At 35.6% G+C, this 127,137-nt stretch overlaps 3 protein-coding genes across 8 annotated transcripts; all 3 read right to left on the bottom strand.

Annotated features, from left to right (window-relative positions):
* Window positions 1-21,504: 21,504 nt before the first annotated feature.
* On the bottom strand, window positions 21,505-101,175 carry LOC128558199 (uncharacterized). Of its 6 annotated transcripts, none has more exons than XM_053547035.1 (32): window positions 101,037-101,175; window positions 85,069-85,360; window positions 83,911-84,028; window positions 83,560-83,663; window positions 81,176-81,428; window positions 79,942-80,054; window positions 79,263-79,346; window positions 78,543-78,647; window positions 77,875-78,166; window positions 77,437-77,515; window positions 77,178-77,236; window positions 76,300-76,356; window positions 75,465-75,520; window positions 62,079-62,291; window positions 60,060-60,111; window positions 59,580-59,686; window positions 58,049-58,183; window positions 55,953-56,253; window positions 54,372-54,725; window positions 53,597-53,675; window positions 52,570-52,622; window positions 51,934-52,053; window positions 51,411-51,518; window positions 51,086-51,151; window positions 49,577-49,615; window positions 48,937-48,978; window positions 39,123-39,343; window positions 37,435-37,525; window positions 36,528-36,658; window positions 36,000-36,015; window positions 28,307-28,489; window positions 21,505-24,719 (listed from the first exon to the last, which is right to left on the bottom strand). In XM_053547035.1, exons 2-32 carry the CDS (start codon window positions 85,309-85,311, stop codon window positions 24,019-24,021), a joined length of 4,575 nt encoding a protein of 1,524 aa, XP_053403010.1. In that variant the 5' UTR covers window positions 85,312-85,360; window positions 101,037-101,175; the 3' UTR covers window positions 21,505-24,018. The 6 variants fall into 6 exon arrangements, with proteins under 6 accessions (XP_053403010.1, XP_053403015.1, XP_053403019.1 ...); XM_053547040.1 differs by having other exon boundaries at window positions 37,462-37,525; XM_053547044.1 differs by having other exon boundaries at window positions 39,123-39,307.
* Window positions 101,176-106,066: 4,891 nt separating this feature from the next.
* LOC128558193 (uncharacterized) lies at window positions 106,067-113,729 on the bottom strand. Its single transcript, XM_053547029.1, has 7 exons — window positions 113,394-113,729; window positions 112,977-113,055; window positions 109,999-110,045; window positions 108,982-109,040; window positions 108,613-108,682; window positions 107,837-107,913; window positions 106,067-107,475 (listed from the first exon to the last, which is right to left on the bottom strand). Exons 1-6 carry the CDS (start codon window positions 113,605-113,607, stop codon window positions 107,840-107,842), a joined length of 543 nt encoding a protein of 180 aa, XP_053403004.1. The 5' UTR covers window positions 113,608-113,729; the 3' UTR covers window positions 106,067-107,475; window positions 107,837-107,839.
* A 735-nt stretch (window positions 113,730-114,464) lies between these two features.
* LOC128557840 (uncharacterized) lies at window positions 114,465-116,339 on the bottom strand. Its single transcript, XM_053546346.1, has one exon. It carries the CDS (start codon window positions 116,337-116,339, stop codon window positions 114,465-114,467), a length of 1,875 nt encoding a protein of 624 aa, XP_053402321.1.
* Window positions 116,340-127,137: the final 10,798 nt, after the last annotated feature.

The following is a 127,137-nucleotide window of genomic DNA, read 5'->3' as shown; positions in this document are numbered from 1 at the left end:
AATACAATTTTGAAATCAATCGTCAAAAGAGAAACACACTCAGTGATAAGATAGAGAACGCTAAAGGTGATTCCTAGTTTCCGTATGGATTAATATCGGAAAAATAATTCATTGTCCGAAACATTTGCTGACTTTTTCATGGCAAAAATCTCAAAAATACGTCAATCCCTAAGTGAACAACAAAACTTTGAACCTCATGTAAAGGATGTACAAACTGTAAACAAATTTACTGATTGACCCAAGATACCGCCGTAGGAACACATCTGCGGATGTCTCTAAATTGTTTTTTGTACTTTTAGAATGTGTAAATGTTGAGTTCTGCTCAACGCGGGGCTAGAGGGCGTGGACGGTAGCATGCATTTTAACTACCGTTTTAACTACCGTCCATGAACAGGCTCAATCAAACCGAGCCTGCAACATTTTTGTTTTTGTTGTGTTGAGCGACCTGTGGAGTCCATCTTTTCTATTTTAAAACACTCATTAGTCTTCAGAGCCAGATATTTTGCCAACACGTATTCTGAAATAACATGTAGTTGAACTTCTTCCAAGTATCACAAAACTGGTAAATCTCTTATTACCACAAGGTGTTATCCTGTGAAATACAGTCAAACAGTTGTTAGACCTTTGCTAAAAAAGCAGGACTTGCACTAGAGCTTTTCAATAATCGTCCTGTGCGTAATTTATCATTTCTATCAAAACTGATTGAGAAAGCTGTTATTTACTTATTAAACAAACATGTAAATCACTAAGAACCAGTCTGCATATAGGAAATACCACTCCGGTGAATCTGCGCTGCTTCAGTTGGTTAATGATCTTCTAAGTGGTATAGAGAAAAGGGAAGCCATGGCCCTTATTGCAATTGACCTAAGTGCGGCATTTGACACTGTTGACCACGACATTCTTATTGATGTCCTAAAAGCACAGTATGGTGTCTGTGAAACAGCTCTTCAAGGGTAGACTCCTACTTAGGCCTCGTACTTGTAAGATTAATATCAACAATGTATATTCATCAGACCGCCATCTTGCATGCAGTTTTCCCAAAGCAGTTTCTTTGGTCCGTGGTTGTATCTCACCTATGCTTGAACTCTTTTTGATGTCATTCCAAAATCAATATCAGTCTACGGTTTTGCTGATGGTCATATAGCAAATTAAAGCTTTCGTCCCACATCTGTTTCCGTAGAATCACAAGCGATTGGAGACCTTGAACAGTGCTCAGTTAAAATCAATGACTGGATGAATAGAAACAAACTGAAAATGAACACTTCGAAAACTGAATTTATCATGTCAGGTAGCAGACCTCAGTTGGACAAATGTTTTACCAATTCGATTAACAATGCTTGTGATGATATCAAACGTGAAAGCACAATTAGATATCTCGGTGCATGTCTTGACAAAACCTTGAACCTTAAAGATCATGTAAATTTGCAAATGTCGTACATCCATGTTGAATTACCTACGAATTAAGTACATCCGTAAATATTTAACAAAAGCAGCCACTGAAATCTTAGTTTTGTCTCTAGTTATTTCACGTCTGGATTACTGCAATGTCATACTGTATGATGTACGAGGGGCGTTCAATATGTAATGTTAATCCGTATGTAGTTCCGTAACCGCTGGTTATTTTTAGATACGGTTTTCGGCACATTATGGAGCAATTTATTGGAAACACAATGCTATATAAATTATAAAAATCTGCGTGTTCAAAGTAAAAATATAATCATTTGAGTGAGGTGTACACAGGTATACTGGACCATAATTATAATTTAGGTTTGTCCTGGGCATCCAGAGTCTCAGAAAAATAGAATAACTTGTTAATTAACACAAAATTCTATCATTTTTCTACGAGGTACAGCAGTTTGTAATGAGTTTGCGTTTGTTTTAAACTATTTATTGCATTTTTAATTTTACAACACAACTAAAAAAAATCTAAACTCGAAGTTGATTCCATCTGGAATGGGTATTGAGAGCGATTCATCAAAGTAGAAAGAACTAGTTTCGCAATTGAGAATTAAGATACTAGTATCAATTTAAGATACAAGAATTTTTTTAATGATGATTATCGCGTCTGACAAAATTGCAGAGGTTTATTGTACTCAACTTATCATTTTTCGAGTAAAAATATATACAGTCAATTTAATACTGTTATAAACTTTTTTATTTTAGTTTTTAAATGTTTTTTGTAAAGATCATGATTTGTTTTATCTGTTTAAACTGAAAATTGAACTATAGTCTTAGTTGTTAAATAGTAGAATCAAGAAATTGCATATTACAATCTTAATATTTTGGACATGAAATTGTCCAGTATACCCGAGTACACCTCATTCAAATGATTATATTTTTACTTTGAATCTACCGATTTTTATAATTTATATAACATTGTGTTTCCAATAAATTGCTCTATAACGTATCAAAAACCGCATCTAAAAATAACAAGCGGTTACGGAACTACATACGGAGTAACATGACATATTGAAAGCCCCTCGTAGCTAACGGTGAGGTGCATAAGATGCAACGTATTCAAAACATGTGCGCAAAACTTGTCCTTAATAGAAGGAAATTTGACAGTTCTAAACAAGCATTGTATGACCTACATTGGTTGCCGGTGAAAGCAAGGATTGAGTTCAAGATACATTCTTTCATGTATAGCTGTCACATTGACAGAGTCCCACTGTATTAAAGAGAATTGCGTACACAGTATACTCTTAGTAGACAAGATTTGAGATCTTCAGATAATTCTGAAAGTCGTTATGTTGTTCCATACAACAAGTTCAAAACATTCAATGACAGAAGTTTCTGTACTATTGGTCAAAAACTGTGGAATAAGCTGCCGATAGAACTACACAAAAGTAAATCACTTGACACATTCAAAAAAATCTTAAGATACTGTATTTCAGAGACTTCGTGTCATTGTTTTCAATTGTTTGATAACTATGCGATAGCGGCAGATGATAGGTTTTAAATCGTTGTAAAAGGTTTTACATTTCAACATTTATATATTCAAGGTTTAATGTTTAATTAAATGTACAGGCTCTACGGGTAGGATAGTGTTTTCAAATAGTCTGTGATAGTATCATTAACCAGGGGGTTTGAACCTCTACATACGTCAGAGCGTACCTTTTAAGGCTTTAAGCACTGGTATTCGCATTAGAGGTAAATAACCTCAGGGTGAGGGATGCGGTCAGGACATTTTGTTTAACTAAGGCTTTTATGGTTGTTATTATTTTTATTGTCGTTAATAATAATAATAATAATAATATTATTATTATTATTATTATTATCATTTTTATTATTATTATTATGTACAACACCATATAATATTCCATTGTATAGAAATAGGCGTTTAATCAAATTATTTCAGTTTCAATTTCAGTAACATAGGACAAGTTGTTATGAAATCAGATCATAGAGATATTCTGAAATATTGCAATTCTGAACATTAGGAAATATGGCAAATTGTTGATTCCTAAAAAATCTCAGACGCCAACGAAGGTCTTAAATTGAACTTCAAAACAGTTTGTAAGGCAAGTTGTCTCCAAGGTTCTATAAATTTGATTAGCTCAGTAGGTAGAGCGTCGGTCTACGGATCGCGGGGTCGTGAGTTCGATCCTCGGGCGGGGCGTATGTTCTCCCTGACTATTTGATAAACGACATTGTGTCTGAAATCATTAGTCCTCCACCTCTGATTCATGTGGGGAAGTTGGCAGTTACTTGCGGAGAACAGGTCTGTACTGGTACAGAATCCAGGAACACTGGTTAGGTTAACTGCCCGCCGTTATATGACTGAAATACTGTTGAAAAACGGCGTTAAACCCAAAACAAACAAACAAACAAATCTATAAATTTGATTTTAAATTTAACAAAATCACTTCACTTTTACCACTTAGAAAATGTCCTTAAATGCTACTATCTTTAATGAAAGCTATAAATCGTAATGCAAGGTGAAATTGTAATGCAATAATACATATCTCAAATCAAGTTCCATTTGATCTCTGCGTTTTATTGTAATTTGACATTTTGAAATTGCACTGAAACTAAACATGTCCTTAAAGTGCTATAAGCTTGAATAAAACCTATGCATTTTCTAGCAGTGGGGGGTCATAATACAATAATACCTACACACATCGGGTCAAGTTCAGATGAAGTCTATGTTTTATTTTTCAAAATTGTTCCCTTTTTAGACTTTTAGACGGGCAACATTATTGTTTTCCTTAGCTTTGAAACCAAAGGAGGTACTTCATGGAAATTGTGTATAAACCTATTGGCTCATGAGATTTCTAATTTATAGAAATGTCTCCTTTGGTTATTGTATGAACGTTTTAATATCTTTGGTATTTAAAAGAATAACACTGAATTTACTGAGAAGAAAATGTTTAGTGATATTGTAAATAGAAACTATAAGGCAAAACAAAACAACAACATAACTCTGCCCTGAACAATAAAGTTATTTTCATTTTTCTGCAACATTTAAAAAAATGGATTTTTTTACATCAGCGAAGAGAATTTACTTTGAATTAACATTGACAGACAATTGAACATAACAAGTCACATACATGATCTTTTAGAAAATAGTCTCACTTTTGGTATTGAAGAGAATGATTTTAATTCCGCTCATTTAACAGGGCTCTCTCCCTAGCTAACTGGTTAAAGTCAGTGTATTCAAATTATTCGCCCTCGCCGATGTAGGTACAATGTAAAAGCCACACTTAGGGTAAAGGTTTTTTCATGTGAGGAAGCCATCAATCTAGCATACGCAAGATTGATGGTTATACCAAGGCATCTTGGGTCTTCTTCCACCACGAAAAGCTACAAAGTAGTCACCACATGAACAGGTTTGTACGATACAAAATCCAAACCACAGGTTAGGTTAACTGTCCGCCGTTATATAACTGAAATAGTGTTAAAACCGGGGTTAAAACCATAACAAACAAACAAATAAAATAATTACATGTATCTCACAGATGCAAGTAATAATTATTATTATTTATAACCAATATAACCTTTTCTAACAATATTTCTGCAGGAGTATTAATAGCATTTAATGATAGCTCTAGTTACTCTTTATTTTCATAACCTGATACCTGTGACAGAATGTCACAAAATACACTTAAATGTTTTGTTTTATCTAACGAGAAAATATCATACAGGATAGTAAAGGACTAAAATTAGTAGAGTTCTGTGACTACACAACCATCCGGTATTCAACAATGTGGTGCTGAATCTCTGAGGTCCCTCCAGGAGGATTCAGTGCCGGGCTCTGAGCCTCGACAGAGTCCATCCACAGCTACTGGGGCTCCCTCCTTCAATCCACAACATGCAAAGAGGAGGAACATAACAAGGAGAACAACCAATCTGCATCAACCTTTCAGGCTGATGCATTTGAATGTGGAGGGTGTCTTCAACAAGAAAGCTGAACTTGAGCATATCCTCCATGAGAAAGACATCAATGTCTGTTTGCATTAAAGGCCTAGATTCACTACTATATAAGTGCCCCCCCCCCCCCCCCCCCAAATCCAATATACAACTCCCATCTTATCTGCTGCTTATCGGCGATTATGTAATAGCAACTGATTAGAGGGCAATTAGCACAGCAGGGACCCCAACTAGACCATGAAGATGTGTGCAGTGGAGTTGAAAGAAATTAATTTTTCTTCAGTAAATGTGGAATGATAATAATAATAATTATTATTTTGATATTATGTAGATGATAATAACTATTATTTTAATGTTATAATAATGATAATAATAGAAATAATCATAATCATAATTATTATTATTATTATTGTCATTATTATTATCATATGTATATATAATATTATTATTATTATTTTATTACATATAGGATGATAAAAGATACAGTAATAATATTGAAAATAATGATAATAAAACACAAGTATAGTGAAAACTTCTTGAGTTCTTAGTGCTGACAAACAATATTTTTTTATTTGGAAATTGATTTTCATGTATTCATGTAATCAACATTATTTGAATATAAAATTATTGTGTTCCATCTATACTCAATTTTCATTTTCAGTATGTTGTCAAAAGAGACTTTTTTCATTCTTTGCTTTGTGACTTTGAAAATCACATTCTGTTTTCAATTTAGACAAATGTTATTTACAGTATTCTGCAAGCTTTAGATGAGTGAGCCACATTTTTCAGAAATATCACAATTCTCAAGACAGAATTTGAAAAAATAAAAATTTGCATGTTTCTTTATAAGTAAGTTTCTCATTATTTCATTATTGTGAAAATAAGTTCTGATTATTTTATTATTGTGTTTAATCAACAAATTTTGTTTTTACATAGAAATGCAAAAAGAAACTAGTATATAACTTTAAAAGTTATAAATTATTCATTAATTTAAAATAAATTACATTGTTTCCCCTTCTCACTAATAGATAGTACACTTGTAAGGTAGACTGACTCTCCAATAAACAATGACCCTTGTTTATTGGAGCCATACTGTGATGGTCATTAGCCCCCAACTGTGCTGGTGAAGACAGAAATCCCTTGGCCCACTGCCAAAATCTAGGCCTTTAAGGAAACTCATCTACAGCCGGAGAAATCCTTCAAAGTCAGAGGATATCAGTGTTTTCGCTGTGACAGAATTGGCAGACGAAAAGGAGGCATCATGACATTGGTCAGGAACAACATCAGTGCTGTCCAGACCAACACGCATATGGATGACTCTGAGTTCCAAGTTTTGAGCCTCAGAAAAAACGAGTTCAATTTGAAACTTGTGAACATATACTCTACAAGTGACAAAGCTCTGTCCCTTGACAAAGTTACAACTGATGAAACTAGGCTCATCATTGTAGGAGACTTTAACAGTCACTCAAAAAGCTGGAGATATGACCACCTGGATAAACGTGGAGAGTAAGTGGAGACCTGGCAAAATGATAACAAGCTAAACCTCATCAGCAAGCCAGATGATCCCCCAACCTTTTACTCCAGAAGCTGGGGAACAACATCAACCCCTGATCTTGCTTTATGTACTGATGACACACATGGACATGTCAAGTGGGAAGTAAATGAACAACTAGCAGGTAGCGACCATCGCCCAATCCAACTTACTATGGACCGTATCGCCTCTAATTCATCAAACATCCCCAGATGGAACTACAAGAAGGCCAGGTGGACCCTTTACCAAAGTCTGAGTGATGAGCTCTGTAAAGACATTAGAGTGGAAGGTAGAGACATCAACCGGGTTGTCAAAGACTTCAACGCCAGTATACTTAAGGCTGCTTACAGCGCCATTCCAAGGGGAGCAAGAAAGGACTATAAGCCCTAGTGGAGTGATGAGTTGGAGAATCTACAGGCAAAGTTATCAGAAGCCAGGGAGGAATCAGAAAACAATCCCTCACAAGAAAGTAACCTCTCTCTACGGCAAGCCAAGGCACAAACGGGAAGCACAGAGGAAGAGCTCGAGAAACAAAATAGCCTCGCTCAACCTAGAGCGAGATGGCCAAAAGCTGTGGAGATTGACGAGACAGCTGAACGATGAAGAGACATGAAGAGGCTCAGTAACTTTGGAAGAGAATGGTGAACTGTTGACGGGTAAACATGCGGCAAACACTTTTGCCTCTCACTTCAAAGATGTTTCCAACATCCCCATCATCAGGGAACGGCAAAGGGAAGCCCGAAGAGAAAAAAGGGAAGACAGACAAGCCAAGTGACACCAGAATGCATGAAGCAGAGTCTTAAACTACATGAGCTACAGACAGCAGTTGAAGACAAAGAAGTCTCCTGGACCAGATGGAGTCACAAATGAAATGCTGACCCATCTAGGCACTGAAGCAATTTGCAAACTCCTGGAAATTTACAACTACAGCTGGACACAAGGACTGCTTCCACAGATATGGAAAGAGGCAGTCATGATCCCCATCCACAAGAAAGGGGAGGATCCAAAGAAGGCTGCAAGCTATCGCCCAACCAGCCTTACCAGCTGTGTTGGAAAGACCATGGAGAGGATTGTGAATGCACGTCTGAAGTGCTACATGGAGACTAAAAGCCTATTCGCAACGCAACAAGCTGGCTTCAGACAATTCCACTCCACTGGGGGCCAGACCACTTATCTATCGCAAGCGATAGAGGACGCCTTCAAAGAGCAGAAAGTCTTGCTTACAGCATGGATTGATCTGCAGAGGGCGTTTGACAAAGTCTGTATTGATGGACTTCTCGTCAAGCTGATAAGGACTGGAGTAGGAGGTCACATGCTGAGGTGGATTAATTCATACCTCCACAACAGGAGAACAAGAGTCAGTTTAGAACATGCCTACAGTAGGAAGTTCCTGCTGCGTCATGGTGTCCCACAATGCGGAGACTTATCCCCTACACTCTTCTTGCTTTTCATCAATGATCTGGTGTCTGAACTACCGAAAGGAGTTAAGGCTGCTCTCTACGCTGACGATCTGGTGTTATGGTGTAAGGAAGAACATGCCACTACAGCCACATACATGATGCAAGAAGCCATAAACAAGCTTTCAGCTTGGGCTGAAGATTGGTGTGTGTCGATCAATACAGAGAAATCGTCCACCACACTATTCTCCCTGTCGTCACAGCAGAGGGCGGGTAAAGTCAAGATGGAAAATACTTCGCTGATTGAAGCAGACGAGGCAAAATACCTCGGAGTGACCTTTGACAAACGGCTAACCTGGAAGCCCCACATTAGTCAAGCAGAAGGGAAGGCCCGTAACGTTTGCTGAAACAACGTGGGAGCAAATGAGCAAATACTCAAGACAGTGTATCAGGGAACAGTAAGACCCCATTTAAAGTATAGCTCAACTGCCTGGTCCACTACTGCCAAAACTAACCAACAGGCTTTAGACAAGGTTCAGAACCAAGCACTGCGGATCATGACAGGTGCTACAAAGTCTACACCAATCTCCTTCATGGAGAAGCTAACAGGCACACAGCTGTGCAAAGGTTCTGCTTCAAGCAGAGAATTTCAGGTCTTTTCAAGACCATTCCATGAAAGCCAAGCTAGATGGCTACACAAAGAATCGGCTCAAACGTAGCAGCTTCATACATGAGGCAAAGAAACTCAACCGAGAGTTCAAAATTGAGCTGAGCATACCAACGACTCCCCTAGGTAGTGAAGACATTATAAACCTACTAGCGAATGATCTGTCCTCAGTGACTGTGAGACTTGCTGTTCCTCGTCTTGATCGCGGGAAGCAAGAGGATGAAGGCATTCGGAAGAGCCTCACACTTGCTTTGATCAATGAAGACTATCCTCCGGAATCATGGACTCATGTCTATACAGACGGATCAGCCACATGCGCCGTCAAAGATGAAGGAGCAGGAGTTTTTATTCAATACCCGTCTGGCAAGAGAGAAACACTACATGCAGCAACGGGAAAACACTGCAGCAAATACAAGGCAGAGACTGAAGCACTCATGAAGGCCTTCTCAATTGTTGAAGACTCAGCAGAAGAAAGCTTCTCAGTCGTCTTTCTCACAGATGCACTGTCTGTCATGGAAGCTCTGATCAACAATAAAGCTCCGCAGCTAGCCAGGAGAATGCAGAGCCTGAGTATAACCTGCAAAGTAGCACTTCAGTGAATTCCGTCCCATTGTGGACTTGCAGGCAATGAAGAGGCAGACAAACTGGCTAAGCTAGGAGCTCAGTCAGAGCAACCAACAGAACCTGTGAGTTACATGGAGAAAGTCACCATCATCAAGGCACTAACGAGACCAAGGATGGAGGAAGATGCTTTTCATTTCCTTGGTCGGTCTGAACAAGTGATGATGATCAGGCTCCGCTCAGGGCACAACCAGCTCAATGCTCATATGTACAAGAAATACAGACTGGCATTATCGCCAACTTGTCCATGTGGTGAAGAAGATCAGACTGCGGAGCATATACTTCAGAGATGTAAAAGGCATGACCAGGAGCGAGCTGCGACTTGACCGATAGATACCTCAATCCACCAGAAACTATATGGAGGCATTGAAGATCTGCGGCAACTACTGGTCTGACAGCGTAGTCGCGAACGACAAGAAGAAGAAGAAATAGAGTTCTGTCAGTCCTCGGAATAAAACCCCAACGAACAAACAAACCTCCCTTAAATTTCGTATTTTCAAAATTTGGAATCTATAAATTCAAATCCCCGGGCGTGATCAATGTTAGAGGAGAAAAAAAAGTGGAGAATCACTTGATATGAATGACGGTGTAAAAAAAATCCGATATTTCTCTCGCTTCGTTAGGAATATCGAGGTATTTTTATGTTGAAAAACGTTGCTTACCATCCTATTTCCTTATGTGATCGTTAATGTGTTTTCGTGATTTAGACAATAAAGTCGGCTGTATTTTACACGAAATTTCAGCCGGGTATCTTATTTACATAGCATTCAACAATTAGTTTAATGTAACTGATTGGGATTTTTAAAGCTCTGAGAACGTTTAAAAGCACGCATTTAGTGTATAAATCGTGGTAATCTACGGAATACTGTTTTGTTAATGTCCTACCGTTGCCCATCGCCTAACTGTCAAAACGCGATGGTAGGATAAGGGTTGTCAAGACGGTAGGATAGCCGGATAGTAGGATAGGGACAGTAGGAAAGTAGGACAGTAGGATGGCGATAGTAGGATAATAGAATAGCGATGGTAGATGGTAGGACGTCAAAGGTTGATTCGTTCGGAATAGTTTTTATTTCAGATCCTAGAATCGCCCATCACCTAACTATCAAAGCGCGATGGTAGAATGGCAAGATAGTAGGTATTTTTGGATGGTCGAATGGCGATGTTAGGATAGTAGAATTGCTATAATACTCTAGTGTTAGGATAGCGATGATATCCTACTATCTTACGACCGCTACCCTATCATCCTACTATTCTACTATCCTACCTTCCTATTATCTTAACATCGCTATCCTGTCATCCTACCATCAAACATCCTATCGAGGCAGCTTGATAATTAGGAGTAGCATATATTCATAAGGCTTTAGTGCGACCTTCAACATAAATAAACATATGAATAACTATAAGGTCAGATTTAAAAAAGTCAAAAAGACAGATATGCAGCAATAAAAATAGAGTTATATTTATTTAAATTTATAGTTTCATTCTGCTAATTTTTACGGAATACTGTTTATTGCATATCCTGCCATCGCCCATCGCTTAATTATCAAAGCGCGATGGTAGGATGGCAAGATAGCAGGTATAGTAGAATGGTAAGATGGCGATGGTAGAATAGTAGAATGCGATGATAAAATAATAAGATGGTAGGATATCGATGGTATGATGTCAGGATAACGCTAGATAGCCCGACCATCATCCCATAGCTATCCTACCATCATAATACCGCTGTCCTACAATCGTAACAGCACTCATGATATTATTCTATTATCCTAATATCTTGCCATCATAGTATTCTACCATCGCACTGATTAGGCGACGGGTGATGGTAGGATATGAATAAAACTGTATTCCCTAGTCATCCGTCAAATCATGTTTCCTAAATGATGTCTTACAAAATTTTGTAAAGGCATTTAAAAAAAAGAATTTTATTGCTTATATTCAGTTTCGTAGAGCGGTCCTGAAGGGATATGAAGATATGTAAGTTCCTCTCCCAAATTTGTTCAAATGGTGGGACTTGGCTCCTTTCGGGAGCAACTAGTTGACACTAAACACAGTTATTAGCATTCTTGATTCAGCGTGTCATACTTGCATACAAGCTAAGGTGTGTGACCAAGGAACACTTCTTAGAATCCAACTTGTTATACTACACATAATTGTTACCATTTATGATAATTCAGAGTGTCATATCTAATATTCAAGGTCAAATAGTCAGTTTCAGTCTAGAGACTTAGGACACTTTGGTCCTCTTGTATTCATTATTATGTTCAGAATTAGATACATATTACATTTTATACACAATGAAATAAAATGTAAAATGAATAAAAAATCATTATCCTAGTAACAAAAATTTGCGAACACGGTTCTATTAAAAAATTAACCGTTTATAACAACCTGACAACGATCAGGCATAGGGCTGCTAGTTACAGATAATAATTATGATGTAGTCGTTATCACCGATTAATTTTAATCACTAGGGGCAATAATAGTGATGAACTATAAATTTCCGAGTACGTTAACGTACGTTATTGATAAAAAAAGATTTTATTTCTCATATACATGTATATGTAAATTAGCGTTTAACTTAGTCCTCCCACTTTACGGGTATATTCTACCCAGTTTGGCAGTCTTTTACTGAATGAATCTAAAGATCAAACGTTTATCTTCCCATTTCTACGGTATAGTAAAATATATATCACCTCATTTCAAGATTTCGTGTGCACAAGATAAGATGTTGAGCTCTCGAAATAAGATGTGGTGCGCTCGAGGTAAGATGTAATGTGCTCCAAATAACATGTCAAGTGCTCGAGATAAGATGTCGTGCGCACAAGATAAGATGTAACCTGTTACTGAATATTATACGTAATCTACGCTAAGCTTGCATTTCTAACATCCTGTAATAATTGTATCAGAAATCCATCCAGACATGCATAACGACATGTCTTCAGGTATGAGTGTCTTGCCTACGTCGTGTTTCGTCTAAGCTGGGAACTGTTAGACATTTCCTTGCAGAATAAGATTGTCCCGTTGACTTTAACCCGTAGTGATTACTATTTTACTTTTCTTTGATGTACGTTTTCTGTATATGCATTATATTTTTGAACTAATAATCTTACTTGGCATTTTGTAACTATTTATACCTTAGTTAAACAAACACAACACACAGTTTTCCCACATACCATATTAAGATTTATACTGCAAACAAATTTGTAACTTGTACTAATATTTTTCATCGCATTAAGTATTTAGTACTTCAGAAGTACCTACTTCTTTCATTCATGTGCGGTTTCCATAGGGTGGCCATCACATGATAGCATCAAGCCTGTTGTATCTTTTTTATTACAGAAATATTAATATTTCGAAATGCTTGTGTGAATCTTTTCGTGCAAAGGGGTTGTTTAAAAGGTGTATTGTCCAGTAGATGATCTGCATCTGTAACTACATTTTAAATGCACACGGTTGATATCGAACTGGTTCAATGTTCTATATATCATGACATGAGTCACGGAAACCTAATGAATTATTATAAAATCATATAAGGATAGAAACATACAGATAGTAATACCCTGGACAAAATAAACATTTGATGCGTTAAAACTTCAATGTTCTTAAAGCTGACACTTACGATGGTGTATTCTGATATAATATATGACAAAAGTTCATACACGCGCGTATGAATACTCAGCCATTCTAATGGCACTTTTCCAGTGTTCTGAATTAAGTGCACATGAGAATATTTTACATATATACGTTCATGTAAAAGAATAATCTTTCAGCATCACAATAACAAGTATATTTAGATATTAGTGTCGTATTTTTCCGTTTTGATGAGAAATCGTATAAAGGAGGTTTAGAAAAAATGCTCATTATGTATGTTCGTGTCCAAAGGGGTCCGACACGTGTGGGTCACCTTAATATTAGTCATAGCTTCTATGCCGTCTAAACAGCTGATCGCATGTATTGACATGCTGCCGTTTGACGTCATAGGCCACTCCTGTCAAAAATTGTCAATATAAGAATGAGAATTTAGAATATGCTATGGAACTCCGTGCAAAGATTTTGGAAACTTTTGTATAGAAAGAAATAAACATAAATTATCCTTTTTTATAATGAATAATGTAAATGCTTCTAATTTGCAAGAATAACGTTTTCCTCAACGCAGTGATCCTGTAATGTTTTCAAACAGCGGCCGCCATTTTACGAATTTCTCCACATTGTAATGACGTCATAAATATGCAAATCACATGGGTCAAACGTGCGGTTTCCCACGGGTTCCTTTGAAATTGTGGGGGGAAATGCCTATAAGTTGCATTAAACCTTGATTTTATTTCTAAAGATAAGCAGAAAATAGTGATGAATGTTTTTAGTCTGTTGTGTTACCCTCCGTATGTGGTAAAAGTGATTGCTCTTGATTCATGATTGACCATAAATCAAAATGCCAAGCTCATATGCGCGTAAAGACAATGAGGCACTGAACAGGTTTATTGTTTAAGATAAGCATCTTATTAACAGTATCGTATTTATAAACAAATGAGGGAAGCATGTAATGGGTTTTTTTCATAATATACTAAGGTGCTAGTTAAAACAAATTTATCTGAGCCCGATTGTGATAAAAGCTTCAAATTTTTTTTATCCACTCTCGAGTCCGCTTCCTGAAAAAAAAGCAAGTCTACCTGTGTCATATGAGAAGATGTGGTCGTGACCTCAGTGGGGCTTGAACCTACGAACTCCATGTTGAGCGACCGACACTTTAACCACTAGATCAGCGCTCCCCTTACGAAGGTGTTGACATCAAGTTGTTTTCCATCAGGATTTTGAGTAACATGATAAGGGCAGGAGCAAGCGCTGTCCGCTCAAACTTTCTAGCCATCGACCCTTCCAGATAAGTAAATATAGAAACTGACATAACTAACACCTTCCCATTTATATCAAAAACATAAAATTTATTTCACCATTTACTTGTCGTTAATGACAGTCAGAAACTATTTACAGACTCTTGTTATTTTAAAAGATGTATTTCCATGTTTGGTTATTCCTATTCATATGTTGGATTTACTTTAATATTATGAAATTGAAAAAAAAAACCTGAATGAAGTGAAAGACAAGATCGAACGATTGTCCTCGTTTACTGGCTATCACAAGTGCCACGTTGACTCTCTCTGGTGCTTGGACCATTCCCCTATTTTGTTTGTAAGATAAAGTTAAATTCTGGCATCTAGCTTACACGGCATGCTTTAAAAGGAAAGTTCATGTTATTAGGCCGACTCCTTATTCGCGCTTTCTATATAATGCGAAAATGCAGCAGAAACTTGTATAGATTTTGGTAGAGGAAACACATTCAGTGCAACATCCATGGTAACGAGAAGTCACGCTATATTACCTTAAGAGGTGCACATTCACTATCAGTTAAACTGCATTCAAGTGAAAAAACTGTGTATATATTTCTTTCAAGAATAACAAATACGGAGATCAATGCAGGTTTCCCGTCTAGTTTAAAATACAATGTTGGTCATGTTTACTGTCCTTAAAGGGAATTCCTATAGTTTTTTATGCGCATCTTTCTGCGCAGCCGACACTTTCTATGGAAAACTGAACTGAAGACAACATTTGTTGAAACATGTTACAGACAATCTTAAATATGAGGAATTTTGAATGAAATAACATTTTTGATACGTTATATCAGTAATCAAATGTTGATACTGGTTTATGTTGTATCGACAAGTATCATGCCTGACAGGTAGCTTGCTATTTTTGTGGTTGTGTATTCACATCGCATTTTAGTACAAAGACAGTGTTGTTCATTAAATGTAAGATAATTGACTTAGTACTGATAAGACAATATAACCTTTCAGATTATTTAGTATTCAATTATAGAAAGAATTAAGAATTTTTAAAACCTTTTTTTAACTTTTAGCAGACATACATGTAATCAATTTGGCCAGGTTCGCGCCATTTCCGTCCGAATAGGTGTTGTATTCTAGCGGTCTTAACATAAAATTTAGGCTGGTGACCCATACATTTTTACCCATTTTTATGCTCACAATACAAATATCTATACACAAGAAGAAAAAGAAAAAATTCTATGAAAGAGTTTTTTCAAAATTAAAAAAAAATATTCTTCACTATGGGTACTTTTCATTGAAAAAAGTTCACAAAAGTAAATATGAACCAATATTTTTTTTCATTTGTAACCATTATTGTACGGTTAGAGTATTACAAATATGACTATGATATCAAATAAGTATATAATAAAATCTGTAAAAAGAAAAAACCGTATTGTGCTGCCTGGATGTATATTTTGGTTGGTGACCTATTGTTTTTATTTGTTCATTGTTTTCAGCACAAATTTTCCTATCATATATGTGAATTAAAAAAAAATCTATGAAAGGAAAAAAACTATAGGAATTCTCATTAAGATATATCAACTTTCGATTATTTCAATACATAAAAGGTGATACTATTTTAAGCATGATATTAAGACGATCCAAAGATAACAAAAATAATTGTGTAACGTGGTGATTAAGTGAATTTGAAGGCTTGGTAAGTACATAATTTAAATGAAAAGTGATATACATTGTAAAACGTATTCAGCATTTTTTTGTGTTAAATATATGATATTTTAGAAGTATATTTTTGTACCTTTGATTAATGAGGTTATTTATTTTGAAAACAGACAAAAATGGGGTTTAAAAGTTTAATCACTTCACTTTACATGAAATGACTACGTGCAGTTTACATGGTATATTCAATGCGTTACAACATGTGTCATCATATGTACTCATTTCTGCAAAATGAGTCATGTTTTAAAGTTTTATTTTTTCTTCCTTAAATTTAAAACTTCCGCGTGGATCTGCAGAATTAATTGCTGAATGTGGTTTATTAAGTCAGTTTTCCTCTTGATTCAAGCACTATTTTGCAAAATTATAAATCATAAATGGATTCTAAGAAAGTAAGCATTTTAACATGTGTTCCCTTTAACTTTTATGATGACGTTTTATTACTTAAAGTGATGAATAGGTAAACAAAAATCTGTCTCAGTTAAAGGGAAACGACTTGTCGTTTAGCATATTTCACTGAGAGAAGACAAAATACAATATTCTCGCTAATGACTCAGCCACGAAAACACAATGCGAAATTTGTTTTTATTCATACGATTAAATAAAAAAGATTTAAATGCTATTTGTGCACGAGTAAACGGGTATTAACCACACTAACACTTATTGTAAGTCCATAAACCGCGCAGACGATTCTTGGTCGATTTGCAAAGGCCCCATTTGATTTGTAGTATTACCCGTTTACACATCGGAATATAGCATTCAATCCTTATATTTACTTACTAAAAATAGTTTGCTAAATAAGTAGTTTACTTTCCATAACTATCAGAAAATCTAAATAAATGTCAGAATACTAATATTTTCACATTCTAAGCAGAGCAGCTAAAAAGACACAGCAATGTTAAATTGCTTTCCGATAGAAAAATACAGCTCCTGTTCTTTTTAATTAAAATATCCTTAAACCCACGAAAAGAAGTCATATTGTCGTGTCCATTCAGCTTTGATCTGTACCGTAAAATAGTTTAAACTATACTTCAACGTTTATACTTTAGATTAATATGCGATAAAATGTGTCATCATCATCATTTGTATCATCCTTAAGAGAGACAATACTATCCCCCCTGATGGCACGCAAATTAACCAGAAATATTTTGGTAATTCTTATTCCACCAACATCATTCCTGTTTACCAAGACTTTCGTTTTTCATCATAATTGTGAATGTGTGCAAGCTTTTAACTGATATTAATTTTTTGTAGCAACATCAGTGTCATCATCAGCTCCATCTATTATACGGAAAATGCTTAGGATTGATCAACACTAAAAGCAACACGAACTTGTTTAGTATCAATATCACTATCGCTGTTATAGGAACCTCTGATTAACAACAACAACATTGATAAGACCTTCAAACACAAAGACATTAACTTACTAAGTTTTATTACTATATATATTCTGCTCCACATCTACAAAACTTTAACTCCAGGACCCCACTCAAAGTTTTTCACACTACGTTGTTTTCCAAAATACATTCAAGGACTCTATATATACTACGAGATGTGTTAAACATTTTGTGCTACAATATGTAGCAAATATATTCCACTTATTTTGTCAAAACTTCACACAATGTAGGATGACGTTGGGAGAAAAACTGTGTAATGGAACCATGACTATACATTGCTTTTTATTTCATTTATTATCTCCATATTTGATTTACACTTCTTCACGGAGCATAACTCAAAATCAGTTAAGAAAGGGAAATTGTTAAAACTTAACGAAAGAAAGAGCATAATAAGAGAAAGCGAAGTGTACACAAACAGTAACTCTATCTTTGTAACGTTTCGAATTATCAATCTTTATTTTATTTGCTCATATCTTTTGCCAGGAGCATAACTCAAAAATTATTAAAGAGATGTTTTTTTACGAAATCGCACTATAACAGGGGAAATCGAGTGGAAGTGGATTCTATAAGAACCATGAATCTTCCTTGTTAATTGCTATTTAAAACAATCTACTTGTGGAAAACTAACTTTTTAATTGCTGAAGGAAATTATTCAAACTGCAAAGATCGGGAAAAGTGAAAGAAAGAGCAATGAACAATACTTATGATTACAATTTTACCTTGAATTACAATTACTGATACTAAATATGAGTCTGCAACATTTTCGTTTATGCCGTGTTATGCGACCTGTAGTTCCACCATTTATATTTTGGTACATGGTAGCGGGTAAAATTTCGGTGATTTTGACGTTTTGGCCTTGGATATTTCTTGATATCTATATCTTGGCTGAATTCCATAATGCATAATTTTTATTTGAAAAACCCTTAGTACTTACATGTGTTTCATTTATACCTACAAATTTAGCAAGCCTTTTAAACCTGGACTTCAGAAAAAGCCTGCTGTAGCGAAAATACAGTTGTCATATTGGACGTCGATTTTCATTTTGGTGTTGATGATGTTGTTGGAGGTCCGATAAATTTCAGACTACCCTATACATTTTGTTACATGACATATTTGGTTAGTTTTTAAGGTCCTGTTTTTTCTTCACGAAGCCACTTTTGCGGATTTTGCAGCTCTATTGTATTCGCTAAAAAATATCAATGCAATATGTATAATATTATAATACAACATGAATAAGATTGTTTTGCTTGAACTCCATGCAAATTTAAAATTACCTTCAGTTTCCAGATGTTGTTGAGCGGAATGTTGGTGGGAAATTGTTGGCAAAATTACTCAGTACCTTAACGAAAGACCCCCGACAGCATGTTGGCAGCCATGTTTAGTGGGCGTCATGTGATTAATAAAGAAAAAGATGACCGATACTTTATTGACTTCGAAGGACATCTGTTAGAGTATATTTTAAATTTCCTACGATTTGTTGTCTTGCCGCCCACAGAAAAAGCTCTAGAGTTGTGTTACATGGCTGTTTACTTTGGTATTCAGTCACTTGTTATGTTAGTTGAAAGCTATTAAGCTGTACAACATCGGAAACGAATTGAGGAAATTATGAAAATCGAAATTGACATTCGAACGTTTGAAACAAGAAGCAATAAACCAACTTTATAACTGCTATGCAAGACCTCAGGACAAAAAGCTTTTGCATATCCGTTTAAAACATGTGAAAACTACTTCTTCCTGCTTCAGCTATGTCTATCTAAACAAACTTGAGATAGGTGAAATACACATTGTCTTGCTCAAAGAATACAATGTGATAGAAGATATTACAACAAAAGAGGGCATTGTAATGTGTTTGGCACATGATATGCACCGGCTCGGGTTTGGAAAGTACACCTACTTTGACGGCCCTTTTTTATATGACTGTCATAATGAGTCACGTGGGTAAAACGGTTGAATACAAAATATCAATTCTTGAACACGAAATAACTCGGAAGTAGTATTATACAGCGAATATACGTTGAGCCATTTATCAATAACTAAGTAACTAAGTTTGATTTAGATTCTTTTAAGCTGTTCATTAAAACAAAAGTTATTGAAATATTTTTCTGCAGTTTGCTGTCACGCACCAGAAACGCAGAACAAGAGAACAATTAAAAGCATCTCTATTTTAAGTCTAGTGGCCCTTAAAGGGCCGAAGTGCCCACATTTAAACACCTTTGACAAAAGTCATTATTACAGACCATGTTTGAGATCTTACAGGTGATTCATGAGAAGAAGTACTTTAAAGGTATTTCTATTTTAAGGTCTAGTGGCCCCTAAAGTGCCCCAATCGTACAAACATGGCAAAGGACCTAAACTCATGCTACAAATTAAGTTTGATGAAGATCCACGGTGAGGTGCATGAGAAGAAGTCATTTAAAGGCATTTATAGTTTTAATTCTAGTGGGGCCTAAAAGGGGCAAAGCGCCCCTCAACAACCCCCTTCCCACATACCCCACAACTGAACAATTTTTGGAGAGGACCTCATAACGATGCAACAGATGAGAAACCACTGATCGGTTTATGGAAAGTAAATGCTAAAAGAAACTTTGATTTATACCCCTAGCGGCCCCGAAAAGAGGCCAATTGCCCCATTAAAATCAATTTGGGGGATGACCTCTTGATAATGCTACAAGCCAGGACAAGTTTGATGAAGATCCACCAGTGGTTCATGAGATGAAGTATTTTAAAGGTATCTCTATATTTTTTTAGCTCTAGTGGTCCCAAAAAAGGGGTCAGGTGAACCCAGTCAAACAAATATGAGGAAGGACCTTATAACGATCCTCTAGACCAAGTCTGATGAAGATCCTTTAAGTGTTCATAAGGAGCAGTAGTATAAAATTATTTCTATTTTAAACTCTAGCAGCCCCTAAAAGGGACAAGGTGACCCTAACTAAACAATGTTGTTGAAGGACCTTATTATAATGCTACAAATAATGTTTGACTAGGATCCATCAGGTGGTACGTGAGAAGAATCTTAAAATTCTTCGCAAGGGCGATTGACAAAACACCATTAGGAAGTTTGCTGACATCATTTAAATAAAATGACTTCTTTACGCACATAACGGTAGCCATTGAAACGCATTGCAAAAACAACAAAAAAGCTCTTGTATAGATAAATGAATCAAATTCGTAGACCTGGAAACGTATGTACTCGTTGACTTCGAGAAGCCAGATCACTAATATAAGCATCACTCAAGGAAAGACGGGCAGGACAGAGGACACATTTTAAGCCAGTCATAAACGGAGGATTTAAGAGCTGGTTGCAACGATCCACCGCCTGTTCCATCATCGCACACTTAAATAGGAAAGCAAGGTAACCAGATGTAAAAGGGTAGAGCACTGAACATGCAGTGTGTTTCAGAATAATACGGTCAAAACCTTCTGAAATAAAGCAAATGAATACTTTTAATAAATAATGGTCGGCTATGTGACACAGTTTGTAAGACTCATCCCCTTAAAACTCGGGTATCGAAATACATTGTCGCATAAGAGTCTTCGGGAATCTTCTGAATTTAATCATTATTCTTGAATTACGGTTATAAAATGTAGCAGCCATACTGTAAAGCTTTTAAGTAATAGGTATAATACGTAAACTATATATAGTTATTAGAATTCAAGTGCATATATTTATTATCTGATAGCGTAAGTATATTTATTATCCTATGGGGTAAGGCACTAAACAGCTTATATTACTAGTAAGTATATAACGATATTCTAGATCAAACGTTTTCTTACTTCGGTGTTGCAAGACAGTACGATCAAAGGATTAATTACACATTCATCTTATAAATAAATATGACGTTCATTTTGTATGTTTTGATGACGCCTGCATGAAATCAGGGATAACTTTCATAAATTGACGTCGCAGTTGACCTAGCTGGTGAACAAAAATGACGGGAAAAAGCATAGTCTAAAAATAAGTACAACAAAATTATGTGTTACTTATGTATTTAATCTTGTTTACAAATGGAAATGAAACAAACCATTGTTTTTAAAGAATTTTGAAATTAAAGATCATTTTACTTTTTTACACACTCAAACTTTACCTTTACATATTTAACAAAAGTAATTATTGTAATAATATCATTGGTACCATATGAAACAATCGTTAAGAAATTGATTAGGAATAGTTCTAAAACTAAGAGTACACACTATGAATGTGCCAGCTTGAAACTATGAATGATTAGAGAGTATACTTTAGAAAAATGATATTTTAGAATAATTTGTATAAAAATGAATATAAAATAAGGTCAATATCATATCCGCATTTTCCCTTAAACATAATTTCATCAAAATATATTCATTGTTTTCAAATATCTGATTACACTCTGCATAATGGATCACATATCTCAATATATAATAGTTGTACTATTACTTTGGATGCCCTATTGGTACTTTTAACGAATCTTTTAAATTTTACAAATCTTTTAAAGTTTCAAAATATAAATTTAATACTTGGTCTAAAGGTGTACTATTCATATCATTCTCTTATTTCAATTACTCAATGTGAAAGGGAAATAAAGTAAACATTATATACACAGACTTCAAATTATATTGGTAAACAAACACAAATTTTAAAAGAAATCAAACGTAACTATAAACAAGAGGGTCATGATGACCCTGGATCGCTCACCTGAGTAAAATCAGCTACATGTTTCAAATGTCAAACTAATGATTTTCCGATGTACAATCAAGTAACCCCTGGGGCTGAGTCAGTTTGACAATGGGGGGTCAAGATTTGAACAAATTTTGTAGAGGTCCACTAGGCAAATATCTAAGCTCTAGGGCTTCTGGGTTTTTTTTTACAAAATTTTGAAGATTTTTCTATGTACAATCAAGTAACCCCATGGTGCGGGGTCAATTTGACCCCGGGCGTCATGATTTGAACAAATTTTGTAGAAGTGTACTAAGCAATGCTATATGTCAAATATCTAAGATTTAGGCCTTCTGGTTTATTTTAGAATTTTTTTTGAAGATTTTCCTATGTAAAAGCAAGTGACCCCTGGGGCGGGGTCAATTTTGACCCCGGGGTCATAATTTGAACAAATTTTGTAGAGGTCTACTAGGCTATGCTACATGTTAAATATCTAAGCTCTAGGCCTTCTGGTTTATTTTTTAGAATTTTTTTTTGAAGATTTTCCTATGTAAAATCAAGTGACCCCTGGGGCGGGGTCATGATTTGAACACATTTTGTAGAGGTCTACTAGGCAATGCTACATGTTAAATATCTAAGCTCTAGGCCTTCTGGTTTATTTTTAGAAACTTTGAAGATTTTCCTATGTAAAATCAAGTGACCCCTGAGGCGGGGTCAATTTTGAACCCGGGGGTCATGATTTGAACAGATTTTGTAGAGGTTCACTAGGCAATGCTACATGTCAAATATCTAAGCTCTAGGCCTTCTGGTTTATATTATTTTTTTAAAATGAAGATTTTCCTATAGAAATCTATGTAAAATCAAGTGACCCCTGGGGTCATGTCAAATATCTAAGCTCTAGAGCTTCTGGTTTTTGAGAAGAAGATTTTTTAAGATTTTTCTATGTAAAATCATATGACCCATCGGGCGGGATCAATTTTGACCCCGGGGTCAATTTAAACAAACTTGGCAGAGGTCTACTAGGCAATGCTTCACAACAAATATCTAAGCTCTAGGGCTTCTGGTTTTTGAGAAGAAGATTTTTAAAGTTTTTCCTTTCGGTTGCCATGGCAACCAGAGTTCTGCATGGAATTCAATTGTTTGAATAATTTTTGTAGAGCTTTACCCAAGGAACATTCTTGTGAAGTTTGGATGAAATTGGCCCAGCGGTTTATGAGGAGATGTCGTTTAAAGTGAAAGTTTACGGACGGACAACGGACGACGGACGATGGACGCCGGACGGTGAGTGATCACTATAGCTCACCCTGAGCCTTTGGCTCATGTGAGCTAAAAAAATGATACAAAAGATGAGGCATGATAGTATGTACACAAGAGTATAGGAAAGTATTATAATCTATGTAATATGTGCATATACATTTATATAAAAACTTCCATACGCTTAATTAAGACTGCTTCTGTCATAATTGCTATTTCGCACGAGTTTTTGGCTCGATATTTTGCACATACTAACTTGACAGTTCTAATTATTTTCACGCTTGCACTAAAATCTTGATTTTTCTTATTTTTAGTTCGCAGTTTTGATTGAGTTTTTGAGCGAAAAAGCAAAGCAGATATACATTTGACCTAAACAATTTTAATTAACTGTATGCCTTCCTAACAATAAGTAGAATGTATGTAAATAACAACTGATCTTATTCTGATTGAAACGTCAGCAGACGTATATCTATCTCTAGAGTAGATGCCTGTTTTTCAAAACAAGTAATACGAGCTTCAAACCTTTAGATATTAAATGTAAACAACAGTGAAAGAGACGGGTATCGGAGAACATCCAAAATGTGTTATTTGTTGCTCTTATTCTCCGTAAAAGATTTGTTCGGCAAGGGCTCTATCTTTCGAAACGATTTTCTCATATATCATTTGCATTTTCATTCCAACTTCAAATAAGTATCTCTTTTCAAACGAATGTTGTTTTTTGGTAGACAACTGATAATAAAAATCTGGTTTTCCGCCTAAAACTATGCCAATAACTTTAGTCGAATTGCCATCAATTTTTAGGATAGGTCCTCCTGAAAGTCCGTTTGTCATGAAGCAATCAAATTTAATAAAGTCTTGGCTGTCAAGATTTGCGTATCCGAAGTCTACAAATGATGGATCCTTTCTGCTTCTCTGTAAGTCATCTATATATTCTTGCCTGTTGTTACTTAAACTGGCAAGTGCTTCCCTGTACCGTTTCTGAAAATCCTGTATAATTTCACATGTTTCCGAATATTTTTCATAAGGATTACCTGCATGCCCAAAGCCTATCATGGAAATCTTTTTCACCTCTAAGTGAACAATGTCGTATTTCCATAATAGAAGTCCTTTTGGAATATCTTCGAGATCTGTAATGTCCATTATCTCAAGGATTGCCACATCTAATTGTTCATCGTGAAAACGGTGTTTTAAACGGAACCTTCGCCTGGAAGGGTGGAGAATAGATCCATTGAAGTTTACAGTTACATCATTGGAATTTTCAAGGCGCGAATAAACATAGCGTCTCTTTCCTGTTGGATCTGTTTAAAAAAAGACATTTAATATATTAAACATATTTGCAATCAATATGTATGTCACATATGCTATAATTTTCAAACAAAAGTAATCGACAAGATTTAAAGGTACATGAGTTTGCGAAAATTTCGGATTTGCAAACTAAATCCGCAGACTGTTAATAGCCATAATCATATCGTAAAATCCGAGCATCTGAATGCTATTAGAAAAAAAATCTATGAGTATAATGTTAATAAACTTTTATATTTATAATGTAGTGCATGCATATGGAGAAAAAATCCTGCTATTAGTGGGAAAAGCATAAAACGTGGTAGAAAGGGAGGATATGGTGTCTTTAATTCAAATTAAAGTGAAAGGAAGTTTGAAATAAATGAAATTAGCCGAAACTATTCAAAATGGCCGCCATTTATAAAAATATGAAGAAAAGTAATGATCAAACACACTCAATACATTTTCAGCCAGTAACCTAATGTTTTTAATCATTTTTATGCAAATACTGATTTTAGACAACTTGGTCGAATACGAGTATTTTAAGCGGGCAAATGAATGCTATCTATCAATGAACATTAGCCGTACTCACTAGCTTATTAACATGAGGTTGTACATGGCACATGCATACGATTAGAGGGTAGTTTTCAAAACAGTCATAAGACATGTTGATAATTTGATAACAGAGACTATGATAATTAACTGTTTACACAAAAATGATGTTGTACTGTCTGGATTTTCTTTTAAAAGTATCGGCTTTGCTTAAATATGCCAAAATTTAAAGTTTCATCATCTCCACAGGGATGTACGCCATTTTTCGCATTAAAAGTAAATTTCTTGCAACTGATCTTAGTTCTGCACTGAACGAACGATGCCTATAATGATATAACAGGCGACAATATAGATGGTAGCAGATGCATAATTTAAAAAAATCCCTGTACTCACATCATCGTTCTGACTTTTCAACCTTGTTCATTAGGTCATGTTGTAAAGATTTTTAACAAAATACGTGTTTAAAGTTTGCTTTATGTGTTTTGAAACTGTCAATTTCAAAATTAATAAATAAATGGACAAGCAACCTTTGACGTTTAATGCATGAACTGGAATTTATTCTGTTATTTTTGGAACAGAGCTTCCTTTGCCTGCGTATTTTTTTCATATGCATTATTTCATAAACAATCTAAATACTGTGTTTGGCTTGAAGTGTGCAAACTCTTTTCATTTTCATTCTTCAAATTAGCATTTTCAGGATATTATGCCAAGTTATAGGGCAAATTATTTACAAGAAAAAACAAAAACAAATATTGTTGACTTTTGATAATCACAATGAGTCCTATTTATTGACTATTTATAAAATAAGTGTTTGAACGTTGTGGGCATGTTGGCAAAAGTTAGGCAATACCCAAAAGTGCACTGTATCTTTGAATAACGTATATTTGGTTGTTACCCGAAAGAGCACTGTATCGTTGAAGAACGTGTATTTGGTTGTTACCCGAAAGAGCACTGTATTGTTGATGACCGTATATTTGGTTATTTTATACGCTTTCAAACAGTAAATGAAGTCATTGTAATAAAAGTCTGCTCTTGAGGTGAAAAAAAACACAACAGATACAACCGATAAAAACCTATTCGGGTTCATTTTAACGTTGTTAAACGAATTTTTTTAAATTACGTCAATTTAGCTGTCCGATTTTTAAACCTAAAAAAGGCACCCGTCTCATTACGTAACAGGCAATCGCTGTGAAGACTGGTCCGTTTTTGAGGCAACGGAATTTATACCCGTTTCAATACGCTACAGGCAATCGCTGTAAAGATTTGCCAGGCGCGCAAAGGATATATTTTTTGAGCTATGAGCATCACAAACAAACAAAAATCCACTATTTCGATTTTGGCTATTATCACATCATGATGAAGATCAAAGCAAGGTTTTATGAATTAACATCAAATACCCTTTGAGCTAGGCTCGTCACAAGTTGATAATGTGCATTTTTAATATTTCAGGGACCACAAATCTGGCAAGTTTATATCATGATTAAGACTAATACAATTTTTCATTCATCACATGAAAATACTTTTTCAGCTATTATTGTCATTAGGTAAAAATGTGCATTTTTTACTATTCAGGTGCCGCAATTCTGGAAATACGAGAGGGACAAGGAGAAAAATAGGAGATGCTGAAGGCCATACATCGGCAAAGACTCATGCAAGATTTCATCAATTTTCGACGGATGAACGCACGATCAGACGCATGAACAATACCAAATCTCAGTGGAGGGGGCAAATAAATAGCAGCCGCTTAATATAGCTGAACATTGAATAATAATTATATATTTACAGTGATGAAAATAAATATGTCAGTTTTTTATAGAAAAATGTGTCTGTTTGTCGAAAATTACGACATTTTGCTAAAGTGAAACTTAGCAGTGTCAATTTGCTATGGTAATAGTTAAATAGTTGCTAATTAAGGAATCGTACACATCTGAGGTGCAGTTAACATATGTGTGCTACAAACTACAGTCCTTTATCAGGATGATGATAAATGAATCGGTTTTGGGGTGAAAATGAGATTTTTTAAATTGTATAAATCAAAAGTGAAGTGTACACTTGCAAAGCAGCAAGTAAAAACGTTTCAAAAGAAGTTAATTCCAGTTTTCGCCTTCTTTTTATTACTTTTTAACACGAGATATACATTTTATATGACAATGTGTTTAAATGACACATTTGTCTTCCCTTCAGATCAAGCATATATATATTTTGCAGTAGTAAGATTAGTTTTACTATTTTAATCTACACGGACATCTTGTGAAGAAGCCATCGAACTGGGTTACAGTCGGTGTTTAACACAGGTGCCCGTCGAAACCTAATACCTGAAAAGTACCTAGGATCTTCCTCTGCCATAAAAACCTGGAAGCGTATGCCCTTTGTATCGGCGTGACTCTAAACTCAACTAAATCAAAAATATTTCTACTTCTGAATCATTTCAGTCTATTGTAATTAACAAGTTACATTTACAAATCGAACTGCTTATCTGAAAGCGCTCTTGTTTTTCTTATCGAACACTCAAAATCAATTGGTTTGGTAATTTGCACACATTTTATTAATAGATTCAATTACTATAATCCAGGGGGGGGGGTGAACATGTTAAGACTCTTTTGGCGGCAAGAAAAAAGTTTTTATATGTGTAAAATAACAGGGAAATAATAATGAAAAAAAAGACACGTTTATACAAGTAAGAAACCTTTCTGTTTTTAAAGTACCTGCCTTTAGTGCATACGCCCATTATTTATCTGACCCCGACAATACATAACAAAGTTTTTAGATAGCACAATATTGAACATTCGAGACAATAAATCTAGCCGAAGCATGGGCGTTTGCACAGCAGGGGTAAACAAGGATAGTTTTAATTTCACAAAATAAGTTATTGAGTTTCCTTTCATTATCACTAAACCTCCATTTCGCACCAAAAAAGGTGTATTCCCTTTAAAATTAACGAAATGGCCTAAATTTGTCACTTCCCCGCCTCTTGCTTCTACTTCTGCGAATTGAATCATAATAGTTTCCTAAATCACTTGAGACAGTAGAAGAAAATTTACTAAATTCAAACCTTTGATGATGTCTCTAATCACATGAAAGGCCGTCATTACAAAAAAAGCCCCAACACGAAACACAGTTCCAGCTACTTTGTTCTTGTAGATAAGTGCTCCGCATGACATCATAGAGTCCTTCTTGCTGATCACTTCAGCTTGTGTATCAGTGTCATCAATATCTTTTTTAAACTCATGTAGATCTGAATTGAAAAAAAAAACTTTTATTACGTTTTTTAAGTCATCTAGTTTTCCATATTCCACAACTTCTTGCTCTAGTGTGAGATTTTCCGGGTATTTATTTCTACGTGAAGGCTACTTTCGGTGCCAGTTTGTCCTTAGTAAAGGGTGTCCTAATACCAACTAATACCAAAATCATTATCCATACAACTCAAATCTCCGCCGTTTTCAGTGTTTGAATTCTTTTCTGGTTTCAATGACAAAACACGCCAGAATGAACTAGATTCTATTACAAAACACATACTTGCTCACTTTCACTGCCATAATATTTGACATTTTAATTTTAGAGCAAATAGTCTCTTTCTGACATTTGAATACATACACTGTGTCATTAAGCTCATTAAAAGCAATTTTAATATTTTTTTCAGTTGCAGCTGGCAAAAAAGGAAGAATAACATATACATCCTGCAGAATAGAAAAGAAGTGTAATAGATTAATTAATTAGTTCGCCTTTTAAATTAAGTCAGTGTCCTCAAAGCTTTTCTATCCGTTCGCAAATCACACTTTTCAGTTCTGAATTTTAACAAGATAGATAGGTTCTGGTTTCCAGTGAAGCATTCTCATAGTAGTTGATGCAGAATAAAATTATAGACAAATAAACAGCCTTAATCTTTGAACCTAATATCCTCCATAAAACTTGTAATTATTAATCTTTTAGAAGAAAAGTTCTCAATAGAATAAGATGCATGATTTTCATTCATTGTTTCGATATTTGTGTTGGCGATATAGGCATACCACACTTTACCATCATTTGATCAGAGGTCGTTTTCATACAGCTATTAAGTATAAGAAATTGCTTGTTTGTTAAGATTTTACTTACTATATAAAAGGTAAGAAATATGTTTCACTGAAGCAAATCTGTTATTCATTAAAAAATCTCATCTCGAGAAATTCTTAGTTGACAGAAAAACTTAATATATTGATCTACGTAAATAATTCTTATGTAAAAATATTTCGTTCATATATACAGCTTGAAAATAAGGCTTTGATTTTACCTTGTTTAAATTCAGTAAGGAAAGTACTTGTCTATTTTTATTCAGAAATAGAGAGAGACGGGGGATATCTTCTGTGAACAAACAGAAAAGCTACATGACAAATGTTACTCTACATGAAATATTCCTATTTTATTATTATTGTAAATTTTGACAAACAGTTCACAAGTCATATCATCCGTGTGTTTTACAATTAGAAAGCCAGCAATCATAACTGTTATCACGATGTAAATACTCTTCGTCTCAGAAACTGGAAATTTGGGCTTTCTTTTACATACTTATTTCGAAAAAAAAATGCTTATGTCTAAACTTGATGTCTCCGTGGTGCTCGCAATAACTGTGGAAGAACTGTAGATAGTATGCAAATTGTCTCTAAGGATCACTGTATATCCCTTTACACATCCACGTCTTAAATGTGCTGTCAAACCAGGAATCGAACCTAGGCCTTAGAATAATGTTCTCATGCTCCACCAGAACAAGTATCGCCCGGTAGTAACTTATTTTCTACCTAAATTGCGAGCTAAGTCTGAAACGCTGACGGACATAATTAATTATATGTGTCTCAAGACTAACTAAATATAATGTGGCCACTGTCCAACGCTAGCGCTAAATGTCGCAGGTTGATAATTTACATGACTCAATTCTGAGACATCTTACCAACAATCTAATGTTCTACCGACTTAACAACAAAACCACTGCAGTGTTTTTCCTGGCTTATTTGAGCTAGAAGTTCTGCCTCAATAACAATAGAAAATAATGTTTTTCCGAACTCCCAACATTAATATCTTTTGCACATACATCTACTTCAGTCAAAAACTTAATTTTGAAAACGTTTTCTAACTTTAGTCATAACTAAACCAGTTTGTTCTTAATTGTACAGTTTAAACAATATTACCACATTTCTAACAACTTCTAATTTAATGTTTTACAACATACTTTAAAATTATATTCAGCTGGAAAGGATCAACAATGTTTTTTCCGAAGTTGTGACTCATGTCTGAAACTATGACATAATGTACATATTGTTTCTTCTCATCCTTCATCATATTCCTCCTCCATCCTTAAAATAAGCTTCATCTTCCTCTTACTACTTTCTTGTGTAACTCATGTATTTTTTATCATATTCACTTTTTCCACTTTCAATTTCTTGTCTTTCCCTGTATTTTGTTTCTTAGTACCTTTCATTCCAAATAAACAAACAGCTCCCCTTTATTTCTTTCATCAACAAAAAATAAAAAAAAATATTTGTTTAAACTTTTCTACTGCATCAACTACAATCTGACTACTTCGCCGGAAATGCTGTGCAGGAAAACAGCTGAATATTTTAGAAATGGAAGAAGTAGTAAACAGTACGCTCTTTTAACTGGTACATGTATAAAGTGTTGTAAAACACAGATTTTTAACTTTTCCAAACCATAGGTTTATGAATAAATTTGTCCTTAATCATTTGTTTTCAAAAAGGACAAAAGTTGCTGAAGCATAATTATGTGAATTCATTTATAATATCATCAAAGTAAAATGTAGAAAATATCATCATCGAAGGAAATTTCCTAACAAATTCAATAAGACATCGTTCCAGTACTTATTCAACCAAGCGTTATAAACGGCTCAGTGTAAAAGTAATGGAACTGTTATACCCAAAAATCCCTCTTAGTTCGGTCACTTCAGTGAAAATAAAACTAAATTCTAAACATGTTTTGACTAGGTATTTGCTTTGCTCATGTCGGTCAATAAACACGTTTGCATCAGATCAATAATCAGAGAATACAAACAGTAGTCAATCATTGTTTTAATTTAGTCATTAGAACAAAAGTCAAAGTCACTGTGACCTCAAAATTGAAAACAGTTTCTTATCAATATAAACTTGAGAACTCTTGGACCCACACTAGTCAAACTTTATATCAAGATGATTGTGTATAGCCATAGACGACCAAACAAAGATAAAAGCCACAGTGACATTAGAAATAAAAAAAAAGTTTTTAATTAATAACAGGAGAATGAATTTGCTAAGGACTGTCATTTTTCTGTGGTGTGTTTTTGGTTCAGTACGTCAAAGATGAAAGTGATAGCAACCTTGATTTGACTTTCGATCATTTTGTCATTTAGCAGTTGGCATTAAATATATAAATCGGCATGCAATAGGATATTTAAAAGATATAATCTCATAATAACCACACTATTTTCACTATGTAAAGGCCTTTTTAAACACCTATGTCCACAATAACAAATTCCATAACTAATTGTGCAATTTAGATAAAGGACATGGAATTCTCTCGCCGCAATTTTAACGGCGAAAGATGTTTGACTGACGATTGAGTTCCATGAATCTATTGACTTTAAAATGATCATTTAATGATTACTTTATCTTGCCATTCAATCAATAAAATGTTGTGTTTTTTCAGGCTAACTTTATGGTCATGCAGTGATGAACAAGCGAATGAAGTATTGCCGTGCAGTACAAAGTCCCCTACTAGAAGGCATCTAATTTTCTTTACTGCAGTATAACATAATGAACTGATATCTGTCAATGATGTATAAACAATATTGTACTATATATACAACAGTTGCTTTCACATTGAATTTTTTTGGCCGATTATAAAAAAACTTATCATATAAGTTATTTATAGTAACAACAAAGGGGAATTAATCCTAAAAAAATGAAATGAAATATAAAAAAAATAAAAAAATCAAAAAAAATCTATATAAGTCCACAGGAAACACTTTACCAGGTAGAGATACAAATACACAAATACACCTAAAAATTGGATGTAACATGCATGTTGTACCACAAAAAAAGTGGTCTCGATTTTTCTCTACGGCCAGTAATAAAAAAGTTACAATATAATCTATTTATAGTAAAACAAAGGGACGCAATTCTAAAAACATGGGTGCCTGATGGTGTTGGTGCTAAGTTACATCAAAATCCATCCATGTATGAAGAAGAAATGCTCCGGACAAAGTCATTCTTGAATTTGACCTTTAACCTCTAAATATGACCTTGACCTTGACCTTAGACCTAGGGACCTGGTTCTTGCACATGACAATCTGTCTTATGTTGGTGAACATTTGTGCCAAGCTACATCAAAATCCCTCCATGCATGAAGAAGAAATGCTCCAGACAGTCATTCTTGTATCTGACCTTTGGTCTCTTAAGTGTGACCTTGACCTTCGACCTTTCGCCATGGTTTTGCGCATGACATATTTTCTCATCCAGGGGAATATTTATGCCAACTGATATCTAAATCCTGTTCTGCATGACAAAGTTATAGACCGGACAGGAAAAAAAATCCTATTGACATTTGATCTCAATGTATGACCTTGACCTATAAGCTAGGGTTATGGGGGTTGCGCACGACACGTCGTCTCATCATGGGAAACATTTATGCCAAGTAATACTGTAATCCCTTGATGGATGACAGAGTTCTGGATCGGAATGGAAAACACCTTATTGACTTTTGATCTCAAATTGTGACCTTGACCTTTGAGCTAAGGGTTCGGGTTTTGCGCATGGCACGTTGCCTCATCATGGGGAACATTTGTGCCAAGTAATATTAAAATCCCTTCATGGATGGCAGAGGTATGGACCGGACAGGAAAAAAGCCCTACTGAAATTTGACCTCCAATTGTGACCTTGAACTTTGAGCTAGGGGTCCGGGTTTTGCGCATGATACATTGTCTCATCATGGGAAACATTTGTGCAAAGTGATATTAAAATCTCTCAATGAATATCAGAGTTATGGACCGGACACGAAACAGACCCTGTTCATGCTATGTAAACAATTGACTGCTAAGTGTGACCTGGACCTTTAAGCTAGGGGTCTGAAAGTTGCGCATGACACATTAGAGAGTTTGAGATTTCAACCTTCGCCTTCCCCTTCAACGTCACTTGCGAAGTTAACGTATGAAGTTGAAGTTCGATTAAAATTCCTTGAGATTTCAAATATTTGAATGAACCTTACTTCTTTTAATCCTCCTATTCAATTTATCCGTAATTATGATCGTTTTTTTCGTGCATTTTGATACCAGTTGTCCGAAAGGGCAGGAATTTTACAAGAGATTTTAAAATTAAAATATGAAAATTAAATAAAAAAAGCATTTCAATTAATATAATCACAACATGGATATTAGAGCGATTACCAAAAAAAAAAAAAAAAAAAAGAAAAAAAAAAGAAAAGAAAAAAATGAAATTAAAACGATAAAACAATGTGAACAATGTAAAAATGTAAAAACTCGTTAGTCTTGCAGCTGAGCTCCAAATACTTATATAAAATTATGTCATTATAGTCAGTATATAATGCACGATTGTAAATCATATATGAGAGGAAATAAAAATGATTATTACATACCTAAAATTATTTTCCATTGGGTTTCAATGGACCGCGATCGTGCAATATTTTTTTCATATCATGACGTTGAACGCTTTCATATCGGACTTGTCCCAATCCGTTACTCTAGTTACCTCCCCTGACGACCCGTCCATTGCGGATCTCGTTTCTTTGGATTTTTGTTGTTATTGTGTGTTTGTTTAATTTGTAATTTATGCAAATTTTGTTTACTTTTACACTTTGATTAATCTGACCTATTAGATACTGGCACGTAGTAATTTATCAGACTGAATTGAAATGAAAGTTATAATTATGTCATGAGTTGGACTTATATAGGACTTGGAATGTTTTCTTAACGTTGTAATGGAAAGAATCGCGTAACGTCCATGGCGTACACGCGCACGTTGCGACAACAAGTTGACGTCATTTTCGCGGAAAATATTAATGCGCATCAATTTGATTTGTTTATTGCGTTTTCGGAGAATTTTTTTCCGTATTTTTTCATGTCTTTCGTGACAGAACGATAATTTAGATATAAATTAATCATTTGATAGTGGATATGTAATAAAAAGGTTATCAATTTTGTATGTGGATATGTGCACTCGTTCTTCCGCGGACAATATTGCGCTCCTAATGTCGCGCAATATTACCGCTGCAGAACTCGTGCATATTTCCACATACAAAGTTTATAACCTATAATGATCATATCAACGTGATAATGACACTTTGTATGACTCTGTATAATGCCAAACTCTCAGACAGCACAATATGATTTTAATATACTATTTTATAAGTAAAGCATCTGCGGATCCAGAAATTTTGGTTAGAGGGACATCAACATTAAAGAGGGGGTCACCCATTTCAGGGGGGTGGGGGTGGGGGTTGGGAAGAGGAGTAGGGGTAGGGTAGGGTTACACCTTGTTTCAAGACCGACTTTCTTTGTAAAATGTAAGAATCAAAGGGGGAATTAACCCACAATGTCCCTCTGCCGGGCTCTGGTTCCGTGCATTTAAAGAATGGAGTTATCCCATACGGCTGACAGGAAGCGTCTCTCCTTATGATATCATAGATCTGAAATTGTCTGATACTTCAGAAGAATTTTCCGTTTTCCTAGTACCAATTTATGTTTATAATTAAAACGCAATTGTCGTATTAAGTGTCCGACAGCAAAAGATTGATTTTATTTGGATGTGAAAATAAAATGTTACACCAAATGATAATCGCGCGTAATTATTTATTTTTCAAGTAAAATGACTGTCATGCCATGTGCCTCCATCCAGATTTCAGTCTTTGATGCCGAGTATGTGGACAGAGTAGATGTAAAAAGAATGAAATTTCGACTTTCGTGATATCACATCTTCGGACGTTCAAAACTTCACTTCCTACGACAAAAAGGCCCATCTGGTAAAATCGATATCTCCTGGGGACACAAACATGCCGTAGAAGTTAAAGTTTGAACAAAATCTCAAAGTTTCTCAAAATCAGTTGATAACTTCATACTTCCAGGTTCAATTCAATGTATTTAGTTAAAATCATTAGCTAAACAAAACTTCATTATTCTTATACCTATTGATAGTGTTTCGCATCAAATTTAGTCTAATTATATATATGGATAATCAAATAACTTAATAAGCAGAAATCCTAAAACTAAGCTTTTTATTTCGCATAGTATTAAAGAGAAGTCTTAGGCTTACGTGATATTACATGGAAAACTTTAGTAGCAACGTTTGATATAAATAAAATACACGCATATCGGTGACGTTTTACCCAAAATGTATATGAGAGACGTTGAAGGGGAAGGCGAAGTTTGAAATCTCAAACTCTCTATTATCTTATTATGAAGTACATTTGTGCCAAGTAATATTAAAGTCCCTTCATGGAAAGGAGAGTTATGGATCGGACAGGAAAAAAGCCTTGTTGACATTTGACCTCAATTTGTGACCTTGACCTTTGAGCTAGGGGTCCGGGTTTTGCGCATGACACGTCGTCTCATCATGGGAAACAGTTTTGCCAAGTAATATTAAAATCCCTTCATGGATGACAGAGTTATGGACCGGACACGAAATTGCGGACGGACGGAATGACGGTAAAACGCATTCTATAGTCCCCGAAACTGGTTTTTGACCAGTAGGGGACTAATAAAAGTCAAATATTACCTTTTGCGTCATCATTCTGTAAGAAAAAAGAGCGACAAATTCCAAATTAATTATTGCAAACTCAACAAAGTAAAAGATAAACAGTTTATAAACTTGAAAGGATGATCTAGTAATAACGAAGCTGTGTTTTTTTAACAAATACTATGTTATAATATGTACGTATTTATTTATAAAATACTGTAAAAGCAGAAAGTTTCGCGAGGTTTTCATTTTTGCTATATTAGGGATATCTCACGAAAACTGATCATCGCGTATATAATTAGTAATTATATAATATTAAAATTGAAATAGGATACCATTTTTAAAAAATGTCGCGAATATCAAACCTCCTCTCAAAATTTCGAATTGACGAATTTTACTAAGCAAACATTATGTGCTTTTACAGAATCATACATATTCAAATACAACTGTATTTACATTACAGTTTTAATGCAAATAATATTTACAATTATGTGATAAATCATATCAAGTATACACTAATGTTTAACTGAACTTTTGATGAATAGTATATGACATGTTCGCCTTAACCTGACGATGCTTTGATGATTCCTCCTCCTCACAGCCTAAATCAGGTTCCATAGGCAGTAGTGGAATTGTTACATCATCGTGAAATGCAGGTTCACAGTCTTTGACCTCTTGTAATCTTGTTACGTCGGTTTCTGAATATAAAACACTGTTGCTTCGTATTTAGCAATAAAAAAAATTGTTATGAAATCTGAATGATTAACATTGAACATACAGAGTTATGTTTAAGAGCATTAGTGCCAGGTGCTTTTCTTGTTATCAACTAACTCAAAAGTTCGACTTAAGCAACTCAAGATTTTGAGTTGATAATACAAAATTTCGAGTTACTATCTTGCCATTTCATCCGCAAGATTTAAACGTAGGTCCGTTTGGCAAAGCACAAAAATGTAATGGACGACTTTTGACTTTTCGGAGTAGAATCATCTATCTATACATGCATATATAAATTGTACCTAACACATAGGGACTTGAACATATACTACCATACATTAATGTATGACCTATCATAGCCTCTAGAGCTACTCCAGATTTCAAACTGGAACCGGAAGGACAAAGCCAAAACAAAATCCCTACTCTTTCAGCGGGGGAAAAAGATCGGAATTTCTAATTCAAACAAAACTGCATTTTCTAATAAAGGTAAAGCCTTACATAACCATTGCAGGAACACAGATGTATGCATTTTCTGAAATCTACAAGTTTTATGAAGACACTTAACTTTTTCCTTTATGAAAACTGTAACCTCGGGTTGTTGCAATGAGGTCAAAAAGTAACGTGCGACATGTGATATGTGGATGAAACATATGTATCAACCATTGAAAAGACACGAAATAAACTGAAATGTGTATATCTTAGACATTAAATCAAATTATCTTAGTCGTGAATGCCACATATTACTCTACAAAATGTTCACCATTTTTATTTTCTCTAACTATCTTACTGTTTGTAGTCTGTCTATCCTCTGTCGCCAAATCGAAACGTTCATCACATCTATTCACGTCCACCTAAATACAAATAATTTAAAATAACCATGGTTGAATGTTAAAAAACACATGATCTCTTGCCTAAGGCGTAATTAAGTGAGGCTGATAAGACAAAGAAAGCCCCAAAATCTATTAGACACTAACTTTAGTTTAAACACGAGGGTTATGATAACCCTGGGTCGCTCACCTAGACCATGTTTATAATAAAGTCCTAGATTTCAGAAAGACAAGTATTCTGATAAAAGAACAACAACACGGCAATTAGAGCAATTACAGTAGTAATAAATGTTCTGACCACGAATGACTCATTTTGGGATCGTACCTACTAGGCTATATAAAAAAAACACATTCTGATCATGTTTCATACAGACAATGTAGAAATACGACCTCAGTGACTTTTCACATGTATTGACAACATATCACCACTATCGAAATTAGTCCTGATTTCATAGAAAAGCGTATATAATGACTAAGTCTGATCAGGCAGAAATTATATCCCCGAAAGTATTAAACTTGTACTTCCTTTGAACTACGATTTCACCTAGTGTACTAGTTGATGGCTGTATATGACAATGCAAAAAGACAAAAAATAACCAGGTTTTTTAATGTATGTAGATAATACAGGCTCTTAAATAGTTGAAACATTTCTGTAATCTGACTTATACCTTGGTCACAAGACGATGTCTGTACGGTTTTCAAAAATCGTACGAGTCCACCAGTTTTAGAATCCCTTTCGATCTCTGTACAATAGAAGCGTGTGGTCACAGTACGTACGGGTCCCGTATGATCTTTAGAGAATGCAATCGTAGGCTATCCGTGCGGACATAGCAGACAAGTAGAGCGGAGCTCGCAAGGAACCCGGCCGTACCTCGTGCGATATCCTTTGGCTCGTACGGCGCCCGTACGGTGCCCTAACGATATTCATCGACAGGAATAAACCAGTTTGGCGGTGTCTTAGAATTGTCCATTTGTAGCTACTCAGCTGAAGCGTTAACATCCAAAGTCAATATTAATTAGTCAATATTAATTACACCGTGACCAGGGTATAAGTGACCTAGCCATTTTATTTCAGATGACCTAGTTTTGAATTTGACCTAAATCTCTTGTAGGCTGACCTGGTTTCATGAAGATCAGATAGAAAATACTGCCTTTTTTAAACAGGTTTTAATGTACTTTAACTTGGTGACCTAGATTTTGTAGTTTCAAGCTTGACATAGAATTAAAACCTAAATATTGTGACCAAGTACTATAAAGATCAAGCAGATTGTTTGACCTATAGAGTTTGTACAACTTTATATGTGATATGACAAAGGGATCTTTTCTGACTCCCACATAACTCGTCAAAGATTTTGATAAGACGAATATTTCGATCACGTCTGTTTACAATCATTGTGACGATAGACCCTAGCCCATCCACCTATACTAAACATTCATCATGAGCCTCTGGTTCAGGTCGGCTTAAAGCTTATATAATGAATAATACCGCGTCCATTAGACATATTGATTAAGCATACATTTGACTTTATATAGCTGTTGACTAAGATGGTTCAGTTTTTAATATACTTATGAGGGACCAGTCGTATGAGGTGATCTGCATAAATACAGGACAATAACTAACCATGCAATTTTGTTTCCGTGAATGTTGATTGACACTTTCTGTACCATTTTTGTTCTGGTAAATATGAACAGATTGTACTTCCTTTTCAAACACCACATGGCTAGAAGTTTTAATTTCCATCTCCTTGACTTTGTTAATCGGAAGTACTTTTCCATTCATAGGTTTAGTTTCAGTAACCTCAGAAGCTACATAATGAGGAAAATAAATTAAAAGACGACGAACTGAAAATAAAACCACACCACGTGATGACATTTTACATATTAGTGGACAAACATTTACTTGAATAAATTATAACTCGGATCTAAATTATATCAAGTTTTCTTCTTATTAACAAATGCATCTCACACACTAAATACCACAATTTCAAAAAAAAATGTACTGTGTCAGAAATAAGTGCTCTTATGTCATCAAGGCAGGAGTCGAGTACAATCCAGTCCATACAATAAAAATAAATTATAGATATAAATATACATAAGTATGTAGCAGTTTTTATCTGTAACACAGAACAGATAGTTTTCATTTTGGCATAGTACTCCAACAAGAGAATAAGAAGAAGAATTTACGTTATTCAATTCAAGAAACGTTAACTGAGAGTCATGATAGCCCTATACTGCTCACCAGAGTTTCACTGCTCATATAAAAAGAAATATTTCTGTCCAATAACTGTGAATTTTTCCGAACAGTATTACAGGGACAACTAAAATCGCACTGGCAGCCCTTTTTGAAAAATCAGGATGACTTGAAACAGTTTTAGTAGGCAGACAATACTAAATTCTCGTGAAAATAATCTCTAAATTTGATCAAATATTCAAGAAAAAATGGCGTTTGAATATTTTCATTTTTAGCTCTGATGTTTTTGTATTTGGACAAATCAGAGCAATAACAATCTTAGTTTGTAGCAGGTATGTTTGTTTGTTTGTTTATTTTGGAATTAACGCCGTTTTTCAAAAGCATTTCAGCCATGTAACAGCGGGCAGTTAACCTAACCATTATTCCTGGATTCTGTACCAGTACAAACCTGTTCTCTTCAAGTAACTGCCAACTTCCTCACATGAATCAGAGGTGGAGGACGAACGATTTCAGATACAATGTCTTTTATCAAATCGTCACGGAGAACATAAGCCCCGCCCTAGGACCGAACTCACCATCTCGCGATCCGTAGACCAACACTCTTCCTCCTGAGCTATGCAGGCCGTCAGATTGTAGAAGGTTACACAAGGAACATTTTTATGAAGCTGTTTAAATGGGACAAATGGTGGTAGAGAAAATGTTATCTGCAACCAAGCGGTAAACGTTCAAACGTTTATCAGCTTCCAACTCACGGTTTCTGACGAAATGGCGTCTAAAGTAAACGGAAGGACGACGGACGGTGAGTTATCACAATACATTATACTGACTACGTTGTACTCTGGTGAAATAAACACGTATGACGTTGGCAGCTAAATGAAACAGTATTTTATGGCAAAGGTAATGTAAACTACATCTACATAAAGAACTGTCATTCCCCAATATATAGTAGGGCCAGTTGAACAATCTACAATTCAATGATCCAAAGTAATAGTGTATCTACATTTTCATTCATATATTCTGTACAATGACGACAAAATCAGAGACGAATGACATTCATCCTGGTATTACACCTGCGCTGTGACAAGTAATATACACAATTTTATGTTTTTGAAAAATGGATGATTTAGTATATGGCAAGTACATGCTTGACAAATAAGTCTTCGCACATGTAGCAAGTACCATTCCAATGGTATTGAAAATATATAAAAAGATAAAACTAATTCAGTCTCCAAGCCAATGAAAGAAACTATTTTGTAAGCATAAAACCACATTAAAAAGCCAGTAAGCACATACAGCAGACTATTCTTTTTATAGCTAAGTCTTTTCACTAGAGGATACGAAAATACAACACCTAAGGTATAATTTGGTTATCTGAAAGTGTGTTGTCTACCAAAAAAGAAAAAGAAAATTACATTACAAAGTAAGTAATAGGGGTATTATTTATTCAATGATTCTTCAATAGAAATCCAATTATTACAGTGTATGATTTATCATTTCACGACTGTAATGATTCGTGTATATTATTATGGCCATCTTACCGGTATTTGCTAATTCTTGTTCAGGAGACACAACTCTTTCAGATGATACCAAAAACAATATGGGGTCACCTGGCATCGAAATGTTATCTATTTGTGGATTGGATGCCTTAAAACTGGCTCAAATGGAACTTTATCAAAACAATAACATAAGGTGGATTTAGAAATTATAACAATAATGCAAAGAGGAAGTCTGCACACCGTTAGGTAAATATGAAAGGTCACAGGTAAATCAGAGTCATTGCATTTACATGTATAGCTAGAACCAGAAATGTAATCTGCATCGTTGCAGTACGCTGGTTTATTATCACTAGAAAATATTGGATATCGAGAAGTAAAATGAGAATTCAATTTCAGAAGCATGCTCATACCCCGGATGATATATACTAATATTTCAACGTCAGAGCGGGCAGATATATATAGGAAATGTCTCAATTAATATCGGGAATGCTTAGAAAAATTGTGTTCCCTATGTTATATATCGATATAAAAGTCCTGACAATAAATGCACCAAGTCCCTTTGTTATATGTTTATATAAAAGACTTGACAACAAATGCATCAAGCTCTGAATACCAGACAGATTTACTGTATATCTCAAATAAGATACGTTTATATTTCCTTCGTTATACTGTTAGTTCATGACCTACATTGTAAAAAAGGTATTTTAAGGTAGTTATGCACGTTTGATAAAGCAGAGGTCATAGTGTTACGTCATTTATCTCAATGAAATTGAGCAAAGCCCGGACGCAGCATACGGAAAAGAAAGTTATCCTACATGTGCATGTTATCTCGTGTGTACATTTTTACAACAGAAAACTTACCTTCTTTCTTAAGATAAAAAAATGTCAAGAAAAATGTTAACACCTGAAATAATTCCAAATACTGACAATAAATTCGCTTCATTTATTATGCCATAGCTTTACAGAATTTAATTGTTTGATTGCTAACCCGTCTTACATAGCATCCAAGTTAGAAGTTCAGCTTCTGAGCATACCTCGCGTATATATCAAGTTCCGGGGTATAAATCATTAGTCATAAAAGTTTTGAAAACAAATCTGTTCCAGGGCATAAACATGATTGACCAAGTTCGACTTCGCACATCGAATACTAATGTGAGTAATGCACATGCGTATAACAAAATTAACTGATTCGCAAACAACTCAAAAAGGTAGAAATGTAAGCGAACAAAAGAAATGCTTTTTTTAATACGCGGGTGAGATAGAATCATGTTTACCTATCTGATTTCCGCTATCGTTACTAAAAGGCATAAACATAGTTTACGGTTAAAGTATAACCGACAAGCGAAAATAGCTCTACTGTTAAATCCTTCATGTATGGTTGCTGATTTGTGCCATTTCTTTCTATAGACGCGACCACGACAAACGTCTTTATGACTTTCGCACCGAACGTCAGAAGCCCGCCCGCTTAGCTCAGTAGGTAAGAGCGTTGGTCTACGGATCGCGGGGTCGCGAGTTCGATCCTCGGGCGGGGCGCATGTTCTCCGTGACTATTTGATAAACGACATTGTGTATGAAATCATTAGTCCTCCACCTCTGATTCATGTGGTGAAGTTGGCAGTTACTTGCGGAGAACAGGTTTGTACTGGTACAGAATCCAGGAACACTGGTTAAGTTAACTGTCCGCCGTTACATGACTGAAATACTGTTGAAAAACGGCGTTAAACCCCCCCCCCCCCCCCCAAAAAAAAAACGAACGTCAGTCCACCAATCGTCTCCCCGCCGAATGTCGCCCCACCAAACGTCGTAATGGCGCCTTGACAAACGTCGCCAATTTTCAGAGGGGCGACGTTTATCGGGATGCCATAATGTTGTTCGACGGGGCGACGTTTAGCGGGGCGACATTTGACGGGCGACGTTCGGCGGAGCGCAATAACGACGTTTGCCTTTGTGACGTTGTTTCAGAATGAAATATAGAAATGGCACAAATCAGTACCAATATCCATGTTCACCTAGAAGTTCTTTTCAATAAACGCACAACGCAGCTCTAACGAGTTTAAATATCATTTACTTATTTCATGAAATATCACAAACTGAATCTGAGATACAACACCATTGTAAATAAATGGTATAGCTGCACCTCAAAGAAAACACATATTAAACAAACAGTAGATAAATGCATTGATTATGTATGTTAACAAAGGTTACTTTGTTCGATTTATTGTGACCACAACCTTTTTAAACACACAGAAGTGTAATAAAACTGGACACGTTTCATCAAAATTCAAATGTAAACGTGTGTGTGGTTACCCGAGATGAAATGATGAAAGTTTAAAAAAAAATTACCCGATACGACTAGTATTCCATATAGGAATTGGAACAATCAGTCGGCCAGTAGGGGTTTTGACAGTATTTATTACTTAACCTTAACTGAGAACTGATTAACAATGGAGCTGCTAAACTCTAACTGAGAACTGATAAACAATGGAGCTACTGAACTTAACAAGCCCGCCCGCTTAGCTCAGTAGGGAGAGCATTGGTCTACGGATCGCGGGGTCGCGAGTTCGATACCCGGGCGGAGCGTATGTTCTCCGTGATGATTTGATAAATCATTCGTTCTCTGATAATTCATGTGGGGGAGTTGGCAGTTGCTTGCGGAGAACAGGTTTGTACAGGTACAGAATCCAGGAACACTTGTTAGGTTAATTGCCCGCCGTTACATGGCTGATATACTGTTGAGAAACGGCCAAACACAAAACCTAAACTTTAAAATATCAAACGAAAGGCGTTTAACAGCTTGAAAATATGCAGTCTGACACCGCACACTTGACGATTACTATTCCTATTGATTTTATATAGATATATGAAATAGTATAACAAAGATAACAAGAAGAAAAAACAAGAAGGCCATGATGGCCCTTTATCGTTCACCAAAGTTGATCTGGCCTACTGGCCTAGTTTTTGACCCTACATAAACCAGTTTCAAACTTAACCTAGAGATCATCAAGAAAAACATTCTGACCAAGTTTCATAAAGACTGAGTCACAATTGTAGCCTTTAGAGTGTTCAAAAACCTTCCTTTAATTTGACCATGTGACCTAGTGTTTGACCCCAAATGACACAGATTAGAACTTGACCTAGAAAACATATTGACCAAATTTCATAAAGATTGGGTCACAACTGTGGCCTTTAGAGTGTTCACAAGCTTTTCCTTTGAACTGACTGGGTGACCTAGTTTTTGACCCTACATGACCCAGATTAGAACGAAACGTAGAGAAGAGATTAGGACAAACATTCTGATCAAATTTCATAAAGACTGAGTCAAAACTTTGGCCTCTAGAGTGTTCACAAGCTAATCCTTTGATCTAGCCTAGTAACCATGTTTTGGACTCTACATGACCCAGTTTCAAACTTGACCAGGAAAATCATCAAAAGACTAACATTCTGACCCAGTGTCATAAAGATTGGGTCACGAATGTGGCCTCTAAAGCTCTAAAGTGTTCACAAGCTTTTCCTTTGATTTGGCCGGGTGACCTAGTTTTTGATACCAAATGACCCAGATTCAACCTTGACCTAGACATTATCAAGAAAAACTTTCTGATCAAATTTCATGAAGACTGAGTCAAAACTTTGGCCTCTACAGTGTTCAAAAGCTTATCTATGATCTAGCCTAGTAACCTAGTTTTTGACTCTACATGACCCAGTTTCAAATTTGACCTAGAAATCATCACGACTAACATTCTGACCCAATGTCATAAAGATTAGTTCATAACTGTGGCCTCTAGAGTGTTCCTAAGCTTTTCCTTTGATCTGTCCTTATGACCTAGTTTTTAAACCAACATGACCCAGATTCTAATTTTACTTAGAAATCATGAAGACAAACATTCTGACCGAGTTTCATAAAGATTGGGTCACAAATGTGGCCTCTAGAGTGTTCACAAGCTTTTCCTTTGATTTGCTGGGTCACCTTGTTTTTGACCCCATATGACCCAGTTTCAAACTTGACCTAGAGCTTATAAAGACAAATATTCTGATCAAACTTCATGAAGATTGAGTCACAAATGTGGCCTCTAACTGTTCACAATCTTTTCCTTTGATCTGGCCTACTGACCTACTTTTTGACCTAATATGACCCAGTTTCGAATTGGACTTAGAGATCATCAAGACAAATATTCTGACTAAGTTTCATTAAGATAGGGGTAAAACCGTGGCCTCTAGAGTGTTCACAAGCTAATCCTTTGATCTAACCTGCTGACCTAGTTTTTGATCCCACATAACCCAGTTTCGAACTTATCCTAGAAATCATCAATAATAACATTCTGACCAAGATTCATAAAGGTAGGGTCACAAATGTGGCCTCTAGAGTGTTCACAAGCTTTTCATTTGATCTGGCCTACTGACCTAGCTTTTTAACACACATGACCTAGTTTCAAACTTGACCTAGAGATCATCAAGACAAAGATTCTGACTAAGTTTCATAAAGATAGGATCTCAACTGTGGCCTCTAGAGTGTTCACAAGCTTTTCGTTTGATCTTACCTACTGACCTACCTTTTAACCTGCTGACCTAGTTTTTGATCCCACATAACCCAGTTTCGAACTTATCCTAGAAATCATCAATAATAACATTCTGACCAAGATTCATAAAGGTAGGGTCACAAATGTGGCCTCTAGAGTGTTCACAAGCTTTTCATTTGATCTGGCCTACTGACCTAGCTTTTTAACACACATGACCCAGTTTCAAACTTGGTTTAGAAATCATCAAGACAAACATTCTGACCAAGTTTCATAAAGATTGGATTACAAATATGGCCTCTAGAGTGTTCACAAGCTTTTCCTTTGGTATTGCCTACTGACCTAGTTTTTGACCATACATGACCCAGTTTCATACTTGATCTAGAGATTATCAAGACTTACATTTTGACCAAGTTTCATAAGGATTGGGTCACAAATGTGGCCTCTAGAGTGTTCACAAGGCAAATGTTGACGGACGACGGACGACGCACGACGAACGACGGACGACGGACGCCGACGGACGCCGGATAATGACCGGTCAGAGTAGCTCACCTTGAGCACTTCGTGCTCTTGTGAGCTAAAAATGTTGTATATTTTCTCATTTTTCGAATCTACAACACAGTTACTTGCCATATATTTTTTTCTATTTTTATTTTGCCATACTTGCTGTTTACATGCACAGATATTTTGCTTTATTTAGTAACACCCCAACGAACATTTTAAAGCTACTTCTCACCCTAAACTTTCTGTGTGACACAGCCTGCTGAAAATACTTTATGTTCAAAATCAAAATCTTCGAAATTCCCACGTATGTTTTCATCACGTGATTGACACAATATACAGAGAATAGGTTTAAAAGTCAATGAAGTCGCCAGCTGCAAAAATAACATAATTCGACTTGAACCTCCCGACAAAATTTGCATGTCAACTTTATGTTGATAGTGTATGTCATGTTTCGTTTGGACGTAAACTGTAGGATTTGTTTGTCAGTCGAACCTGTTTTAAGGACCACCTCTGAACAGAGACCATCTGGCTCTAAAGACCACATGTTTTGTTTCCCATTGTAATATTTACAGTTTTATTTTAACCTGTGAATAAAGACCATTGCCCTACACCAGTGCGCGCTTGTCTGCTAGAATCAACGCTAATCAAGATAGATATCAATTATGAAAGCGCGATGGTAGGACAGTAGGATATTAGGATATCAATAAGACTGCAGGATAATAGAATGGTAAGATAACGATGATAGGTTTGTAGGATAGAATAGTTGGGTACCATCGCTGTCCTACAAATTTAATATCGCTATCCTACTACCATACCATAACCCATCCTACCATTCTACTATCCTACAATTGCACTTTGATAATTAGGCAATGGACGATGGTAGGATATGAACCAAAATGTATTCCACAGTAGAAGATTTTATTATACGCAAAAATGTGACAGACAGAATTACAGAATGACGGACGGACAGTTCAAACCACAGACACTTGAGGTCTTGCCCCTTCTACCCCATCTCTCCCCCGTGCCTGCCAACTGTTGACCAATACTTTTTATCATTCTGAAATTGACATGAGGATAGGCGGAGAAGAAAAACATTGTTTTATCTCTTACAATTTTTGCATGTTTTAACAAAATTAACAATCAAATTGAATGCTCTTTATTGTTCCTTCTCTTGAGTGGGAACACTCCTGGCAAACATTTCACACTTGAATGAGCAGGGAATGGATACGAGGGTACTGCCAAAGGCATCCGTATAACAGTAGGATGCCGCCATTTTGGACCCACGCATAATAACTACAAATAACCTCTATGCCAATGTGTATTCATAGTCTTTTTGTAAATATATTGTGAAATGCATGTTATTAACAGCAGGCAGACTAGAAACAATACTAACCCGTGCATTGACTATAAGATAATGTGGAATAGAGATTAATATAATGAATATGCACAATGTAAAAATAGACTCCTGTTAAATAATCATGTTCAGAAATAATCGCTGGTTACGTGATCGTGTTATAGTTTCAGATATATCTGTGCAATTCAGGTTTGAAAATGCTTCTTTTCATGTTTTTTATCCTGTCTAGTTCCTATTCTTGCGTTTCGTGAATGAATATGTGAAGCTGTTTTGTGTAGGCCTACATGTATGTAATATGCAGATGCTCGCTTTCGTTAATTACGTGATGAAAACATACTGGAGATTGCTACTTCTGCACTGAAGTTCGAAGATTTTAATAATGAACATAAAGTAAACTAACAGACTATCGTCAACTGTCATATTAAACATTTGTAATATGATGCTGAAATAAGATTTTCTTAAAGGAAAAATCATTGACATTGCATATGGCTAGAAGGAACCTTTTGGTCAATTAAATCTCGTAGTACCAGTTTTTAAATTAGCATCTACCTATCAATCATTGTGATCAATCGACATGTCTGTAACCATTAAAACGACCGACTACGTTTCGGACAACTGACATTCGGCTTTCGACAAGGAATCGATAACTTTCAAATATCAATCAGTTTTTTCTGCTGCGGAACACTTCTGTGCGATGGATACTTGCGTTATATATCATATAGGCCGACAGAGTCGCGCACCAAACTTGATTCACTGATTATTACTAAATGAATACTGTTACTATAGAACTCTATATGTATCATACTCTGCGATACAGAGTGGGTACCCAGCGCAAACAGGTTTTTCAAGTGTAGATTGCACTCTTTCCTGTCTTGTAATATGAAAATAATTGATGATAAAAGTACATTTTTAAACATGCTGAAGCTGTAACAAAAACGGTCTAAGATCTCTAGCCATGCTCAGATTGTTTGAAGGATACTGGCTATATGACAGTTGACAGGAACGGAATGGGGCGAGTCCTAATCCCAAGTGTTAATTAAACGTCATTTGTCAATAGGCGATGTTATAGATATCGATATTACGTCAATAACAGAAATATTGCTACTGAAAGGTTAATATTGTTAAACAGTTCCAAGATTAATAATAATCAGGAACGTTGTGCATTTGCAAGTCCTTGTCTATCTCGGATATTCAAATTGCCTATTCATGTTGCTTTTATGTAATTCAAGAATATCATAACACTACCTGTCAAAGCATTTCAGAAGCATCCATAAGCCTGTGTCGACCTTTTTGTCAGAAAAGACATGTCGTTGAAACTACTGTTTACTTTATAGAACTTGTACCTAAAACGACCTATAGAGTTTAATCAATTTGCTTACCAGTCGACATAGACGAAGTAGACGGCGTACACTCTTCACTTCCTGTGAAAAAAGTAAAACAAATAAACGAAAATATGAACGACTACTAAATAAATTCAAATTCATTGATCCTTGTTTTGTAAAAAAAAAACATCGAAACACAGTTTGTTTGTTGTTCTTTTTTCGTGTTTTTGCTTTTTGTTGTCGTTTTTTTGTTGTTCTTGTTTTTTGTTGTTTTCATCTTATCCAGTTTTACAAACATGCTTTAGCATGACACGAGTCATTTGTACAAATGATCAGCTACGAAACAGCTTTTCTCAATCTTTGTCAATGGAAGGAAAAGTTGCTAAAGAATTCTTAAAAAAGTGTTACTGAAATGCAGTATTTAAACAGTCAAGAAAGACTTTGAATTTTTCTTCTTACAATAAAATTAAGAAAAAGTTTCTTTTGTTCACTGTTCTATAGAAGTATCTTTTCGATGAAAATATATTGCATATTTCACGTTTCTGATATTTCGACAGAAGTTCTCCCAAATTTCATTCGTCTCATCATTTGAGAAATCTTTACCATATTCCAAGAGACACCGGCCTCCGTAGACGATATTTAATTGCATGTTAAAACTTTCTGTTTTATCGTATGTGAATGCATCTAATTTACGTACCATCAGATGAAGTAGATGGGGCGTCGCTGGCTGTTTTACCTAAAATGTCAAAAAATCATGTTCATAAAAACATAGTTACCATCAAAACAAACAAGAAAGTGTTTTTGTCACAAAAACATATGTCTACCCCTATGTATACCTTGAGTTCTGGCGGCCATTTGTGAAGCGAAGCGGAGCGTATCGGCGATATGCAAAACTAGGCTTGGTAATGATAACTCCTGTGAAGTTCCGTCGAAGTCTGTCCAGCAGTTTGACCTGTGAAAGCCAGACAAGACTTTTCTAATTTTTTTTAGCTCTGGTGGTTATTTTGTGCAGTGAATCAGAACATACCAGTGATGCACAACTAGGCTTGGTACTGATCATTCCTGTGAAGTTTCATCGAAATAAGCTAGCAGTTTGACCTTTGAAAGTCGGACAAGAATTTTCCATTTTTGACTCTCGCGGTTATATTGTACAGCGAAGTTGAACATATCGGTGATATGCATAACTAGGGCTGGTACTGATCACTCTTATAAAGTTTCGATTAAATCCAGCCAGCAATTTGACCTGTGGAAGCTGAACAAGTTTTTTCTATATTTGGCTTTGGTGGCCATATTATGCAGCGAAGCGGAACATGACGGCGTAATGCACAATAAAGGTTGGTTGTAACTACTACTTTGAAATTTCCTTGAAATCCAGCCGGCAGTTTGACCTGTGAAAGCCGGACAAGATTTTTTCTAATTTTAGCTCTGGTGGCCAATTTGTGTAGAAAGTGTAGCGTGTCGGCGATATGCATAACTAGGGCTGGTTCTAATTATTCCTCTGAAGTTTCGCTGAAATCCAGCAAGCTGTTTGACCTGTGATACCCGGACAAGAGTTTTCTATTTTTAGCTCTGGTTGCCATTTTGTGCAGCGAACATGCACAATAAGGGTGGGTACTGATCACTTCTGTGAAGATCCGTTGAAATCCAGTTACTAGTTTGACCTGTGCAAACCGAACAATATTTCTCTATTTTTAGCTATGGTGGTCATTTTGTGCAGCGAAGAACGTATCAGCGATATGCACAACTAGGGTTGGTACTGATCACTTCTGTGAAGTTTCCTTGAAATCCAGCAGCCAGCAGTTTAACCAGTGAAAGCCCGACAATTTTTTTCTATTTTCAGCTCTGGCGGCCATTTTGTGCAGCGAAGTAGAACGTGTCGGTGATATGCACAACTAGGCTTGGTACAATTCATTCATGAGAAGATTCGTTAAAATCCGCCAGCAGTTGACATGTGTAAGCCGGAAAAGCTTAATAGGCGGACAGACGGACAACAAAGGCAAAACCAATTTGTAACCCCCCATTGTATGGGGGAGACAAAATGACAAAAAAATGACAAAATTTAAAATTTCAAGGGGATAAACACATTCTTAGTTGAAAATGAATTCCTTTCCTTCAATTCCCATATGTAATTAATCTGTTTGCAATAACACTAAATTTGAAAACTGGTAAAAACGTGATACAAAAATAAAAATGTTTATTTACTTACGCCGATATCTTAAACACAGAACGGTAAGTACGAGAACAATCAGCAGTAATAGAAGAACACCTGAAACTAAAAACAAACTGCTTCTTAAATTATTTTTCTAAAGTGGTATTACATCACAAAGGAAGTAAATTCGATTTGGCACATTTCAGTAAATGAATTCTACTGTAGTGTGAAATAATTACATAACAAATACACTAATACTAATACACGATAAGCATTAAGCTTATAAAATTGTAAAATTCTTATACACACGAAAAGAAATAATCATTACAGTCCTTCACTTGAAAATGTTTTACATTTTTCATAAGAATGAATATTAACTCACTTGATGATAGCACAATTAACAAGTTGTTCGTATATGTTGGCTTGTCTTGTGTTATGTCTGGCTCTTGTATTTTGTATACCTCGATAACATTCTGATTCAGTTGGGTTTCTTGCAAAATGTATATAAAAATAACATTTTTGTTATTTCGGTACACTCATCTTTACTATATGTATGGTGGAAAAAAAATTCACATGATCATTTTCAGTTGTGACTTTTTATATAATTATTATTTTATACACAGTCCATATCCAATCATGTATTTTGTATTTCATGTATACATTATATACATTATGTAAAAGTTTCTTAAAGGCTTAGATCACTGCGTTCCCTGCATCAAAACGTTTAAAATCTGTTTCAAGCTCAAATTAAAAGCTACGACTTGCTATCATCATTTTTATATAATTTTGTGTCACCTCTGGAGCAAACAATACTTAGATATATTCAGTATCTTATTTCTAACTGTAATCATTTTATACTGTAACAGTGCTTTTGAAAGAAATCAAAGGTAACGACCGATTTATACCAAGACATTCCTGCGTTTTTCGGTCAAGCGTAAACCCTTCAGAACATTCGCACATGTAGCCGTCAGGCGTATTGTGACATACACCATTTTTGCAAAGATCATAGTCTTTATGGCATTCATCTATAAATGTAAGAAAACTGGCATTTAGCAGTAAATGCTTCTTTCCTTGGTGTCTAATGGCGACATTTAAGCTTTAGATCATGGAGGAATGTCCTATGTGAGCTATCGGGCAATATTTCAGGCACGAGTCCGAGTTGATACCTGTTAGAACCACCGACCTTTTGTAAGAAAACTTGCAAAGTTTCAAACAAACTGCAGTGAGAGGTAAGTGATTTGAAATCAGTGGTATTTACCAACTGGCCCCGGAGACGCCGGAGATAAAAATATAACCTTTCAGAGAAACATTTTGTCTTAAGCAAAATTTATGTATAACTCCCATATCATAAGTAAGTTTAAATACGAGTATGTCCATGTATTAAACAGAAAACACTACTGAATAATTTTGTATCAGCTGTACAACTGACAACCAACCAAAATTAAATAAAGTGAAACATGCAACATGGTCATCTTTTTCAAGCATGCGGTAATAAGAATATTCTTGCGTTGTTTTCTTATCTATATTAGTTAGTTTCAAACCTTCATTTAGCTGTACAACTTTATCATCATCATCACTGTCCACTGCACTGTGACTAAAAGTGAAATCAATAATATAGAGGTATGGTGTCGAAGAAACGCTCGTGTTGAATAACAAATGTGCAAATAATTTAATGTTGAAATGGCACATGACAAGAGAGAATGCAAACATTTTCACTGTTACAATAACAAATAATAGTGTAGTATTTTTAAGAGAACATAACAAAGGAAAACACAGAAACCAAACTGTGACCACGAGCATGTTATTAAAATGTTTCGCGATGACGGACGACCGATACCAGACTATTTAATCATATTAACAGCTCACACTGAACCAAAAATGTCTTTTTCACCTAAGATGTTTATGTAAGACAAATAAGACAATTGTCTTCAACTAACATGGCTAAATGAAGCTGTAACATTTAAAATGTTCAAAAGATCTTTCAAGAGAGTAGAATTTATACAGCAGCCATAGCATTGTATATTTCATTTCATCGTTTGGCATTCAAACATAAACCGACATGTAAATAGTAAGCAAATTGTCTAATGGACATTTGAATTCTGAAACAAAGACTCATGATTCCCAAAGTTTCAAAAAAATGAGAATGTATAAAAAAGTACTTTACAAAATACAAAATAGCAAAGAAATCAGGCCAGCATTTGTTGACACCAATATGTTCAAAGTTTCAACTATAGCTATATAAAGAATATCTGCTCTGCCCAAAAATGTTTTGTATGAATGACGGACGGATATCAACGATCCTATAAGCTCACAACAAGCACTTATTTCTCGGGGGGCTAATTGGAGAGACTAATTCTAATATTAGGGTGGTTGTTGTTTGCTTTAATGAGGGGTCTAAGAAACACCGGACCAAATTCAGAAGCCCACAGGACTAATATAATTATATCTATTTGAATATGACGAAACAACTCTGCAATTATTAAAACGAGATTGACTTAAGTTTAAGAATTTACCTACAACTGTACATGTAGCTATTTAACTATTATTTAATAATATTTAAGCACTTACCTGCAATTCAATTTGCAGATAAAGTCGTCATGGTCATCTCTACATTCTCCTGGCAAACATTCAGAGGCGCATGTACCGTCTTTAATAAAACAGAAGAAAAATTTTGATTACAACTCAGTAGTAGTAAAACAAACCTGTAACAAAAGTATTCAGTAGGTGAACATAAAATACTTGTTTGTGTTGCATTATGTTATTTGTTCTCATTTCTAATGCCATCATTCATACTTGGCTGCCATAGATTTATTTGTTAATAAGTCTGTTCGCTAATATAACACTAATGCAAGCACAAATGAAACCCATGTCTAATTTTACACGGTCTTAAATAAATTTTCTTTTCGAGAAATCAAATGTTCTAATATATAAAATGCCGCAGTATGCTTGTATATATTTTTGGTACCAACGTAGGGAATCGTAGGGTTGGATTCAAACTTACGTACCCAATATTTTGTTTATGTACTGGTTAGACTAGCTGGATAGTACGGAAACACAATGTGTTTTAAGTTCTGGGTAACAACAGTTAACAATTACAAAATGTTAATACATGTAAGTATCAACATCGGCATACTGTAATTTGTGTATTTTTTGATATTTGTTCACTTCTCTTTTCCTTCTGGTTTTTGTTGGAAAGACTGATTTATATTTATCTACGATTCTTTTAAACAGGACGTTTTGCTTTATATGTGATTTTTAAAAAGTCAATTTTTATCAACTATAACATCAAAATTGTTTTATTTTTGTAATAAATATCAAACATGAATTACAATGTTTTACTTACTTGGAAGCGGCGATTTCTGTCCAGAACAATTAATCAAATGTGGAGGAATGTCATTTATATGCAAACAGAAGTAATGATCGTAAGCACTTTCTTGATCATAGTTAAGTAATGTTTTGTTTTTTAGATTGAAATATCTCTTCTTGTAATTACAGTAGACATATGTCGCTGAGCTGGCGTTGCCTTTACGGTATAACACATACTTCTCCGGAATATTTGTGGTATCCAAATGTTTCTCCGTACATGCGTCAAAACAATTTGACTTGGCGGGTTGAAATGTGCCCTTAGGGCACTTTTCTTCCTGAACTCTTACAACACTTTGATTGTCCTTATCTATCCAAGCTTTTCTCCGTATGCCTGATAAGTGAAAAATTCAACATAATGTCCTTAGGCGCTAATTCTCTAACATAATTAGAAGTCGTTTACAAGATTTTTATATCATTTACAGTATTTAGGCTCACAATAAAATGAATCAAGCATTACTATGAACACGAACCTGAGAGAGGTGTAAACTAGGTTTTTGCTAACGCGTGGGCAACATGGCGTGGCATTTCCACTACCGTCAATGAAAAGCGTAAGTCAAACCAAACCTGCACCAAATTTATGTCGTGTTTGGAGACATTTGGTTTTCCATTTTTTCAATTATTGTATAGAGCAGTTTAAAAGGATTGTTTTCTACTTTAAGCTCTGTCTGCCTATCTTAGTAAAATACTAGTAAATAGCATCCAGCAGAACCTGTAAATAAACTTCGAAGGTTCATACAAAGTAGTGTAAAAATCAGACGGTTCAAGTCACGAAGTCGTAAAATGTTTTTTCTTCTTATAGCTCAGGCAATCCCTTTCAGGAATCAAGTGAAACAATGTTTACATCCTTGAACAAAGACTTGATACAAACGGTTTGTGCAAAAGATAGGTTGAAATGTCATTTCATAATTTTAACTGGTGGCCTCTATTGGTCAGCAAAACCATTTGAACTAAATGAACTGAATTGACATCTGTACAAGTATGCTTCAGACCGTCTTCTGTTTGAAGGTTTTTCTATTGTTCGCTCAGGTGACCTATAAAAAGAGGCCAAACAAAACCATCTGAACACACTTGATCTTTTCTAAGGTATTACAGATCAATTGTTTGTAATACCTACAGCTAGGGTGAAGATGTTTAAGTTAAAGCGTTAACGCCGGACGACGGACCGTACACCTATATCAATAGCTTTCCATGAACAAAGTTCAAGTGAGCTAGAAAGCACAGTGCATTTAGCATGTACTAAAGTTATCATTAAACTCGCATGCCCCTCGCTTCTGCATCTGGGGTTTTCTCCCACTGTTAAAGCTAAAACGTCACATATGAAACAAAAAATACAAAAGTAATATAAAAGTAAGTTTTTTCTAGATTGTGGGTAAAATTTTAATCAATACACAAACTGTCCAGCTGAGATCTTACTTTTTGATGAAATATTTTTCAGTTGATACAATGTATATTGTACAAAAGAGAATATAGATATCAGACTTTGTGTCTACCTTGCCTTATAAATGTTTATTTTTGTGTCTGTAGTAAAAGCAAATAATAAATCTATACGATTACATACCCTCTTGGCATGATAGATTTGCCGGGGAGCAGATATGCGCCATACCACCTTGCAGCGTGTTCACACATCTCGCTTTGTATCCTTCTTTACACATTTCTTGGAATCCGCAATGTTGGATCGTATCTGCTAATTGATATCCACTAAGTTGACATGGTTGTGATCTATTAAAAGTTGTTAGACTGCAGGGACTTGTAATAAGCAGGTCGTACGAATAAATATTTTGATCGGTTGCACCTCTACTTCTGCTAGCTAAAGACTTAGAATCCACTAGTGTGAGCATTCCCAGTACGACTAGAGGTCTCTGAAAAAGTGCACTTTATAATATCATAATGCAGACTAGGACATAAGGTTCAAAATGAAGTTTTACAAATAAAATACCAGATATTTCTTATCTTGCGCACATCCGTTTCACATCTGAGAAGTAGCGTCTAAAGGGAATTAATCTTCCAGGGGACAACATAAGATAGCATGTACTATGAGAGTGTACCTTTATGTTTACGACACATTATTCGAATGTTATAGAAAAGCAAAACATCGGTTAAATACAATTAGTAAATTAAAATTAATGGACTACTTGTTATTTAAGGGTGAAAATTTACATTTAAAAAGTGTCCGGCGGGTGTATTATTTATAATTTACTCGATATTGTATTCAAAAACGTTTTTATACGGAATTTAAGTCATATGGACAAGTAACATCTACAACAGTGTCAGAGCCCCTGGCACCTTTCAAGCTTTGTCAAGCAGCTGCGTAATACTTCAACTAAAGTCAAGACGAGAGTTTCTCTCAAAAACAGAATTTCGTGACTTGAACACACAAACGCCCACGCCCGCCCGCACAAGCTCAGTAGGTAGAGCTTCGGTCTACGGGTCGCGGGGTCGTGAGTTCGATCCTCGGGCGGGGCGTATTTTCTCCTTGACTCATTGATAAACGACATTGTGTCTGAAATCATCAGTCCTCCACCTCTGACTCATGTGGGGAAGTTGGCAGTTACTTGAGAACAGGTTTGTAGTGGTACAGAATCCAGGAACACTGGTTAGGTTAACTGCACGCCGTTACATAACTGAAATACTATTGAAAAACGGCGTTAAACCCAAAACAAACGCTCGCAGCCATAATAAGAGTGATTTCTTTCAGAAGAACAGTTTGAGGTCATTTCACCTAGGATAATATAATTTGTTTCACTCAACGTCTTCACCTCGCCCGTAAGCTCTCTTAAACTTTGTTAATTAGCCTCCCGAAACAAAAATTGAATTTATAATTTTAAATTAGTAAATACTACGGTTAATGATTCACTTAAACGAGTATTACATCATATTTTAATTTGGAAAATCTGGTATGTTTTCATTATTAACATGACAATAATGATGTCAAAAGTGAATTTGGTGCTATTCATGCGGCGAGAAAAAGTGATGCAGTATTTGATCTAATATTTTATAAAACAAAAGGCATTTCAGTAATGATATGTTACAAAATGCTATTGCATTTATATCACATACTCTGAATTATTTTGCGCGCGAAAAAATCAGTGGACATCTATCTATTATTCCGTGGGACGCGTAACCCCTCATCATGCTTTAATAATTAATACACGGACATATTGCTGTTACGTCATGCTACCATTTGTCGCCATATATGTGCCCAAAAGTAGTGCTTCCTTATTTCATCCTCTTCTTTAAGTTAAATGCATATACAAATTGAAATCATACGCTGATAGCTGAATACCGTTTTAAGGATTTTTAAAATTACCGATTTTATTAATATATTCAAACACTCTAACAGAGTCGGTTACGCAGAGTAAATTTATTTACTCGAACTACGCCCTCATGATCTAATAAGGCAGCTGTATACAGCCTCTTCGTTGTGTTTATGTATAACAAACCGTGGTCCTGCTTTATATTTTGTCTTAATGTGATAAATTGAACCATCTTGCTATTCATCATCAACTACTAGTATGCTGATCATAGATTTACTTTGCTCGGAAACGATGCAAATGACAATATTTCTCAACATCATAATATTATAAAAATAGCAATATCTGCGTTTATTACCATATCTATTAGTATTGTATAGTATGAAGGTGTTTATTTATTTACCAAAGTGTTTATAAACTTTGCCATCGCTTGTATTGAATGATAAAAGCTAGAAGTTTCGGCTACTTTCTGTTTTATTTCCATTGGTACCTTCTCATTCTGTTTCTTACTTTCGACATCTGAAACCGGTCTGCTAAACTGAAATAATAACATTAAAATACTAGAAATGGTAACAAATATAAAGTACAATGTATTGTGAACAAGTAAGCTAATGATTTCAGCATTGTGTGTTTAACTTTATACGTCCGTTTTGTAGAAACAGGACGTATTATGGAATAGGGATGTCGAACCGTCCGTCTGTCGTCATTTTCCTTCCCAGACTCTAAGTAAATAAGTGTAAAAGTTTTACCTTTCAATACTTACAGGATGATTAAGAACAACTAGAGGTAGATCCTTCTTGATTATTTGGTTCATTGGTTAAAAAGCAAGGTCACAAGGGCCTGACTTACTTCTGGTATTTTTTTTTACTTCCGGGATCAGAGTCAAGAAGTATACAAGCAACTGCTTCAAACATTTATGGGTTTTATAAGCACCATTTGAAGAGGATTCATATTGTTTATTTTGGCTAAAAGGTCAAACGTCAAGGCCACTGACTTTTAGACTGAAAATGGTTTCCGGACTGTATGCCATAAAGCACAAAGCTACTGATTTTAAAATTTTACACGATGACCAAATTTCCCTACAGAAATATCTCTAACGATTTTGGGGTCAATGTTTCAAAGTGAAGGATCCGACTTAGTTTCTAGTACCATTTTTGTTTTCGTTTAAGAGGCCCAAAGTCAGGGAATATAAAAGCTATGGCTTTCAAAATTTACACAACGACTTTTAAGTTTCACTGGAGTCTGGATCCCTGTTGTATTTTGGGTCAGTGGCAAGTTCACATGGATACCAAACCCATACACTTCCCCATACACATTTTTTTACTTTCATTTCAGGTTCTTTATAATGCATCTTAGTATCCCACATCCACATCCTGACGCCCCTAATACCCCTCCCCGCCCCCCCCCCACCCCCCTAGCTACCAACCCCACCTACCAACCACACACACGTGTATCTTTTTCACTTTTGGTCCAATTTATGATACTGTAACCCGCAACCACACATATACTCTATCCACCACAGCTTATGTATTTTCTGCCCTGTCCCAGTCTGCTTGTGAACGGGTGTATTATGCCCCGTTAGGTGGAGCTCTTGTTAAAGGATGTTTCAAAAACATACTTTTAAAGAGAGTTTAATGAAAAAATATTTGATTATACAATACGTAATGTATAGACCTACCTGCGGTTCTGTTTGTACATATTTTATCAGGTATCAAATATTTTTGTCACAATATACCATTGAAGTTCTTTAAATGCCTTGCGTAAATTTCTTTTAATGTCTTTTATAGATAAAAATCGCGTTTGAAACCTATATGTCAGTATCAATTTTCAGGGGTATTAACACAGTAGATGCTCTAAATGACCACAATTCTCGCACAATTACCCTAATGGACACACAAAGAATACAACGTTTGGACTGTACTGAAGGAAAGTACCTTCGCATGTGCGTTTCTGCCTTTTTCAAATTCATCGTTGTCTGCTGAGGATACGATAGTGTTTACATCTTGGTGTTTCTTCCTCAATGACTCTTTTCTTTTGTTCTCTAAATTTGTCAAGTGAATTTTGTTAGATACATACTGAATAGGCGTTACAAAATAAAATGTCTAAGAATCTAAACCTTAAATGCAGTAGAATAATTTATATTTGCCGTCGAACCAAAAACATACTGTCATATCACTGCACGGTAATTATATCTGCTTCTTTAGTTATAATAAACAGTTACTCAAGTTTTACCCTAGGGGTACGATTATGATAACACACAGATGAAATAAATGAAGTGTTAAAAATATCAACGAAATCATTATAAAAAGTAACCTTTATTCTATTTCAAAGTGACCTTTCAGAAACAGTTATATAACAGACTAAGTATACTTTACATCATTGCAAAATTCAAAAATAATTTATGATGTGTTTACCTGTGTTTTCAAGATGTGGTTCTGCTTTGTTGTTAGAAGCATCAAAAGAATGCTGAAAGCAAAAACAAATCATGATTAATCAAGCGATTATAGCCATTTTGGTAAGGCTCAAATCAAGTCTGATCTCGGGGTTGCATGAAGATTTCCATAATGCCAGTCCTGAAGCCTGGAAGACATATTTTATTATAAATAAGAAGAATTCAGGTAATTTTGATTTTTTCAACATATTAAGAAATGTATTTATATTAAATTTTCATAAAAAAGAATGATTGGCATTTTTCTGCATATTTAATGTATATCAATAATAAGGTGTTACAACTACACCTTCTTGTTAATGATTCATTTATCAATCAAATAATTAACTCTTAGTTTAATATTAAACAGTACAGTGCTGTATGGTATGGAGGATGGCTAACAAACTTTTCCTGCATTCCGATTCAAAGAAAATAAATTTAGTTCTTTTCCGTGTATATATCGGAACGAAAATGTCTATTATTTTCAAACCATTTAGCTTTAAACAAAAATTTATTAGTTTTTTCTCTGCTTGCCATTGTTTACATTCGCACTGATTTAGTGTTTACAGGATAGTTTTGGTCATTTTTCAGTTATAACTTATAAAAACTACATTTAAACAACTTCCCAGGACTTTATTTCAATAAAAGAGTGTTTGTTGTTTCAAAAACATGCAGCTTTTCTAAATTTCTGTCAAATACTTTTCATTCACTGATGATTTTTACATACGCAAAAATTTAGTCAGAACAGGATAGCTTCGATTTTCATATGATGACAAACAAGCAAATTCGATGAATTGATGGGTTTGTGGTGAGGAATGGCAAGGAAACATTTTCGGCAAAATATTAAGGATGTTACCAAGTAGCAAATAGTTTCATTACATTTGAATTTAAAAGAACAGAGCACAATCAAGTAAGAAATCTGGAATGTTGGTGAATACAGATGTGTGTGTGTGTGTGTGTGTGTGTGTGTGTGTGTGTGTGTGTGTAGGGTGGAGGGAGGTGGGGGTGGAGTTTGGTAACTTCACATGTTGATAAATAGTCATGGAAAGTTGATAAAATTTAATATTCATGGGGATTGGTGGAGGGGGTTTGAGTGACCGGTTAGGGTATGAAATTTCATATGTTGATAATAAATATCGATGGAAAATAAAGAATGGAAAAAAAATGTTCGAGGGTGGTGGGGAATTGAAAGAGCATGACTGGGATGATGGGGGTGACTGGGTGGAGAAGCGAGGTGGAGGAAGGGTACAACTGTGCATGTTGATAAATGTTCATGAAAGGTTTAAGGTTAAAAAACAATAAACAAGAGGGTCATGATGACCCTGGATCGCTCACCTGGGGGGTCAAGATTTGAACAAATTTTGTAGAGGTCCACTAGGCAATGCTACATGTTAAACATCTAAACTCTAGGCCTTCTGGTTTATTTTTAGAAAATTTTCAAGATTTTTCTATGTACAATCAAGTAACCCCATGGGGCGGGGTCAATTTGACCCCGGAGGTCATGATTTGAACAAATTTTGTAGAGGTCTACTAAGCAATGCTACATGTCAAAAATCTAAGCTCTAAGCCTTCTGGGTTTGTTTTTTTTACATGAAGATTTTCCTATGTAAAATAAAGTGACCCCTGGGGCGGGCCAATTTTACCCCGGGGTCATGATTTGAACAAAGTTTGTAGAAGTCTACTAGGGAATGTTATTTTTAGAAATTTTTCAAGATTTAACTATGTACAATCAAATAACCCCTGGGGTTGGGTCAATCCGACCCTGGGGGGTCAAGATTTGAACAAATTTTGTAGAGGTCCACTAGGCAATGCTACATGTCAAATATCTAAGCTCTAGGCCTTCTGGTTTATTTTTAGAAAAGTTTCAAGATTTTTCTATGTACAATCAAGTAACCCCATGGGTCGGGGTCAATTTGACCCCGGGGGTCATGATTTGAACAAATTTTGTAGAGGTCCACTCGGCAATGCTACATATCAAATATCTAAGCTCTAGAGTTGAGATTACCTTTGTCAAAAGAATCACTTTGCAGCCAAAATCTTCAAAATTGTCTCTACTGTCATAACCGTCGACATCTGTAATAGCCCCATCATCTAAAGCAAAAGCCTCAGCGTCATAATTGAATTCAACTTCATCACCGTCATTACCATTGCTTGCATCTAGTTCTTGTGAAATGATTCCAATCTTTACAATAGCTCCTTCAGTTTGTATATAACGTGCTGTGATTGTAAACAACAGGCAGTGTAAACACAAACTAAGAAATAATTACGATTATGGTGAGTCTTATTATCAGTTTCATTTTTTTGTATTAGATCTATTTACAGAACGTAACCTGAGATAATAAACGAACACACGTCTATATTACGTGGTCCGCAAAATTATACATGTATTGCTTATGTAAGGTCTGACACTTTCAGGATCCCAAATTTGTGCTACTTTTAAAACAAACGCAGACATTCATGTCATAGAATGTGATAAAATTACAACAAGAGGGACATGGTGACCCTGGATCGCTCATCTGAGTAATGTGAGCTACATTGACAAGTGTAAGAGATCAAGTAAGAAAGTCAAATAAGCATTGAAATATGTTTCCTGTTGTGAACATGTTTCAAATGTCAAACTGATACTAAAATATGATGAAAGTAGGTCAGTGGGTCACATTTATGGTAACTGAAAGTCAGTTTTAAGATCATTGTGTAATACTGTACATGTCATCCAAATTTCAGTTTGGAAAAAGCTTCTACGTGTTTACAATATGAAAATATGACAAAAGTAATATAAAATCTTTATATTTATGTACATTTGATGTAAAAGGACTGTCATCTAGTCAAAAACGGTTAAAAGGTTTTGAATACTTCAAAGGTTTTGAATATTTCAAAGCAAAGTGTATGAAATCTGTTTTTATAAGACATACACTGTATTGAAGACAAAGACATAGATATATGAAAAAAGCATTGAAACATGATATTTATCTAAGTGGAGGTATTACAAAGAGCAAAGGTATATATGTTTTATAAACAACAGCTTTAACGATTAAACTTTATAATATAAAGAACTATTATAAATGGTCGACTATCATTTTTAAGATTTGAAATAAATAATTGTCCAAACAATGATAATGGAAGTTTTTTGACGTGTTTGAAAGTATAATTTAAGAATACAGCAATAAAACACTATCAGTCGTAGTATTAAAAATTAACGGACGACCTGACACGAATACAAGCTGAACAAGATTATTGAAAACAATGGTCTTCATAATGTTTGGAGGGTAATTAGCCCCGAAAGTAAAAGCTATACTAGGCACTCTAATACAAAAACTCCTATCTACGTTGTTTCAAAAATATACTATTTCGCCAAAGTATAGGTCAGATCATTCAGTCGTAAACGTGAAAATAGTCTTAGTAAAGTGATAAAAATATGCTGGCTACTTTATATTAATTTGATAGTATAGTACTTAATCCTGAATTCTAAGATGTTTTACGTAAAGCAATTAAGAAAATGGTTGAACTTAATAGTAACGTAAACCCAAATATAAAACGTACTATTAGAAACAAGTCTATACGATTCTCTGTACAAAAAACAAATTAAATAGATCTCCCGAAAATGATAAACTTTTAAAATAATTAAACACTCAAAACGAGAACATTAACTATTTTGGATTAAAAACTTGGAAGTATTTTATTAACAGCAACAGCTGAATGGAAAAACACTAAATACTTTAAAATTATTTCAGATCTAGAGAAAAAAGATCCAAAGGAAACGTAATATACAACATTGAAAACAATGGATCAGTCTTTAACTGATCTGACATTTTTAAAATCGAAAAAAAAAGTAAGACAATGCTGTCCAATCTTTTCTTATCTACTTATCATAAGAATTATTACAATATTTAATAATGTTTAAAACATGAAAAGACTAAATGATGATAAAAACATAAAAGGACTAAAATGCTAAATACCGAAATAAAACAAACACTTTTTGCTGATGATGCAAGCTTTTTCTTAGATGTCACGGAAAGGTTTTTCAAAATCTCATCACAACATTTGAAACGTTTAGTCAGATATCGGATTTAAAATTAAACATATCAAAATGTACTGTTCTGAGAGTAGGCGCTTTGTGACATACAAATATAACCTTTCCTACAACAAAATAAAACTAATTTGGTCGCCAAATGAGGCCTATACAAACATGGAGTATTATTGAAAATGTTAGATATAGGCTGTCTCTTAAACTCTATGTAAGCAAACTGGGTAAAAAGAAGTGATGCTAAATGGAATAAATCTATCTTTATATTGTTCTGCTGATAATATGGAGAACATATATTTGAATATGTTACTAGCAAAGTAGATGCAGATGAACTCAATTCTAAGTTCACATTTCTTAAAGAGATAGTAGCATCCTGGATCACAATTAACTGAACAATGAATGCAAAACTACTCGGAATAATAATATCCAGTAACTCAAATATAATACAAACAAATGAACAAATGTTTATTTACAAACTTTGGATGAAAAGTGGCAGTTTTTACACGGAACACATTTGCCACTTCCGAAACAAACATCTCTTAACCTTTGAACTAATGCAATATATATGTATGTTATTGAAAATAGTGAATTTCTTAACTATTTGACAGAGAAAGGCAATTGACAAAAAATGGGGAAAATACTTAGCCGAGGAGCAAAATTAACCAACTTAGCCCTTAGAACTTGATATCTAATAAATGAAATTAATCAAACTATAAAAGTAAACAAAATGTTGTATGAATTACAAATTATATTACAACCGAGCAGCAAAAGAACTGTCAAGAAATTGGATCCAGAATTATTAGAGGAACACGTAGATGGAAACATGTGTTCACACTATCAACCAAGTTTACAGAATATCATTCAAAATATTTGATGAGAGTAATACCAAATAACAGTTATCTATATAAATGTAAACTCAAGAGCTCTTGGTTGTGTGACTTTTGTTCAAGGGTTCGTTCATAGAATAAATATAAACAAAACGTTTAAATGCAACTTGTTTCGTACTACACACTGATTTAGTTGGGTTTTTTGGGGGTTTTTTTGTTGTTTTTTTTTTTAGAGATTTAGGAGATTCGGCTTGTGGTGCTGCACATCAATAGCGTTTTTCTCCAAAAGTCACATATTTTGTGAATGTCAAATAATACAATTTCGGGTTAATCTACACAGTTTTTGTAGAACTAAAATATCCAAATACGCATCCTTGATTATTGAACAATGTCCAGTCAGACATGCTTTTTTCATAATAGATCGTTTTCTATGAGGATGTGCTTCCTCAACAATCTCTACCTATGTTTACGGTCTAAGTGATTCTATAAACTAAACAGATGGCAACATCCGTTATAATTATTCATAACTAACCCATTTTTGATAGACTCTTAAAGAATTTATAATCAGGGCACCTATAACATATTCGTTGATGGTATATATGTTTGTGCTTCCTTGTTGTTCGAAGTTTGGAACTGTCTTTCTTCCAGGCTGCATTTACAAAGGCCTACTATGGCATGTTAGAGTAAGTGAACTCCTTAGTATTAGATGATATGTCGAATGAGAAGGACCGCAAGGTTGTTAGAATCCATCTCCGGATTCCCACAGCCAGGATGGAACTCACCTGTGTACAGTAGGAAAGAACAGGTATATTTTCAGACTAAAAAAATCTGATACCCCAGTCACACATACGGCACGGATAGCTACGACTAGCCAAGGGTAGAAACGTAGTAATCCGTATCGACCCGTACCTCAAAGTAGTAATCCGTATCAATCCCTACCAACGTATTCAAGACTTATCCCAGCTTGCATGTTTCTCCAACTTTTGAACATGCATAAAACTTTGAGCAATCCGTACCCATTTGAGCGTGACTTAAGTCCAACTTGGTTGAAGCTTATACATCCATAGTTAAACGTACTAAAACGTAGTTATCCGTAGTGAAACGTACCTAGCCGTATTGATCCGTAGCTGAACGTAGTTATCCGAGGCTGCCCGTACAAAAGCGTAGTTCAACGCAGTTTACCGTTGCCAGGTGCAGTTAAACGTAGTTAAACGTAGTACATATTCGCGTCCTGTATTTTTTTCCCCGTTTCTCACCATTTTTCCATACTAAGACGTACTGCTCCGTACTTATCCGTGTCCGCGCCACCACAGACCAGTCCAATCCTCACCGTACCTCAACACACGGACATATCCGTATGTGTGACTGTAGCTTGATGACGAAAAATTTTTAAAAAGCGTCAAAATTTGTAGTATTACGTTGAAATGCTTTATGACGGAAAAGTCTAGGGGCGTGATACTGGTTCGTACTGACTCCCAGGATCACTTACTTTAGCAAGATCCAGTGATAATGTTTTTATCGCAATTATCAGCAATTATCATCGCCCTTTACCATGGTGCTTATCCTGGCTAGGCATATATTTTATTAGTGGTCAGGGAAGCGGATCTTATCAATTTACTGATAGAAGGAATCATAGCTTAATTATATTACAATAGCAGTGATTCTTGGCAATTCTTGGGTGAAGGAGTTAGCCCGATAGACCCTGGAGCCCCTATGACAGTGCAGGTTTGTGTTTCTCTATATCCAACAATGGAAAAACATTGGCGGACCATCATTTTCAAAACATAGGTGTTTTGCTATCGTTTATATGTTGCTGTCAGTATTGGTAGTCAGCATTATACAATGTATTTTTAGTTGACTTGTGCCAGTGTCATACAATCTGTCTGTCAGGTTCTAGTCTAACAAAGCAAGATCGAGCAATGTGTGTATACTTACAATTAACCTCTCCATATTTACTTATTAGCCAGGGAAGCTGATCCCGTCTATCCGCAACTGCGCTGATTGTGAAAATTAGCAATTATAACCGCCTTTGTCTATAGTGTTTATCGTGGGTTGGGACATATTTTACTATTAATTATTTTTTCAAAGGGGTTAAAGTCACACTGACACAATTATAGGTTTTGTGGCGACTTTCAAGCTTTGGGTGGTAGAGGAAGACCCAAGGTGTCCCTCCGTGCATTATTTTATCATGGGCGGGCACTTGGCTAGAAAAAAAAACAAGGAAGAATATCCAACAGGGAAAGCCAAGTTCAAAAATCACAGCCTCCCCAAAGACACACAAGAACAACTCTCGCACACCACACACAAAACTGGACACAAAAAGACAAAACAAACAAATACAGGAACACAGTGGGGCACCGCCTTAGAACGGTCAGTGGCAAAACCACCACTTGGGAGCTATGGTGCACCTAACCTCACTTTTACCCCCATCATGTTCCAAAGTCACAAGACAGTGTAAATAAGTAATCCCCGCCAGGAGAAACCCTATTATATTTTTTTTTTTTTTTGGATTTAACGTCGCACCGACACATGATAGGTCATATGGCGACTTTCCAGCTTTAATGGTGGAGGAAGACCCCAGGTGCCCCTCCGTGAATTATTTCATCACGAGCGGGCACCTGGGTAGAACCACCGACCTTCCGTAAGCCAGCTGGATGGCTTCCTCACATGAAGAATTCAACGCCCCGAGTGAGGCTCGATCCCACATCGATGAGGGGCAAGTGAATTGAAGTCAGCGACCTTAACCACTTGGCCACGGAGGCCCCAGGTGAAACCCTAACATACGTAAAGGCAACAGAAGGTATGTAATGTAAAACACGCATGTACTCAATGCCTTTGCAGAAGACAGAGCAACAAGGGAAACACCCTTAAGGGCCCGACGAAACAGGCCAGAAGACGGAAATCAAAATAGCTCAGTCCTGGTGGGATTTAAGAACTACTAATCATAGAGTCCTCCGCCTGATCCGTCAGACACAATCAAAGAGGAAAGCGTAGCGTCCAACTGTAAAAGGGTTGAACACCAAACATGCGGTGTGTCTCAAAACAGTTGGGTCATACCCTCTTTTCATAAAACGTTTAATTACTTTACTAAATACAATTAGAAAATTGCCATAACCCAAATCTTACGAAGTTTGTAAACCACATCCCCATAAAAAGCGGGTTTTGATATACCTTCTCGCAGAAGTGATTTTAAATTGCTGTTGTATTTGAAAAATCAAATCTGAATTACGATAGTAAAATTTGGAAAAGTTTTATACGTAATTTATAATAACGGTAGCCCTGTTGAAGAAACTTTTTTGTAATAAAAAAGTTACGTTCAATGAAATCTTCTACATGACTACACGCTCTTGCAAACCGAATTTACTGAGAAATATATACCCCATAAGATGTAGCCTGGAGTACATCTCCATCCAAAATGGGGGAAAATTACAATACTGAAATTAAAATCATCCCTCTTGTCATAAATGTTGGTATGTATGAATTTGTCGTAAATAGAGAGATGTAAATCTAGAAATGAAGTAGTATTATCCGAGTTGTTAGTTTTATTTAACTGCAGCTCCCTGGGACCTTCTGTAAGCATGGTGGGTGGCTTTCTTATTAATGATTAGGGAAGCAGATCTTGTCTATCCACTCATTGAAGGAAGTGGGGCTTTATTTTATTGCGAAAGCAGTGGATCTTTGCAATGGGACTAGGCGTTAATTTCTCAAATATAGGTGTTTTTCTTACATGTTTATTATCACCTTTATATGACGGATCGTAGAAGTTGTTTGTTGATGACAGTATTCATTATTATGTATAAGTAAAATAATATGAAGTTTTCTCGTTTTGTTTATTTCTGTCTAATATCATAAAACAATAATTCAAGGATGTATTTTAATCTACCAGTTTCAATACGTTACAGTTTGAACTTAATAATATTTAATTAGCTCTTACTATTAAGCACAAACTTGATTCTGTGTCCCAAAATACACCTTGATCATTTGTACGAAATTATTCTAAATTACTTTATAGACAGAACAGGAAATTATGGCGTGTTCGCCTTTGATCCTCACCTGATTTTATTTACAGAAAGTACAATGACCTTCTCCATGACTTAGAGTTATAAACCAGACAACATAAAAAAGAATTATACCTTAAAAGTAATATTGATCATGGAGTTACGGGGCTGATTTATGAACATTTCATGTTCTAGTAACATTTCAGAGAAAATGTTTCGCTTTCTAAAGCAATTGAACAACATTTTTAACTATACTTAAACTATTTGTTTCATTACAATATAAAGAGACAGTAAATTATGCAAGTACTTTGAATTTAATTTTCAAAAGAATGCGGTGGCGTTTAATGAAAATTTACTTCATTCGCTAAATTTTTCAAAGTTTTGTAACATTAACGTTTACATTTTTGAAAACGTATTTTAAATCTCTTAACATTAAACTGTTCATAGAACTATAAAATGATAATACGTTGGGGATTGAAATGTCTTTTCCGTCATCATTTTTGAGCTAGGTGTAACGCCCTTTACTGCACTTTGCACAACGCTTCCTTAGTTACAGATGTTTTTAAAAAACAAAACTCTTTTACCACGGTAAAGCATGCAGGAAATAGTACAGAGGATTTATTCATAGTCGTAAGCCTTGGTCCAATATTGATGATGGGTAAGATTTCATTCAAATAAGTTATATTTATTATTTTATAGTCGTAAGGGCTAAAATCCGTTTCCAAAACGGAGAAAACTGAGTAGATTTATTTACTTTCTTAATATTATTATCTTTTGAAGATTTTAGCGATTTTTTCATAGAGAGTCATATTCCGCCATGAGTTACTTCAAAAGTTATGCACACAGTGAAACTGAGGATGAAATCGGATCCAGCCAATAATTACACGATTCTTGAACAAACAATTAACAATAGTCATAAATATTCATATGATTACAGCCAATATTGTTGTGCAACTATGAAATAAAGCATTCTTACCTATAAAACATATCCCTCCTATTCATTGTAAAACAAACTTAAACCTATTTTTGTAAAACGAACTTAAAAATTGAGTATTTATTATTGATTTTCTCCCTTTGACTGATAGTTTGTTGTCTGTTATAAGCGTTCACTATTCTTGTAAGTGCCCAAAACGACCTGTAACTAAAAGCCGTACAATGAAATGAAATATACTTTTGGCTTTAAGAATCTCAACGGCTGTAAAATATGTTCCAACGAAAGAACTTACTTTTCAACATAATAAGGCATGATGACTTTTGTCTCCCATCCCAGTTAATATATCTGACCAAACATGCAATATCCACGAAATGAAGCTTGTATCCATAAGCAATTTAAATGCATAGCATATAATCTAGACTACATTACCACCAAATAAAACGAACTATTTCTAGATTTCTAGATAACTCTGAACGACTGCAGCACCTTGACACTAATCTAACAACCTGCTTATGTACCATAGAAAACATGAAATATTAGTATAATGCAAAGATAAAGCCCCTTTAACGAACACATTGATAACATCAATTTGATTCAAAGTGGAAACAAGTAAATTCCCCTCGAAAAGGACGTCCAAGAAATTCATGGCCCATGACAAATATGAAGTTTTTAATTCATGAAAGGGCAATAAATCTGGTGTTGATGTCTTGATTCTGATTAGATTTACTTTAGTAGGACAACGTTAACACAAAAATATATAATATCAACAAACGCTTATGAGCTATAACAAATATATCAGCAAAACATGATCACTTTACAAGATCAGTAAACACAAACACCACGTATCAAATAATCACAAAGCAAAAGCAGTGGGTATACAAAGCATGCAGTTTTACTCATTTTCCATTAGAATAAGTGTGACTTTTTAACTATGTGTTCTTTATATGGTATCTAAAATGTGGCACAAATTAAAATATTTGACTTGTTACATGCCCGCATCTATGTTAAGCTATACTATTCAACTATTCTAAATATCCGACCAACAACCGGTAATTTTCATTTTTACCTCACTTTTTATCTGTAAACTAAACAATGTCATACGATACCTTCTAGTGATAAAATACAAAAGAGCTGGTAATAGTTACCGACAATTTTCCTTTTTGGTCAGTTTAGATTCATAGAACAAGAGCTGTCCATGAGATAGCACGCTCGACTGTCCGACAATTTAGCACTGGACTTTCGAACAAGGGCTATAACTTGGAATGACTTACGTAACTGAGTTATTTTATTACAATAATCATAACCAATTAAAATGTTATAAAAGAAACTAGCATACCCTCTTTAAATTTGCAAATTAAAATAAGGACCATACTTTTAATTCGTTTCAACCAAGAGTTCTTTAACTTTGTTATGCAAGTACGCTTGATGAGAAGGATGTCTTGTGTGTTGTTTCAATCCAAGACATAATTATTACTGTTACTGAGACACAGCTTGACAGTTGTAAGTAAAATTCTAACCAAATCGAAAAAAAAAGAACATGACTTACAACAAATCCAACCAATCGTTATCCAACTTGATTATTGCAATATGTCTCAGTATGCCTGATGACTGTGTTTTTGTTAAATTTCAATTCAATACATATAATTGTTTCCGAGTTTTACGCAAAACTTTAATTGAACATTCTAAGTTAAGGTAGATCTGCACGTTCGGATCATTTTTTTTCTACAACGTAGAATTTAATTTAAACCCTGATTTTTCAAAACTTCAGAATATACTTAGAAAATCTGGCAAATACAAAAGAAAGGGCCGTGTGTGCCTGATGTTTTCGCAAAACAGATTTGAAAAAAAATGAACCTCACGCAATAGGAGTCTATGGGAAATAGAAATCTTCTATCGTGTAGATTAAAATGAAACTTCTCATAGTTGTAAATAAACCTATAATCTATAATTTGTTGAAATAAAATGTATAGGTCCGCATGTGCTTGTTGTTGATATATTTGCACATGATTTAAGAGATCCGCACATTTTAAGCTGATTTCAAGCCATTATTTGGCATTATTTTAACGTGTCAAACGTTTTAATATTAGTGATGTTCCGATTGTCGCCGACAATCGATTGTCGATCATTTAATGAGCCAAAGTCGCCGGAACGACGTGTCATACGCAATACCAAGGATAACTTGGATAATCGATTATTTGACACTATTGCTAGTTTTAAGCCTATTCGGGAGTTACGCGTCTTTTTGGTGGTATTTCCTCTTTAGGTTCATTTCTTTTCCACTCTTCAAAGCGGAGGCAAACCATACTGCATTCGATCAAAATAATAATGCAATCAAAACTATATTCGGAAATTTCCCCTACCCAGGGAAGTCTTTACCACCAGTGTGGAAGTAGTTTGGATTCTACAAGATTTGTGAAGGTGCAGCAGTGAAAGAAAATTTTAAAAATGGGGATTGTCGTTTGCCGATTATGCCGTAAAGACCGCAAATAACGGTACCCCTCCCACGTTCGTAATGTAGGTTGATTTACTTCACAGTTTCAATCAGCATTGTGCTTCTAGATATTTTTAATATGCAGCTGTATAGATGTGTGATTTTATAAACAAGAAATAGTTATAAATAGAAAATTAGAAATAAAAAATTGGAGGGCACTGAAGTTTGAACCAATAATAAAATGTACAAATAGGGACAAAAATAGCATTTTTTATTGAGGTGTGTTAGGTCTGACAGCATGATCAGTTTCTCAGGGAGTCCTGATAGTCACACAGACGTTTCGGTGCAAATCATATAAAAATGCCGCATTATGCCTCAATAGATAAAAACTACTTTTTAATTAGCCACATTGATATGTGCATACAAGGGCTAAACGTTCAAACACACATTATATCACTCCTGCTAAATATATGTTAATACAGTTAGTCAAGTGAGGTAATGGTTAATACGTTACAGAAGGTTCAGTGTTAAAGTCCGATTATTTTCCGATTAATCGCTCGGAAGGCCTTCCGATTATATCCGATTAATCGATTATCATTTGCTGTCCGATTATCATCACTATTTAATATCATATTTTAGCTTTAGAAAGATTGCCGTTCTCATAAATTTACTCATGAGGAACCATTAATTCATAAAATGATTTTCTTTTCTGTATGCCGAGTCTACAGTTACGCCATTATTTCCTGTTTATCAAACGCGCAGAACTACTTTAACAAGTGAATAAAGTATTGTCATGCAATACAAAGTCCCCTACTAGAAGGCATCTTATTTTCTCTACTGCAGTATAACATAATGAACTGGTATATGTCAATGATGTATAAACAATATTGTACTATATATACACTATGTTATAACAAAACACTTGGATTAAAATTTGTATATACATTGTATAAAAACAATAACAGTTGTTTTCATATGGCATTTTTTGGCCGATTATCAAAAAAGATATGATATAAGTTATTTATAGTAACCACAAAGAGAACTTAATCCTAAAAAAATATCTATATAATATAAGTCCACAAGAAACTCTTTACCAGGTAGAGATAGGTCAAAATACACCTAAACATTTGATGTAACATGCATGTTTTACCACAGAAAACTGGTCTCGATTTTTCCCTACGGCCAGTAATAAATAAGTTACAATATAATCTATTTATAGTAAGGGACGTAATTCTAAAAACAAAGGTGCCTCATGGTGGTGAACATTTGTTCCAAGTTACATCAAAATCCCTTCATGCATGAAGAAGAAACGCTCCGGACAAAGTCATTCTTGAATTTGACTTTTGACCTCTAAGTGTGACCTTGACCTTAGATCTAGGGACCTGGTTTTTGCGCATAACAATCCGTCTCATGGTAGTGAACATTTATGCCAAGTTACATCAAAATATCTCCATGCATGAAGAAGAAACATTCCAGACGAAGTCATACTTGTATCTGACCTTTGGCCTCTATGTGTGACCTTGACCTTAGACCTAGGGACCAGGTTCTTGCGCGTGGCACTCCATTTTATAGTGGTGAACATTTGTGCCAAGTAATATTAAAATCCCTTTAAGGATTGTTGAGTTACAGACTGGACAGGTAAAAAGCTCTTATGGCCTTTGACTTCCAAGCGTGACCTTGACCTTGCAACTTAGGGCCGGGTTTTGCGCATGACACATTGTCTCATCCAGGAGAATATTTGTGCAAACGGATATCTAAATCCTGTTTTGCATGACAAAGTTGTAGAGTGGACAGGAAAAAAGTCCCATTGACATTTTAAGCTAGGGTTCTTGGTATTGCGTATGACACGTCGTCTCTTCATGGGGAATATTTTTGCCAAGTAATATTAAAATCCCTTGATTGATGACAGAGTTCTGGACCGGACAGGAAAAAAACCCTATTGACCTTCGACCTCCAATTGTGACCTTGACCTTTGAGCTAGGGATCCGGATTTTTGCGCATGACACGTCGTCTAATCATGGGGAACATTTATGCCAAGTAATATTAAACTCCCTTCATGGATGGCAGAATTATGGACCGGCCAGGAAAAAAGCCCTGTTGACATTTGACATCCAGTTGTGACCTTGACTTTTAAGCCAGGGGACCGGGATTTGTGCATGACACGTCGTCTCACCAAGAGGAACATTTGTGCAAAGTGATAATAAAACCCCTAATGAATGACAGAGTTATGGACCGGACACGAAACAGACACTGTTCATGCCATGTTGACATTTGACTGCCAAGTGTGACCTTGACCTTTGAGGGAGGGTTTTGAAAGTTGTGCATGACACATCGTCTTATTATGAGGTACATTTATGCCAAGATATATTAAAATCCCTTCATGGATGGCAGAGTTATGGACCGGACAGGAAAAAAAGCCCTGTTGACCTTTGACCTCCAATTATGACCTTGACCTTTAAGCTAGGGGTCCGGGTTTTACGCACGACACGTCGTCTCATCATAGGGAATATTTGTGCCAAGTAATATTAAAATCCCTTCATGGATGACAGAGTTATGGACCGGCCACGAAATTGCGGGAAAAGCGCATTCCTATAGTCCCCGAAACTGGTTACAACCAGTAGGGGACTAATAAAGGGTCCTAATAATGGTTTGAAGTTAATTCACCTATATCTAACTTTGTTATTTCAGTACGTCTGGTGACTGGAAAGCATTGTGTGAAGTTTCAATCTAATACATAGAGATGTTTCTAGTTACATATCAATAGTAAGTTGCAATCGAAAATGGGTAATATTTTTTATAAAATTCAACCTTGAACATTTCAGTAGGTTTGGCGACTAAGAATCAGTGTTTGAAGTTGCAACTCGAAACATGTTATGAGCTTGCAACGCAACTTTACCAAATGTGTGACCCAACGGCGACGTCATGATGGGAGGAATTGCTCTCACAAAAACAACTTGAACTTGAAATAATGTTACACTGTTAAAATACTAACTTTGGAGTGCTATCCATTGTCGGACTGTTATGTTTGTGTTTGTATCTAGTAAAGGCGATGGTATATACAAATATATAGAGATAGCAACGAGCAATATTACTTACGATTTTTGACCATGAACCCATTTACTGATAAGTTATTGCTCTATATGGAAATAGATAAACAAAATAAAAATTATCCTTAGCAAAATATTGTCTGAATTGTTCCCCTCTCTTGCAAAATGACATTGCACATTTACAGTCTGAATGAAAGAAGTAAAATGTGTTACTGAAGTATTAAAAGATGAAAATAGCTCCTTTTTGCTTCTTGTATGGAATAAAACCGCTTTCTATACAAATCAAATATTTTCTTTGTTGTAGTTTCTTCTCATTATCCTTCAGACCGACTTCTTACAAAATCAGTTCATTAGAAGTTCAGTTGAAAACTTCCATAATAATACTTGCATTGGGTTCTTTATTCATATGATTATGTACAATCTACATGCTACATCTGACTAAATTTGAATAGCTTTGTTGCGAAAGGTTAGAAAGTTTCATGCGATTGTCATATAGGTTCTCTACATGATTGTTATAGGTAAACAAATTCTAGTTAAAATGTTATCCGAAATATAGGAGTGTGTTGAAGCATAGGAACTTTTGAGGTTTAGTGCATCATTGACTGTTCCAATGCGGTACAAAAATGTATTACTTTAATTGCTTTGTACTTTAATAGTTTTGTTCTTGTTTTCTGTAAATCTTACTTTGTCCATATACCTTGCTGCATATTTTAATGATATACATATTTATATACACACTGCTTCAGAGCTAGTGGTCGGGTCTGCAGTCTTTGAATTGGATCTTCGTCTTTGCTTGTTTCCACGTGTACCACATACATGCATACGAGTTTTAATAAAATGCTGATTTCTTGTATAGCACATTATGTAGCATCCCGTTTTTATATTCTTATGTTCAGTTACCATGCTGAAGTTTTACATATTGGTTACGGACATGCATTTACGTTAAGTTAACAAATAAAACTCACCTATTTTTAAACAGTAGCATGCAATAACTGTCAACACAATTACCAGAAAAAGTACGCCTGTAAAAGCAAAAAATAGTGCACAATGGAAATATATATTTTTAAAGTTAACAAATCACCAAGCAAATGTTAAAATGATAAGTCATGTATATTATATTTTTCGCTGAGTAAAATTATTAGAAATCCTTACGAGAGTAAGGGATATAGAGTGTTTAACCTACAAACAGATACATTAGTTTTCATAGAATTGTAGAAGTCTGATAAAAAGCTGCATTTGAATAGCTAAACAATTGATGCTGAAATAGAAATAGACAAACAGTACATTACCATTGTTACACAATGCAGGTATGTATATGCTTTTTGCACATTTTGTGACCTGTTTTCTATGACATATCTAGCAAGCCGTAGAAATTCAAATAAAATTTCAAATTGTTTTGACGTTGAATGAAATAAATTAACATTATAATTCGACAAATGTTATAATTTAAAGCCCGATTGAACGCATAGCATCACGGAATTTTCAGGTGTATTTACAAACAAGTAATTATAAGCTCGCAAAATATCAATATAAAAGAAATTATTTTACTACCTTGACTGATTTGAGAAACATAACAGACTGAATCACCATCAGCACAGCACTGACTGTCCAAAGGGTGTGTGTACATAAACTTATAAATTAACAAAGTTTCATAAGAGCAGCTATACAAAAAAAGAAAGAAAAGAAAACAGGTTAACACTTTAAAAATCTTTGAGTGCAACCTGGATAATTATACCACTCTGCTTATTTGCCAGATTTAGATCAGAAATAGATCATAGATTACTACATGAAGTATCTTAAATATGCAAATCAAATATACAACGAAAATAATTATAGACTATACCTTCGTGGTCGTGTCTAACAGTTATATTTGTCACACAACCTCTGCTATATGATTGATGACTGTAAAGAACAACACAGTAAAATATTATAATACTTTCTCAATCGCATATACATTAATTTTAATAAAGATATTATAAGTATCATAGTAGTGTGAAATATATCAAATTACTTTCAGTATCTAAAGAAAAAGCAAAGGGTTGTAATAATGCATTTTGCTTTATCGAATGTGTTTTTCTAAGTTTTGAAATGATAAAACTTACTGTTCGGTAGATTTGAAATTAACGACGCCGTAGTCGTTCCTAACATATCTGTCTCCGCATGGTTCCGTGCATGCACTATCTAAATTAAAATATAAGGAAAAATAGTTACAGCTGGCAATTCTTCTATCACGTTTATCGGTTGAATGAAGAATGTTTGTTACACAAACATTTAAACAATTAAATTATCCAATTATTGTATCAGCTTTTAAACACTGTAAAGTTCAACAAGTACATGTACATATATAATAGAAAAATAACACTAAAGGATCGCTGAACTGACCGCATTTAAAGGAAAACATACACAAATCTCCACACATCTTTGACTGACCAAACTCCATTTGTAGACATTATGAATTTATTTGAGACATAAGACAAATCCACGATGGACCCTGATATAAAATGTACCATTAATTAATGTTTAAAGTCTTACTTTATTACCTTTCGTGCATTTTAAGTTCTTTCTTTGGCAGACGAATACGTCTTTGCCTTGTGTGATTAGGCAAACTGGCTCTTCTTCTAAACTGCAAAGTTCCTTAAAGCGACACATGTCAGTAAGAAGCATAAGCTGAGAAAAATCTGTTTGATTTAAATCATAGAGATTTTCCTGGTTACAGTTTCTCGTAAGTAGTATTTGTTTCGATTGCACCATCTCTTTATTTGAAGCGTTCGGTTCTGTAGGTTGTGGAGCTCCACAGACTGATGACAAAAGAGCTTGCAAAAAAAGCAAAACCTACAAGCAAAAAACAACAACATTAAGCTTACTATAAAAGCGTTCATATACTACAAAGCGACTGTGAGATCAAATTGTGGCATATCGACATTAATATAAGAAATCACAACATACACTGCTCGTAATATTGGCAAATGCAACCAAATAATTTCCAAATAAACGACACTCATATGTATAATGTTAGTTCTTTTATCAGATATAGGAGGAGACAAAAATGTAGAATTGTCTCTATTTTTCATATACAAGTTAAACCAATACGATATTTGAAAATAATCATACCTATAATAATTAACACATCGAGATGGATTTCATTTCTCAAACAGTTATACATTATACAAATACTAAGTAGCTAACACATTTTAGCACTACGGCTTACATTTATGAGTTCAAGCAGCCGCCAGGACCTTCTCTTGTATATTCCTCTATTTGATGTACCATTTTCAAGAATGTTTTCTTTAGACTCCCCTGTTTCACTTCCGACCTGTGTAAATAGATGAAGGCGTTTATCAAACAATAGTAAAACAGAATCCAGAAAGATCATGTTTGTTATCATTTTAATATGTCTTTCTCCATTTCTAGATGCAAACTTTTCATTCAAGAACCTTTGCAAATGTGTGGAAGTATGCAGACAATATGAGAGTGTAAATCAGTTCAACATGCGTCCTCTACCGGTTCGGTCCTATGACAGAAGCATATGTATATCTTACAGACTATAGTTATTGGCTATGCAGTATAATTTTTGAATACTTTCATGCTGTATTTATTAAAACAAACTGCAATTCGTCTTGAAGTTAAGGGCTAGCCATTTGTCTGCAACACATTATCACTCTGTAAAAAGGGAAATGTATACTAAAAAAGTAAGAAATTTAATTTTCTAAATTCTGGCCTAGTAGTAATAGGCGTGCTTATTATATGTGATATATCTCTCAATTACGATGGATAATAATGTCACCTCGGCGTTACAAATTTAGATGTTGTAACACACATATTTCTGTATATAAAGCATTTCAATAGCGATAGAAGGCAAAACCTTGAAATATCCATTGATAACATTTCTTTGGGAAAAAAACCGCAATAAAGAATTCAACATATTTACCTTCACTGTTTTCTTCTTTGGTACACAGTCTGTTTCTTTTAAACAGGTTTTCTCAACTGAATTTTCATAATCATTGTGAAAGGCCTTAAAACACGAAAAATCAGATGTTTAAAGATTAACATTCTTCAAAACATTAAATTCACTTTACAAACTATTCTTCCATTTTTCAATGCCCATTCATTCGCTTATTAAACATAGTTATTAACATTAATGATGATGAAAACGCCATTACGGCAAAACAGTAGTGCTAACAACTCATTTTAAGCTGAACATATTGTAAAGCAGTCATAGAATCCATTTAATAGTTTAGATATTCATGTACGAGATTTACAATTTATGTAGGAATGTGGGTAAGACTTCCAACAAGACATTATCTTAAGGCAGTCAGTTGTTATTTTTGGACAGTTTCATCTATAAAGGTGTCGGAAACGTTCTTTGGGAATTTTTGGGCTGAAGTCTTTTGCAATCGACTTCAGGATTATATCAAATTCTAACATATGTCAACTTATAGATATCGTTTAACTTAATATATATACAAGTATGGTACCTTTGCGCACGACAACAGTAACTAAGCATCTTGTTTTAACAGTTATTGTCAGGCGTTTTTTTTTTTTTTTGTTGTTGTTGCTGTTGTTCTTTTTTTTTTCATTTATTTAGAAATAAAAAGTAACAACAATACCTGTTTTATATGGGCATTTTCATTTAATCTGCATGGCTCTTCTATGCTTTCTGCAGCACATATACCTGTATGTCGCTGACAACTACTCGCGTTTTGGTACCTTGTTTCTTGTGCTGTATTATATAAATAGCAAAGTCTATACAGGACTGAATAACAGTTAAATAAAAGTAGGCTACTTGCAACGATGTTGTTACCAAAAGCACAACAAAACCCAGACATTTAACAAATGGTAATACTGGAGAGTCCCTAGCATCATGAACTTTAACAAGAGGACCAAATGGTCCTATGTCGCTCGCCTGAGGAGCATCTTGAACAGTATCCAGTAAAAATTACAGCCCCTATCGCATGCGTAAGCTTTTCCTTTGATTTGATCCGGTTTTGGACCCAGATTATCTATATTCAAACATGACCTAATTTCATCAAGACAAACAATTTGATCAAATTTCATGAATATCTGGTCTATAGCAAACGCATGGTTCTTCTTTGATTTGACCTAATGACCTTGTTTTTGACTCCAGATAACCCATAATCTAACTTCATCTAGACTTTATCGTAAATATCGAGTGAAAAGGGCAGCCCCTATTGCACACACCAAGTTTTTCTTAAATTTAACATGGTGACCTAGTTTTTGACACAGATTACCCATATTCAAACTTGACCTAGATTTTATCAAGTCACAAACATTCTGACTGAATTCCAGCCTATTGCATATATCAAGGTATTTCCTTGATTCGACCAGATGACTTAGTTTTAACCCCAAATAACTATATTCAATCTTGACCTAGATTTTATCAAGACAAACATTCTGATTGACTTTTTTGAAGATCCATTGAAAAATGCAGCCCTTATTGCATACACAAAGTTTTTCTTTGATTTGACAGGGTGTCCTAGTTTTTGACTTGAGATAACCTATATTCAGGCTTGACCTAGAATTTATCAAGACAAATATTCTGAAAAAAAATTTCTTTAAGAGTCTGTATAAATTGAAGCCCCTATTGAGTATACAAGTTTGTTTCTAGTGACCTACTTTTTGACCCCAAATGACCAATATTCGAACTTGACCCAGACTTTATCAAGGCAATTATTCTGAGTAAATTTCATGAAGATCAAGTAATAAATGCAGCCTCTATTGCATACAAAATTTATGTGTGAACAGACGACAGACGACGGACGACAGATCACAATAGTTCACACAAGTAATGCTCCGGTGAGCTAAAAAGTGCACAAATCTTACCGTAAAGCCACATTTTCAACGCCGAATGTAGAATATTAAGTTCAAGATGATTTTGTTCGTAAAACCAACAGTCCATAATGACGGCGTCTACATTCACTTTAATACAGTCGTAAAGAACACTCGGGCGTTTCCGGTATGCGAAACACATTTCCATTTGCATATGTTTCCTGTGAGATTTCTGGATGGTAAGTTCTTCCTCGGTATTACTGATTTGAAAGATTTCTGACGGAACCTCTACTTCCAGCAATGATGTCTGTAAGGCAATTACGCAAACACATTTGCAAAGAAAACATCTTATCTTAGTACACTTATGACAGTTTTGAATGAAATGGAAACAATATGTTATGGTTATTTTGTTTCAACAAAACTTTTTGTTTTAACAAAAATTATTAACAATGATAGTAATTAGAAGCAAACTCATTTAGCCGTAACTGTTACAACTAGCAAAACACACAAAATGAGTAAATCCCAAATGACAGCCTAAAGAATTGATAAAATCTAAATTACTGTATAATGATTTTTCAATTTATTCAATGTTTCCAATATAAACATGTTAAGAAACATATAAGTTACCATATTGCAATTGTCTTATGAATTGACGTAAAGTTTCTGTCGTTGTTTTGTCTAACTGAACTAATCATTAAATAAAGTGTCCAATCAAATCTGTCACAATTTTGCAGAGAAAAAAACAAAAACATCAGGTGTGGAGTTAGAAAAGTAGTTGACTATAATTTTATACAGTTGTTATCTTATTCAAATTATGATGCATTTTGTGGTGTTTTACTTTTATTCATTGGAGGCAATGTAAGAGCACTGCATGGCTGACTGGTTAGAGGGCTACTTTCCCATCACTTCAAGAGACGTAGAAGTTTTTCATGTTTGGTAGCAATCATGCTAACTTATCGAAGATTATTGTTTCTGCACGGGCGCCTACTTCTGATAATACCAGGAGGATATCTTGACCATATAAAGCTTTTAAAGTTGCCGTATTCTTTAATTGTTTCTGTGTGACATACATTAACACCCACGAAAACATGGTCCTTACAATCTTATGTCGGATTTTGCATGTCAAACGTTGCTAAATTATATATGTATGTTATTATTATTGTATGTTTGTTATTGTTATTCAATGTCTTGTCATTCATATTCTAAAAGTCATTATTGTTATTCTATATTTCGTTATTGTTATTGTATCTTTGATATTGTTATTCAATGTCGTGTCATTCATATTCTAAGTATTACCATTGTTATTGTATATGTCGTTATTCTTATTGTATGTTCGATATTCTTATGGTAAAAGTCATCATTGTTGTTCAATATCTGACGATTCGATTTACAAAACGTGTCATTCTTATTCTATGTTATATGTTATATGAATATACAACAACAATAACGTCTTTTACAATAAGAATATCGAACATACAATAAGAATAGCGACATATAGAATAACAATGGTAACACTTAGAATATGAATGACAAGACACTGAATAACAATATCAAAGATACAATAAGAATAACGAAATATAGAATAACAATAATGACTTTTACCATAAGAATATCGAACATACAATAAGAATAACGACATACAGAATAACAATGGTAACACTTAGAATATGAATGACACGACATTGAATAACAATATCAAAGATACAATAACAATAACGAAACATAGAATAACAATGATGACTTTTACCATAAGAATATCGAACATACTATAACAATAACGACATATACAATAACAATAGCAAATTTTAGAATATGAATTACACGACATTGAATAACAATAACAAACATACAATAATAATAACATACATATATTATTTAGCAACGTTTGACATGCCATAGTCGGACATGTTTTATAAAATGTTATGAAACATCGACACAGTTCAGGACATAGCTTTAATTGTGGAGGAAGATCCCAGGTGTCAAAAATGACGGGTAGTTATAAGTTTACGCAACTTGTTTGACAGCACTGATTACAAGAGGAATAAGTGGAAAACCACAGGTCGTCCAAGCATTTATACAAAGAATTTCAGGATATACCTTTGTCAAAGTAAAACCTGTTGACACGAAAAGGATCAAGGTAAGTAACATTGTATTTTAAAGTCTATATCTGAAATACTTTTGAGAGAGACCCTGGTAGTCAAATTAAGACATGATATAATCATCCAAAAACATTGATTTGTCGTTGAAAAAAATTAGAGCTTAGATTTCAGGTGGCTAGAATTCCAAGTCAAAATTAGTATTCTAATCCTTTTCATAAGTTTCTGTTGATATCTATCTTGATTAGATATCTTTAATGAATACTCATTATAATCATTGCAATAATGATAAAAACATATATTATAATTACGGTAATGAGTAATTTAAGTACATGTAATTACCTCTTTTATATTCTCCTCTTTGATGAGATGGAAAGAATTCCGGCTACAGTTATCGGGGCAGATCTCTGACTGAAAACTGCTTGTGTTTGGTACATGTTCAGACCCTGGAATGAAAAATTATTTTATCAGAATTTGTTCTTATTATTTTAGATTGTTAGAATAAAAAATATACTGTAAATTCGTGATTATTTGGCTGTTAAAATAACTTCTTGCAATTTAAAAGCAGCGTTTTATTGGGAAAAAAATAAAAAATGGTGTTGATAATATTTAATACAAGTCGGCATCATCTGAGCCACCTTTCACGTTACTAAATGTCCATGCATTTGTACTAAATGGAAAAAAAAAACTTACAACTAATGTCTTTAGATGTACGGCCAAGCTTTCTCTTCGTTGGAATATGCTTTTCATATGACTTTCCACGGTCAGGGTCATTTGCGCCATCAACATAGCTTTTCATCAGCGACTCCACCTGTTCATACAGAACTTTTAGTAAATAAAAAGAACAACGGTCGCTTATCATATATACTATGCGATCAACTGGTATAGATTCTTATTGGACAACCTGATTTCTTTCGAAACATTCGCTAGTATTAGAAATAAAACGGACAACAACAACAACAGTTCTTGCAAAACTTGATGTTATTAGCAAAAGAAGCATATTATGTATAGTAAATGAAATTAAACATTTTTGTAACAAATTACGAACTTCATTAGGAATAACTTGGGGCTTATACCTTAAAGGACAAGGGAAGCCTGATAATAAGTTAAGTTTAATTGAAAACCATTCTCAAGCCTCTCATAACACTGGAAGAATTTTTAAAATCGGATACGTATTGAAAAAGATATGGTAATTTGAAATTTAAGAAAGTGACTGATCATGGAGGAAGTCATTTTAGTGTGTTTATGACGTCATTTACACACTGCTGAATTCTATATTTCAGAAATAACCTTTCAAATAGATTAATTTCATATGTTTATTGAGTGTAAGCTGTAAATCATGGTAATTTCTTTCATTATAGCTTGGAAAGGTAGAAAATTGTTTTTACAGAAATAAGTAAATACACTTCAGATATGTTTCAAGAAATCTAATAAATCCGCCATTTTGATTATTGCTGCCATGGAAACAAAACGGCCACCAATTTGATCAAATATTAAAATGCTCATAACTTTCTCATTTTTAAGTCGATTTTGAAAATTCTTTCACTTCTTTAAATGGTTCAAGAAATTCTAGCAGACACAATTAACATAAAAAACAACATTTCCTTTCCCTTTAAACTGATTTACATTTGTATTCTTAATTCAGTTGTAATAGAACGCAGGAAAAAGGAAGTTAGTTTAAAGAGCACTAACGTACATACCAAGTTATCTGATAATATTTAGCCTTAGTTTTTGTAATAGTCGCGAAAAAAATGTATATTAAAGATGTAAAACAAGCTACTGATAGTTTTCTATAAAGTTGCACGATACTATTTTGTAAATAAAACAGAAATTGAAATAAAGAATTCGCACCTGTGATTGCTTTTCAATGAATTGTGCCATTCTATGTATTCTGATAATGAATTCCTGCAAGGGAGTTTTTATATATCTTTTAAAAAGTTCTATCTGACATCCTTGACCTAATTCTTTCACAAATTGTAACATGTAATCAAACATTCGTGTAAGAAAGTTCTCCCCTGCACAAAATGACTCTGAGCACTCCTCACTGGCCCATATAGCCGATAAGTTAGGCAAATTTCCTGAACTTGGAAACATTGTAAGCTCTCCAAGGCACGTGCAAGTCGTCTTTTTATACGAAATTAGCCTGAAATAAAATTAGAGCTCAGTAGTTATGTGCTACATGTATATCTTGCTTTTACCCTAAATATTCTATATACTCATATCAGTGAAATTAAATGGCTCAATTATACTTATATCTAACGAAACGTCATGAATTTAGATGTCGGTTTAATAAAAACTGTATCCCCACTTGTCCTGTCGTACTTGTTGATCTATAGCTTAAACGGTTCAAGTAAAGTCTTTACACCTTTATGTCTATGTCTCTCAAAAGTCAAAGTCAAAAAGTACGATGGTGAAATGTTGAAACTACGATGGTGAAAAGTCGAAGGTACGATATTGAAAATACGAGATAATTTCGACTTTTCACCATCGTAGTTTTGTTGTTTCTTCTTCGTGGTTTCGACTTTTCACAATCGTAGTTACGTTTCGTTATTTTGCCTTTTCAACATCGTTGTATCGCTATTTCATTGTTTCGTGCTCACATTATGGGGCGATGGCCCTAACCGTACACCGTATTTGGTATATTAGGTAGTCCGATTGCGATAAGTATACATGTCAAAAGTAAATGTGAAAATTTTCTACAGAACAGAATGTGGACAGTCGAAGGACACACTGTATTTTTCCAAACAAAGTGACATTTGTAAAAAGCATCTCCTACGACTTATTAATATTGAATTGAAATGATTGTGAATAGTAGGGATATTCTCAAAACACTATATAAGAATTACAGATACCACCATCAGAAGCGAATGGTCATTTATTATGTCTTTTTTTCGGCGTGCCGTATTAAGCAAGATTTTATGACCTCGTATGACCTTATGCCGCTTGAATAATGTACCAATCGGATTGCTTGGTAAGGTATTCTCGGTATTTTCAGCCATAATGAGAGATTTTGTAAGAGTGGCGCTGATTGGAGGAAAGGCTGAAAATGCTTCACTCTGAGTCATGTGTGACACTGAGTGAAATGACAACGCGTTCGTCATCTATAACCTCTATAAGTACAGCACCATCGGGTTGTATGCGTACCACTTGAACAGGTGTGCGTAACCAAATATTCATCTGCTCATCCGGACATATTTCTGTTTTGTTAAGTTTCCTTTTAAGTTTTGTTTTTACAAAAAGGTTATTTGTTTTATACAGTCATTAACTCTTACCCTGCATTACAGCAACAATTTCTAACCAGTGCAAATCATTACTAACCTGCAACAACATGTCCGATACTGTTAAATTTTAGACTCTAAATTTTAAATTAAACTTTCCGGTGAAAACAGTACTGTACATATTCTGAATGACAGACAAATTTGATAATAAGCTGAAGTAGGGTAAGGGTTCATGTTGCTTCCAACAATTTCAGAAATAAAGTATAGAACGTATTTAAATATTGTTTGCTTACTGTTACCATCTTTTAAGCACCAAAGGTTCAAAGTGAGTTTTTGTGATTGTTTGGTGTCCGTCGTGTGTCCCTCCACAATTTCTAAACACAGTCTTCTTCAGAACTACTGTCCTCATTTATACAAACCTTCACAGAGACCCCTTTCAACATTGCCAAAGGATTTAAAAAATACAGGTTTCTGCCCATATATAACTCGTGCTTCAGTTACATCACGCCGACCATCTTTTTTAAAGATATTTCTTATTTATTTATCCAATCGTGAACGTTTATTTGCAAAACGTGACCGTACAATTTATTACCGTATTGGACGCGCGTGCGTATAAATTAACCTGTATTTTTTTTACTATTTGGACGGTTCAACAGGGAGAGGGATAACGACAACAGGCCGCGCATGGTATTGTTATGCGCATGTGCAAATATCGTGTAAAAATATCAATCTAAAAATAGCCATCCCAAATTAAGTCTATTTTTAGACAACTAGCCCGTTTTCTGTTTTCAATTAACATCATGGAGTGGGATGAGGAATTCACTATGAAGAATGACTCTTATTGCGGTTCATTTGTGTCTATTGAGGCAGCAAAAAACGTCATAAACGACTTTGAATATTTTACTTCTTCCTCATTTTCGGCAACAAGATCGACAAGACACTTTGGACAGTTTTGTATAGAAGGGAAAGAAATTATTGTTAGAGTACAACACAAGTTTCAGACCCGAAGCCGCACAAGTCATGAAGTATGTTAATAAGTCGTTTTTACGGCAATAGTGCACTGAAATAAAACAGCTATATAGCATGCTCTGTATTAGTAGTCTTACTCTATGTAAACATTCACGACTGTTATCAAAACTGGAAAGGAACAGTAACTTAAGTGCAGACAGGTATGGTTTGAGGCTGCGTTTTTTGGAACATGGCTTCCCCTGTTGGATATTCTTCCTTGTTTGTATCAGTACTATAGATAACCATGCCCTAACTGTTGTCGTGGTTCGATAGCTACGGCTGGAGCATGGTATCTGTGAGTACTATGGATAACATGCTCCGCATATTTTCGTACTTCAAAAGCAACATGTAGCTGGAACATGGTATATATGAGTTTTTTTAGATAGCTATGCTCCGACTGTTGTCCTGGTTAGATAACAACAGCTAGAACATGGTATATATATTACTATAGTTCACCATGCTCCAACCATTGTTGTGTTTTTGTTACCTCAGCCGGAGCATGGTAAATACCATTACTATAGTTATCCCTGCTCCAACTGTACTAATGGTTCAGTAACAATTTAACAGCTTGAGGACGGTATATATTAGCACTATAAATAACCATGCCCAAACTGTTATCATGGTTCGGTAACAACAGCAGAGCATAGTATTTATCAGTATTATAGTTAACCATGACCAAACTGTAGTGATGGTTCGGTAGCAACAGATTGAAATGCTCCAGTAGCAAACTGTAGTGACGGTTCGGTAGCAACAGATTGAGTACGGTATATATAAGTACTATATATAAACATGCTCTAGTAGCAAACTGTAGCGACGATTCGGTAGCAACAGGTTGAGTACGGTATATATGAGTACTATAGATAAACATGCTCTAGTAGCAAACTGTAGTGACGGTTCGGTAGCAGCAGATTGAGTACGGTATATATGAGTACTATAGATAACCATGCCCTAACTGTTGTCAATGTTTGGTAACAACAGGAAGAGCATGGTTTATATCAGTATTACAGATGAATATGTTCTGGCTGTTGTTGAGGTTCGATATATATGAGTTCTATTGATAACAATGCTCTAACTATTGTCATAGTTTGGTGACAACAGCTGGAACATGGTATATATCAGTACTATAGTTTACCATGACCACCAATAGCAACAGCTGGAACATGGTATACATGAATGATATAAATAACCATGCACCGACGCTTTTCGTGGTTTGATAACAACAGTCATGCTGTAGTTATGGTTCGGTAGCAACAACTGTAACATGATATATGAGTACTATAGATAGAGAGTAGTATTGTTAAACATGACCCAACTGTAGTGGTGGTTCGGTAGCAAAAGATTGAGTACGGTATATATGAGTTATATAGATAACCAAGCCCTAATTGTTGTCATGGTTTGGTATCAACAGGAAGAGCATGGTATGTATATTAGTATTACAGATAACCATGTTCTGGCTGTTTTTGTGGTTCAGTAACAACAGTGGGAGCATGGTAAATATGTGTATTATAGATAACCATGCCCTAACTGTTGTCATGGTTTGGTAACAACAGGATTAGCATGGTATATATCAGTATTACAGATAACCATGTTCTGGCTGTTTTGTGGTTCAGTAACAACAATGGGAGTATGGTAAATATGAGTAATATAGATAACCATGCCCTAACTCTTGTCATGGTTTGGTATCAACAGGAAGATCATGGTTTATATCAGTATTTCAGATAACCATGTTCTGGCTGTTTTTGTGGTTCAGTAACGAAAGTGGGAGCATGGTAAATAGTAGTACTATAGATAACCATGCCCCAACTGTTGTCATGGTTTGGTAAAACAGGAAGAGCATGGTATATACCAGTATTATAGATGACCATGTTCTGGCTGTTGTTGTAGTTCGATAACAACTGATGGATCACGATGAATATGAGTACTATAGATAACCATGCCCTAACTGTTGTCATGGTTTGGTAACAACAGGAAGAGCATGGTTTATATCAGTATTACAGTATTCTGGCTGTTGTTATGGTTCGATATATATGAGTTATATTGAAAACAATGCTCTAACTATAGTCCTAGTTCGATGACAACAGCTGGAGCATGGTATATATCAGTACTATAGTTTACCATGTCCACAAGTAGCAACAGCTGGAACATGGTATACAAGAGGAATATAAATAACCATGCACTGACTCTTTTCGTGGTTTGATAACAACAGCCGTGCTGTAGTTATGGTTCGGTAGCAACAACTGTAACATGATATATGAGTACTATAGGTAGAGAGTAGTATTTATCAGTACTATAGTTAAACATGACCCAACTGTAGTGGTGGTTCGGTAGCGAAAGATTGAGTACGGTATATATGAGTTATATAGTTAACCATGCCCTAACTGTTGTCATGGTTTGGTTACAACAGGAAGAGCATGGTAAATATCAGTATTACAGATAACCATGTTCTGGCTGTTGTTGTGGTTCGATAACAACTGCTGGATCAAGGTAATATGAGTACTATAGATAACCATGCCCTAATTGTTGTCATGGTTTAAAATGAACAGAAAGAGCACGGTATATATCGGTATTACAAATAACATTTACCAGTGAGAGTTTTTCCAAAAAAGCTAAGATAAAAAGGGACAGAAAAGTGGAAAAAACTAAAAGGTTAAAATTTACAGAAGGTAAACCTGGAAATGAATATGTTTCTATGATCTACATTTCTACTGTATAAAACTGAAAGCATCAAGGAAAGGAGCTTCTATAAAATCTGATTTACTGCCGATCTAAAATACAAAACTTCCCATTAAACAAAAAAGGAAGGACCTTCTCTAGCTTTGTTCTGATGGAACAATATCTTCAGAATTCCATCAGTATTTCAAGAATGTTCATTCAGAAAAAGCAGCCAGAGACTGCCTATCAGAACCAGACATGTTGGAAGTAAGTGATAACTCTGATATTGAATAGTTGTTATAAGTACAAAAGAATTGTTTTGTTTTAAGAGGTACTATATACTAGAAACAGATGGGAAAACATTCTTTTACTAATATCTAGAATGGATTGTTGAAATTGTGTGGTGTAATTGTTATACAATTTTAAACATAATCTGTAAATTTATACCCCTTTTACTCAACATTTCTATTTGTACTAAGTGCACATATTTCCTTAGTCTTTGTAAATCATGTCATAGGGTTTGATAGTTTTGTTATAAGTGCACTTGTGACAGTATGGCATCCAATAAAATCAACATTATTGATATTTTTTAGAGTACTAAGTGCACATAACACATTTAAACCTTCGAATTATTTTGCATTTTGTTGTATGCCAGATTGAGTTAAGTACAATTTTAACTATAAAACCAGTTAAATTTGTAAGAAGTCCTTTTATAGTCTTCCTATATTATAACAACATTATTGACTATAATATAACTAAATCATACCTAAATATTCCCATTAAATAAAAAAGTTTTATGTGTCTAAAACCTTCTTTTGCGTTTCTCTCCACTATTTGAAAAATGGACTTCTATCGTTCTGGCTTTAACCCCTCGATATCAGTATTACAGATAAACATGTTCTGGCTGTTGTTGTGGTTCGGTAACAACAGCTGGAGAATGGTATATATGAGTACTATAGATAACCATGCTCCGTCTTTTGTAATGGTTCGGTAAAAGCATCTGCAGCACGGTATGATTCTGATACTGACAATGCTCCTGCTGCTGTAACACAACCATGACAACAGTTGGTGCCTAATTATCTTTGATACTGAAACAGATGCACCGGCTGTTGGTAGCGGACCATGACAACAGTCAGAGCATGTTTATCTATAGTATTGATACAAACAATGATCTAATTGTTGTTACACAACTGTGAGAATAGTTGGGTCCTGAGTATCTATAGTACTGATACTGACCATGCTCTAGCTGTTGTTACACAACCATGACAACAGTTGCGGCCTGTTTATCTATAGTACTAAAATAGACGATTCTCTAGCTGTTGTAACACAACCATGATAACATTTTGGGCCTGGTTGTCTACAGTCCTGGTACAAACCATGCTCTAGCTGTTGTTACACAACCACGACAACAATTGGGACCTGGTTACTTTTAGTACTGAAGGAAACCATGCTCTATCTGTTCTTACCGGTCAATGACAACAAGCGGAGCATATTTATCTATTATACTGATACAGAACATGCTCTAGCTGTTGCTACCGGACCATGACAACAGCCGGAGCAGGTTTATTTTACTGATACAGACCATGCTCTAGCTGTTGTTACACAACCACAACAACAGTTTGAACCTGGTTATCTACAATACTGATACAGACCATGCTGTATCTGTTGTTACCGGACCATGACAACAGCCGGAGAATGTTTATATATAGTACTGATACATACCATGCTCAAGCTGTTGTAACGCAACCTCGACAATTGTCGGGGCCTGTTTATCTATAGTACTAATACAGACCATGCTCTACCTGTTCTTATACAACCATGAGAACAGTTGGGCAGGTTATCTTAAGCAATGATACAGACCTTGCTCCGTCTATTGGTTCCGGACCATGACAACAGTCAGAGCATGTTTACCTATGGTACGGATACAGATCATGCTCTTACTTTATTTTATTTATTTTGTTTGGTTACACGTCGCACCGACACAATTATAGGTCATATGGCGACTTTCCAGCTTTGATGGTGGAGGAAGACCATAGGTGCCCCTCCGTGCATTATTTCATCAAGAGCGGGGACCTGGGTAGAACCACCGACCTTCCGTAAGCCAGCTTGATGGCTTCCTCACATGAAGAATTCAAAGCCCTGCGTTAGGCTCGAACCCACATCGATCATGCTCTTACAGTTGTTACACAACCATGACAACCGTTGGGGCCTGGTTATCTAAAGTAGTGATGCAGAACATGCTCCACCTGTTGTAGCACAACCATAACAACAGTTGGGACCTTGTTATCTATAGTACTGGTACAGAAGATGCTCCAGCTTTTATAACAGAACCGTGAAAACAGTTGGGCCCTGGTTACATTTAGTGCTGATACAAACCATGCGCTAGCTGTTGTTACACAGCCATGAAAACAGTTGGGGCCTGGTTATTCATAGTACTGATACAAACAATGCACTGTCTGTTGTTACCAGTCCATGACAACAGCCGGAGCATCTTTATCTATTGTACTGATATAGACCTTGTACAAGCTGTTGCTTGACCATGACAACAGCCGTAGTAGGTTATTGTACTGAAACAGACCATCCTCTGGCTGTTGTAACACAACCCTGAGGGAAAATGGGTCCTAGTTGGGTCCTAGGTATCTACAGTACTAATACAGACCATGCTGTAGCTGTTGTAACCGGACCATGAAAACAGCCGGAGCATGTTCATCTATAGTACTGATACAGACCATGCTCCAGCTGTTGTTTCCGGATCATGACAACAGCCGGAGCAGGTTTATCTATAGTACTGATACATATCATGCTCCAGCTGTTGTAACGCAACCTTGACAATTGTTGGGGCCTGTTTATCTATAGTACTGATACAGACAATGCTCTACCTGACATCAGTTAGGGTCAGATTATCAATAGTACGGATACAGATTATGCTCCGGCTCTTGGTACCAGACCATGACCACAGTCAGAGCATATTTACCTATAGTACTTATACAGAACATGCTCTAACTGTTGTTATCCAACCATGACAACAGTTGGGGTTTGGTTATCTATAATACTGATACAGACAATGCTTCAGCTGTTGTTACACAACCATGACAACATTTGGGATCTGGTTATCTAAAGTAATGATGCAGACTATGATGTAGCTGTTGTAACACAACCATGACAACAGTTAGGGCCTGGTATCTAGAGTACTGATACAGACCATACTATAGCGGTTGTCACACAACCATGGCAACAGTTGGGGCCTTGTTATCTAAAGTACTGATACAGAACATGCTCCAGCTGTTGTAAAACAACCATGACAACATCTGGGACCAGGGTATCTAAAGTACTGATACAGACCATGATGTATCTGTTGTAAAACAACCATAACAAACGTTTGGGTATGGTTATCTAAAGTACTGATACAGACAATGCTCCAGCTGTTGTAACACAACCATGAAAGCAGTTGGGGCCTGGTTTTATTTAGTACAGATACAGATCATGCTTAAGCTGTTGTTACACAACCATTACAACAGTTGGGGCCTTGTTTTCTATAGTACTGATACAAACCATGCTCTTTCTGTTGTAACCGGACCATGACAACAGCTGGAGCATTTTTAACCATTGTACTGATTTATACCATACTCCAGCTGTTGTAACACAACCATGAAAACAGTTGGAGCCTGGTTATATTTAGTACTGATTCAGACAATGCTCTAGCTGTTGTTACCGGTCAATGACAACAGCCGCAGCATACTATTTATCTATTGTAATGATATAGACTATGCTCTAACTGTTGCTATCGGACAATGACAACATTCTGAGCAGGTTTATCTATCGTACTAATACAGACCATGCTCTTGCTGTTGTACACAACCATGAAAACAGATGGGGCATTGTTATCTATAGTACTGATACAGACCATGCTCTAGCTGTTGTTACACAACCATGAGAATAGTTGGGGCCTTGTTACATTACTGAAACAGACCATACTGTAGCTGTTGTAACCGGACAATGACAACAGCCGGAGCATGTTCATCTGTAATACTAATATAGACCATGCTCCAGTTGCTGTTACACAACCATGACAACAGTTGGGGCCTGTGTAATTATAGTACTAATACAGACCATGCTCCATCTGTTGTTACCGGTCCATGACAACAGCCGGAGCATTTTTATCTTTTGCACTAATATAGACAATGCTCTAGCTGTTGCTACCGGACCATGACAACAGCTTATGTTTATAAATTGTTACAGAACTGATACAGGTCACACTCTAGTTGTTGTAACACAACCATGACAATAGTTGGGTCCTGGGTATCTGTAGTACTAATACAGACCATGCTCTAGTTGTTGTTACACAACTATGAGAATAGTTGGGACCTGGTTATCTACAGAACTGATGCAGACCATATTGTAGCTGTTGCTGGCTGACCATGACAACAGCCGTAGCATGTTTATCTATAGTACTAATACAGACCATGCTCTTGATGTTGTGACACAACCATGACAACAGTTGGGGCCAGGTTATCGTTTGTATTAATACAGATTATTCTCCGGCTATTGTTACCGGACCATGGTCACAGTCAGAGCCTGTTTACCTATAGTACTGCTACAGACCATGTCCTAACTGTTGTTACACAATCATGACAACAGTTGGGGTCTGATTATCTATAGTACTGATACAGACCATGCTGTAGCTTTTGTAACACAATCATGACAACAGTCGGGGTCTGGTTATCTACAGTAATGATGCAGACCATGCTGTACTTGTTGTAACACAACCATGACAATAATTTGGGTCTGGGTATCTAAAGTACTGATACAGACCAGGATGTAGCTGTTGTAACACAACCATGACAAACGTTTGGGCATGGTTATCTACAGTACTGATACAGACAATGCTCCAGCTGTTGTAACACAACCATGAAAGCATTTGGGCCTGGTTACATTTAGTACAGATACAGATCATGCTCTAGCTGTTGTTACACAATCATGAGAATAGTTTGGGCCTTGTTATCTATATTACTGATACAGACCATGCTGTAGCTGTTGTAACCGGACCATGACAACAACCGGTGCATGTTCATCTATAGTACTGATACAGACCATGCTCCAGCTATGTTACACAACCATGACAACAGTTGGGGCCTGTTTATTCATAGCACTAATATAGACCTTGCTCCATCTGTTGGTACCGATCCATAACAACGGCCGGAGCATGTTCATCTATAGTACTGATACAAACCATGATCCAGCTGTTGTTTCTGGATCAAAACAACAGCCGGAGCATATTTATTTATAGTTCTGATACATATCATGCTCCAGCTGTTGTAACGCAACCTTGACATTTGTTGGGGCCTGTTTATCTATAGTACTAATACAGATCATGCTCTAGCTGTTGTTACACAACTATGACATCAGTTAGGGCCAGGTTATCATTAGTACTGATACAGATTATGCTCCAGCTCCAGCTCTTGGTACCAGACCATGACCACAGTCAGAGCATGTTTACCTAAAGTACTTATACAGAACATGCTCTAACTGTTGTTACCCAACCATGACAACAGTTGGGGTCTGGTTATCTATAATACTGATATAGACAATGCTGCAGCTGTTGTAACACAACCATTACAACATTTGGGGTCTGGTTATCTAAAGTAATGATGCAGACCATGAATAGCCTGGTTATATTTAGTACTGATACAGACCATGCTCTAGCTGTTGTTACCGGTCAATGAAAACAGCCTGAGCAGGTTTATCTGTTGTACGTATACAGACCATGCTCTAGCTGTTGTAACACAACCGTGAGAAAGGTTTGGTCGTTGGTATCTATAGTACTAATACAGACCATGCTCTAGCTGTTGTTACATAACAATGAGATTAATTGGGGCCTAGTTACATTACTGATATAGACCATGCTGAAGCTGTTGTAACCGGACCATGACAACAGCCGGAGCATGTTCATCTATAGTACTAATACAGACCATGCTCCAGTTGTTGTTACACAACCATGACAACAGTTGGGGCCTGTGTGTTTATAGTACTAATACAGACCATGCTCCATCTGTTGTTACCGGTCCATGACAACATTTTATCTTTCGCACTGATATAGACTATGCTCTAGCTGTTGCTACCAGACCACGGCAACAGCCGGAGCATGTTTATCTATTGTATTGTATTATCCCAGCTGTTGTAACACAACAATGACAAAAGTTGGGGTCTGGTTATCTATAGTACTGATACAGACCATGCTCTAGCTGTTGTTACCGGTCAATGACAACAGCCACAGCATATGTATCTATTGTAATGATATAGATTATGCTCTAGCTGTTTCTACCGGACAAACACAACAGCCGGAGCAGGTTTATCTATTGTAATGATACAGACCGTGCTCTAGCTGTTGTAACACAACCATGACAACAGTTGGGCCAGGTTATCGTTAGTATTAATACAGATTATTCTCCTGCTATTGTTATCGGACCATGGCCACAGTCAGAGCCTGTTAATCTATAGTACTGCTACAGACCATGTCCTTACTGTTGTTACACAATCATGACAACAGTTGGGGTCTGATTATCTATAGTACTGATGCAGACCATGCTGTAGCTTTTTGTAACACAACCATGACAACAGTTGGGGTCTGGTTATCTAAAGTAATGATGCTGACCATGTTGTACCTGTTGTAACACAACCATGACAATAAGTGGGGTCTGGGTATCTAAAGTACTGATACAGACCATGATGTAGCTGCTGTAACACAACCATGACAAACGTTTGGGCATGGTTATCTAAAGTACTGATACAATGTTCCAGCTGTTGTAATACAGACCATGCTCTAGCTGTTGTTACCGGTCAATGACACAGCCGCTGCATGTTTATCTATTGTAATAATATAGACCATGCTCTAGCTGTTGCTACCGGTCAATGACAACAGCCGGAGCAGGTTTATCTATTGTACTGATACAGACCATGCTCTAGCTGTTGTAACACAACCATAAGAAAAGTTTGGTGGTTGGTATCTATAGTACTACTAGCTTTTTTTAGACAACCATGACAACAGTTGAGGCCTTGTTATCTACAGTACTTATACAAACCATGCTCTAACTGTTGTTACACAAACATGACAACAGTTGGGGCCTGGTTATCTATAGTACTTGTACAGACCTACTTTATCTGTTGTTACCGGACCATGACATCAGTTGGAACCTATTTATCTGTATTTATGATACAGATCTTGCTCTGACCATGACAACCGTGGGTGCATGGCTAAAGTAATTTCAAAACAGTACAAATAACGTTTGTAGAAAAAAAATGATGCAAATATGATCAAATGCTGCACAATTAACTTTTATGTATACCATTCGATATAGCATTAATATTTCAAATGGTGTAGAAAGAATTGTGAGACCTTATCTTCATATATATGTCAAATATTGAAGCTGCCATTTCAATGTATGTTGACACAAACTTATGATACCGTGTTTTTGCCTCGTAAATGACTTATAGGCTGCTCCATGGGGGATATGTCACTGGGTGAGAAAAATGTACAGCGTGACCAGGACTCGAACCCGGGGCCTTTCGCTTACAGGACGAACTCTTTTGATAGAGCTACCCGGTCCCTTACACATTTTATCCACTTCAAACATAGTTTGAATTTTAGAGAACGGCATTCATTTTTCTCGTTAGTTATCACAAGGGCAGTGACTGTGAAAGGCTGCAGTAACTCTAAAAGGGATATGTAAGATTAGAATTTTAATCAAATAAACATCACAATCAGGTTCAGGAAATACATGCTGTTTTGCTTCCTCTGAAGTGCATGTCTAACTTGAAAGCAATGATGTCTACAGAAGGAAACACTAAGTTACAGGGAGTTCTGTTGCATATGTTTTATATTGAAACATTATTTTAAATGTTCTGTTGGCGATTTTTGTTTATTTGTATGTCTGTCTAATTGCTTTACATGAATAAAATATTTAGAACCATATCTCAAAACTTTCCATTTCAAGGTAATTGTTTTGAACAAAATTGCATTAAACATTGCAGTTTCATGGGGTAAGTGTAACCTATGTATATAAGAAAAAATATACGAATTCAAATTGCACTAGCCAGTTCCAGTTAAATGAAACTACTACCTCGTTATTTCATCCGCAGACGTGTCCACTTGATAGTTTTCAACGGACATAAATGAGACATATCAGTTCGTGTGTGCTTGTGGGAAGGCTGTGTTTTTGGAACGTGGCTTCCCTGTTGGATATTCTTCCTTGTTTTTACATAAAAATATATTGAAATTTATCCTGAAACCGACCTTGTGGTAAAAATCTAACATTTAATTTTAAACATTTCCTGCGATTATCTCAAAATTTAAAGGGATCTTATTTCGTGAAACATTTTTCTTCTCCGTTAAAGCTTTTTCAGAAGTATGCTTCATGAAACAGACTCAGTAAAAGAAAAAAATAATGACAAAATTGAGTTAATTTTTTATTCTATGAAATTTTTGTTTACATGTTTATGCTTTTAGACAGTATATCAAACTAACATGTTCTTCACAATTTTTGTTTGGTTGTTGTTTTTGTCGGGGTCGGGATGGAGCGGGGGTGTAGTTGTTTGATTGTTTTTGGTTTAACGCCGTTTTTCAGCAGAATTTCAGTTATGTAACGACAGGCAGTTAACCTAACCGGTGCTCTTGGATTCTGTACCAGTACACACCTGTTCTCAGCAGGTAACTGTCAACTTCCCAACATGATCCAAAGACCTATAATGTATATTATATGTCTTTGATGAATCTGAGGACGAATGATATGTGACACAATGTCTTTTATCAGATCGTCAAGGAGAACATAGCCAAGCCCGGGCATCGGACTCCCGACCCCAAGATCCGTACATCTGCGCTCACCCTAATTGAGCTAAGCCAGCAGGTTAGACGTGGGGAGACTGAGGGGAGTGGCGGCGGAAAATCTTAAGCCGTTTTTAAACAGTCCTCCATTTAAGTTGGACAGTCAGTTTCCTTGATTTCATACTAGTATTGACTTTATATCCACAGGTATCTGCTACGTTCGCTCGAATCCCCTATCAGGTCGTATGAAATCCAGGAAACTGACTTCCCAACTTAAATGAAATATTGTTTAAAAACGGAAAAAGATCCTGTCCAACCAAAACAACAACAACAACAACAAAAAGACAAAACGCTGTACTGTGCAGTATGTGCAATTTTGACGAAGCATACTTCTGATAAAGCTTAACCTAAGAAGAAAGATGTTTCACGAAAGTAAGGTCCCTTTTAATATTCAGATAAGTCGCAGGAACTGTTTAAAATTAAATGATAGAATAGTACCACACAGCTGGTTTTAGGACAGATTTCAAGATGTTTTTTTATGTAAAACTGATCCATAATCTATATTTATAACAGGTCAAACCCGTGTTTCGTTAAACGCCGCTCCAAATCACACAACATGGTTTCAGTATGCATTAGACGGCGCCAAACTTTAATGAATCGTTTCACTTTACACTGCACGAACTCATGTTGCGTTAAACGTCTTCACATTGGACTGCATGGCATCAAGTTTTAATACACCGCTCTCAATTACACAAAGCGGTGTCAATATGCATTTAACAGCGTCAAGTTGTAATAAATCATTTCATCTTACACTGCACGTACTCATGTTGTGTTAAACGGGTTCACATTGAGCTGCATGGTTTCATGTTTTGTTAGATGGTTTTATGTTACGGTGCATCGCAATAAGGTTTTCAATGCATCGTTCCATGTTTAAATGGATGGAATGCAGTTTTGTATTAAATGGTTTCAAAATAAAATGCGTTGAATGTAAATATATTGGACGGATTGGAGATTTATACTAGACGGCATTGAAATGCACTGCAGTGACTGACTTGTTTATGAATGGATTGTATATTTACTAATTTTGGCGGTAACCGCCACCCATAGATATGTAAATGTTGGAATTCCGACATCTATAAAAAGTAACTAATTGACGCATGCGCATTTTGCAACCATGCGCGGCCTGTTGTCGTTATCCACAGTCCCATGTTAAACATACGATAAAGCCCGAAACGCGTGAAAATGTTCCGAATGTAAATCGGATGAAATAGGCGCTCTATGTACAAAGTTTGATTATACGTCTCAATGAAATCAGAATTATATAATCATGAAAAGGCAGAAATGCAATATTCAGCAGTGAATCATTATTAATTTAAACTAAAAAATAGATATAGAATAAAAAGTTTATCTAACATTGCACTGTACAATACGAGATATGTCTAGACTCGTACCCAGCAATATTGTTTTCTCAGCTGGGTACTCGTCCAGATATATCTCCGTATTGTACAGAACAATGTTAAATGACTTAATAGTATGCCTGTTTCTCGTACTTCCGAGCCTTCTCATTGATCCGAGCCTTTGGAAAATTTGCACTTGCAGCTGTTTCCTGTTTCTTAATTTTTTGTATGTTGTGGCAAATCATATGACAGTTAAACAAAAACAAAAAGAAAATAGAAATACACAACAGAAAATTTTGGCACAATATATAACATATAACCTTCTTACAGAAAACAGAAACCACTTATTGTAAAACTTTTTTGTCTGCAAACACAATTATATATCTGTTCTTAACTTTAAAAAATAACTTTTTCAAAAACAGCCTTAGTTTTTGAGAGCTAGTACAAATGATCACAAGTCTCGGTTCAACGAGAAAGCATTTGACTGTTTCAGAGGGTAAGGGTTATCATGTGAAAGCATGGATTATTCATTGACAATAATCGTTAAAATTTTTCTTCATGTGGATTTTTTAAGTTTAGATGTTGGAGTATCAAACAATGAAACTTAAAACTGTTACCGACAAGAACTGAAATACTGGTTAAGGGGCTCGGAATAACGAGAAAAGGGCATATACAAAGATATATATCTTTTTTTAAGAAACTACAATTTAAAAAGTATCTAAATACCTGACTGAAATCCTTCACGTATTTTGATTCACCAGAGGTAAATTTATTTGCTTCACTGAAAATTATGTTAGACAAGCATGAAAAATTAATTGTACTCTTCATTCAACATTAAAATTACAGCTTAGCTTCCGCATACCGTTTATATACACAAATCGAATACACCTGTATAAATAAGATTGTATTACGCTGTTGAGTTATATTTATCCAAGGACATATTTAAATAGAAACAGAAAACCCAAGTTCTGTGATTTAAATAGATTTTATTCGTTTCTTTTGTTACAAAATTAAAAGGATTCCACAATGCCAAAAAAATGAGGTAATATGATTTCACGTTATTTGTAGCATTTTATGGAGCGCCAGCTGAACAAAAGCTCAAACATTTTAACCAATTAAAATCAAACTGAAAAAGGACTTTAAATATTTTCAATTCTCGGTGGCGTCATTTGAATTCTGTCTAACATTGTCTAAATATTAATATTTATTCACAAATATATACTGTATTTCAGTTGGCTCAAATTATTACATGCATTCATTTCTTTAGCGGTGACGGTCACAAGCTCGGTAGGGGAGGAACAAATATTTACTTCACAGTCTTAATATCAAGCCTCATTGATTATTTTCCGAGGTGTGTCGTTAGTCTAGTGGTAACACGCCTGACTGTCAATCCAGAGGTCCGGGTTTCGAATCCCGGTCCAGGTACTGGAAATTTCTGAGATGCTCCTCTAACCAAGAGGCCTTCACGGGTTCTTCCCAGGAAAGACGGCTTCGCGTGTATCGGTGCTATACACCGGGCACGTTAAAGAACCAGACTGTCTATTCGCAAAGAGCTAGGCTAAGTTAGCAAGACAAGCCTGCATCTAAAAGGATTTCTCTCTATATATTCTGTGGGCTTTATCTCACTCTGTCCCTCTGATCAGATCGCTCTGTGTCTGTACTAGTAGAGGATGAATTTCGCGCCCTGTGTGGCTGCGTTTGCTATATGTAAAGCGCCTTTGAACGTTTTTATCACGAAAAGAGCGCTATATAAATCTGGTAAAATAATAATAATAATATAACAGGAACCGGTACCAGTTTTACTTTTACGTGGAATGATACAGCCTGAAATCTTTCTAAGAACTGCATCTTTCATTTACGTCGGCATTTCTCGTGTTTGTCGGTATTGCTCGTTTTTCTCGACATTCTTCGTCACTATTTGTCGTGCTCGGCATTTTTCGTCTTCGTTGGTGCACTTTGTTGTCTTCGGCATTCCTCGACATGATCATCACCATCATCATAACAAATCTGACCTTTGTCATTTAACTGGTATGAAATCAGATATCAGCAACGCAATATTATTCCGCATATTTTTCGGTGCAAAATGAATAATCGTTTTATTACATACGTATCTACACATGTATATTGATATTAAATCAACTTAATAATTTGTTAAATAATTTTGTTCAATAGGACGTTACGCACCCGACATAAAATTCAGACGCCGATATGGTAGTTAATAAAAGTCCGAGTAAGTAATAATGTACTTTTCATGTTCTCTCATTTTATCTTCTCTTTTTTTGTTGTTATTCTATTTCACCTTTTATGTTATTACGGCTGACATGTTTATGCTGTTTTTGTGGGCAGCAAAGCGTGGACACATATTTACCATACCACAACTTTACAGTCGATACGCTTATCCGAAACCGAAGAACAAGTAGTTCCATATCCTCCGTAAATTTTACGTAATTCAAGTCTGTTTTACGTTCAGAAAGCTTCTGAGATTCAAGTTTATCAAAAAATGCATTGCTTAAGTACATATTTGTTGTAATCTATATTTGATAACAAAAACAAAGCATATGAAAATGAGCATGCTTGCTTTGACCAAAACAATTCTTCATCACGTGACCAAAATAAACTATAAATAACCTATCAAAATAGTACAGTGCTTCAGCACCATCCGCGTCGATCTATAATCGGTATTAAAACCAAGTTGCGTCTTTTGTAAACATTTTAAATTAAAACTCAGTTCCTGCTAGAAAAGTTAATCGAATTTTTTTATTATAACAACACCAAAGAGCTTGTTTTGGTCACATGACATGATCAGAAAAATTCTAAGTGTCACGGCGTGCATTCTATTTCGATACGGTACTGACCCTTACAAAAGTTTCAGGCTTCCGGCGAACGTTGCGGCAAATTTGCCGCAAACGTTTTAGTGAATTTGCCGCAAACTTTCTTTTGGCAAACTTTTACCATGCAAATTAGTTTGCGGTAAATTTGCCGTAAACAATTTATGCAAATGAATATGCAAATGAAGTTTGCAGCAAAATGATAAAATTGTTCACGTGTATCCGTCCAAGTTTGTAGCATACAAATTGGTTTATGGATTTTTTACGTCTTTGGTATGACACGGTCGAGGATCGAACCCACGACCTCCCGCACGCGAAGCGGACGGTCTACCACTAGGTTACCAAGTCGGTCTACAGCTGAAAAATGACTGAATGCAACCTGAAGATCATGATGTGTGCTGATATTGGAGACATAAGTAGTTGTTTTGGTTGTTTTAAAATTGAATGAAACATTTGATTTCATTGTAAATATTCTTTTATGGTAACTTTTAGTTTAAGAACTATTCTGAAGTGTCTTTTATCTATGTAATTTATGTATCATATATATTCATAGCCTGCTTTTACCAAGATGAGATCTCATTTGGAAAAATTAAATCACCTGTCAAGATCACAGGGGCCTGAACATGGAAACCCGTTTCTGATCGATAACTTGAGAACCACTTGACCCAGAATGTTGAAACTTCATAGGATGATTGGACATGTAGAGTAGATGACCCGAATTGATTTTTGAATCACTTGATCAAAAGTTAACGTCACAGGAACCAGAACTTTGAAAACAGTTTCCAACCAATAACTTAAGAATCATTTGACACATAACCTTCAATCACGATTATAGGAATTACAGAGTAGATGACCCTTAATGTTTCTGTGGTCACTTGACTTAAGGGAAAGGTCACAGAGGCCTGAAGATGGAAAAACTCTTTCTGGATTAATAACTTGAGAATCACTTGACCCAGAATATTGAAACTTCATTGGATAATTGGACATGCAGAGTAGAGGACCCCTGTTGATTTTGGGCTCACTCGATTAAAGATCAAAGTCACAGGAGCCTGAACATGGATAACGGTTAACTTGAGAACCACTTGACCCAGAATCTTGAAACCTCATAGAGGGATTGGACATGCCAAGTAGATGCAGCAGATGCAGCCAACCATTAGTGTATCTTTGTCTTTCGCTCCTATCCTCTATTGATTTCTTGCCTATTACGACTATGCATTGGGGGAGACATGGGCATCTTCTAATTTGAAAATTAATTGCCCTCCTTCGAAGGAGGAGGGGTATATTGTAAATATTATTGTTTGATGATGGAAGTTGGTCGGTCTGTAGACCAATCGGTTTCCGGATGATAACTGGAGAACGCTTGAGCCTAGGATCATGTGATCGCGAGATTTGTCATGACCAGCAGATGACTCCTATTGATTTTGAGTTCAAAAAGGTCAAAGGTCAAGATCACATTGACAATAGAACTTTTTTGCCAGAAAACTAGATTATGCTTTGGTTACATTTGATACGGAGGCCATTTAAGACTGGTAAATGAGCCATAAGTATTAATTTAAGGTCAATACGTTAAATGTCCAAATGGGCAGTGACTAAATAAATTCTGTTCCTTGTCAGTTACTTCATGCAAGTGTTCTATAAGCTCTTGTTATAACTAGAATTTCCAAACATCACATAATTATCAATTAGGCCATAACCTTTGCTCATATTTACTGTTATTTCTCTTGTTCCAGTAAAAGCAGAGTGTTTTCTCATTGATTTGTTAAACAAAATGATAATAATTGAAAAAAAGATTTTGCGCAAGATTAACCAAACCGTACAAAATTTTCAATAATCACATGAGCTTTGCTCATACATTATTTAATCCCCCTTGACAGAGTAAAAGTAGAGTTATACCCCTTTATTTGGTAAAAAAAAGGTTGAAAATGCTTATTAATCAAAAGTAGTTTAACTAGAATCACCAAACTTAAGCTAACTGTTCATGCCCATTACCAGAAGCTGTCAACCGCATCAGTCCTCCCAGTGCTTTGAATTTTTTAAGTAAACCAACGCTTTCTCGTAATTTCCTCTCCTGGAAAGCCGGTTTACAAGTGATTTTTACTTTTATCACTTGTGCATACGTTTAGTTTCAGTTACCTAATACATAATCAAATTCATAGTACTTATATCGTATAAACAATCATTTTTATATCAATAAAAAATTCTCTGCTCACAAATCAACAGTTAAACTGAAATAAGTCAACATATCGGTAATTCAAACAGAGATGAACTAATTCTATTTCTTGCATTCCGGACAGGATTTTCCCGTGCTTTTCCGGTGCTAGAAAAACTCATCTTACAGAAGCCTCGTTACCGCCTAAATAGTCACCCTCGGGGCGGATATTTCCATCTTTACCCGCAACCAGTGAAAGATTCTTATATTACAAATTCCAAAGGAATCGAAATGTCTATAGAATTTTGCATTTGTTCAAGAGTAGGCCTATATGTTATGGGCCAAAATAAGCTAGCATTGTAATAGAAAATGCACTGAGATATATTAAAATATTTTTTTTGTTTTGTATATTTGAGTTTATTTACAAACCATCAAGTTGAATATATGTCAGGAAAAGCCTCCATAATAGTGACCCATGCAGTTGTATCTATTCAGGTCTTTCTATCGACCATCTCTTGATTATCAAGGCAACGATGTAACGATAGTAGGAGAGTAGGATGATGACAGTAGAATAGTAGGATAGCTATTGTAACGATGGAAGAACATGCTTTTCTACTGTCCTATTTACTGTAGATATTTTAAATTGCATTTACAAGTACGTAGAAAGGCATTTATTATCATTACAGCGGGGAATTGGATAACATTTTAACATTTGGCATACCAGTGGTTTGATAAGAAACAACACAACTGCAAGTTCGTGTACAGAATATACACTGGGATTAAGTTTATTTCACAGAAATTTCTCAAGAAGCCAAATACTTTCAATTAATAAAATGTTAAAACCAAAAATTAAGATTATTTATATTAACAATGTTAGAGATTTCGTTTATAAAAAAAATATACAGCAAATATCTAGAAAATCAAACGAACTGAGAAACTGTTTAAGCATAATGTAATATGGTTAATTAAATGCATACATAAACAGATCACTCATTCAAAAGACTAAAATATACAAAAATGTAGTCAAGAATTACCATTCTACCAAAAGTATGAAAATATGTCAATCATTTTAAAGGAGTACGCACGCGCGAGTCCAAATAATTATTTCATATCTTACATTAACAAACAGCAAAAATATTACTCTAAATGATAGTTTGATATTGCTTGGCGAGTTTTCAACATACGGTATACTTAAATATCGACATCAATAAAATGTTCAAAAGATTTCATGTGGCTACTTCATGGTTGTTCATTACTCATAACCATGAAGAAAGTTCCAAACCTAATTTAAATTATGAGTTAACCGGCTATATCAAGATGGAACAATTTAAATGCCCTATTTATTTATTAACTATTAAGTATCAATAACAAAATGTTGGACTCGCCTATAATAGTAACTTAAAATATAAACAACATTATCTAGGTAGTTGTGGTCACTGTCCGTCATTTTACTCAAACATAAAAGTAAACAAAGGCACATATAACAAAATAATTTTGGTCCATTATATCTTTCCTTTAACTTTAACAAGGACTTTTGAAAGGCTCACAAAAAAGTTATCGATATTTTGATATGTTACTATGCATTATATGAACTTGTATATTTAAAATGTTAAAATGATTCGGTAAAGATTATTGTCATGTCGTCGGGCAAATTACTCATTATAAAGCCATCTCGAGTTACGATTAAAATCATTAATGCTTTACATATTTTTAAAACACAAAACAGACACAAGAAGACACAACCTATGTATTGTTCACGGCAGAACAGTATTTTAAACTAATATGAACCGATATTTCAAAACTAGACATATCAAATACACCAAGGTGTTGTGGAGAACTTTGCCTCTTATCTAGATGTCAGATATTTTTTGTAAACGCTCAAAAATGTATGTTTAAAATTTTAAGTGATTTGATACTGTCTTACCCTATTTACGTAATGTAGAAGATTTCAAAACTTAATGGACAGCTTGACCAATGGGTAAAGTTTGAAGGAACTCGTCGTGATGAAATTGTTGTATAAAGTTCACTATTTATTGTCTGAACAATCATAAAGAAACAACATGTATGAATGTCAGTAATTTGTCATTGTTCATAAATCATCCTGAATGTAGTCAAAGCGGAATACTTCAAACTATGGAATTCTTTAGGAGGTAGAAGTTTCTCTTTCTGTACCGGCTACAATAAACGACTGAAAGTAAAAATAGAAAGAAGCTATTATTCGCTTTGCTTTTATGTCACATGTTAATAAAACTGACTATTCAATTTGATGTATACTTCTTCTACAGACTAAGAAACGTTTTGATATTACACTTACTTTTCTGAAGCGTCTTCTTCAGCATCATGATATTAACAAAATGCATTCAGTGCTGGATAAAGTCAAGACAGAAGATGTGTTTGTATGTTTTGCTCGTTTGATAGTTACAAGACGTCTGCATTCACAACCAGTTCAACAATTTGTCTATCAACTTTCTACTAAGTTTTACTGTAACAAAGAAATACAATAAATATATGTAACTTTGAAAATATATCTTCAACTTTTTAATACATACTGATTATGCTGTTTTAGTGCTCAAGATGTACAAGACCAGTCCGACGATGGCAAATAGTAAAGCAGCAAATACGAAGACTGAAAACAGTTTAAAGTATAATCAATTATCAAGCAACAAATAAATGTCTACAAGCCTGTCGTATATTTTTTGTACTATAATTACCATTAAAACAAGCAATTATCAATTAATTTATGACATGTATGTTCGCATTTAATATTCTTTCTGTATACAAATATCGCATACTCTTTCATAACAATAATACTGTCAACATTCGGAGAAATGCAGTCATTCTCAGCTCTACCTCGGCGTATGTTGACCATATTTTCCGTCTCACCAAAAGCTTTATGATATTTGTATACTATAGGCAACAGTTTCCCAGCGATACCCCTATTATGTAATTTTCTCTTCAGCGAAATTCTAGCATCTGACTCAAACAGCTTCTTCAGATAAGATATAAATCTAGATACTTCCTTGCAAATTCAAGATTGTTTGCTTACTGTCCAAAGTACAAGAAAAAAGACTTCTATGACGGATACCTATTACTCCATCATTCATGCAGTCTAGACGGAAAGATCTTTAAAGATTAATGCCGCATAATGCGGACGTTCCTTTGAAAACATATTACTGAACGTACATGTATATTATGTAGCGTCTAAAAACGTATGCAGGCGCATTCATGCAACATATCATCGGATATATAATTACCCAAAAAGGGTATGCAATGCACAAAATAACTTGATACATTTATGTTTGCCCCAAAGGGGAAGTTTACCAACCTATTACTATAGTGACGTGCGAATCATTCGAAGTACGACTGTCCTCTGTTTTGGTTTCATTCCGCGGCTTCTGCATAGTAGATTTATATATTATTGAGCTAATGTATATCAGTAATTATCCTGAGAACTTTAGCTTAATCACAACTGATACTAAAACTGATATCCGAACGACTGATTCATAAAGAAGATGACATGATCTACGCGTATATCAATTTACAACCAAACATCATGCTAAATACAAATTATTCTCTGGTGTTTAAGTGAAACAGACAGTTTGGCCTGCATAATTCAAGCAAATTATATTTCACTGCAGATCAGACAAAAAAATAAGAATAAATAAATAATTCAAATCATTGAATTTTTACAAACCTGCGAAGTCTTGTTAATTATGTTTATCTCGTCTGCTTCCTCTGCTTTCTGACTCAAATCTGTGCAAATATAAATATGCGAATTTTGCTGATGTGTTTTTGACTGCTTTTAACAAGGTTTGCTCAGTAAAAAAAAAAAAACAAGCATATAGGTATGCCACACTCTTTTAGGAAGATACAGTAGTCATAATACAGGCCAGCATTTTAAGCGTTTATTCTCCTTCTTTACTTTAAAATATAATTTAGTAGACACATATTTTATCAATTTTGTTTTAATTATTATTAGAATTATGTATGAATTCTTTCGCCAATACAGAAATTATGTTCTTCTTCTGGTAAAAATAACGTTGCATGAATACAGTAATATGAACATAGAGAAGTGTGTTTAAGTCATAATTATATAAACAGTCTACTGTCTGATCCACTGAGCCTGTAACAGCAAGACTTTATCCGGGTATAAACGATATACCAGTTTAAAGTTCTCCCGGGTGGTATTGAGAATATTTGAGCAATTGTATGGCCCTAAATGAGATTTCCATGTGTAATGTCTGGTCCTTGAAAAATATTGTGCAGGTTAGATTTATACAAAATATTTCCATGGAAACAGCGCTTTTATGCGAATCAAAGATATCCTGAATAATTTATAAAAATCAATTTAACAATTTAGTCAAACAGAATTGTGTGTGTGTGCGTGCGTGCGTGCGTGTGTGTGGGGGGGGGGGGGGGGTGTGTGCGTGCGTTTGTGTGTGCGTGTGCGCGCGCCCTTGTAAAATCAAGTTGAAATTCAAAATGGATAATAGCCTATCAATGTCCTTTAGGTGATATTTTTAAGACTTGTTTGTACATTTTGAAAATTGAAAAAAGTTCAAATAGCTATTCACACTTATAGTGCTTTAAACTGGTGTATAATATGAATGGGTTAACATTATATCTAAATAAAAATAAAAAAATCCTTGTAACGAGAAAGATGTATCAAACAGTAATGACTACATAGTAGTTTTTTAACTACTATTGTTACCATTGTCTTTAGGTTTCATCTCCTCTAAACTGGAATCAGTTTCTGCCCTGAAATGTACAAGCGCATATAAATGAAATAAAAGGTATCCCAGTTTACCAGAAGCAGAAAACAAGCGCATATAAATAAGATAAAATGCATCCCAATATACCAGAAGCAGGAAACAAGCGCATATAAATAAAATTTAAAGGTATCCCAATATATCAGAAGCAAAAAACAATTTAATGATCATAAGAACGACACTAATTTGTGAATATGCGGGCTTGTGTTTAGGAGGTGGGGGATATGTAATAATTTCTGACAGGGAATCTAACCACCGAAATCCCAACAAAATAATTAACCGGCGATCTGGCAGTAATCCAAGTGAGCGGCTCGACTCAAAAAACACAGCATTGGTTATCGGACTTTTTACTGTATAAGACAGTAATTTGGGTTCGATTTCTAGCATTTCATGATTGTGAAAATATATGTGTACTTTTACCCATAAGAATAAAACGTACACACATGTTCATTTTTACTTCATTTGAAATAGGTCACAAGCCTTTAATGTCAGAAGCTAAATTACTAAATTTCTTTATACGTGCAAGAAAAATAATGAAACAACATTTTCTAATTACATTAATGTTTTATTGCCTTCAGAAATTGCGCATGTATTTTATATGGAATGAGTAAGTGGTTCTCGCAAAGTATGGTAAAAATTCACTGAAATGACATTGGCATGAATTATTAGTCCCCTACTGGTTGAAAACATTTTCTAATTACATTAATGTTTTATTGCCTTCAGAAATTGCGCATGTATTTTATATGGAATGAGTAAGTGGTTCTCGCAAAGTATGGTAAAAATTCACTGAAATGACATTGGCATGAATTATTAGTCCCCTACTGGTTGAAAACCAGTTTCGGGGACTATAGGAAAGCGCTTTTCCGTCCGTCCGTCATTCTGCCATTCCGTCATTCCGTCCGTCTTTCCGTCCGTCCGCAATTTCGTGTCCGGTCCATAACTCTGTCATCCATGAAGGGATTTTAATATTACTTGGTACAAATGTTCCCCATGATGAGACGACGTGTCATGCGCAAAACCCGGACCCCTAGCTTAAAGGTCAAGGTCACAATTTGAGGTCAAAAGTCAACAGGGTTTTTTTTGCTGTCCGGTCCATAATTCTGTCATCCATGAAGGGATTTTAATATTACTTGGCACAAATGTTCCCCATGATGAGAAGACGTGTCATGCGCAAAACCCGGACCCCTAGCTTAAAGGTCAAGGTCACAATTTGAGGTCAAAAGTCAACAGGGTTTTTTTCCTGTCCGGTTCATAAATCTGCCATCCATGAAGGGATTTTAATATTACTTGGCACAAATGTACCTCATAATAAGACGACGTGTCATGCATAACTTTCAGACCCCTACCTCAAAGATCAAGGTCACACTTGGCAGTCAAATGTTAACATGGCATGAACAGGGTCAGTTTCGTGTCCGGTCCATAACTATGTCATCCATGAAGGGATTTTAATATTACTTGGCACAAATGTTCCCCATGATGAGTAGATGTGTCATGCGCAAAACCCGGACCCCTAGCTGAAAGGTCAAGGTCACAATTTGAGGTCAAAAGTCAACAGAGCTTTTTTCCTGTCCGGTCCATAACTCTGTCATCCATGAAGGGATTTTAATATTACTTTGCAAAAATGTACCTCATAATAAGACGATGTGTCATGCACAACTTTCAGACCCCTACCTCAAAGGTCAAGGTCACACTTGGCAGTCAAATGTTAACATGGCATGAACAGGGTCAGTTTCGTGTCCGGTCCATAACTCTGCCATCCATGAAAGTATTTTAATATTACTTGGCACAAATGTTCCCCATGATGAGATTACGTGTCATGCGCAAAACCCCGACCCCTAGCTCAAAGGTCAAGGTCACAACTGGAGGTCAAAGGTCAATAGGGTTTTTTTCCTGTCCGGTCCAGAACTCTGACATGCATCAAGGGATTTTAATATTATTGGCACAAATGTTCTCCATGATGAAACGACGCGTCATGCGCAACACCGAGAACCCTAGCTTAAAGGTCAATGTCACACTTGGGGATCAAAGGTTAATGGGACATTTTTCCTGTGCAGTGTATAACTTTGTCATGCAAAACATGATTTGAATATTACTTGGCACAAATGTTCACCACTATGTGAGGGAGTGTCATGCACAAGAACCTGGTCCCTAGGTCGAAGGTCAAGGTCACACACAGATGCCAAAGGTCAGATACAAGAATTACTTTATTTGGAACACTTCTTCTTCATGCATGGAGGGATTTTGATGTAACTTGGCATAAATGTTCACTATCATGAGACGGATTGTTGTGCGCAAGAACCAGGTCCCTAGGTCTAAGGTCAAGGTCACGCTTAGAGGTCAAATGCCAAAATTCAAGTATGACTTTGTCCAAAGCAATTCTTCTTTATGAATGGAGGGATTTTGATGTAACTTGGCACAAATGTTCACCACCATGAGGTACTCTTGTTTTTTAGAATTATGTCCCTTTGTTTTTACTATAAATAGCTTATATTGTAACTTACTTATTACAGGCCGTAGGGAAAAAACGAGACCAGTTTTCTGTGGTACAACATGCATGTTACATCCAATTTTTAGGTGTATGTTGACCTATCTCTACCTGGTAAAGAGTTGTGTGTGGACTAATGTGGATGTTTTTTTGTTGTTTTTCTCTATAAATAATGTTACCTTTTTGATAATTGGCCAAAAATGCTATATGAAAACGACTATAGGGTTTTATATATACAAATTTTAATCCAAGTCTTTTGTTTATAACATACTGTATATATAGTACAATATTGTTTATACATCATTGACAGACATCAGTTCATTATGCTATACTGCAGTAGAGAAAATTAGGTGCCTTCCAGTAGGGGACTTTGTATTGCATGGCAATACTTCATTCACTTGTTTTTCTTATTTTCTACTTGTGAAGGTGACTTACCGTCTTAGTTCTTTACACTGAAAACCATCATGGACGTCACGCTCGAAACCTTCTTCGCACGGAAACAGACACGTCCCGTCTGCAATATAATGAGGGACATGAGAGAGATTGCACATTTCATTACCTCTCTCAAAGGTTTCAAATGCACAATAAACGTTAATGTTCGTTTACTCCGATCAACATGAAGCATTTTAGGTAGCGTTCATCAACAATAAGATTTTACTAAGGTTTTAGATAAATAAGATTTTACAAAGTTCAGACTTTACAAATATGTAGACGATACATATGACTAATGCATAACGAGTATACAATTTACAGACGTATTTTGTGTTCATAAAAAGTTGTATTCATTATCCTATGTTACATTTGCCATTATATTCATTAACAGGCTGAGAAAATATCTATGAGATTACATACTCGGAATTGGGAACTGTCCTCTAGTACATGGGTTGTAATCAGTGACACATGTACATTCCAGGGGTTGGTATCTGAGTTCTCCGTCAAACCTCTGAAGAAACTTGCCATCCAGGCTGTAAAATCCCCTTTTGAAGTCACAATATATCATCGGTGGAGATACTGTCTCCCTTGGAATATATCGCATATTGTACTGGCAAGTCTTCAATGCCTTCATGTCTGGTTGTGCAGGCGTCGTAACAGTTCGATTCGTATGGCTGATATCTTCCCTTTGGACATCTTTCTTTCTGCACTATAACTACACTGGAATCTGTAGCTTTACGGGAGACCCTCCTCCAATACCCTGAAATTAATATGAATAATTATGTATGTGATCACCTGACACGAGCACAAAGACAGTTTAGATACTATTAACGATAACGTAATAAAGAAAGAGCTTTCTAAATCATAAAATATGATAAGTTAATGGAGACGAGAGAAATTTTCTTTTTCGAAATCGCTCCATATCCAGCTAAAACATAGGAAAGCTGTACAAACACACCTTTTATGCACACTAGGTCCTTTGGGGAGCAAATATGAAGCATTTCACCATCATCAGCGGATACACAAATAGGCTTGAATCCGGAATTACAAATATCGGCAAACCCGCAGAAACGAATGTAAACTGTGGGGATGTATAGTGAACAAACAAACTGCGTTGTGGTTTCCAGATTCGACCTTTACTATATGTGTTATGTGTAACAAAACAACGTTACGTAGGAAGTGACGTCAACGTAAGCGCGGTACGTCACGTTACATAAATGCGCTATAAATATGTTATCGATTCCCGACATACTCGGGGCCGCGAAAAGTAATCAGAATAGAATAAAATATTTTAATAACATAATTACCCTAAAGAAACCACTATTACTTAAGAAACATTCTTACGTAAAACACATCTTACATGGAACACAGTCTCTGATTCAATTATCAATTTTCTTTGAATTTTAACAGTCACTTCATGAAAGTTAATACACTTCTAGAGGATACAATTTCACAATTGCGCGATTTGTAAGTCCATTTTGAGTTCGAATTTTAGCACTTCGAATAAGTCCATCTTTTTCCTGGAACAAGTTCTTCAACCACAGCAAGTTTCCAAAGCAAACGGGGAACATCGTTGTGGACCAGCACAACGTCTCCAACAGATATCGTCTGGTCATTTCTGCCTGTCGTCTGATGACGTTCTCTTAAAGCGGTTAAGTATTCGTGACGCCATCTATCCCGGAAATGGTTGATCATCGTCCTTTGTAGCGTAGCCCGTTTGATAACTGACGGGCGGTCACTCGGTACAGGATTTGTAGGGACATCTTCTTCGTACGGTAGTTTGGTGATTCGTCTGCCGTAAAGTAAGTGTGACGGTGTAAGTATTTCGGGTTCATCTAATGCGCCGGAAGTGACATACGTCAACGGCCTATCGTTAATCATCGCCTCAATTTCCGTAATCACAGTTTGTAACGTTTGGTAGGTGACATAGGACCGTCCCAACACTTTCTTTGTCGTTGTTTTCGTCAGACCTATTAGACGTTCCCACATTCTACCGAACCAAGGTGCTCGTTTCGGTATCATCTTCCACTCAATTCCTCTGTCGTTGAGTTCTTCTTTAACTGAGATAGACTGGACCAAATCCTGTAACTGTCTGGATGCTGATAAGAAGGTGTTAGCGTTGTCTGACATCATAACGTGAGGAACAGATTTTCTGCTACAAAAACGTCGGAATGCTTGTAGGAATGACTCTGCTGATAGATCTGGAACTAGTTCTAGATGAACTGCTCTCGTAGTAGCGCACGTAAACAAGCATAGGTATGCTTTAACGTCGTTTCTGTTGTTATCTCGAACCAGTAATGCCCCAGTGAAATCTACTCCTGTGTAGATAAACGGCTTGACGTCAGAAACTCTGCTCTTTGGTAGTGGAGGTGGATCAGGTGCTGAGTATGGTTTACCAACAATCTTCTTACAACAGGTACATTTACGTAGTATGACCTTCACATTTTGACGGATAGACGGAATCCAGTATTTCTGTCTTAAGAACGTGATAGTTGAACTAACGTCGGTATGTAGTAATCTTGAGTGTGCGTCACTGATAACCAAGTTGGTGAATGGATGTTTAGCTGGTAGCAGGTACGGGTACTTGGTCATTTCGTCTAGTGGTGCATTGTGGATACGTCCACGGCACTTCAAAATTCCATTGTTGAGAAATAATTTAAGTTGTCTAGATAGTGGAAGTTTGTATCTCTTGGTCTGTATATCTTTCACTTCTGCTTGATATTTAGACATCTGGCAGCTTCGTATGCACACCATCTCTGCCCTGTGTAGTTCCTCTGTAGTTAAAGTTTCTTGACTTCCAGTGGACCTCCCGCCTCGACAGTTATCTATGAAACGCAGTACATAAGCTGTAACTTTGAGTAACTTTGCCAACGAGCTGAATCTTGACATGTCGACAAAACTGCTGTTGTTCACTGGTAAAGCTGTATATTCCGATTTGCTAGTAGGTACTGGATCTGTAATCGTTGCCATAGTAACATAAGTATCTCTTTCTTGCCAAACTGGCCAACTGTCAGGTGTAGTGAGCCATTTAGGTCCTTGGAACCATAGATTACTAATTTTGAAGTGCGATGTCGAAATTCCTCTGGTTAGTAAATCTGCGGGATTGTCCTTCGTCGGGCAATACCTCCATTTTCGGTTTTCGGTCAGCTCGTGGATTTCAGTCACACGGTTCCGAACGAATCGCTGGAGTGTCTTGGACGTCTGGAGCCAGTACAACACAATCTGACTGTCTGACCAAAGGTGTATCTGTGGTATGCTGGTGTTCTGCTTCAGGTGCTTACAGAGTCTGGAACCAATCACTGCAGCCATCAGCTCTAACCTCGGTAACGTTAACTTTTTCAACGGAGCAACACGCGTCTTAGACATCATCAATGTAGACTGGTTGTCTCTGCAGACGTATGCCGTAGCACCATAAGATAACAAACTAGCGTCGCAGAATATGTGAATACAGGTGTAGTTGGATGTATGCGCTGTATTCTCAAAGTAGTATCTAGGAAACGTAGTGGTTGTCACTGAATTCAAGACTGTAATTAACTACGCCATTTTTCTTGTATGTCGTGCGGTAAGGGCATGTCCCATTCAAACTTCTGTTGCCATAATTCTTGGAGAAGTAGCTTCGCTCTGATAGTAACTGGACTAAGTAGACCTAAGGGATCGTAGAGTCGGGACGTATGCTGTAATATTTCTCTCTTGGTAATAATTTGGGTAGTTGGGATGTTCTTCGCTGGATACAGTAAAACGTCACTCTCTGTGTCCCATCTCATGCCGAGTACCTTAGGACATCGATCTAAATCTAAGACTGAATCTTTGATTGCTTGCACACTGAGCTTGTTACTGTTAGAACTCCAGGACCTCATGTTGAAATCTGCAGACGACATTAGCTCACGTGACTCGCTGTAGAACTGTAGAAGCTCATCTTCCTGTTGGAAGCTTGAAATAACGTTGTCAACGTATAAATCTTGTCGTAAGTACTCACTCGCCTTCTTGTCGCTGCTGAGTTCAAGGTGCTTCAATATTGTTGCGCTCAGAATGAAAGGTGATGACGTAGCTCCGAAAAGGACTGCACGGAATCTGTATGTTGTCAAGTCGCTGTCTGGGTTGCTAGGGTCACTGAGCCATAGAAATCGCGTGACATCTCGATCCTTCTCATCTAGACCAATATTAAGAAAAGCCTTCTCTATGTCTGTTGCTATGGCGTATCTATTCAGGCTGGTCACGTGACTTACAACTGCAGTCACACACGATACGGATAGGTGTTGTGTTTGACTCCTTCTTTACGTGATGATGTGGTATGTAATGTACAGGGTGGGTGGGGGTGGCGTCTGCATCACATATCTCAATAAATCCGCGTTTCAACTGATCGTCTATGATTTGTCCATATTTTTTCAGTAAATCCGGCTTTGTTGAAAGTCGTTTAATTGTGTTCTCTGTACGTCTCTTGCAAACTTCGTAGTTGGTAGAAAGCACGGGGTGATCTTCTTTCCAAGGCAGCTTGGCCACATAACGCCCATCTTTGTACGTGATACAGTTTTCTTTATAGGTGTTTAGTATACCGGAAGTAGATGTTTCAGCCTCATCTTCAGATATCCCCATTGATTCGAGCTTCCAAAATCTCTCAAGGTCTGTGACATTAGGTGGCGCTGTAATGACGTTAAACATGTAGCTGGCAGACGACTTTTTATTAGCAACCGGAAGTGGTCCTGACTGTAGATACCCGATCTTTGATTTCACTGCCGTCGGTCCGTTACCCCTGACGACCTCATTCTGGACGATCTGCCAATAGTAGTCGGCTCCAATCAAAAGCGATACCTCGAAATCGTCGTCAGCGTCAGAAATAGGATGCGCAAGTTTAAGACATCTAATATAGTTCATGCATTTCACTTCTTGCTGTAAGTTTGGTAATGGCACGGCAATGGTCGGTACAATAAGTACGTCTAGCGGTATGGTCTCTCCCTGTTCGACGTGTAGAAACACTCTGCCCGTGGGTATATAACGACACTGTTCTGATTTGCCACCAAAACATGCTAAAGATATAGTGTCCGAACCGGTGTGTTTTAATTTCAGTTTCTCAGCAAGCCCTTCTGTAATAAAAGACCTCTGCGCGCCTTCATCTAATAATATGTTTGTAGCAGTTGTGATATCATCTTGTGAACTTACTTGAGCGACTGCAGTCTTGAGTAGAACTTTCGACCTTTGATGTGTAGTTGAATAAAGTTGAATAGCGGTTCCCGGCGTTCCCGTTGGACCGGAAGTAGAACTCACGAACGGCGATGCACTTGGATTCAAACCTTGCACAGATGATGGTTGGTCACAAATACTGGAGTGGTGTTTTCGCTGACAGTTCCTGCACCGGAATTTGGAACGACAATCCGAAACTTGGTGTTTCCCCAGGCAGTTGTAACATAGGCGTTTAGATTTTACGATAGAAAGTCTTTCATCAAGGGTTTTCACTTTTTCACAGTCTAGGGACGTATGATGATCTCCACAGAATAGGCACAGTTTTTTGATTTAGTGTTATTACTGTTAGTTGTGTGCGGATGATGCTTTATATGTTTTTTCTTCCCGGTTCCAGTGAATAAGGACGCCGTTGGCACGTGTGGTTCTCTATTGTCGTCGGTCTGACCCACTTCTAAAATGTTAATTTCTCTGGCAATAGCTGGTCTCAAATCTTGCAGTTGCCATCGTGCGTTTCCGTGTTCTCGCGCTAAATTCCGTCGTAATTCGGCAGGAAGTTTTTTCATGATTATAGGTACAAGTAAATCTCCATAAGAGTTCTGACATTCACCTAAAGATTCTAATCCCCGGATGTAATTCTCCATTTTGTCATGAAATCTGCGTAGACTCGCCACGCTGTTGTCTGGAATCGGCAGATCTAGAAGCGACTGCATGTAAGTATCTATTATCTTGTGAGATTGTCCGAATCTTTCTTGTAACAAATCTATAGCATTCTGATAATTTGCGTTAGTCAGTGGAAAACCTGCTATGGCGGTAGATGCAGTGTCTTGCAGTAAGGAACGTAAGTAGTTAAACTTTTGGACATCAGACAGAGTTTGGTTCAAATGTACAGCAGCCTCATACGAGTCCCAAAATGATTGCCATTGTGCGACATTTCCATCAAACGTCGGTAAGCTCAGTTTAGGTAGTCTATGAAATGATGAATTACCAGATGGTACTCTATGAATAGATCTACTAGAATGAGAAACGTTCTCACCTGATACAGTTCTAGCACTACCGTTAAAATCCTGCGAATCACGGATCACACTGCCGTTATTAGTGTCACTAGACTTCGTGATGTCCTCCTTCAGTTTCCGTAGTTTCAAACGTAAGTCAATGGAATATTCATCACTATCTACCAGTTCTGTTTCCAAATCGTCAACATCTGGATGATTTACAATCTTCTCGTTCAGATTCTTGATGATCTCTGCCTTCTCCTCCATGATTTCGAGCAGGGCTGTCTTCTCCGACTGTGACAACTCGTTGTTGAATTTCTTCAGTTGTATAGAAATAAGACGACGCTGGCCCTCTCTAGTAGAAATAAGCTTTTGTAGATTCATCGTAATGATTGTAGAATTTCTCACGGCACCAACAATGTGGGGATGTATAGTGAACAAACAAACTGCGTTGTGGTTTCCAGATTCGACCTTTACTATATGTGTTATGTGTAACAAAACAACGTTACGTAGGAAGTGACGTCAACGTAAGCGCGGTACGTCACGTTACATAAATGCGCTATAAATATGTTATCGATTCCCGACATACTCATTGCTTCTTTCCGTTCGCATGTTCCGGATCCAATAAAGTCTGCGTAGTCACAGGTTGATGTATGCAGCAGTTTATATTCATAGAAGCCAGGCGTTTCGTGCTTTTGCTGGATTGGAAATGCAGCCACTGGGCTTAGTGCGAATAATATCGAAACGATGAGAAGAAACGTCTGGAACTGAATAACATATTACTTATAATACGTAATATCCAACGACAGTCATTTTTGCAAAACTTCACTATCAGAGTTGAAATACTCAACATGATTTCATTCTGAAACATCCATATTCCCTTAATTACCGTATCATGTTGTTTACTCGATACAGAACTTCTCGATAGAACGACTTCATAAAATGATATGAAAGCTCACACCCGAAGTACGATTTTGTCTGCATGCGTCCTTGTTGTGTGACGTTAACGCTATTTCATGGCGTTATTCAGGTAATCTCATTTTGACTTTTTAACCTAACGAATAATAGTAAATCATAATTCAAAACTTCGTTTGAAAATACCACATCTTAAGAAAACATGAAAATAATAGAAATTGATCACTCTTGTAAACATGACGAGAAATATTACACGTGTTAAATTTATACAGCAGTTACTAAATTTAAGAAAACAATAAAATATATTAACCTTTTTGGATACCACGGGCAGTCCATTCATCAACAGTGAAGCAGATGGAAAAACACAATCAAAGGTACTGGACACTTCTGTCTTAGAATATTCGCAATGATTGGGCATGTCTCCTGACTTGGTATGCTCAAGTGTCATAGACATATTCGACTTGGTATGGTCGCAGATACTAAAAACGGCTGTTTTGATATCGTATACTTTGCGTTTCTTTTTTTGGATAAAACTTTTCTCCTTTTAGTCTCGTATTTTATTTTCATTCTCTAAAAGAGTGAATATACAATCGCAGATATTACTAAATGAAATGTAACATCAGTTGCATCTTGATACTGTTGGATTTGTTCAAAACTTTAATATCGATTTATTTACACTTACTTATGAGCTATGAAAGCTTAATAAAGGTTACATTTTCACTGGAATTTATTTCTAAAATTTGTTTTGTCTTATCCTGGTTGCCCAAATAAAATAGAGTTATTTACTGATAGTTTTTTTCATATTTTTAATACACATACTTTCCTAAGAACTGGTACATTTGTACGATTAACATTGTATAAAGTTTTGTCAAAAATGTGCATCGACAAATATATTTTTAGCCGATATTCGTTAGAAATACAAGTTTTGAAAATCAAAAGAAATATTCAGCTTAGACAAACATTTTTAAACGTGAATGACCACCTTTAATATGATATGCGAAATTGTTTTGTCCGTGAATTACCAAAAATTCAATTCTAGGCTACTAAAAATATGGACAATTTCTATTTCAAGAATACAAACAGTTACCAGGTGGTTGAAATCAGTCCACGTTGTTCACAGGACTGCCGGTGCATTCGTCAGATGCTAAACGTTCACCGGATTGTGAGCTTAACCTTTGTTCCCAAGATCTTCGTCTATCGTCTAACCCCTGATCTCCTTATATCGTTTATTCATAGAAATTCGTCTATCGTCTATTCCTTGGCCTTCGTCTATCGTGTGTTCCTTGATCTTCGTCTATTGTTTATACCTAGATCTTCGTCTATCGTTTAATTCTTGATCTTCGTCTATCGTCTATTCTATGAGCTTTGTCTATCGTCTATTCCTAAAACTTCTTATATCTTCTATTCCTAGACCGTCTATCGTCTGTTTTTAGAACTTTGTCTATCGTCTATGCCTAGATATTCGTCTATCGTCTATTCCTTGATCTTCGTGTATCGTCTATTCATAGAACTTCGTGTATCTTCTATAATTCCTAAATCTTCGTGTCTCGTCTATTCCTAGAATCGTCTATTCCTAGATTTTCGTCTATCGTCTATTCCTTGGTCTTCGTCTATCGTGTATTCCTTGATCTTCGTCTATCGTCTATTTCTTGATCTTCGTTTATCGTCTATTCCTAAAACTGCTGATAACTTTTATCATCTATTTATAGAACTTCGTCTATCGTCTATTCCTTGATCTTTGTGTATCGTCTATTCATAGAACTTCGTGTATCTTCTGTAATTCCTAAATCTTCCTGTATCTTCTATTCCTAGAACTTCGTCTATCGTCTACTCCTAGATTTTCGTCTATCCTCTATTCCTTGGTCTTCGTCTATCGTGTATTCCTTGATCTTCGTCTATCGTCTATTTCTTGATCTTCGTTTATCGTCTATTCCTAAAACTGCTTATAACTTTTATCATCTGTTTATATAACTTCGTCTGTTGTCTATTCCTAAAACTTGTTATATCTTCTATTCTTAGAACTTCGTGTATCGTCTTTTCCTTGATCTTCGTGAATCGTCTATTCCTAGATCTTCATGTATTGTCTATTCCTAGAACTTTGTCTATCGTCTAGTCCTAGATCTTAGTGTATTGTCTTTGCCTAGAACTTCGTCTAACTACTCCTTGGTCTTCGTGTATTCTTAGATCTTCCTCTTTTATCTGTTCCAAAATCTTTATCCATAAAAAATCTTCTCCTGTAAAGAATTTTAAGTTTTTAGATTATTTTAGAATTACAATTTTACATTATGTGTGACTCTGCAATTTTTTGCTTCATTACTATTGTTGGTCAGCTATTACTTTCTTACAACACATCTGCAACTTTACTTTAAATATGGTGCGATTACACAATTGTTTTCAAAATTTGTCTCCAATTCGAACAAGAAATTGTAATCAACGTTCCTCGCCTTAGGATATTTTTCACACAAAAAATATTGCCGACCGATGAAGCAAGAAAGAATGCATATTATATTTTTCATGAAGAGGTATGTAGTTTGAAGATGTCTGGAATCTTTAATTGGTGAATGCTTTCAAATGTAACTACATGTATCTTGAATATTTAATCTATTTTTTTAAAAAAAAAAAATATAATGAAATATCTAACCATATTTATTAAAGGGAAGTAATTGATAAACGAATGACCTGACCTTGGGAGATAACTGTTAATATGTGGTACTAATGTATCTCTAAACTACAAACTAGTGAAAGTTAATACTAGCGTCGGTCATTACATAGAGCTGCACTGCATAACTTATGCCTGGGTTTGCATTCTGGAAATCTACTACTGTGAATAACTATATTCAAATCTTTCAATACCAATCATCAAACTTTAAACACGATTTCATTTTTAAATAAGTGGAAAAGTGGTAAAAGTAATGTATTACACTTTATAATACAAGAGGCCCAAATGGGCCTAAGTCGCTCACCTGAAGAAAACCTTAACCATCTGATTTTGCTTTTAACTAGGTTTGGTTAAAATCGTTTAAACTTTAAACCTTTCATTGAATCAAAAACAAAGTTATTTTAAAACGAATTCTATATTTTCCTGTCACGCACTAAAAGCGCACAACCATCAGAAGAAACCATTAAAAGGTATTTTATATATATTAGCCCCTAAAAGGCCTAAATGCCCCCATTTGAACACATTTCCCATAAGTCCTCATGTGGATGTTACACAGCAAGTTTGATGAAGATCCATCAAGTGGTTCATGAGAAGCATACTTTACAGGTATTTCTATTTTAAGCTCTAGTGGACTCTTAAAGGGGTCAAATGCCCCTAACCGAACAAACAAGGTAAAGGATCTTATAATAATGCTTCAAACAAGGTTTGATCAAGAAGCATCCATGTTCTGTTCTGTTCTGTTCTGTTCTTGTATCTTCCCCCGTCCGTATCGAGGCACTCCAACAAAGGATATTGGTATAAATCCAGTACACTTTAAAATCCAATATATTTGTGAATAACAGGTCACTCTATATACACACACACTATGTTAAATCAATATCTACACGCTTAGATGCTCGCTATAAATAACCTTTTATGGTTCATGCTTAAACTGTTCTATTTTTAGCACTGGTATTTATTTTTAACAGTGCTATTAATAATTACCTTATTTTATACTGTCTGCTTTTAAGTGCATTTCTTTAAGAATTGCAGTCCGTTTAAGATGCAATTTATATACCATATTTTGGGAGAGTCTCTCTATGTTTATAAGATCTGCTGTCTTTGGAACTATGACATTTTGTACTTTACTGTAGGTGCAGTCTAATATAAATTGTAGTAATAGTCCTTCTTTCAAGATTTCATTGTAGCTTCCTGACTTAATGTTATTACATATCACTTCAATAGTATTTAAAGGTTCTGATCGGTATGAGTGTAACTCGGTGCATCTTAATATAAAATGTTCTAAATTTTCATTTTCTTGATTGCACAAAAGACAAATTGGAGATGTTTTTACACTATTACGTGCTGCATTAGTTTGCAGAATATATGTCCCAGTAAGGAGTCTTGCCTTTATCTCTGCTTTACGAATTTCATGGTGTTTAGACTCTACTGCTCTCCATATATTATGCGGTGATCCAATTGGGCTTTCTTGCAGATACAAATATTTAAGAGTTGATTTCTCTGCTTTTTCTGTTTCCCATAGAGTTTTCCAATAAATATTAACTGCTTGTTTGACCATGTTTGACCATGTATTCTTTTTGGGTAGATTTATAAAAAGTTCTTCCGGTGTTGGTAAGTCTAGTTTACTTAGTGACTGTCTCACCTTGTTCAGAAGACTTTGTTTTGGTTGGTCCCCAAATGTAAGTTGTCGCTCTATGATATTGTATTCACAGGATCCTGGCAGTCTTATGAGGTTTGTGAAGAGAGAGATTATGTTTTTGTCTATAACAGTCTCTATTGGTTCTGCTCCAATTAATGCATATACCGCAATATTTGCTGTTCTATCCGGTAGAGCTTGAATATGCTTTAAAATCCTTCTTTGCATTAATTCTAATTTCTGTAGGTCTTTGTTTGTTGTGTGAAGGACCTCTATACCGTAAAGACATCTTGGGATTGCATATGTTTTCCATATATGTAGGGAGACAAGTGGTGAGAAATTCTTTCTAGCGTTAAGGCTAGGTCCTAACAGCGCGTACATTGTCTGTATTCCAGTTTGCACACGTTTATCTATGTCTACACTGTTTTTATTATTACGCATTATTCCTAAATGTTTTGCTGTATCTACTTCATTAATTGCACTGGAGTTCAAAGTAACATTAATTGAGTCTGTTAATCCATATTTAATAATTACAGACTTTTCCGGGTTTACTATGACACAATCTCTCTTAGTTTGAAAATCAACAATGTTAAGCATACTCTGCAGTTCTATTTCAGTGTTTGCAAGAAGAGCTGTATCATCTGCGCATGTGGGGACTGATACTTGGACCTGTCCTATCTTTGCACCTAGATCACTGTTCGCAATGGAGTCCAATAAACTGTTGTGGTAGATTTTATACAGGGTTGTTGATAACTTTGCTCCTTGCATTGTGCCTTGTTGAAGTTTAAATTTATCAGACAATTGGTCATCCATTTCACTTGTATAGAGATGTTTCTGTAGAGGTTCCTAAGTAATACCCATAAATGACCTTCCACCCCTATATGAAATAGCTTGTTGAACATTATTTCATGATTTACACGATCAAAAGCTTTTTGAGCATCCAGGGTTGCAAGTATCAATGGTTTCTTCATATCCTTGTGCCAGGCTATTGCTTCCGATAGAATGAACGCAGCATTTAAAGATGAGCTGTTACTTGTAAAACCCCTTTGTAGTAAATTCTGACTGGGTTGAAAGATACCATCAATTCTGTTTTTTAATATACTTTCCAAAATTTTTGATAATTCCTCTGTAGTTGCCTGTATGTAATTTACTTTTCCCTTTTTTATGTACAGGTGTTAAGATTCCACTTTTTAACTGTTCAGGAATATCAAGATCACAAAATATCTGATTTATTATTTCAGTTATTGGTGTTACAAGTCCTTCTCTAGCGTCTTTGAAATTTTCTGCTGATAGACCAGCTAGATCTGGCGCTTTGCCTGTATTTAATTCACTTATTGCATTCCTAACTTCTTCTGCTGTTACAGGGGGAAGAGTTTTTCTAAAACGTTAGTATTACTGTTCATATTTTTTCTTTGGGTTTTCACAAGTTTATGGAACATTTTTGAGTCCTTTTTTCTCGCATTCATAATATCGTTGGAGTATTTGTATGCACATCTTGCATGAGCCTGTCTTTGGAGTCTTCTCAAAGTTTTCTTTTGTTTATTTAATGTTTGTTTTAACTCTTTGTTAGTTCTGCCTGTTTTTTTTCCACAAACCAAAAAGGGCTTTTGATTTCTTTGATGCATCACTTATATCTCTGTTCCAAATACTTTTCCCTTTGTCTTGATCAGTTTATTTTTCCTATACTTCGGTACAGCGTCATTTCCGGCACTGTGAAGAATTTCAGTCAGTTTATTTATTTTCCCTTCTAATGAGGGTTCACTCATCATACCCGGTATTTCCTGTCTAATCTTTTCCTTATACTTGCTCTTATTTATCTTTTCCCATTGCGGTTTTGTAATTATATTCTTTCTATTAGTAGTCTTTTGTCCCAAATCACAGCTTATTGATACAGCAAATTGTGCTGTTATTAAAGTATGGTCAGATAAGTTGATACTGTTATGTTCATGGACAGTAATACCACGAATGTCTAAGTCTGTATCCTCCGCTACCAGAAAATAATCTATTTGTGTTGAGTATTTCTGATTGTGATGAAAAAATGTGTTTTTTTTTTCGGGAACCTGGCTGGTACTATTAAGTTGTTTGTACATAAGAAATTCTGGAATATTCGGTCTCTCGTATTAGAGCGAATTATGGAAGCATTCATGTCACCACAAACAATTACGTGTCTCTATGAGTAAGGAGTAACTCTCTTATCTGGCATAAAGTGTCTTTATATTCAAAGTCCCCATTTTTTGCATCTGATGGCATATAGGTATTAATGAGACATATTGGTCTTGGGTTGTTATTTATTTCTAAGGCTATCAGTCTTGTAGAGATTAAATTTATATGTTTTATTTTACCGTTTAATGATTTTTTCAAAAAAATTGCACATCCACTATAGCCTCTGACTAGCTTATAATCTAATCTAGGCTCCTCATCATCTGCACTTGTAGCAATAACCTCATATTCTTCATTTACACTTTCCAGAGAATGTTTTTCAAAACTAAGTAACCAATGTTCTTGTATACATAATACTTCATGTTCAGGTAGGATTTCTTCTAGATACAGACAGTTTGTTTTTGAATTTTGTATATTTATTGTACCAATTTTTAAAATATCCATTTTGCTGTCGTTGCTCTGCCCTTGCACAAAAAAATAATCCTGTTGTACGTTTTCACCGTTTCTTTGGACTGCTGAGGATGCGTGGGAACTTAAAGACTTATGTTCACTCAGAGGTGCTATGATTTTTGCAGTTTTACCTTCATTTACAGTTGGGTTCAATCTTCGTGTACTTATTGGAGT

Source organism: Mercenaria mercenaria, chromosome 1, assembly GCF_021730395.1.
Source record: "Mercenaria mercenaria strain notata chromosome 1, MADL_Memer_1, whole genome shotgun sequence".
NCBI lineage: Eukaryota > Metazoa > Mollusca > Bivalvia > Venerida > Veneridae > Mercenaria > Mercenaria mercenaria.
Note: the sequence above shows the minus strand (reverse complement) of the source record. Positions and strands in the feature narration are given on the sequence as shown.

Bases quoted from the DNA above. Each gene is read 5' to 3' on its own strand.
- LOC128557840 (XM_053546346.1), bottom strand. From the start codon at position 116,339: ATGTCTAAGACGCGTGTTGCTCCGTTGAAAAAGTTAACGTTACCGAGG.
- LOC128558193 (XM_053547029.1), bottom strand. From the start codon at position 113,607: ATGAAGGCATTGAAGACTTGCCAGTACAATATGCGATATATTCCAAGG. The intron at 110,046-112,976 runs GTAAGTCACCTT...TGTACATTTCAG, and splicing joins CAGTGTAAAGAACTAAGACG to GGCAGAAACTGATTCCAGTT. The intron at 108,683-108,981 runs GTTTGTAAAAAT...TCTACTATGCAG, and splicing joins TAATTAACAAGACTTCGCAG to AAGCCGCGGAATGAAACCAA.
- LOC128558199 (XM_053547035.1), bottom strand. From the start codon at position 85,311: ATGTTTCCAAGTTCAGGAAATTTGCCTAACTTATCGGCTATATGGGCC. The intron at 81,429-83,559 runs GTAATTACATGT...ATTGCCTTACAG, and splicing joins AAGAGGAGAATATAAAAGAG to ACATCATTGCTGGAAGTAGA. The intron at 75,521-76,299 runs GTGAGTTTTATT...TCTTTCATTCAG, and splicing joins ATGCTACTGTTTAAAAATAG to ACTGTAAATGTGCAATGTCA.